The sequence below is a fragment of the Dermacentor silvarum genome, chromosome 1 (genome assembly GCF_013339745.2).
Source record: "Dermacentor silvarum isolate Dsil-2018 chromosome 1, BIME_Dsil_1.4, whole genome shotgun sequence".
Classification (NCBI taxonomy): domain Eukaryota; kingdom Metazoa; phylum Arthropoda; class Arachnida; order Ixodida; family Ixodidae; genus Dermacentor; species Dermacentor silvarum.
Window position 1 is genome coordinate 159,007,196 of NC_051154.1, and position 136,118 is coordinate 159,143,313.

At 46.0% G+C, this 136,118-nt stretch overlaps 2 protein-coding genes and 2 long non-coding RNA genes across 7 annotated transcripts; 1 reads left to right on the forward strand and 3 right to left on the reverse strand.

The window, feature by feature from the left end:
• The first annotated feature begins 5,119 nt into the window (after nucleotides 1-5,119).
• Nucleotides 5,120-116,488, forward strand: LOC119436293 (CKLF-like MARVEL transmembrane domain-containing protein 8). Of its 4 annotated transcripts, none has more exons than XM_037703101.2 (6): nucleotides 5,120-5,251; nucleotides 89,090-89,271; nucleotides 91,737-91,907; nucleotides 93,785-93,883; nucleotides 98,823-98,907; nucleotides 113,012-116,488. In XM_037703101.2, the coding sequence occupies exons 1-6, from the start codon at nucleotides 5,230-5,232 to the stop codon at nucleotides 113,014-113,016; spliced, it is 564 nt and encodes a 187-aa protein (XP_037559029.1). In that variant the 5' UTR covers nucleotides 5,120-5,229; the 3' UTR covers nucleotides 113,017-116,488. The 4 variants fall into 4 exon arrangements, with proteins under 4 accessions (XP_037559029.1, XP_049512732.1, XP_049512734.1 ...); XM_049656775.1 differs by having other exon boundaries at nucleotides 5,128-5,251; nucleotides 98,823-99,038; XM_049656777.1 differs by lacking the exon at nucleotides 5,120-5,251 and adding an exon at nucleotides 64,626-64,786 and having other exon boundaries at nucleotides 98,823-99,038.
• Nucleotides 39,840-50,287, reverse strand: LOC119436295 (uncharacterized). Its single transcript, XR_007463722.1, has 2 exons — nucleotides 46,292-50,287; nucleotides 39,840-46,259 (listed from the first exon to the last, which is right to left on the reverse strand). It is a non-coding gene; the product is annotated as an uncharacterized LOC119436295 (long non-coding RNA).
• Nucleotides 54,570-63,752, reverse strand: LOC119436292 (kelch-like protein 17). The gene is made up of 2 exons (XM_037703099.2): nucleotides 63,429-63,752; nucleotides 54,570-56,770 (listed from the first exon to the last, which is right to left on the reverse strand). The coding sequence occupies exon 2, from the start codon at nucleotides 56,661-56,663 to the stop codon at nucleotides 54,849-54,851; it is 1,815 nt and encodes a 604-aa protein (XP_037559027.1). The 5' UTR covers nucleotides 56,664-56,770; nucleotides 63,429-63,752; the 3' UTR covers nucleotides 54,570-54,848.
• On the reverse strand, nucleotides 90,063-91,721 carry LOC125940523 (uncharacterized). Its single transcript, XR_007463726.1, has 2 exons — nucleotides 91,377-91,721; nucleotides 90,063-91,320 (listed from the first exon to the last, which is right to left on the reverse strand). It is a non-coding gene; the product is annotated as an uncharacterized LOC125940523 (long non-coding RNA).
• Nucleotides 116,489-136,118: the final 19,630 nt, after the last annotated feature.

Here is a 136,118-nt window from a genome sequence, read left to right on the forward strand (position 1 = left end):
GCCCTGACTCATCAAAGTCTGGCCACCCTGGCCCCGGCCTAACTGCGTCGCCAATAGTAAAGGAGGCATTGGCGTCGCAAAGTAGAAACGTGGGCTCTTACGGACCGTCCACTTGAAGTTCCTCTCGTCGGGTCCAAGTCATATTCATTTAGGGTGTCGCTGATGCCGTAAGTTCCGACGACTCGCGGTTCCGTTGACCTGACCGAGTATGTGGCTGGTGCCCCGGTAGCCGCCGCTGACGTGTCACTTGCCTGGTTAGGCCTAATGAAGCGTTCTTCGCCCTCCGACGATCTGCGTGGCGGCCCGGTGTCCCGGTGATTATTGGTTGATCGGGCTCGGGCGAGAAAGAGGGATTCTGGCAAAGAGGACCAGAACCACCGTGAACATCAGCAGCTGGTCCCAGGAGCTTCGCCCGGACGTCTTCGAGGTCTACAGCTACGCCTGGGCCTTGCCAGCGTCACGAGCTTCGTGGCCGGGTTCTCCGCACTCCCGTCGTCAGAGCATAGCTGACGAAGCGACCTTCCAGCCCAAGAGCCACGTCGATAATGCTGCTTCGCCTCGCTTCTGCCTCGACCACAGCTCGGTTCACGTGCTTCGAGCGCTCGCGTCGTTCGGAACTGTCCGCGATCTCCGTCGTCTTCTTTTTCGTGTACCGCCGGCGTCCGTCTCATGACACTATTGCACCGCACCGTCCTTGGGCAGTTCGTCACACGCTTACCCCTCCCCCCAAGAGAGTGCAGGGGCGGATGAATGAAAAGCATAAGAATGTGCGTTAGTCCAAGGTGGCTCTGTAACCCTAGACAACTTCATAGAAACGTGTAGCTGTCCGGTAACTTCACACATTGCTCTGGTGGACGAGCCTGACTGTTGCGTTCCGGACGATGTCTGCATGCGCCGTAGCTCGTGAACATTGATCGTAGTAGACGTTGAGCGTCTGATACAAGTGAATACAGTTCAAGCCACTTGAAGTAGCCGGATCGGTGGTTGCTCTTGAAATTAGTGCGGATGGAGGAATGCACGTAGCGAGTTTTCTTTGCGATATTGAGCTCACGTGAGAGGTAGAGTTGGCGCGTGAATTTCCTTGTTTCTGATGGTTGGAGATGCGCGTTTCCTGAAATCGCTGCTCGTTGGTCTAGGCTTGTGAGGCCAGAAAATGGTACCATTCCGTTTCGCCGTCGCATGTGGTGTCGTTTCACCACATGCGACGTTGTTTCAGTTGTCCCTGCAATAGGCGCAGTCTTGACTGGTCATGTAGTAAAGGTCCTTGGTGATGTTCTTTTCTTGGGACACGACCTACTTGGGTTTGCCTTGGGTTTAGCTGGCTTGCTCGTTCACACCTTTCTTGTTTTTCTCCTCATACGAAACCTTGTTTGGCACTGATGATGATTACTAAGTGGAGGCTGCGGATGACTGCGGCGACCCAGTTGAAATGTCTCTAGCTGTTGGATAATGGAGGGGTCTGCAACGTATTGCTTGAAATTGACTGACCATCTCTTCTTTTATTTTTTCCCACGATTCGTTGTTTTCAAAAATGTGAGTGAGGTGAAGCGAAATGCCTCACCGGTGGCGCATTCATTGAAGTTGGTGCCCATATCCCATTCCGACCATGATGCAGAGGACGCGTGGAGCTCGAAGAGGCGAAACCAGACTTCCACGGGCCCATCGTCCGCTGATTCGGTGTATTTAGGTATGTCCAAGGCTTCCGATGGTGCGGTCGTGATGTTGGTCGGTGTCGGTGGGGGAGCTGTGCGCTCGGGATTCACAGCGTGGGGTGGAAGACTTCAATGTTGATGTGCGGCTGATGAGGTGCCTGCCAGGTCTTCATCCTATGGACTTGTGTGACGCGAGCAGGAGGTTGCGGACGGAGACAAACATGGTCGCCCGAACAAACACTGCCTTAATCTTCGTCTTTCATTGTTAAGCGGTTCGTCATATATATATATATATATATATATATATATATAGAGAGAGAGAGAGAGAGAGAGGCGCACGATTCTGTGACCGAAAGACAGTTAGCAAAATATTACATTCGAACGCCTTTACAACAATGTGACTTCTATAACCAAGGATTGATTATGTCCCGGCCGAATTCCTATATTTCATATGTATTGTGAGAGCCTCTACAACGAATACCAATACAACTAATTAGCTTGTACAACGAAGTATTTAGGGGTCCCCGACAGCTGAATTCTTGCTATACAAAAAACGTCACGTAGCTGTGCCGGCACTGTCTTCCGCAGACGCCACTCAACTGCGTTCTGCGCTTGCTCTAACGGCAACGCTGGCACGCACTTGACGCGCGCGCCGATGTCAATAAGCGCTTTACAGTCACTGACAATGCTGCTCCAGGAATCGCTTAAATCGTACGCTAACGGTATACTTGCTTTAACACAGCAGCAAGTGCGACGGCTCATGAATACGTCGCAGTTTTTGACGACGTGATGATTTAATCGTAAATGACGACTGACGACGTCTTGAAAGCCATCTAGGGCGGAAAGGACGCGAATCTCAACGAAGACAACAGTGTTGAAGAGCTCGTAAACGAACAAATAAATTTGACAAGAGAGGCGACAGCGGGATTTGGCTATGTGCAGCTTTACCTAAGCACTTCGTTACATTTCGTCCTAAGCACTTCGTTACAAAGGAGTTCAACTGTACAAACATCTGTGTTCCCACTCCTCTGAACAAAGCTGGGGCGATTTTGTTGGCATAAGGTGACACATGAGCGACATCACACTCGCGCTCCCGTGATTGCCTCCGTGGCCTCCGCAGCCACGGTTATTCTGCCTCCCCCCACTCTCCCTTACCTCTCCGCCTTGTGTCAATAGATACTTCTGTCATTCCCTCATTGCCGTGCGAATGCTCACAGCGCATCGTTTGACAATGGAGGGGGATAAATTTTATTTTCGCAGTATCTGATTAATTCGGCACCATTAAGTGCTGAGCATCTTCCTTCGCGAATTTGCGACTTTTCCTGTTGTTATCCATGCTCTAGACAGTGGTAAGAAGTTTGCTGATTATATATACCCTATAATCAGTCTTATTCAATTCAGGTAAGGAATATTACAGTGATTCGTCTTTCAGCGGTGCACGTGCGATGTCGCGGGCTCGATATGGCCAACCGCAGCGACCGCATCACGACGTCGGTAAAGTTTTGATACGCTTTAAGAAGTCTCAGGTAGACAAAATTGATCTATAGAGGTCATCATTAAGAGATCGCGTTCATATCACACGCGCTGCTTCAGGGCGGAATCATCGAACTTACGAAGACTTTTTTTTTTCTGAAAGCTTGTATTGGCCAAATTATCGTTATGTTTTGGCGCAACATTTCTTGCGCACCATATGGGCCAGGACGTAAGTGTGACCCCCCCTACGACCAGCATCCTCCAAGGTGGATCAGCGACTCTCAAGGGCTACCGCTCTTGACCCATTCGTGAAGGTGCAGTTCGTTGCGAGCTTTCGTCTTTCCATTGTTTAACCAGTTCGCTTTACGATCGTGGGGGCCGAGGACACCCGCGCCGGAGCAGAAAATGAGCGTCATATTCCAGGCGCACTGAAGAGGAGGTAGGCGGCGGCATATCCGGCTCAAGTGCTTTGCCTTTTCACAATTAACAAACAACGTAGCTAAGGCAAACAGGCCGCGTGTATACGCGCTGGCCCGCGCTTCCTCGCGACCTTCTATCACCTACAGATGACGGAACCGAATTGATGCCGTGTGCAGAGACACAGACACACATTTGTCAGTCGGGAAAATAAGCCGATTGTTCTCCGTGCTGCGCAGGGCGCGCCACTGACGTAATTTACGCCATGCTTGGTCTATTGGAAGATCATTTTCAAAACACCGGCTTATTTTCGGCCCTAGTGAGCTTTTCCGGGATCCGCGCATTTGTTGGCCCCACAGAGAAGCCGGCTATGGTTAAAGTCCGCCGCGAACAATGGAAGAAGTCGAGCCTATACTTGGGAGAAATTGGTGAACAGCCAGCCCGAAGCCGGGCTATTGGGCGGCACCTGAGCCAACCTGAGTGCATGAGCTCAAGCATAACGAACTGATATTGACAGCAGAACAAAACGGTAACGTAAATACAATTATTTGGCAACACGTTCAGCTAGCCACCGAGAAGCATACCGAAGCGTCGTTTAAGAGAGGTGCTGCTCATCGGCAGGAATTCTTAACCCAACCAGACGCTGGACAAACAGTCTCGTGTGCACAGACAGGAAGCGAAAAAAAGAAGGGAAACGTGGCGCAAGCGTAAGCCTCGTCAAGAGTTAGTCGAGGCCGGATCGTCCTCAGCTCCTGTGCGTAAGTGATGATCCAGTGAATGAAGCAGTACGGAAAAAGGAAAGCCACAGTAGAGCAGCGCAAGAACAGAAGGAGTGAAAGTAAAATAAGCTATAACGACTTTTTTTTTTTTTCTGCCGCCTCTGCTTGTCCGGAGGGGCGTTGTTATTTAGGGACCCCCTCCTCCCTTCTCCGGGTGGCATTCGTTGGCACGGCGAGCCCAAGGCTGCGAGAGGCGCTCGCCAGAGAACAACGGCGCGCGCGGGAACAGGCGGCCGGCAGGTTCCCCCGTTCTCTGACAGGCCTGTCGTTTACGGATGCCTCGTTCCCGCTGCTGCTCAGACGCTCTGCTCACGCAGGCGTGCCCCGGAGGCTGAAGACGTTGCTCTTGTTTGCGGGCTTCCTCCGTCAGCTGAACAGCCGACGTGCGCCACCCACCTTGCCTTCCCGATCTCATTGACGCTCACGGCCCCCGTGGGAGACAGAGCGGCACCCGAGCGCTGAGCGACGTGACACCGACCCCGCAGTTTTCCGCGGTCCGAACGATTGCATAACCGCTCCTGACAGCAGTTCAGATCTGGCTTGCTCAGCGGCAACGTTTCAAGATTTACGCTCAGCGAACTGTAGCAACGCGGCGACGTTTAACATCCCGGAACGTGAAGAACAGCGCTGGCGCGCATAGCTGCGGACGAAACGAGGACAGTTCTCGGGAGTCAAGGCTGCAGTCGACCCTTCGCCGCCCCACTCACCATTTCGCTGATCCGGCTGCTTGAGTCGTCTGGTGTGTCCGTACCGAACAAACTTGTGCCGCAGGTGCACAACGCTGATCACCGAGACCTACAGCCCTTGACTGGACCGACGCTGTCGCTTGGACTGCTATGTCCATCAACCGCCTGGAACAACGCCGCGAAGTGCCATAGCGCGCGTCACAAGTAATCAACGCTCCCAGGATGATCTACTCGGTTCCTCCAGGTAAGTAAAATCTACATGGCGGGTTTCTGAGCGGAGTCATGAGCAGAATGCTTGAGGGGAGGAGTACCTGGATACATTCAATCAACACTTACTGTGGGTCATGATTAGTGTCAATGGTAAGTGCGCACGTTGAACGTTGAGAACACCTTATTTCCCTAACGCTCGTTGGCTTCCATTCTTCGACATAGACGATAGCTTAATTAGAAATGCTGAATAACTGAAAAGTTAATTAGTGAGAACTTCCCATCCGCAAATCATGTTCACGATTACCCCACAAATGCTGACGTCCATCACTGCCGTGAAGCTTGGTCAACAAAATTAACATATTCCCTAATTCCAAATTCTGAATTCCCTAATTTTATTAATCAGCGACAGTGGCCGCTGAAACACCTGACATGCCTTTATACCAGGTGACCTTTTTAGTGCGCTAAGCAGTTATGGTCTCGGAATCCCGCTATCTCTGTAATATCACACCTCGGCAACGTAAAAATTATACAGATTCCACGCACTGTGGCAATCGGTGGGCGCGAAGCTTCTTTCATGTAGATGCTCATGCTGATGCTAAATGTGTTTACGTTATGCGACGTTGAATTTATACAGATATTATGTTACGTTATGTAGATGCCATTTTTATGTTTTCAAGATTATAAACTCATGTAATGCATTGGTTGACATTATGTTGAAGCAATGCACGAAAATGAATTACTAAGCCTCCATCACACCTTTCAATTGCAATTCACAGTGTGCGAGGTTGTTCGCCAGACTGATTCACTCGCAGCGCTCTGTCGCCTACAGCAGCACGACAATGATTGCCGTATATACGCGTCTGGTGCGTTGCAATGCTAACACTGCTTCCGTGATTACACACTGCGGTGTATCCTTATTCGGTCAATGGATACCATCGCATGTCGGTCTCGCTGACAATGAAGAGGCTGACAGAGTGTCTTCTCTGGCAAATGATTACAGAATTTGTCCAAAAGTTTCCTGCCATCTTGATACTCGTCTGCAGATCCACCGCCACATTCTTGGACAACACTCTAATCCTCATTGTCAGTCACCAGATCATTTTCTCCACGTCTGTACCTTTTTGCCTCAGGGCTATGCTACTTAAGCTTCGTGTAAGGGTTATAGGTGGGCGAGCGGTTGCATGAACAAGGACGTCTTCAACTGGCCCATCCTGTGCTTCCTGCGATGCCACAGATACACTTTATCACCCGTTTAATCCTAGACTGTCTCACCTTCAGTGCGCAGCCGGTTGCTTTTCCCAGAGACTATACTGCTTAATGAGCATACCGTGTGTGTTTTACTTTTTTACGGCCGTGTGTCTAGATCGTGATAAAGCTTACAGAGCCATTCTATAGTTTTCAAAAGCGACACATTCAGACTCCCGATTGTCACTGATGCACCAACCAAGTGTCGCACTGCTGTACGTAACGCAGACATGTGTCTCGTTCATGTTTTGTTATCCGGTGTTTACATTTTCCCAGCCGAAAGGCAATTAAGGCTTATCACGCTGAACCAAAATGCACCCGCACATGTGTTAACACTACGCGACCTAAGATACATAAGAATAGCGATATGGGCGGGCTGGTTTAAGTTCTTGGTGTAATTTCTGCAGCACGAAGCACTGAAGTGCGGAAAGAAAGGTAAAAAAGGACTAACGAATAGCTCTCGTTCTTGCTATTCCTTCGTCCTTTTTTTTACTTTTCTATCCGTTCTTCATGTGCTTCGCGCTGCAGAAATTACGCTAAGATACCTCTATCGATTAGGCGATTGTGGGTCCGGATGTGCGTGCAATGTTCGTCACTCTTGAACGCAAGAGGTGGCACCCAAATACGGAGGCCATATATGGTGCCTTGATACCAAGCACGCTAGTACCACCGAGGCGCACCTACCTCCGAGATGAGGCAGCGTGATAGGTTGGATTGGCCGATTAATACTACAACGAGTCTTCTGTTCACACACCTTTATAAACATGGGTAACACTCGCATATGACGAACAAAGGGCTCCCCCATCTTTGTGAAGAGCTTCACGACAACGAATTAAGTGACTATAAGCAAGACGAAGGTGGAGCTATGTATACAAAGGATAAGGAAGGAGAGGGGGACTGGGACAAGGTAATTCGTTGGCAATCTATAAAGGTTGCCTTTGAAGAACGCTTGCCACTGCATTCTAGACTTTCCTGTCGTATAAAAAAATTTGAACGAGTAATTGTCACACACCCCGTGAACGAGGCAGGCGCCAACGCCGGGCCAAATTCCAAAGCCGACTTATCAGCTTCCGAAAACAACCCTACGAAAGCAAGGAGAATTAGTAAGGAGCCCTCTGGTGCACCAGCGAACGCCGGTTGTGGTCCAAAGATCGAGTCAGAGCCCAGAGTTGTCAAAACACAACAAAATATATTCTTCAAACAAGGCAGTTACAAACACACGTGCACACTTCGGCTAGACATATCACAATACAATTCAGATGGGTATTATCAAAAGACTGGAAAATAATTAACGACAAGCACTAAGAGCCCAACACGTAAAGTACAGAATGAATAGGAAAACAAAGTGTCCAATCGTATTCACCCGTGCTGGTCTTGAGCCGGACGATCTCGGCGTAGCTCGAGGCAAATCTCGAAGAAGGAACTTCTTCCGGAAATGCAGACGCTCGATGAACTCGTCGGTTAGCTTGCCGGGGAATCCCCTTCTTCCACAAACGGTCAGTCTTCACGTCTCATCTCTTCACCGGCGTGGTCTGATCCCCTTCTGATTCCGGCACGGCGTTTTTATAGCTTTCGCCGGGAGTTCTGGAACCTTCGGACGGAGTTGTGATCCCGTAGCATGAACAAAGCCTGGGAATCTTCTAGTCAATCTCGCATCTTCGACCGCGGCCGTCGAGGAGGGTGGTGACTCAGCCATTGGCGCGCGCTCAGGCTTCTCTCTCTCTCTCTCAACTCGTCGTTGGTGTCGGGGTCTGAGAGGGGGTTTCGGGGCGCGCTCGCTCTCTCGTTACCGTCGCCTTCGCCTCTCGTCGCCTCCGTCGGTCGCGTCGGCTGTTTGTATGCACTCTCACCCTTTATCGAAGCTGCCACGGGGCCGTCTTGTTTTCTTGCTGGCTTGAGTGATGCGCGGCGCGCGCTTCGATTATGCGCTCTTTTGTGACAGTAATATACCATGGTAAAAAAGGGTGAGAAGGATCTGCGGAAATTTAGGTTATACATGAAGAGTTCTAACGCGCCGTCCAGGGAGCGTTCTACTGGATAGGATAGGATAGGAATAAACTTTATTTGTCCAACGGTTATGGCTGCTGGTGCCCGGGGCTAGGCTGCCAGAGGTCCATCGCCGGAGAAAAATCTTTCGAGATCCTCGGCAATGGCCCTGGCCCGCTGGACGGCCCACTCCTGGTCCTATAGGGTGCCTCGCTGAATAGGGTGGCTTGCCATCTCTCAGCGAGGCGCCCCGCTTCAAAGGGTCCTGCTGTTGTCATGCATTTTTTATAAAGGGTTAGTAGCCGAGATGTGGGCAAATGAAATGTTGCAAGACGATGGTGCGAGGAGGTGAGCTGCCTCCCCGCAGCAGAGGCTTTTTTCTCTTGTTTCAATCAGCGCCGTTGCCAGCGCCCACAACCGACATTCCTGCTCTGCCCACGGCCGGTCTCGAGCTAGCACGCGCGCACTCCAGACCGGCCGTGCTGAGCCTTCACCAACGTCGGAGCCGAGGAGCCACGTGACGATCGTGTCACGAATCTCGCCTCCTTTCATTTTTTCATCTCCCTTCATTCTTTTCTATTACGGAAGTGGTTTTGCGCAGCAGTGACATCGTCTCTGGAGAGTGGCTCGATCCCGCGGGAACACGGGCGCGCGGGCTTTCGTTTCAATTTTCAGCTGTTTTAGCGGCACACATTGGTGGAATACTTTGTAGGCACGACTGTCTGTTTGCATTCCCCAAACTTAGTCAGGGGCTCTACAATGCTGACGTTATGCGAGTTATATAGGGTGTTCTTCTCCTCCTTTAAAAAAAAAAAAACATAGTTTGGAGCGTATAGGTCTAATCAAGCTGTTCAGGTTCAGCTGAAAAGGCAAACATACCTAATTTATACGACAAATCGCAATGTGCCTGAAGCTAATTAAAAAGATTAACTAATTAGTTTTATAATGATTCATATTAGGACACATTATGAAACTTCAAAATTGAAGCCGAGTGGTATAGTGAAGTCAAGATTGCTTAGCAGACCCGCACGAGTTTCAACTTTCAATATATCCGTCCTTAAAATGCTCTAAAATATCCATTGGCGTATCAGTTTATAGTTTGCCCAAAGCCTTATCATCTAACAGTTTGAGAAAACTGGAACGTTTTAACTGGAACACCGGTACATTTTATACGGCAGATATTGGGGACGGATATCTCGAATGTGGCACTATACTATATAGTCTTATAATTTCTGTTGAGCAAACATGACCTCAATACTGTTACAACAAGCGCCCTAGTGTGAATACTTAGACAGTTAATTAGTTCATCCTTTAAATTAGGTACCTGTACATTGAGATTCCTCGTGCAAACTGTAAAAAATTCACTTTTGCTCTTACTGGATTCTTCCAGGCAGCAACTGTTGCCAACCTTTCCCGTAAAATGTTCAGGCATCCGTAACTTCATTCCACAGCACCGCAATAACATGCAGTCATATGTATACAGCAATCTTCCGTAAAAATACAGAGGTCCGCCATTTCATTCCACGGCCCCGCAAAAACACGCCATCACATTTACAGGAGTTTCCCATAAAAATACAGACGTCTGTAATTTCATTCCACGGCATTCCACGGCACCGCAATTACAGGCCGTCATATTTACAGCCATTGCCCGCACCGTTCTCCGCGCCGTACGTTGTATGTGCGAGTGTCAGCTTGCGAGGGTCAGCCGACGATTGCGGCTCAATGTCGCGCGCGAGAGAGCGAAAGGCGGGGCGGAAGCGCGCTTCTGTCACGCGCGAGGCACGAGGAAGGGGGGGGGTTACTCCGGCGGTGGCAGCGCGGGCGTTGTATCTTGAAAGCGATCTGCGACGTGCGAAAAGTGCGCGCCCGCGCGGGCCTCATCTTCAAAGCGATCTGCGATGTGGACAAAGTGCAACTAGTGCCGGTAGCTTGGTATGCGCTGTGCTTTCGACGTTTAGTTCGCGTTGAGCGAGAGACGGAACGAAGGTCAATTCGCTCGCTGCTGCTGCCACGCCTCCTCACTCCAGCGTTCTGACGGCGAGTTTCCGCGATCATCGAGCGAGATGTGTTCATGTTTACCTGTGCACGCGTTTTACCGTGCTTGTTAATTTAGTTAGTAAGCGAATATGTTTACATGTTTATACAGCCGATAAACCTACTATCCTTAGTTCGTATAATTGTCTACTAATTTGCTATTGCAATCAATGGTTCGCCTTTCAGGCGAAACTGCAACATTTTTGTTGACAAACATTGTTACGCTGAACTCTTGGTTAAGCTACAGTGATGGACCTAGTTTTCTTCCCATTGATACAATGAAATTGGGATTCCTAACAAGACGAACCAAATTACAATTTCCCTTCATGTGCAAACATTTTCATTACCGTAGGCGCTATATCAATATTCCCACCAACTCGATCATATGCATTTTCAGGCCTAAATAACTGTATTTGTGAACTTTGTTTCTGTGAATGCGAAAATAATGACCACGTCAATGCAGAATTATCCACAATTTCGTGAGAGCAGGGAGCAGAAGTGCAAGGTATTAATAGTTGGAATTGGAATAACAGCTCACGTTATCGAAATCACGAACATATCCCAAAAGTGTGTCTGCCTGAAAGTGGCATGTTCTCATGATGTTCCCCCGCGTGACATGAACTACAAATAAACGAAATCATGCATGCGTGCTCCGAGCTATACACAGCGATACATAAAGCGAAGAAACGGGAGCGAGCTCACAGGCTGGCGCAGTTTACCGCAACTTAAAAAAAAAGAGATAAAAACGCAACACAAAATACTTGCACTACCCTACGAGGACAATCAATAACGCACCATGGCAGACAGATAACGCCTCCCTCACAGTCAACGAGTCAACATCAAGGCCCAGTCCGACGTGCACGTGTGTTGTACCACAAATGCAAAGCATTGCTTTTAACTTCACTAGCGCCAAGGTTTTTTAGGTAAGCGCAACTCTCAAAACACTGTCATAACTGGCAGCTGATAAAAGAATGTTTAAATCAGCACGCTTCATAGCCGGCGATTAGTTACTGACGGCACGTGCGCACTCACAAATGCTTCTGACATCGCAAACGCCTTTATTTCGCATTTTGCAGAAGCTATCGTATTTACATCCGCTCCTGTGCCTACCCTCACACGGTGTCTGCACTCTTTGCATCTGCTACGCACATCTCCGCACAAAGTTTTTCAAGTTATACAAGGTCTAAACTGCACTGGTGCTGGCTTAGACAACATTCATCCCTCAAGAGTGAAACTTATTGCCTCGGAAATTTCTGTTCTTTTGGCTCATGTAACTAACCTGGTATTCAAGAATGGAGACTTTCCTGATGAACTGAAAATGGGAAAAGTAGTACCGGTACTTAAGAAAGGCGACCTTAACCAAATTATTAACTATCGTCCGATAACTATACTTCCATTCTTTAGCAAATTAATTGAAAAGTTGCTGGTAAACCGGCTGACGAATTATCTGAACAAGTTCAGTCTTTTGACACCATATCAGTTTGGTTTTAGGCCTGACTTTTCCACAGATCTTGCATTAATAGAATTTACAGACTACCTTAAGCATTTCATAGATACACGATCCTTGGCCGGGGCCATATTTGTGAATCTTTTGAAAGCTTTTGGCACTATTAACCACGTCATTCTTCTTGCAAAATTAGAATTTTATGGCATGTGCGGTCCCTCACTAACGCTCCTACGTAATTACCTATTGAATAGATCACAGGCTGCCCAAGTTGCTGGTTCACTCTCTGACGCAAATATAACGAATCAAGGCGTTCACCAAGGTTATATTTTAGGACCATTGCTTCTTTTTTTTTTTTTTTTTTGCCTTCGACGACGTTGCCATCATTCTTCTAGATGTATATTATACGCAGACGACACCACGTTATTTTCTTCTGATTATGACTTTGAAAAGTTAGTTAAAGAACTAAATAACGATGTTGCCAGCGTTGTTTCATGGTGTAGAATTAACCAATTGACTAGCAATTAACCTGCATAAAATTACCTCTATGTTATTTCATTCTCGACAAAAATTATTCCGTTCCTAACATTTCTTCCTGTTAACGAGCATGTTATTCAACCGCCCGATACAGCCACATTTCTCGGAGTTACCATTGATTCCCATCTAAAGTTCGATAAATACATTGCAGCAATCTCGTCTCAAAGTTATCTTGGAATTCGTGACCTGATTAAAACCCATACTTACTTCCCAATGAACATTATTGTAATGCGGTTTGTAATACCATATTGCCAAACGGACAGGTTTGTTTGGATGAACAGATTTGTAATAGTACCAAGGGTACAATAGCCAGATGACAGCTATTTGTCACCTACAGCACCAATATAGTGTGTGTTGGTTCCAATATAGGGAACGATTGGTGGCAGGTATTTGCTGCCTATTCGTTGTGTTGAAGGAATCGTTAGAAATTACGGTGCTGCAAAATATAGGGGTGTATGAATATGATGTATCCAGATAAAATACGAATACTGAAAATAAATGACCTTCGAATATAGAATCGAGCATCCGTTTTTTTTTTCTTTTTTTCAGTCCGTTTGGTAAACAAAAAGAAAATTGAGGCTTATCTACATTACACCTGGTGGACGAGTATTAGAAAATAGTTATTTGTGAGCTGTCATCTTCCTTGACATACAGAAATTACACTAGACGTCTGAGGAAAAGATACAGACTTACAGAGACATTTTTTATGATTGGAAAACTAAGAGGTTGGCCTGAATCAAAGTTCTCGTCTGCTACTCAAAATTGGGGAAGCGAAGTGGGAGTAAAAAGAGATAAAAGCGTAGACGATGAGGACGGAAATGGTGACGAACGAACTTGAACAGCCAGGACTCTTCAAAGTCTCAAGTCCAGACCACTCTCGTGCGAGAATTTGTTGACAGCCTTTAGAATATCACGCCCACGGCAATGGTACGGCCGAGGTCCCAAGAAAACCTTTTCAGAAAAAGGTTGATTAATGAACTTGGACAAAAGGTGTGCCAGTGATTGTCTCTCCAAAGTACATCGCGGGCAGTTGCACAGCTCTGCGGTCTCGGGTACATCACACTCCTCGCCGTTCGGACTGTCTGCACGGCCGATAAGGTGTAGGTAGCGCTGAGTGAGGAGGAGGAGGATTAAAGAAAAAGAGGATGCAAGGATGTTGGCCAGAAATGCGTTAGGTTGGCTACCCTACTCTGGGGTACGGGAAAGAGGGACTAGAAAGGGGAGATAGAGAGAGGAGGGGGAGAGAGAGGAAAGACGCCACGCGGAACGCCTGAGCAAGTCAAAAGCGTTCAGGCCAGTCTCCCTCAAGAAAGCCAAAGTGCCTTCAGAGCTTTGTGGGCCGACGAGCGATGGGGATGGTCTTCAAGTAGCACTTGCACGGACAGCGGCTGATCGGAGTCCAGTCGTCACAATGCGACAGACGATGTTTGTCTTTCCGACTGAAATCGATGACAATCGATGATTCGCCGCCGCAGACGTCGCACGCAGCAATGTCGGTCACTTCAATCAAATTAGTGTACGCCTTCGTGAAAGCCACTCCCAACAACAGCTTGCATAGAAGCGATACCTCATGTCGGTGAAGCCCGGCCGGAGGTGGAAGTTGGAGCGAAGGGTTCAGTTCATGTAACCTGGTGCGTCTTATATTTGGGGTGTTCCACTCTGTTAAAGAGAGCTTGCGTGCCAGGTGACGAAGTTGCCTTGCAGCGTCTATCCTGGAAAGAGGAATGGGAATGCTGTGTTGTTCTTGATGTGACTCTCGGGCAGCTTTGTCTGCGTGATTAATTAAACTGATCCCACAATGGCCAGGTGGCCAGAAGAAAATCATTTCGTGGCCTTTCTGTTTGATGTCGTGATGTATTTTGACTATTTCGTACGTTAGCTGTTCGTGAGCTCCACGCCGGAGAACTGACTGTATACTGCGTAAAGACGGTCTCAAGTCGGAAAACACGTCCCATGTAGCAGGACTCTATGAGTCAATAAATTGAAGTGCACTATGCAGAGCCGTGAGTTCTGCAGCCGTGGACGTCGTGACATGTGACGTCTTGAATCGCAGTGTTATTCCTCTCGTCGGCATAAACACAGCACCGCTAGAACTGGTCGATGTAGTCGATCCGTCAGTATAGATGTGTACGTGGCTACTGTATCTCTCGAACAACAGGAGTAAGCTCAACTGTTTTAGTGCAGACGGTGACAGATCTGACTTTTTCTGAAGTCCTGGAATTCTGAGGTGTACTTCAGGACGGCACAAACACCATGAAAGAGTCACCGGCATGGACGCAGGTGCGTACTCCTATGTAAGCGACGCACGATATGCACTGACAGTTGTGCTACATGATGTGCGGTGTCTTTCCACGGTGAGTGCGGCGAGGTGGTGGCAAGGGGTCCGGGCAATGTGCCTGACATCAGCACGCATTGTCTCGACGGCGATGTGCGTCGTGATTGAATAATCTTGAGCGATGGCAATAGTTTCAGCCGTTGACGCACTGCGTGGTACTATAAGGCATATCCTAAGCGCTTGCACCTGAATGCTCTGAATTGTACGCAAATTAGTTTTGCGGGTGTTGGACATAACAGGTAGGCTGTACCGAAGGAACCCAAGAAACAACACCCTGTACAGCTGCAACATGGTTAGTGTGGTTACACACCCCAGTTCTTTCCTGCAAGCAACTTGAATAGATGACAAATAGAAATCACACGCTTTTTCACGTGGTTCACGTGAGGAGTCCAGGACAGGTCTCTGTCAATCACAACGCCCAAGAACCTGTGACTTCTGCTCGAGGATATCACTTGTCCGTTGTTGATATGCGGTATGCAGACATTGGATTCCGGGTAAATGCCATCACTGCGCACTTTTCCCACGTCACCTCCAGTCCTTGTTTACGAAAGTGGCATGATGTCGATGAGGACGCCTTCTGAAGCCGAGCGCGAAGCTGAAGCCATGTCACCCCGGACGTCCAGATACATATGTCGTCGGCGTAGATAGAGAGTCGTACGGTGCTTGGTATGTAATCGATTAGTCCAATAAGGGCTAAATTAAAAAGCGTTGGGCTTAGTACTCCGCCCTGAGGGACTCCGTGGCTATTGTAATACTGGGGTGTCGGGCCATCCCCGGTGAGCACGTAGAATAATCGCATCTGTAGGTAGCTACAAACCCAGAGACATATCTTGCCACCAAGTCCTATTACTTCTAACGCTTTAAGGATGTCTTCATGGGTGACATTATCGTAAGCCCCTTTAACGTCTAGAAACAAGGCAGCAGACTAGCGTTTACAGGCCTTCTGGAATTTGCCATACGTTACCAAGTCGACGACGCTGTTTATAGATGAACGGCCGCGCCTGAATCCTGTCAACGTATGTGCGTAAATTTCATAGTGCTCTATAGACGTTTTCACGAGGGCGCTTCCGACGGTCTGGCGTGGAGAGTATGTGTCAGTGTTGCCTGTTCGGTCTGGACTGTGAGCTTGCCTTGCGCTTGCATAGCGGAGTGGTAGCTTTCCTTCGATGTTTCCGTTTATTTTTGCCATGAATGACTTACGCTCGTAAATAATGGCATATATACTCATCAAAAGGCTACAGGCCAGCACTGTGCAGTTTATGGGTGCACAAACAACCAGCGGAAAATAACGATTTTGGGGACTAAGTGTGTCCACAACACAGCACTCCGCGAGACCACTGCCGATGTGGTATGTTCACGCTTCGCCGGTTTCCTGCATCACCTGAGGACTTGGCATTTCAGTCTAATGTGAACCAATGCACACATAAGTAAAATAACGCATTTCGGTAAACCCTTTTCGGCACATTTCCCAATAGGTTGCGAGAATTGTCAGCTCTTCGATGCAATATTTTCTCGTATGTAGTGGCAGAGGCTACATTTGTTATTCTTTCAAACACGACTTCATTCCAGTGCCTAATACGGGGGTCACACGGCGCACTTTTGATCGTGATCGATCCCGATATGGGTCGAATTTCTTGGTCGCGATTGGCTTATTTGCTCAATCTGCGGAAGGGAGCCAATCGCGGTAGAACATTCCGATTCAGATCGGTCTCGGTCGCTATCAAAAGTGGCCGTGTGACACCGCTATAAGACAAACTAAAGCACTCTGCGAGAGAACTAGTCCGTAAATACACTTCGCAACGATCTGGAAAAATCGTGTACTATGATAGATGTACGCAGACCCTGTCTCCACCAAAACATTGTCTCTGCGTTCATACGCACCCTGCGTGGCCCTGCCCATAAAGGTACTTAACTTCAGTGTGGTGCTGCATCGAGCTCACCCATCTTTGAGCGTTGTCTATGTGCTTGGGCAGCAAGAGAATGCAATAACTAACGCGTTAACCTCATCAGCGCGGCCCAGCTCCAGCGCATTACGGTTCGGGAACCGCAATGCGCTAACTGTGCGTGGCGTAGAAACGCGCTGAATGAGACCACGCAAGTAAGAACGTAAAAAAACGGTATCCGCATGGGCACGCGGACAATAGCATCATGCTTGCAAGAATTACAGTAACGAAAAAAATAAATTATTCGCACAGCCGATCAAGTGAAATACTTACGTGCGTGCAGACCACTTCGCTGACCACTAAGCGCTTTTCACTCACGGTCAGTAGTGGTTTACAGTCATATGCATATGTATTTATTCGACAATTGTTAAGACTCGACATTACTTTATTATGAACATAGCACAGTGAGACGGTGTAAGGGAAATAAGAGAAAGAGCAGAGATGGCCCTAACGCTGCAATATTATTGGCTTATTTCGCTTCAGAGATAGCGCACACGAACAATTCTTGCCGTACGTCATATCTTCAATACAAACTTCGCGCACGATCTACGTTAAGGTTCAGCGTGAGTGAAGCTTGTTTCAAATTCAGACATTCGAAAGAAAAGTCATTCCAGGTAAACAAACGTAAAAAATAGGTAAACAAATACATCTTTATAACAAATCCTGTTATAATCCCTATTGGGATTGACAGCATGTATAAATAAATAAATACTAAATACTAAAAATAAAAATATAGCACCTGGGCTGTATCAGTTGAGCTGGCATCTGTGATCACTGTCGCACGTCGGTTCGCTGCAGGTACCGCGCTGCTCGATCGCCACGCTTATGCTTTGACATTTGGTTATAAGCACCCTGCACTGCACCAGATCCAATAAATTTTGCATGATTGAGCTGTTCAGTGGCGTCGGAAGCGTATGGAGTAACCACCGCATATCTACCAACCACTGACACGCGTCGTCGGGCCGCTGGCACCTGGTTCTAAGCATTGCCCGACAGCTACGTACGCGCCTGCTTTCGCTAAATGAGGCAACCCTCAACCGCGAAACGTAATGGTGATCAGATTCAATCGACGATACGGTCACATGTGCCCAGCAATAACAATGAAATATACCGCTGATTAGCACGCCAGGTCTCGACGAAGCAGAGGCGGCTACCACTGCTACCGACGACGAAACACCACATCCACTGGCTGGGCTTGCTGTTGCCATGGCACACCCCGCTGAGAGCTCACGCGAGCACGTGAAACATGTTACAACAAGTCAAGCGGCACAAGACAAGCGAAGCGGAAGAAAACAATCGAAATAATGCGCGGCGAAGATCACACAACCGAAGTGCGGCCGGCCTGCTCTCGCAAGGCTCACAGTCCAAAATGGCGCCATAACATGTTCTGACGCTAGACATCGCCCGTGTCGGGCAATGGCGCTGCTCAAACGTCGGTTTGTGAAAAGGTCTATAGATACCACTCCAGACGCGTTAGAACCATCCGTTCCATTACGTTTCCTGCACAACTAGCAAGCGCGATCGGACGGTATGACGCAATGTCCAAAGGCGATTACCAGCTTTGAGCAGCGGAATCAGGCGACTTGACTTCCATTCCTGGGGAACCATGCCATTCTGCCACGAGTCGTTGTACAGGAGCAGGAGTGCCTTTCGAGCTCGTTCATTAAGGTTACACAGAGCGCGGTATGTAATGCCATCTGGCCCTGGCGCTGAGGAACACCTGCATAAAACAAGCACAGCTTCTAGTTTGTCCAGAGAAAAAGGGCACTCCATACGGGGATCACGTGAGGATAGTGAGTGGTGCGGAGTCTGCGTTCCAGTGGAACTTGCTTCATCGGCAATCCTCCTACAGAAGGATTCGGCGACTTCAATCTCGCTGCATTGTAGGTTAAAAGCCAGGGAATTCAATGAGTGGCTCTGTCCAGGGGTTGCAAGGAGGCCACGAACAGTTCTCCATATAAGAGACAAAGACTTTCGGGGATCCAGAGACACGCAGAAAGACGCCCATGGTTGTGAAGCCAGCTTATTCATTCGACGCTGTATTTTCTTCTGTGTGCTTCTGGCCAATCTCAAATCATGAATGGACTTTGTGGGCCTATATCTTCGTTCCGCACGGCAGCGAAGTGCGCGAAGTTTCTCTAGCTCGATGTCGAATTCGGTGCATGCGGAGCTTTTCAAACTCGAATGTGTGGCAACCTGTAAGGCACCTTTTATTGCGTCCCCTATGCTGGAGGGTATGTCGTCTCGACAGCAGTCTTCCAGGATTGATTTAAATTTCGGCCAGTCGATGGATTGGACGGCTCCGGAGAACTTAGAGCTTGTCAGCCCCTCAATCGTGAGATAAGTTGGGATGTGGTCACTTCCCCGTGTTTCCAAGTCCGAGAACCATTGAACTCTTCTGTTAAAGGAGCGCGAAACAAAGCTAAGGTCGAGGGAGCTACTATTCTCTGTTCCTCGCAGATAGGTAGGGCTTCCATCATTTAAGAAACAAAGTTCTCGTCCAGAGGCAATGGAGACCAATCTTCTGCCCCTCGAGTTTATCTTGGAGCTTCCCCAGAAATAATGGTGGTCGTTGAAATCCCCAGTGATCACCCACGGCTGTGAAGTCGTCGTCAAAATTTCCCGTAAGCGCTCGCAGTTTAGACGACTTGATGGTGATACGTAGGCTCCCGGAATTGTGAAAGTGACCTTGCTCTTATGCACAGTGAAACACTCGTACTGGTTGTCATTGTCAGGTGACACTGGCTGATGAACATATCTCAAGTCACGGCGTATGAAAGCAATAATCTTGCTGCATTGCCCATATGGGTGGAAGACATCATTCATACCCGGACAGCCTGATGGGAGATGACAGGTTTGGCTCACAAATTACAATAATGAGAAATTGATTCACGAATACAAACTATCGAAAGGCAGACATGCGCGACTTAAGTCCTCTGGCGTTCCATTGAAAGACAGATGCATTCTGGACCTCCTCTCGAAACGATGGCTTCTGGCGGGCCATTGCTTTACCCTATGGCCGCAAGCACTGGCCCCATGGTGTTTAGCACCTGCAGCGCGCTCTGCGCCAACGGAGTTTTCATGTTGCTGCGTAGAAGACGCATAGCATCCATCAGTGGCCACAACATTATTATAACCTGGCGATCATCAGTCGTCGTTGCATCAGCGGTTGGTGAGGGTGTCGATGGCGGTGGTACTCGAGGTGTCTCCGTGGCAGGTTGTGAGCTTGGAAGTGGGGGCCACTCTTCAGGATAATCGAGTCTTGCCACTTTCTTCGTTTTCACGGTGTCTTTCACGTGGCGCTCCGCGGTGATACAGCAACCGCTTTGGCGGAAGACAGCGTGTTGCTTTGTGCAGTTTTACGTTGCGCTCTTCGGTGGCGATACTATCGCCGTCTAAGTGTAGTGGCACCCTCGCTGTGTGTTGAATGATCCCGAACCAAGCGCTTTAGAACCGCGAATTACTTCCGGACACGCGAATAGTCCTTCGATCAGGCTTCGGGGGAACCACGGCAATTAAGACACTTCAGGACAGTCGCGCGGCAAGCGTCTTCCGAATGGGATTCAATCAGAAAAATATGCTGCTAACAGTGGGAGTCAGAACTGCTATCGAAACATCAAATGTGGGCGACGTTCACCAACAGTCCAGCTTTTTCTTTTTTTTTCTCCTCAGTGATCAACATTACCAAATGAGTTTTGCATGGTTTCCTTCCATAACGCCCAAGGTAACTCATGCTACGCTAGAAAGCAAGTGAATGCAAATAGCCCTCCCTGCTGACAGCAGCTCGTTGTTCGTGTCCACTGGCAGCAGCAGTGTCAATTACCTCGTTCCAGTAATACTTAACGCCAGACTAACTTCGAACTGATCATTCTTATTACATTTTCTCACCAATGATAGCAATTTTTGCCTAAAAAAATGACAGAAGAGTTTTGAAAGACCAAGCTATCTATTTGCATGAGACGTTGAGTTACGCTTTAGTCCCTTTAGGTATAGCCATCAAGACTAAAAATTTCATGTGCTGCATCGCCCATCACACCATGGCACTCGCCATGAATTACAAAAACAATCCATTAATGGGCGCTGAAGCACCCTTTGTCGAGACCTGAGAAACACGTTCGATTTCTCTGTTAATTCGAACTTGACGGGAACCACGAAACTGATCGAAATATCCGGCGAGTCGAATTAAAAGAGGCAGAGAAAATGCCCAAGCACACTGCTGCTTGAGAGTTTTTTGCTTGCCCTCGAATCTAACGTGCTCCTAATTTTTATGGGTTCGCATTAGAAAAAAAAAACGTAGAAATGACGTTAGAGCTCCTAAACAAAGCAGAAACCAAACGCGCACCCAATTTAATAGCAAGAAAAGTGCACCATGCTTCCGATTCTGGCAACCAGAAAAAAAGATGAAACCAGCAAAGTTTACCTTCACAAAATGAAAATTTATTTACGTTAAACGTGCATCGTTCACTCTCAGACGGCAGTTTATCACTGTCTATCGGCCACAATATGTCGCCCTCCGTACGGTCCACTGCGCCTTTGATACTCCGCATTTACAGAACGATTCCTCAACAATCGCAAATGCCATGGTGGTGACTAACTCATTCGCTAGTTCATCCTGCGACGGACGCAATTCTTGGGAAAGCTGCAAACACCTGACGTGATTTGTTGCCGCTAGTTTAGCATGTAAAATAACTGAGCTTTTGTGATCACAGACTCCAAGCGGTGCGTCGTCGTCACCACCCTACGTGAGAACTTATTCTGTCGCCATATTGTGAGGACAATGGCAATGAAGCTGGTTATGATGTTGGGCTGTTGCGAACGCCACCAACGCGGTTTCGCATACGCTTGCACCGCGCTACAATGAATTAGAACATAAGGCAGTGCGGCGATCGGAGCGCGAAGTCATGACTAAGTGGTGATCGTAGCGGCGACGATGTCGTCGAGCTGGCTTTGAAGTAGCGCAGGCGCTGCATTTGTCTGACACGTCTGATTGCATTGAACTTCCCACGTTTGTTTTTTCTCATTTTTTGCCCTTTCTTTGCGTTTGCGGTGAACATCACTACTTTTTTTACTGCAGCGAACATTAACTTCAATCAATAAGCTCGAAGACGCGTCAATGATTTCTGCGCGCACGGCCGGGTGGCGTAGGTGCACCACAGAATACGCGCGAAGCAAGAACGGTATACGAAGTTTTCGTTGATCAAGGCGCCCGGTGATGCCGAGAGATGGCAATGGAAGGTAAATCTTCCCATGATCGAAAAGTCCTCTCTCGTCTCATGGCTGGCGGACATTTATACGAGTTGTTTTGCCGCACGACAAGTCAGTCCGCCGAGAGAGCGTGGTGAGTCATCCTACACATGATTCATTGTGCTTTGCCCTTGAGGCCTGAGCGCTCGGAACACATAGCATCACGCCGCCTTTGTTTGCTCTGACCTGACAACAAGGCTTCATCTTCGTGTTAAAGGGCCGAACAAAGCAGACTTGCTGTCCACGCGAAAATCGACCAAGCAGCTAAAACTGGGTAGGTTGAGCTATAGTTGCCGCATTGTCTGGCCTACGAATTCGTTGAGATAAATTTGGAAAGGAAGTAACGTTGTGGTCGCTGAGAATATTTACGCTTTATTCAGTCTGTATATTCAGGTTGTTTCCAGTGTAATTTTTATGGAAATAAAATGGTTCTGCTTTATACTACCTTTTCTATAATAAAACAATTATGCATACACAACGCACATGTTGGACTCGATGAGAAGCGAAGCTTTCGTGAATCAGGTACTCAAATGCCATAAAACGAAATGCGATGCGAGCACTTTATTGACATCTATGCAACGTGTAATCTCATGCAATTTTTATGTTTATGGACTACACCGTCCTCAAGCTATGCTGAATTACAAACAGCACTTCATACGAATGCACACTGTGAGACGCCGATGCATTGATGTCACGAGGAAGAAGGCGATGTTTGTCGAGGGAAGAATGGTGAGGAGAGGTGTACGGGAAGTACAACGAGAAAGACGGAGGTTGACGATTATTCGGCAGTTTTATTCCAGCGTCTATAGCCAAATGGAAACAGGTGCGCGCGCATATATAGCGTACTGGTGGTGTGTGTGTGTGTGTGTGTGTGTGTGTGTGTGTGTGTGTGTGTGTGTGTGTGTGTGTGTGTGTGTGTGTGTGTGTGTGTGTGTGTGTGTGTGTGCGTGTGCGTGTGCGTGTGTGTGTGTGTGTGTGTGTGTGGGGGGGGGGGGGGTCCTTTCGGAGCGCTTCAGAGTCAGCTTGTTCGGGAAGTCGACCCAGAGACAGCTTCGGGCTACGACTGCACTCGTTTAATTTTTTTCAGATAGCTGGAATTCGACTAGGACCGCCCCGAAATACTCCCACTTACGACGTCGAAGAAATCGCGAGATTTGGCCAGTTTTCGCTCACGTGCGCCACCCTGATTGGAGGTGACATGCCTTCAGTTCTCCTTTTAAGCCGAGAGGCAAGCAGTGACAACAGCTGCATATCATAGTGCTCAAAACTTGTTATGCTTGGTTGTGCTTGTATATGACTGTCTTGGAAGCGATGGCCACTGCAGAGGTCGCTTTCCTTGCCCATTATGTTATGTCTGGCTCACGCGCCGTTTAGTCTGGCATCACCGTAAGTCCTTCCTTCTCACTGCTCCGCAAGGTGACCCACCGTTCGGGTGGCGCACGCTTTCTCCGACTCAGTTCTCTTGCGTCTGGGAACCCGATTCGGAGGACCGGGTCGACCACCCGAACGTACCATAAGAAAGCTTCGTTGCACTGGAGTTACTGTACATGAATCCCGCATATACAGTAACTCAATGTTGCACTGAACAATACTGCTCTCTGTTTTTGCAGGGCGGTACAGCACGCTCGTAAAGTAGTATTATTTGCCTGACATGATTTGACAATACATAGCCGCTGTTTGGGACGCATATTATTTCGGATAGAAATATATATATATATATATATATATATATATATATATATATATATATATATATATATATATATATATATACGAGGGGAAGTAAAAAAATGTCGCAGTTTCACCCGAAAGGCGCAGCATCAATTGCGACAGAAAATTAGTAGAGTAAGGATACAAAGTAAGGATAGTAGTTTTATCAGCTGTATAAACTTGGACATGCAGCAGCATCAGCAACGCGCAGAACTGTTGTCGACGCCGTCGGCGTTTTGCCCGCATTCGCACCGAACGCGCGCGGCGTTGGTGACTGTTGCCGGTGCCTCAGGGGGCGGCTCGGAGGCTTTCGACAAGCAGCACGGGACACTCGTCGAGCATTGACGGAAGTCATTATAACCTTCTCGCCTCGCAACGTTTTTATATAAATACGCATTTGGTGCCACAGCTAAACGTCGCCTCCCCTCCCTCCCATCCCCCCACAGCCTTTCGCGCGACGGAAGAAGTCGCGTTTGCTCTCCGCCGTGCGTTCGCTCCCCGTGAAAGCGCGCGTTCCTCACGCGGTTTCACTCGCACATACAGCATACGGCGCGCGGCGGCGCTTTCATCGCCGTTGGACTTTATACGGAACCTCACGGCGACGGCGACGGCAGAAATCCGCTTGGATGTCCATATAATTGCTATCGCAATAAAATTAAATGGACTTTTGCAATTTCTCGCACTATAGGGTTTGGTAACATTGCTAGTATCCAGCGCTGAATTAGTGTCATCTGCAACACTTCTATGGAACGTGTCATTCTTATTCCCGCGTTAGTAGTTAGAGTGTAGCAGGCCGTTAAACATGGCAGCTCCATTGTCGATCAGCACCAAGGAGGAAATGAGGGCAGTGATTCGCTTTTTGTTTGCGGAAGGTGTTAAACCTGCGGAAATTATTCGTCGAATGCAAGCGCAGTATGGCGACAGTTGTTGATCGCGAAGCAGGATCTACGAATGGATAGAGCGTTTCAAACAGGGAAGAACTGCTTTATGTGGCGAGGAAAGATCGGGCAGGCCATCGACGTCAACGACTAAGGACAATTTGAAAGTCGTTGAGGGTATGGTGATGGAAAACAGTTGAATCACAATGGACGAAATCGCCAATACTTTACATATCAGTCATGGGTCAGCGTATTCCATCTTACACGACAGGCTAAATTTTCGGAAAGTGTGTGCAAGGTGGGTCCCGAAAGAATTGTCAGCGCAGCATAAGGCACAAAGGTTGGACATCTCTCGTAAACATTTGGCCCGTTATCGCCCCGAGGGAGATGGATTTTTACAGCAAATTGTTACTGTAGATGAAACTTGGGTACATCATCACGAACCGGAAAGTAAGACTGCGAGCATGGTTTGAAAACACTCATCATCACCAGAAGTTAAGAAATTTAAACGTCAACCATCAGCTGGTAATATTATGCCAACACTATTCTGGGACATGGAAGGTGTGGTAGCCGTTCATTTCACCCCAAGAGGCGAAACTGTGACCAGTGAGAACTATTGCGATGTGTTGTGAACTAAACTGAAACCTTCAATCAGATCCAAACGTCGTGGAAAACTTGGAAAAGATGTCATCCTGCAGCAAGATAACGCTCGGCCACACTCTGCCAAACGGACGGCCGAAACAACAATAAAGGAGTTGGGATTCGAATTGCTGGAACACCCGCCATACAGTCCAGAGCTGACTCGAAGCGATTTTCATATGTTTGGACCATTGAAGGAAGCGCTCAGGGGGAAGAAGATTTGCAACCGATGCAGAAGTCATTGATGCGGTGCAGAATTGGTTACAGGTGCAACTAAAAAAAACTTTTTTTCCGACAGAATCAAAAAACTTGTGAAACGTTGGGCAAAGTGCGTTGAAGTACAGGGCCGTTGAGTAAAAAAGTAATGTATGTTTCAGTTTTCTATCATATATAGAATAAATGTACCTTTTCTCAAAAGTCCCCTTACTTTTTGACTTCCCCTCGTGTATTCTGGGGTTTTACGTGCCAAAACCACGATTTGATTATGAGGCACGCCGTAGTGGGAGACTCCGGATTTATTTTGACCACCTAGGATTCCTTAACGTGCCCCGAATGCACGGTACACGGACGTTGTTGCATTTCACCCCCATCGAAATGCGGCCGCTGCGGCGGGATTCAATTACCGGGCCCTCGGGCTAGTAGCGCAACACCATAGCCACTACGCCACCACGACGGGTATTTCGGATGTAAGATATCGTTTTGCTGGATCATGTGACCTTGTGACTCTATTTTGCCATACATGATATGAGCGTTCCTAGGCAATTGCGCCGGTATCTGAGAAAGTCCACAATGAAAAGCAACAAATTTATTTCGAAGTTCCGACCAGGGACCTCACGATACAGTCGAACGCCTTAATAATGAAGTGCTTGGTGTCTTCGAAATCATGCGTTATAAAGGTCACTTCGTTGTAAAGGTCGAGCACCGCACAGTTCACAGTTGAGCCGGGACAAAATTATTCCTTCGTTATACGGATCAATTCATTGTAGAGGCACTTGACTGTATATGAATTGCGAATTACTATTGAGAAAGTGGCTGAAAATACGTCAGCGACACTTATGTTTATAAGAAACTGACATAGATTTGATTTTAAATCCCACACCAATGAGTGCCTGACAGCGGTCCCTGACCCCGCACAGTATAGCAGCAGTGCCGCGCATATAAAGAATACACGTTTGCTACAAGTAATTTTAATAATTAAGCAAAGCATAACTTGGTATTTAAGTCTACAGAAATAATTCATCAGCAGGTAAGGCAATGGTGTTTTAGAGTTTACACAACGAAATACAATCAATATAAGACACTTGCAAAATGCACAAGCAAAAAAAAAAAAAAAAAAAAATACATGCGCTTGTCTAACTCTTATGCAGAAAGAACCTAAAAATAAAATTGACAGAAACCGTCAGAAATTACCACACGCCAATATAAAAAAAAATAATTCAAGTCACTGTTGTAATAGAACACATGCATATGAACAGAAACTGATATCATTTTTATTTTTTCTGCACTTTAATCACCAAGGTCGCTTTCACCAACATATCTAGGATAAGTCGTGATTACACAATCGAATTCGACCGTCAACCCTGCAAGAGGGTTTTTTTTTTTTTTTTTTTTTTTTTTGAAGGTGATAAGCGACTGATACTGCAACGCTATGTTGACAATCTCTGGACAGCGATTCAGTCGATCCTGTATTGGATAATCCAACGAGTTGGGTGCTGCTGATTATACTTTATTCGGACCCGTCCACTCACCCTTAGGTCACATAAAGCAACGCTGATCTTGTGTTTTCAAATATGGTTAGACGGCCCCAAAGAATTCGAGACGATGCAAGCGGCGCAAGGCGAAAATTTGCTATGGCGGGGCTTGCTCAGTGCCAGCATTCGCAGCAACGCGGGCCTGCATGGCGCGTCCCGCGTGTTGTCCGCGACAGTGTGTCGCGGCGAAGCACTAAAGACAATCTTCGCTGCCACAGCAGGGGAGGGATACGTAAGAAATAAAAGTATTACTTTTACATTTTTAAATAAAAGCCTCAGCCGTTGTTTTGTTAGATTCGCCAGCATGCATACGACAGTACCTGCTTTCAAAAGGGCGGCAATTGCCGGTATTGATCGCCAGGCTAGACCCGCCTGGTGCTATGACCCACCACAACCACCATATTCTTTTTTTTACTGAATAGCTTCTTGGAAAAGAGCTCTTTACATAACCTAAACTTGGAATAAAGTTTAATCGCTTTTCTTTCTTCGACCCACCCCCTCCCGTCCTGCTTTGGCGTCTGAGAAATCTAGTCACGTTAATCATGAGTGGTTTAGACATAGACGTTTAGACATAGACGTTTAGACGTTTAGACGTTTAGACATAGTAAAACAACACAAATTTCTGGGGGTTATACTATACAGACAACTTTCTTGGAATGCTCACATTAAAGCACTCGAAGAACAAATAAACTCAACAATAAATGTTCTTCGCCGCGTAGCAGGCACGACATGGGGAGGGTCGGTTTCTTCTCTACTGAAAGTGCATAATGCACTTATAAAGCAAAAAATAGCTTATTCTTCACCTGTTCTGCATGGAATCTCCCGTTCATCTGAAGAGCGACTTCAACGGTTAATAGCTAGGAGCCTTAGAGTATGCTTAGGTGTTACCCGAGCAACCTCAAGTTCCTTAGTAATTGCAGAGGCACGTCATCCTCCATTCCCAATTATGAGGACGGTTGAAACCTGTCGACACTACTTTCGCGTTTCAGTGCAGCACAAAAGGCACCCACTAGCAATTACACTTATTGAGAGAGACAGGGCGAACATCAATACTGTGATTAAGGTGCAAAAAAATCTACTACCACACAGCGAATTTTGGATCTCAGATATTTCCTACCCTCCATGGCGATTTGTCGCCCCAAAAATTGAACTTTCGGTTGACGGAATTATTCGCAAACGAGACATGTTTATGCTAGCAGCCCAACAACTGGCGCTGTACCAGATATACTTTCGCTACCCTGGATATATTCAAGCGTATACAGACGGTTCTTGTCAACCAAATTCTTCTACAGCTGCCTTTGTCATTCCAGAATGGAACCGAATACAGACGTTTAAACTTTCTCACACGACATCATCAACTACAGCAGAGCTTTTTGCTATATTGTCTGTGTTACGATACATAAACTCAACGCAAAAAGGGAACCAATGGGTCATCCTTTGTGACTCACAAGCAGCTTTGTCGTCACTTCGTGGTGGCATCAGCAATTCCCAAAACATGGCGTTAGTTTATGAGACACTAAAGGAGCTCACAAAGACAAGTGAAAAATCTCGCACAATACTGTTCCAATAGATACCTGGGCACTGCAATATCCCTGGGAATGTTGCAGCAGACATGGCTGCTAGACAAGCGCATATTAATACCGACACACACGGTCTCCCTCTAACGCAAGGAGAATTGCGGCACATACTAAGACAGATCTCAGTCCGTGGTTGCAAAGCGACATGGTTTGATCAGAACTCGAAATCTTCAAATTTGTTTCACATTGACCCTGCACTTCAATTCAAAATCCCGTCCACATTAAATACAACCAGAGCCTTCGAAACACTCATTCACCGTCTGCGGCTCGGTACCGCGTACACAAAACATTTTCTCCAAAAAATTTCGAGAGCTGATAGTCCGGAATGTACTTGCGGCCACGCGGATGAGGATGTACAGCATCTTCTGTTAGAATGTCCGCGACACGATACACACAGACAACGTTTAGCACGTTATTTAGAGACATTAGACCGCAGGGCCTTCAGCCTCAGGAAGATATTAGGTCCTTGGCCAACATATTCGTTGCAAAGACGAGCGTTAATGGCCCTCCAAAGATTTCTAGAAGCGAGCAATATTCTCGGAAACTATTGAAAAGAGTGTTTATCTGTGATAAACTCACTCTATGGTCAATTCGACACCTGGGTTCATGTAGTTTCCTTTAAATCGAATCCATGCTATCTTATGTGCCGTGATTTTAGTATAATTACGTGACCGGACTTTGTGTTTACTTTAGTGCAGCTATGTGACTGAACTTTGTGTGCCCTTTTTCTGAGTGGACTTTCAGTTTTAGTGTGGCATTAGTGTACTTATGTGACTGGATTTTGTGTTTAACTTTATGCGCCTTCATGACTGAACTTTGTGTTGCTGTGTTTCTGAGTTGACTTTCAGTATTAGTGTGGTATTAGTGCAATTATGTGACTGGACTTTGTGTTATTGTGATTTGGAGTTGACATTTAATTTTAATGCGTGTAGGTTCTTTCTTTCTTTCTTTTTTTTTCTTTTTTTTTTCATACCTCTATGTGAAAAGGAGTAGCCGGCGCCAATTAAAGGCGCCAACATCTCCTAAAAACTATATAATAAAAAAAATCATGAGTGGTCGATGAATACACGAAATAAATCGCAGGTCCGTGCAAAGAAAACATCGAAAGAAACGGAAATGTCTGTTTCACGACATTTCGCGTGACTAGCGCTGGACGCGTCGGCGCCTACGAGCGACAGCCTTCCTGGCATGCCACAAACGAAGGCAGGCTAACCAAGGTTGGCACAGTGCCAAGAACGCTGTTGCTTGCCGACGCCGAACGCGTTGGAGGCTAGCCGCTCGATATCAATCGGCCAGCTTCTTTTTTTTTCTCTTGGCTCAGGCGCCGCGGAGAGAAGAGAGGCGGCCGGGGGTGGGGAAGGGAGGGAGCTGGCGAAGAGGAGGCCGCGTGCTCATACACGCGGTCTCCTCCTCCTCCTCCTGGTTGCCATGGCTACGGCGCGGCAGTTTCTTGATACGAACCACGAACCACAAATTACGGCTGGCTTAAAAAGCTTCGCTGTTAAAAAATAAAAAAAAGCTCTTCTAATTATTTACAACATTTACGCATTGGGGATGGATGTGTTAAATGGTTTTTAGATATCGAGACACATGGGAGTGATCACATTCCCACGTACCTTATCATTAAAGGGATGTCCAGGTCCTTCCCACGGAACACCATTCGATTAATTGACTGGACTAGATTTACCTCTGCCATGGAACATGCTTGTCGAGATGGCTTGTCCTCTGGATTAGAGGAAACAATCAAGTGTGCAATGCGAGACGCCACACGCACGGTCACGGTTTCGTCGAAGCACACGGATTTGGATATAGAGTTGGAGCGGCTTCGTGCACTCCGTCGTCGTGCGGAGCGGCGATACCGGCGGACAAAATCCATTGATGACCTTAGGACAGCCAGACGACCTCAAAAGAAAATTCAACGTCGCATGGATAGATTGGCATCACGACGTTGGACAATGTTTTGCCAGTCACTAGACCCCCGGAAGCCACTTTCCCACATCTGGAGAATCGTACGTGGTCTGCGTTCCCTCCCTGAACAACGCTTCCCGTTCAAAGCACTGGCGCTCTTCCAGAGGCGGCTGGATGTTGATGTTGCAGAAGACTTGTGCAAGGAGCGTTGGCCAAGCAACCGGTCCAGGCTCTCCAGCCCCCAGTGACATCCCCGTTTCGGGTGACTGCCGCATGGATCTTCCTTTCACAATGGAGGAACTTGAAGCGGCTCTTGCTCTATGCAGGCGTTCTTCATTCCCGGGATCAGATGGAATACCCTACTGCGCCTTGAAAAACCTCAGTGAATGCGCACGTAGAGAACTGTTAGACCTCTACAATGTATCCTGGCAAGGTGGCATGGTTCCCGAAGAATGGAAGACTAGCCGCTTGGTTCCTCTCCTGAAGCAAGGCAAGCCCCCACTTGAACTTACCTCATACCGCCCTATAGCGCTGGCCAGCTGTGTGGGAAAGATAATGGAAAAGATTATCCTTGCCCGCTTGGAGTGGTACCTGGAACACTACACCATGTTCCCAAATTGCATGGCTCGTTTTCGTCGAGATCGCTCATCAATAGATAGTGTTGTTGATCTCGCTACGTATGTCCAACATCAAAAGTCATGCAAAAGATTATCTGCAGCTTTGTTCTTGGATGTCAAGGGGGCAAACGATAACGTATCTCACGAGGCTATCCTCGATGCTCTTGAGATGGTTGGCTTAGGTGGTCGAGTTTTTCAATGGATTTCTCATTACCTTTTTATGAGATCGTTCTCTGTGAGTACCGGCGATGGTCAAACCGTACGACACTACACCTACCGAGGCGTCCCTCAAGGCGGAGTACTAAGCCCCACCCTATTCAACCTCGCACTCATTGGTCTCGTTGAACATCTGCCAGCAGCGATCAAGATATCTATGTACGCAGACGACATATGTATATGGACTTCAGGTGTGACACGCCCTCGGATACGTGCAAGACTTCAAAAAGCTGCTACACTGACAGCTATATACCTCAGCAACCAAGGTCTTGAAATCTCGTCAGACAAATGTGCACTGGTGGCATTCACCCGCAAACCAATGACACCCTATGCCATCTCTATAAATGGTCAGATAATTCCTTCTGAGAAGACTCACAGATTTCTTGACATAATCATTGATAGAGATGTCTCATGGAGCCCACACGTGACCTACTTGAAACAGCGTTTGGCAGCAGTCTCCCAGCTTTTCAAGTTTTTGGGCGGAAAGACTTGGGGAACTTGTGTCAGTACATGCAATGTTGGAATTGTACAGGGCTCTTTTTCTGGGCTTCTTGAGATACAGTTTGCCCTTACTGACCAACAATTCCCAGACAAACCTTCGTGCTCTACAGGCTATTCAAGCTCGGGCTCTAAGTGTTTGGCTTGGTTTGCCGAAATGCACATCAACAGTGGCGACTATTGCAATCACCCGGGACCAACCCATACAAACACACATTGCGGTGGAAGTGTTGAGAGTGCACATTAGGCACTTTGCCCGGGCCCGCTCCCATCATCTGGCAACACTACCGTCAGAAAGGCCGCAGGCATCATTTTGCACTCTTATTTCGGAGTATTACACTTGCCTTCCATCAGGTTTCTCCCCCGCAACTAAGCCATCGATTCCTCCATGGTGTTTGGATCGACCTGCAGTGCACCTCACCGTACCAGGAATGAGAAAGAAAGCTGAGCTGTCATCACCTGCACTTAAACAACTCACTCTGCTCCTTTTGCACGAAAGGTACACCGACCACGTACATAATTATACTGACGGATCGGCAAATCTCCAGTATTCCTCTGGAGCCGTGGTATTCCCAGCGAAAGCCACCACCATCAGTTTCAAGACGTGTCACCCAACGACATCGACGGCTGCGGAACTTGCAGCTCTTCGCGCTGCACTTCGTCTCGTCAGCCAAGAACAACCTCGAAGATGGTCAATATTTAGTGACTCGAAGGTCGCATTGAAGTCTTTGCTATCAGCCCTGCGACGTGGACCACACGAACAACTGGTATTCGAGATTAGAGAACTAATTCATACCTTGACTGAGAAAGGACACCACGTGACCTTTCAGGGGCTTCCAAGTCACTGCGGCGTCATAGGAAACGAACACGCCGATAACGCTGCTCGGTCGGCTCTTCAAGGCGACGAAGAGGAACCAATACCGTTATCAAGGACAAATACCGCTCGAAAACTTCGAATGCTCACCCGGGATATCAAGTTCTCCCTGTGGAACGCAGGAAGTTTTCATAGCAACCGGCTGCACAACTTAGACTCCTCTCTACGCCTTTGCATCCCAGCTGGACCCTGCGTCGAGAAGCTACCCTACTTTTTTTTCGAATATGGCTAGGAGAGGCCTTTACTAAGTCTTTTGCATTCCGAATCGGGTGGGCCGACGACGCCTCGTGTGATGACTGTGGTAGCGAGGAGACTCTTCAGCACCTTCTCTGTGACTGTCCTCGCTACAATTTACAGAGACGATCGCTCGCAATCGCGATAGCGCGCTTTGACCAAAGACCTCTAACAGAGGAACTTATTTTAGAATGCCGACATCACAAGCCATCGCAGCGGAGGGCGACGAGGGCACTCCTGCAGTTTTTAAGGGCAACAGACTTGGACAAGCGGCTGTAGCCCGGACCGATGTTTATAGTGCTGCAAGTGCTACTGTGCTGTGCCACCTGTGACCGATTGTGAATGTGTATCTAAGCTCCTTTCTTTCTCTATCTCTACTTTCCTGTCATTTCACCTCCCCCTCCCCTCTCTCCCCAGCGTAGGGTAGCAAACCGGATCTTCCCATCTGGTTAACTTCCCTGCCTTTCCCCTTTCTTCTCTCTCTCTCTCTCTCTAGGGATGGAAATATCGCCTCTTGCATGCAGAAGCCATAAATACGGGTGTTTCAGCAAACACTTTCAAAAAAATTTTAAAGGTTGCGTGTGGCAGATAGCACAATTCTAGTTCATGAGCTGGCCTACTCGAAGAGGCGGACATTACTTGCTCAAAAAATTGAAATGCATAATCGACTAATCAACAAAATTTCACCAATTAGGTTTTTAACTTATGGCCCATGTTGCAATTTACAAATTCTAACCGTGGAGTTCGCAAGGCGGATGCACTAGGAACTAATTCTCAGGATGGCACCAGTTTCGAGATTATAATTCCCGAACATTGCGGACACATGCATTAGCGTTCCAGTTACTTTTGTGCTAAACGGCTATGGTTGCTTAGTGACTATGGTGTTGAACTGCTAAACATGAGGTCGCGGGATCAAATCACGGCTACAGCGGCTGCATTGCGATGGGGGCGAAATGCTAGAACACACGTATACTTAGATTTAGGTGCACCTTAAAGAACCCCAGGTGGTCTAAATTATTACAGAGTCCTCCACTACGGCGTGCCTCATAATCAGATCGTGGTTCTGGCACGTAAAACCCCATAATATATATATATATATATATATATATATATATATATATATATGCATACTTTTGTGCTTCGATGCATAATACGACGTTTTGTTAAGAAAGTGAGCGGCACGCCAATGCATTTCACCGTAAAGTTAAAGAATTAATATCTCAACGCTGGTGTCAGCCTGAGAATTCGGTCCAAGTGGATCCGAACTCCACGGCAAGAACTTGTAAATTGCAACATGGGCCACAAGGTAATTAGCTAAAAACTTAATTGGTTAATTTTGTTAATTAGTCGATTATGCATTTCAATTTTTATGCAAGTAATGTCCGCCTCTTCGAGTAGACGAGCTCATGAACTAGAATTGCGCTATCTGCCACAGGCAACCTTTACAAATTTTGAAAGTGTTCGCTGAAACACCTTTATATAGAATTCAGTCAGTAGCCGAAATGATGCCAAGCCGGATTCACTCGAAATCAGAATAAATAGAAGTCTAGAAGTCATGCGCAGCAGCGCTTATACTCGGACTCAAAGTACTAAAAAAAAGAGTGCAGTTTGGCCGGGAAGGCGAAGCAGTATTAGTGATAGCGAAGTAGAAGACAATTACACGAAGGAAGATTCTTACCATGTAAATCCGTGTAAGGATCGCACCCGTGTTAGGGCCGCACCCCCAACTTGACAGGCAATATAAAAAAAAAAAAGACATCCAACCGAGAAGCAATCGTGTTCCGTGCGCCGATTCTGATCGGGCTCAACAGCGAATTGACGCGCGCAGCGTACTTTCGCGCGTCGCTACTGGATGTCGAGAGGAGGCGATCGCGGAGGTTTACGGCGGATTTCATACTCGTAGTTGGACAAATGAGGTAAAATGGACCGGTCCTATGAAAGGCCTGTCAAAATCGAAACAGAAAAATGCGGCGCTTACACGAGCCTCTACGTTAGTTATAGTGGCCATATAAATTGTAGTAAACATTCACCTAAAGTTAAAATAGCGAGCATAGTGTAATGCACGGACCACGTAAACCTGTAAATACCTCACTGGATGACCTCGAGCACTCGCTTTCACAACGCAAGCATTATGAAGAAGGCCGGCAGCGGAGGCGAACGATTCGTACAGCCGCGCGATTCACCGCAACTCCAAAAATTAGATTCATCATCATTATCTGCTTATTTTTATGTCCACTACAGACGGTATCTGTCAGTGATCTGCAATGACATCTGTCTCTTAACTCTGCAACACTAGGGGCGCGGTAAGACAGCCCGGCAATGAAGACAGCGCGCATGAAGTTAGCAGCCATCCCTGCCCGCCCTTTATCATTGCACCCACCAACGATTACCAACAAATAGACATGGCACGCGGGCCGCATAAGCGTCAGCCGCGCACAGTCATTCACAGCTACGGCAGGGCTAGATGAGAAGACGCGTGCTTTCCTTCCCATTAGCGTTTGATTACGTGACCTACAACAAACCCGAATATTGAGCGCGTGGGCAAGATAATGCCCATCAAGCCGCCATCCTTTTCGGCTCAGTGTTACGTGCTTTTTCCCGCACCCACAGTGTATGGGTCGTTCATTTATATGATTTTTTGATTTAATAAGGAACATCACGGCGACGACAAAAGCAAAAATTTGCCTGGAGTGACGATGTAATTGCTTAGGCCATAAAGCGAGAAATAGAGAATTGTTAGCACAGGGTATATATATATATATATATATATATATATATGGGTAGGTTTCGGAAAGCTGGTCGGGGCCCAGCCCTCCCCCACCCCGTCCTGGAAAAATGAAAACTTTCCGCCTATGGAGCAGCGTATGTAGTGCTTGTTCTAAAAGCGAGGCTAAAATGTATTCAAAGCTATCCAAACTTCCCGCTTATGAATAGAATCAGGATCAGTGTGTTTTACTCTTCGTTCTTTATTTGGCAAATATTCTGAAGCAGCGGCTTGTCACGTTTCTGACTCAGTGAAGTTCGTCGGTGCGGTCACTATCTGATTATTTTCTGCCTAATCGCTCGAGGGTGTGCTCAGTTGCAATAGATTTGTTCTAGCTGCACACAAGGCTTGGAAGGTAGCTGTTCTGTACTTTGTAATAGCTTGTAGCAAAGATGTATTATTGCTAGTAACTCGCTTACTCTTGTGGACCATCACGAAACATTCAGCTTCGACCATTCGTGTGCTGTCGGTGTAGTCACTGTCACCCATGCTTTGCTTTGGCGCATTGATTCATTGAGTGCGCCCATTCACATATTCTTAATACGTTGGCGATATAGTGGGCGTAAGTTTGCGTGCGAGTTGGGGTAGATGCGTGTAGATAACGTGCACGAAACTTATATACCAGGAAGCGGCGCTACTCTTTTTGTCATTGTTTAACCAGCGGCACTCACTTTTGCCGACGTTCCGGGGTTGAAGTCTTTGCTTTGGAGATTAGCGACACTACGCTGGTGGAGGAGTGATTTTTTTTAAGGGGCGAAGCACCTTATGGCCGAGCCTTGTCCCTCCCTCGTCGTCGCCCATCGTTCGTAGCTCTGGTTTGCATGGAGTCCGCTAAGGGCGCTGCGGTGCACAAGGGCGTAAAACCCCTATATATAAAAAGTAGCGTCACGCTTTGAAGAATGCCGCCGCCTCCTCGCACACCCTGTCCGAGGCCGACGCCGCGTCGGTATTGGCCTAATGGCATCACGTGGACCGTCGAGCCCCCGGGCGCTGGCTGCGTTTGTTTACGATCACGCTCCATCGCCATTTTCGCCCGAGAAGCGTCTTCCGACTGGCGAGGAGCACGACGATAGCGACGAACACAGTCGGCGATCGTCGAATCTGATCAGCGGTGAAAGATAAACAAGTGCACGTGTTTCAAGCGGTGCAGGCGGCGCAACGGTCGAAAAAGGAGCGCGAGAGAGAGAAACGAGGAGGAGGGAAGGCGGAGGAGGAGAGTGTCGCTACTTTTTATATATAGGAGTTTTACAAGGGCGTTCGTTCCCGACGCGCGCTCTTTCTTCAGCCATGGATGATAACGGTCGCTTCTGATAACGGCGCGCCCGCTATGGATGAAAAGGCGAGAGTGGCGGCTCAACTGCAAGCGGAGCCGAGGGCTCGCAAAGCTGCTGCAGCACGGCGACGCAGACAACAAGCGGACCCGGAGTCTAGGGCGCGGGAAGCTGCAGCAAAACGGTAACGCCGGCATGCGGACCCGGACCTGAGGGCTCGCAAAGCTGCAGCAGTACGGCAACGCCGGCAAGCGGACCCGGAGCTGAGGGCTCGCGAAGCTCGCGCTTGAACCGAGCATCTGCGCGCCACCAACCTCAGGTAGATAACGCTTCCGGCGTTTTGCCGCCGCTTCCCGCGCTCTCGCCGCCTCTAGGTCCGCTTGCCGGCATCGCCGTGCTGTTGCACTGATCACAAGGCAGTCTTAATGAAGGGAAAACAAAGTCCGCACCTCAATACCATATATGACCAATAAAACAACATTGTATATACTGTACACATATGTGTTGTCACTCATTTGCATGTTCGAGTGGGCAATGTACGGGGGATTCACCGTTACCCGAATGATCCCCCGGTGCTTCGCCTAATCACCATCATTCACTTCGTGGATGTGCGGTATTTTTTTTTTTTTTTTATCCACGAGGAAAGTTGTGCATCGAGAAGGGCCGGCAACACCGGCTGTCCGTATGTAGCAACGGTCCGTGAACTTGGTCACGCATATTCATTCCATTCCTTAATATGCCAGTGACTATTTTTGCAGCCAACTACTGCACACATCTTCAATCCAGTGTTCCGCATGTTGCAGCATGAAAGGAGCACAGTGCGTGAGCGAAAACCCAGTCGCATTTCCGACGGCTGATCGCGCAGAAACAGGGCAGAAGCGGTAATGGTTTCGTATTCGCGCGCTTTCGCTGAGGCAACGTGCGGATACAGATGGATGGATGCTATGCGCGTTCCCTTTGAAACGGGGTGGTGGGTTGCGCCACCAAGCTCTTGTTATTATTTTGCCTAATGTCCTACCTTTATTTTCGAGAAAACACACAACTCCAAAGAATTCCAAGCATCAAACTTTTTGAACCATTACTGGGAACTCTGTTTCTGTACGTTTCCGTTGTTCCAGGTCTCCCTACTTTTCTGCCACCAAACTTTCCCCCCTGCTATCCCTGAACCCAAGGGCTTCAAGGAGGTAAGAGGAGCCTAGACTGGCAGCTGGATAGATTTCTGCACATTCCAATAAAACATGCTCCATCGTTTCCCTAGCTTTACCGCAGCAAGCACACGCGTCTTCATCCTCGGTGTACCTCGCTTTATAACTACGCGTTCTAAGGCAGCCTGATCTCGCTTCGAAAAGTAAGGAGCTTTGTTTCTTTCCTGATTTCGTTTCTTCCCTTGAGGTAGTTAGTCATAGCAGGTTTCTTTTCCATTGCCGCCACCCATGACACATTGTCTCAGCCTCTCTTTGCGTTTGACGTTCTTTGTTGCCGTGTTCCTGACCATACCGGTCGCATACTTGCCGGTAAGCTTCCTAGTTATTTTTCTCTACTGTCAGTCAATGTGTTGCCTGTACAAATTAAATACATGAACATCTCTAGCACCCCATTTACTTTCTTCCATATTCCTCAGTCGTTCTTCAAAATCAATTTTGCTCTGAGCCTCCCTTACTTCCAAGTTTGTCCAGCCCATATCACCCTGCACAGCTTCATTAGTAGTCTTCCCGTGAGCGCCCAATGCGAGGCGTCCCACTTACCTTTCGGCGCGCCGCCGAAAGCGCCATCTCGTTTCTTGAGAACAGACTGCTCCGCGAAAAAAGTCAATTCAGTATCATCCAAATAAATTTTTGAAAATTTTTTTTTTCGTTTTCCTTTTCGCGGCCCGCGCATGGCAATCTTTCCAGATGGGCCTCCTACAAAGCAGCGACGACGGGGCGGGTGACAAGCACATCTGGCACGACGCGCATGTAATTTGTTAAAAAATTATCGCCCAATGACCTGTGTTTATGGCCTGCTGCCACCTGACGTCTGCTGGCAGTTTCAAAAATGACGAGGAAAAGCCCTGTGTTCACAATTAACTTTAACTGTCTTTATGTTGTTTTTTAAGCTCCACATACTTATACTACATATCACTATAAAATAACTACAAAAGCTGGCTGAAATGTTCGCAGCTCTGCCCTCTACCCACAAAATACGCTTGCTCGCCAGGGCCCCAGGGACACTTAAGAGAAACACTAAATTACGTTAGACGGATAAAGCCTTCTTTCGAAAGTGTTTTTGGTCATTTCGTGGTAAAGGGTTTATTACTAGATAAGAAAATGGAGGCTAAACTTCGTTGTATTTTGTTACTTTCGCGCCGGTACTTCAGCGTGACGTCACGGATTTCAAAGTATTTTCTGGTATTTGGGCCCTTATGGCGGCGATAGATATTCTTGAAATTTGCAAAGTTCAGTCTTTAGATCTCTTAGAATACGATATAGTCCATCTTGTAGTCCACGAAATTAAGCCCCGAACAGACACTGCCAAAATATCTATGGCGTGACTGCGAGCTAGTGAAGATATACATCGAAGGCGGCTTCACCACCAATCTTTCGTTGTTGCGTCTTTTTCTTTTTTGCTTACCTAGCTTTCTATTATTAGGGGTGTGCAAATATTCGAAACTTTCGAATAACGAATCGAATAAGATCCTATTCGATCCTATTCGTCTTCGAATGAGAACTTGCGTAGTGGAGCAGGCTACGTCACTTAGGTAGCCATACTTTACAGGCTGTACAGCGTTCATTTGCATTCTCTGAAGAGCGCTGTGCATGTGACGTTATGCATGCCAAGTTATGCATGCATATAGCTGCACTAAGTAGGCTTGGCCCTCCCAGGTCAAGCCTACTTAGTGCAGCTATGGGAATCTGAACATAATGCACAGAAGACACGATGAGAAGTAAACTTTCAATATTTAATAAATAGTATCACAGTGTCCTTTTGCAGCATACAGCAAGACATGCAGATGGATAACAAAAGCACAGGTAGTGTGGCAATCAATCACTTGGGCATATGATGTGCAACAGGATCAGCATTAGCTAAGCATAGGAAACAAAAGAAAAGGCACACATTCCTTTGAAAAGCTGGATATGCACACAAATAAATCCTCTAAGTAAACTGCCAACAGCAGTTAATGCAGTTGCAGCAGTTCCTAGCTTAATGGCACAAATGTATTTGTGTGCTACATACACATAATTTGAAAAGCATGAATGTAGATGCAACAAGTTAAAGCATATTCTTCATTTAGGAGCAAAGTTTTATCATACATAAATTCATTCATGAGGCCTGGAATGCAATCCAAGCAGCTGAAGCAGCTAAAGGCATGCTTAAGTTTTCCAATCACAAGTGGCTAGCTTGAAACAATAGACCTTCACTTTCATTACTGTTCCCAGCTGTCAATGAATGTACGGTTTGTCGCAGAAGTGTAAATGACATGGTTCTTTTTCACAGAGCATGCCAGTTCATGCATGCTGAAGCTACAGTTATAGCCCTTTGCAGCAGCAAGACTAAAGCCAGATGTCTGTGTAGGCAAATGATGCACAGGAACTGGCACACCCTTATAACAAGTCATGGTATTTTGACTTTTGCAAGAATGTACAACACACTGAATGGTGTAGGTTACAAACAGGAGCCTATGAGCTGTAGCAGTATGCAGGTAGCTTGTAACTTTCAGCCCTTTCACATTGCAGCATTAGTTTTTTTTTTTTTTTCCAATACTTTGTTAAGCACAATCCCAAATGTTTAAATTACAAAAATGTGGTATACATCTTGCACCTAAAATTTTAGCATACTATCAGAGAGAAGAAAAAAGTTTACAAATGCCAGCCATGAAAAAAAAATTAATATTGGCCTGGAAGAACAGCAAAAATGTGGTGTGCTGCATTGAACACACATAAATGCACACCGTGTACCATCATTAAATTCAATTCTGTATGTTCCAAAAGAATTCAGTTCATGTTGTTAACCACAGTGCACAAGCCTTTCTCTGATAGTGCAGATTGCATTGATGTGTAGGACGAGAAAGAAACAGCTCTAAATGACTACTACAGTCATACACAGTGGATTAAGTGCTTAACAAAACTATGGGTCTGGGCAATGCCACTTTTAAGTTTGTTTTTTTTTAACCGTCATGTATGACACAGCTGCTTAGGTGGGCTATACCCATGTACACAGCCACCAGACACACAACGCTTCAGGAAATAACACTTCAGGACCACCTCATCTAGCTGCCCGAACAAGTTTTCAAAGCATTGCAATACACAGTGGTTACAATGTAAACAGTAGCTGTCCTAGCACAGAAGCATGAACACTGTGTTAAAAAGGAGTGCTTTCCCATGTTCAAACTGCAGTCCGTTTTTAAGAGTTAATCCTTTCAAACATTGCAAACCTGGTGAGGCGCTCTAAAATGGCCTTTACAATAACTGCTCTTATCAAGACACTTTATTCCATGCAAAATATAAAATAACCAAAGAAGGACCTTGGCAGCACTAACACAAATAACGCACAAGCTCTGAATGAATCAATGCTGAGAATGATTACAGATGTATAGCATTCACTGCACAGCTGTCACTGCATCGATAAAATGTAAAAGAGAACCATTACTTTTGTCCAATCAGTCAGTTACTTGGATTCTATCCAAAGCTTAACTGGGCCAGCTTTGTATAAAAACAATTATTTGATGTAAATGAGTTTTTCATCAATTATGACAGAATCACCCAACCCTGTATACACACTGTATACATAAAGCAGCATTTGTCAGGTTAGACAAACGTTTTATTATAAGTAAAAACTCTATATAGTACTCGATGCACAAGTTCACAACATGCAACACTATATCTCTAATTTTTCTCTCAGTTCATTAATAATTTAAAGTGTAATCCACTTAGAATGATCTTCAAATAGCAAAATGTTTTATTGTAACTAATCATCATCATACCCTGAACCCTCATGATAATGAAGCCATTGACACAACCTATCATCATCATACACTGAACCCGATGATAAAGAAGCCATTGACACAACCAAAGAGCTTTGTTCTAAGCGGCGGCCAAAAAAAGCAGAGGCATTTAAGAACAGTTCTCATAACAATGAGGATACACTAAAACACTGCCTAAACTGTGCTAACCCTGAATAGATCCCTGTTAGTGCCAACATATAGATATATAATAGTCAATCATTTTGAAAAATCAAGTGCCTTAAAGCTGGTTTCTACTGAAGTGCCTTAGTGGCACCTTAAAGGGGGCACACTTCTTAAAGGGAGCACACTTCTTTTTTGCATGTTTAAAATTCAAGGGTTCGCTACACTGTCACGCAACAAAAGTGCAGTGTAAGATGGGTTCATTCACATACTACTGAGACTTTTCCCACTTTGCTGAATAGGCACAACTCCCCTCTTCACTCTATGTCTTTGTGCTGTGCTTAACCACAGTGCACCTTATGATCGCACAGCTTTTGAAAATATAAATGGGATCCTGAACGTATACACTTTGCCACATACAGCACCAGCAAGAGGTATGCAGCAGCAACCACTAGAATGCTATCAACTCTTTCCAGACCGAAACTATAGAGCGTCCATCACCAGTGATTGATGGGTGCGGAGATCCATATTAAAGCTCCCACGTAACTGCCAGCCTTACTGCACTATCTCATCGTAAGCATTAAGACTACATATTTCATATCTACGTAACTATTCCAGTAACTTTTAAGTTGTGTGCAAATCTGAAGCCATGTCGTTACTGCTGACAGCCATGGCTAGCTGGGGATGGACAAATGAAGAAATTAAAGTGCTATCATAACAACCAAGTAGAATACATTTTTGCTTGCAAAAACTGCCATGCCTATCCTTCAGCACACTGTGGAACTGCTTTCTGGAATGGCACATCAATCATGAGAGTTGACAATTTTTGGTAGCTCAAAAAATGTGATTAGAACATTAGTCATTTTTTTTTTCATAACATGTGTTCACAAAATAGGGAACACTTCTAAATTCTTCTTGACTATTTTAGTGCAACAACAGTTAAAAGCTAGAAAAAGGGTTTTCTGTGCCCATATGACTGTTGATCCTTTCCATTGCGCCGATGACAACAGCTGTTGTCCCTGTGTCGTCTTTTGACTATCTCCTCATCCTTAGCTTCACTTGCCATAGGGTGAAGAAAAACAAAACTTTGCCCACCAGTGCCATTGAGATTTGAACACGTGCCTCTGCAGCTATGTGCATTTGGGAGCTAAACATCTCTATTGCGTGGCTTTGGTGCTTCATATTTTGTTTGGGCTTTAGCACCCCACATAGAATCTGAGAGTGGTGATGTCTGCGCACGTATTTCAGAGTTCATAACAGTGAATACTGTGGTAAAGAACGACATTGTGCACATCGCAATTAAGTTTTTGCCCCACACCGACTATGAGAGCAGTGTCATCTGTGCATTTATTTCAGAAGCCACAACAAGCAGTACTGTAGTGAATGATGACAATGTTGTATGCATTGCAAAGAAGCTATTCCTGAGAAGATGGTGGTGTCCACTGCGATAGCCTGCTGCTCTCAGAAGAACATTGCCAAAGCAATCACTGAAGTCTGCAGATTTCCTTATTCCGCGAGCTAAAGGCATGCTATCCTTGCCTGGCTTGAATGAATTATTTAAAAATTTTGTTTAACAAAATAAATGTTGCATTCACAATCGAAATTCCGCCTTCAAATGTACATAATTCAAAAGCCAATTTAGCTTGACTTCTATGTGTGCCATTACATTCTAAACAGATCAGTTGGCCCAGAAAAAAAGAAAAAAAAACACTAACCGAAAGCCACAGGCATTTCCCCATTGTCGGGAAAGAGTAACGAACTCCATGGTGCATGCTTTGTTGGATTTCTGCCACATTTACTTGCAATCTCTGGCCCAGACCATATCCTGGTTCTGCTTGCACTGGTCTCCATGTAGGCAGCCTGCTCTTCATAACTTAACAATGGTGGTCAACAGCCAGTTTCAGTACACTGCCGATTTTGAATGCTTACTCTGCAGTACTTCAAACTTGCGAAGTATACTTGGTGCTTAGGTTCACCAAACCAGCACCTCTGAAAATGAATTACACACTGAACTGGGAAACTGAGTAGCGCTAAAAGGACAGACACATGGTACAGCACACGATGTACCTTGCGTCAGTACTTGTATGTTTAGCACTACTCAGATTCCCAATATGACAGACCAACTGGCCTGATTTACTGCCTTGCTTATGCACACTGAACATGTGGCACAAGAGTGCACATGCATTTCTTTATTTCTTGCTGAACTGTTTGGTGACTCAGAATATCTGCCCAAGTTATTTTCTTACATACAGCTAATACCATAATAACAATTACTTTGGCAACCTCTGGTTTGGCACAGCCACATTTAATTACATCACTTGATGTAATTCTGACATTCCATATGATTGCATCAAAAAGAAACATGGCAACAATTAACACAGGCTATGCTTAGAGCTTGCTTCAAAATGTGGCCTAAAGATGCACTGCATTTCAATATGTCTGCAAAAAATATAGAAGTGTACGTAGGGGCATGAAAAAATCTTGGCTTGCCCCTTTTCACCCATTTACTTAATTACTACCCTTACTAAAAGTGGAGTCTGCCCCCAGTTCACTGGAAATAATCTAGTCAAAAGGGTATGCACTTTGGTCAGGCAACATCCTTCACCTAGACCGATAATTCCACTAAAACGAGTACCATAAGACAAGGATTTACTGTATATTGCAGCAAGCACCATCACACAATAGCTAAGCATGCTGCAGAAGCCAGTCCGGTAGAGAGAGGTAGATTCATAAAAACATACCCACACCTTGTCAATTTATACAAAACTCGTTTGGCTAAACTAGATTCCCACCACATTGAGCTGCCAATTAATTTGCTTTCATACTGGCAACTGTCATCTTCCTGGTTAGCTCAGTTGATGAGGAGACTACCCCAGTCAAGTGGTAGTTCCATATTCGATCCCAAACTACAACAAAAAGCTTTCTTTCCAAGGAAACAGTAACAACAGCTTCATGCTACATTCGATTTGTACCAACTTTCCCTTTCATCCCCACTTTAAGAGGTCAGGCACTACGTATATGAAGTGATCAAGCGCTCCCTGCTTCATCGACCTATTTTACTGAACACACCTCTTGTCACTATCCTCCAGGACCCTAAGAATATTTACTGGAATGAAGGAATTTCACCAATGAATGTTTAAAAACTTGTATAAGACCACATTTTTCCTACAATCTTAGCAAGGTGTGATGCCAGAGGAGTTTGCCAATTAAGGGAGTAGTCCCTAACTCACATGAATTTATACTCCAACATAAAAGAAATCACGCAGTAAAAATTAAAATGTAAAATCTGTTTTCGCACTTAAGCTACAATGAAATAGTACAATAGGCAGGAGATACTACAATGGGCACCAAGTCCACTAAAGAACCCTTAAATGAGGTCATGGTCCTGTGGCAGGTGGAGCCTAATTATCATTATCACTGCACCAAGTCATTGCATATTTGTGCTAGCTGACAGCAGCCATTCAGGTTGCATAAAACTGCATAGCTGCAACTTCATTAAATCACGAGCCAAACAGCCTGTGCACCGGGAGGCAAAATGAGCTACAGTAACTCCAACCAACATAAGCATCACTTGCGCAGCAGATTTTTACTAGAATGTTTGTTATTGAAAAAAAAGGGGGGGGGGGAACTCAAAAGCTAGGATTTCATTCCATCCTGTATAAGATAAACACATCATAATATTCAATTTACCATAATATACAATTTACCAAAGCCAATGCAAAAGTTGGTGGATCTTATAACTTGTACAGTGCTACATAGAAATAGTGGACTGCACTGTACACCATTTTTTACTTTACCAATGAACAAGGATGTGCATGCTTCATTTGAAACTATTACTCTAAAGAAGAGCCAATACAAATTAATAACTATGAATAAAAAAAAATAAACCATTTCGTTTTCAACTGCTGCAAGCCATGGACCATCCACCAGGAAGTATTTTGTAGCCGGGTATGAAAACAAAAGCCTGAACCAGTCTGTCACTCAATGAAAATATGGCTTTTTTACAATGATTACATTAAACTAACAAACTTCTTGCCCCGATCAGAAGCCCTACAAGGAAAACTACTTCAGGTGACTAAAGATCTGCACTGAAAACCGAATTAACACAGGCGCCAAAGTATGCCTCGATAAATCTGTTCAGCATTCTTAATATTAGGAATGCTTAATATTTTTAAGCTGCTCAATGACTGCACCAAAGTTTAACCTTTTTTACTGATCATGAAACTTCAGGCATAACTTGGTACACTTAGTGGACTTTGTTTAGAAACAGTGCCTCTAGGAGCTGCTTTTGTCTCAAACCATTTAATGTGCCAGTTAAAAGGACTGAACTGAAACGGTGCTGCCATTTTTCCAGAAGTTTACCTCAATTTCTAGATTTAAAGAATTGCATTCAGATATGCGCACAACTCCATAATGCTGTCAACGGCACTTTACACCTTGCAGTATTTAGAGCAAGAGACATCACATCACATAAGATTTCATCAGCTGCATGAAAACATGTGCACAATGTGACCTGCAGAAATCGATGCAAGTTTCCATGCAGTATTAAAAATGCATAAGACACAGTGTCAATCTAATTCTCACAATAAAATTTCAAATGAAATGTCCAGTCTTGAATTCTCTAATATATATTTTTCATATATAGAGAGCTTTGCGTGTCACTGTAGCTGCCTTCTTTATATCAACAAATTTGGATAATGGCAAAAAAATATGCCTGTTCAGATGCTTTATTGGCATTGCTTCCTTCACTTGACTAATCTGGCCATAAATTCAAGGCTTTGTCAGTGTAAAACATTGTATCATTCCCTTCATCTGAATGCCACATTGACCTATGCCATCTTGGACAAACCACCAATCCTTACTGTGGTAAGTGCAGTGTGTTGAAAAAGTGCAACACTTCATTGGAATGCCCGATGACACGAATAGATATTTTAGAAGAATGGACTAAATTTCCTTGAATCCACTTGAGATAAGGATATTAGGTCCCATAACTTGTCCGTCAAAATATATCAAGCTCGAGAATATTTTCATCTGCACCATTCTTGGTCTTACCTTTACATCATCACCATTTATATACCTTGACATACCTTGGTCCTATTTTTTTTACATAATTTTTTTTTTCTCATTATCCTCCTTATAATGTCCCCCTTTGTCCCCAATCTTCCTCCTTAAACAGAAGGGAGCATGTTGCTGGTTATAAGGAAGCCATCTTCAATCTGTGCTTTTCCTTAAAAGAGCTGTTTTCTATGCATTTGGTTGTCTTTAATTCAAATTGCACTGTTTTTGGTTGGCAGTTACATATGCGCCACTTTTCACAATGTTTTCTGTAACACAGGTCCTCAATCAGCTGCATGGGGAATGTGCACACTACGTAGCCTCGAAATAATGGCAACTGCCCTATGATTGATGTTACAATGTGGCATGACTGCTTTGGACAGCATACCAAGCTTACCTATAGCCTTATGGTTAAGTTTCATGACAAGAAAAGAAGTATTAAAGACTGTGATAGTACTTACAAAACAGCCACATATGCTGCAATACACAAAGAATAAAAACAGAAATGCATGAATGTCACAAGAAACATGTCACAAGAAAGTATGCCGGTGCTTAATCTGCTACAAATGCCTGTGGTATTGTGCCACACATGTGCCTTTCAACTAGTAACAAGAGAAAGTAGTAAAACCTTAAGTCTCTACAACATATAAATTTTCCCCATAAGAAAAATAAATATAGCCTGGTCAGAAATCAGTAACCGCACCTCATAATGGGACATTAGCCTATAATAACTCTCCATTGTCAAAATAGTAGAGACACATGCTTCTAAAGCTGTTGTGAACATCTGGAGAGAGACTTATGGTCCAGCTCACCTGCAGCCTCTTTTAAGTATGCACTAGAAATAGTCCTGTATTCACCATGGTGGATTGCATCAAAATGCTCTTGGTAAGATATCTTGGATCAATGCACTTCAAACTGCACCACCTAAAAAGCACAAAATGAGATACACACTAAACAACGTAAAGAAAAAAAAATTGTGGAACTGAATGTTCCAAAACTGCACCGTGGGTTATGAAGGACACCTCAGTGGAGTGCTCCAGATTAATTTTGACCATCTGCAGGTTCTTTGATGTGCACCTAAATCTAAGTACATGCATGCTTTTACATTTTGCCCCCATTGAAATGCGGCCACCACGACCAGGAATCAAACCCACAACCTCCTGCGACAACCTAAAGAAGGTAAGTTATCAAGCAAGTTACTAAGTACTGCAGAAGAGTACAATATAAGGTATGAAGCCAACAGCAGAAGAGCAATAATTGATTTCCCAAGCCAGCTGAAGCCATTAGCCAGATGACCAGAGCCGTGCACTTCCTACTCCAACCTTTTTACCGCATAAAGTTTACACCTGGCAAAGAAACTGAACATTTCAAAATTTACAAATTGCCTCTAGACAGAGACACTTCAGTCGACGAGAGCATTGTATACCCCCATTTAGAGCTATTATTTTACAATTATATCGCAGCAGCAAGACATGGTCCATGGTGACTATGACACCTCTTAGAGACAGTTGCTGCTATGTCACTCTGCAAGCAAGCTGCATCAGTATGCACACAGAGCTAATGCGTTGGTTTTCTCTATCTCAATTGGATTTGATTCACAGCTTCCCCCCCCCCACAACAGAATCCTTTTGTTTTCAATAGCAATAATAATAGTAATATTTCCGATAAGTAATCAATAAGTGACACATTAGAGAATGCACAAATTTTAGTTGGTAGGAAATGTACCTGTGCACAAGCTAATGCATCACACGAGTTTGAAACAGCATTTCAGGTGTACCCTGCAGTGTAGCCAAGCTAAGTACAACTAATTTGTTGCTTGCAAGAATGCAGCATGAAACGCTCAGATGAGCAGCGTGGGGTGCTAAATTCCAACGACAGCTTCTCAGCCCTCTGCCAACTATATTCAAGACCAGAAAAATTGAAGAGCAAAAAGCAACTTTTAGTATTTAAAAAAAAAAGAACTTAAAAAACACCAACAGAAAAAAAAATGAAAGCTACATTCAATTTAAGTCCACCATGAAAAAAAAAAATCATCTGCAGCCTCCCCCTTAAAGGAAACCTGAAACACTTAAAAAAAAAAAAAGTTACTTTTCAGCGAGTTATTTTCTCACCACCTGAATACAAAACTCATAGTTTAACAAGCCACAAGTAACGCAAATTGCATTAATTTAGCAAAATCTAGTGGCAGCATCAGCAGGAGATGACACGGGTCGGTCAAGGGGCTCTAGAGCGATGGTGAAGACGATCGTGACATCATTTTCGGTATCGACAAGGCGCAGTTCGAATAGAGCGCTCACGTGACCCCTCTGTTGATGTCATCCTCGCGCTTAGTCTTTTGCTGTTGTGCTCGGCACGCAAGGCGGGAAATCGCGAGATGCGCACAATCAAGAAAATAATTTCAGGAGTTTAATTATACTGTGCCAGCCTTCTAAACCACTGTAAATCTTCCAATTCTAAAATCTCTTCAGCTTCCCTTTAAGCAGTCTTGTCAAAAAGCAAACAATAGGTGTCACACGTGTAAATATGTCAACAAAGCAAGTGAAGAGGTCAGAATTAACTATTATTTCATGTACAGCCTTGTACTTCAATAAAATGACACCTACGACACCAAAAGCTCTGACACAGTGGAAAGACAAAATAAATACTATGTACTTCAAATATCAATCACTAAGCACAGAAGCGACTCTTTTTGTTTAAGCTATCACAATTAGAGACACTCACAGAACTGCAAACCCCACTTCCTTGCGTGAGAAAAAAATCAGTGCAGCTGTTTACAACCCTTTAAACTTTAAAGCATGGGTTCTCAAAGTGGGTTCCGCAGGCTCCTCCTTGGGGTCCCACGAGCCACTCAAATTTTCCCTGGTTCCGCGCTCGCCGAGTGGCTAAGACAGCGAACGCAAGGTGCGCTCGATCCAAAGAACCTCCATTACATATTCCCGAGTGTCAAAAAGCACCATCACAGTGCATAACAGAAACGCGAAAACTGCGCAATAAATCCGTCAGCAGCTTGTAGCCATCCAGCCTCCAAAAATGGGCCGCGCGCCTAAGCTCTTGCACTCAAATCTTGGAGGCCGTAACTTCTACCATAAGCATTTCTCCCGTTAGTAGATCGGGGCCGATAGCGTGCGTGCTGATGTACTCATCGGTGGATTACAAAAAAAATTGACCACATATCTGCTTGCTTTGCTGCAAATGATGTCGAAAGACGATAGTCTTCTGTCGCCCCTGATACGTAACCACCCCCTCTTCTCCCCCTTCAACCCCATCACACTCTTCCCCTCCCCTCTCACGCTTCCCATGATGAATGTAATGGAGCTTTTGCTGAATTCAATTCAAATTTCCCACATTCGCCCTGCTCTCGCGCCATCTGTTGGGACCTTTAATTACCGTTGGCTTCAAGCCGGCTCCAGAGCCGCGGCTTCAGTCGGTTTGTTTTCAACGCGTAGTGTATCTTTGACACCATATTTGTAATGCATTGATGTTTTCATTTGCAGCGTTTCATTTTTCATTCCTTTCTCTCTTTAAATGTCTCTCTCTCTCATTTTCTCTCTCTCTCGTCCATAGCAAGTTGTTACAATCATTGATACAACGCAATCATATGGTTCCCATAAATGCATGTTCTACAAGTGTGGCTGTATAGCCTAGTGGTCATGACAGTCGCTCTTGGACCGTGGGTACCTGGGTTCAAATCCCGCCTCGCCAAGAATGTTTATTTTATTTATTTATTATTCTCGATCTCTGTCTGTCTCTTTCTTTCTCTCTCTGCACCTCCTCTCCTCATGCTTGGTTTTGGCCGGGTAGTTGAATCGAGTGACAAAGTTTTTCGCATTTAGGTAGGCCAAGAAAGACTTGTCTTTAATGAATGTGTGGAGCATCGCAAATGCGCGATGATAAAGTGCAAAAACAGCGCCAGCGTCCAACCAAAACGAAGCGGCAGAGTCCACATCGTCATTTGTCGTTAGCGGAAATGTTACGCGAATCGTACATCGTCAACGCGGTGTTATGCGCGGCATCCTTCATAAGTGCGTAGTCGCCATCCATGATCGCGTCGATTAGAAAGCCTACGTGCAACGCTCCCTAGCATCGATTGCCACCACGGTTTCGTCCGCAGCGGTTGAAGCAAACTGTAGTTTCATTTTGACTCTGCGCGCGCGTCGGCCGCGTGCCTTCAAAACTGCGTAGTCGCCATCCATGATTAGCGAACGCGGTTTCGTGCGTGCGTAGGCGGCCTGCCTTCAGAACCGCAAGGTCGCCGTCCATGATCGCGTCGATAGCAGCCACGGTTTCGTCGGCAGCGGTTGCGGCAAACAGTAGTTTCGCTGTTTGCCGCAACCGTAGTAGCAGTAGTAGTTTGCCGCAAACAGTAGTAGCTCACGGCCGATAAAATCGGGATGTGCGCGTGGTAGTGAAAAGCATGTCTCAGATAAAGCCGCGCGCCGCGGACTCACTGCGAGCGTTATATAATGAGTCTCGAGGTGACGAGAATTGCAGCTTCTGCATTGCTTTTGTGCAAAATAGGCACACGATTTGCTGATTCATTCAGTAAATAAAAGCTGTTGACGTAGTAAGCATTTGTTTGTTTTCTTGATACCCTAGATAATTCGACATACGCTTAATTCGGTCATTTTTTTTTTCGGTTCCCTGAAATCTGAATTGACGAGATTTTACTGTACTCAAAGTAGAGTTGGAACTAATTCCAAGATCTCTTGTGATGAAATGCTATAATTAAGTGTCCCCGTGCGATAAGCACTGAAAACTGTCATTCTTTATCGGCATATGTCTTGGTTGCGATGCAGTCTTGTCTTGGTTGATAACGATTGCACCCAGTTTAGACCATGTGTGTTGCATGTCGCCATCAAAGTAGCCTGCCGAACACCACCATTGGCCCCAAACATGTTGCATGCTAAGCCTAGCCTCTCTATTATTAGGGGGGGAGGGGGAGGTTCCTTGGCACTTCATGAAGCTTAGCAGGGTTCCCCCTGGGACCAACATGCTTTGAGAACCCCTGCTTTAAAGCATAGCCACTTGCACGATTTGCAGATCATAAACAGATAATACTGTAGAGATACCATAGAACAGCCCTTATGGCTAATACACACAGTGCCAACAAATTTAGAAACAAAATGCAGCAAGTGTGTAAAATCTTAGATGGTCATTACAGAGAAAGTGCAGAAAAACAATTTAAAGTGGAAACCAGATCTGTAACACTGCCATGTTACTATGAGGGATGTTCACAAAGTTCGTATTATTGTCATGAAGGAACATAGACTAAGCAATGAGACTCATGTTGAAATATAATTTGAGTCCCCACACTAATGCTAAGCATTATTTGTTATTCAGTTATTCTCCCATGCACTAGAGCCTTAACTTGTGCATTAATTTGTGGTTTGCCATCGCGTCGTGGTCAGCCACTCCATTTTTTGTTGTCATGGCTTGCTCAACGGCATTCAAATGCAGGGTCCCTTCAAATGCAGAAAGAAGATCACTTCTTGTGCTTCAACCAACTTTACCGATGGATGGTGCTGTTTGTTTTGATGTTCTAGGGGTATACCATGGTACCATGTACAACAAAATTTTTATATTTCGCTGAAATTAGAGACTGGCACTTATTTTGATACCTATCGTGTAAGCCTGTTACAAATTTATGGTGCTGATATGAACTTTATGAACACCCCTCATATGTGCAATGCTCTACAGACCATAGGAGCTCAGTAACCTTTTTTACTTGAATACTGAAAGTGAATACTTGATCTTGACAGTGTTAACAGACAATATTGCCGAGATACGAGGAGCGCCACCTGAGAAATGCACATCACTCGGACACCAAAATGAAGATGGCAGCTGCTTAGTTCCATTGGAAAAGCACAAGATGTAGCATGCATGGGTCAAAAAGTTTTCATTCCTCCCTAAGACATTTCTCTATGAATTTTTTCTATATGATCCACCTGCAGTAAGTATATTATTATTCTTAATAGCATAAACTGCCTTACAGTGATTTTTGTGCTTAACATTGCACAATTATTGCTTCATGCAATAAAGGCCTGGGACCTTGAATTCAGCTAAATGATTGCAGGTTATGCAAGTCATTCATTTCCAGTTAAATTGTCAGCAAAATGCACTGAAATAATAGCCTGTAAGCTGTTCCATTAATTTCTTTCATCAGCATTACAACAACTAATATTTATTTTTACTATGACAGCAGTTATAAGCTAGGATGTGTGTTCATGCTGTCCATCCCATGCAATCACAAGCCTCACAAGCTGTGCATCCATTCCGAAGCTCCATGACAACTGAACTGCACCAACCCAACTATTTGGTTGTTTAAAACGCAAAGATAAGCTAAAAGACATCAGCAAGGAGCCATCTCCTTTCAAACTGGCTCGTGTTATAGAAAGCTGCTAAAACTTTTACAGGAACAAATATAGACAAAAAGCAGGAAGATGGCTCAATCATGCACGTAAGTTCTGCAAGATAGCATGCAGTAAAAAGCCAATGAAGAGAAGGTGTAGGTTGAACAATATTTGCGAAAGACTGGAAGAAATTGCACAGAACTGCATGCCCTGCAAAACTGCAAAATATTTCGGGACATTGAAAATGATCTGCACAACATTGCATAGCATTGGGGGGTGACATTATTCATCATTTAAATCCTTTTCTTGAACTGCAAAAAGAACTAACTTGCAATACAAAAGTGCATCTACTGAATAATGAATGGAAGCCAATTCACTTTACAAATCAGGCATTACGAAGCTGCCCAGACCCTCTTTCACCAAACCTGTGCACAGACATACGAGCACATACACATGTATGCATGTAAACACACACACACACACAAACAAATCTTAGCCATGAAATATATGTTATATGCATAGCTTATCAAAATAATTTGAGCACACTGCTGGAAAAGCTTTGGAAATAAAAAGGCAAATGATTCTACTGCTTACTGCTATACACCCTAAATTGAAAAGTTAAAACACAGTTGTGGTTTAAAAGTTTCTCATCACATGTTTGTACCATGTTCTTAATTTACATGGTAAGTAAAAATTGAGTTTTTCAATATGTGGTCAGGTAACTTTGCTAATATGTAACAACTCCAAACAAAACCAGTGTCCACAAAAACTGCCAAGTAAAAAAATTACATGCCATTGCTTGTGCAGTGGTAAGCTATCTGGTTCCCCTGCCCGGCAGCTTAAGATTTTAGCTGCAATGGGTATGGCAGCAAATTGAAACACGATTTTACATCTTTTGCAAAGACAAAACGGCACATCTCTTGCTCATCACAAGTGCAGCTACCATAAACGCATTCAGATGCAGCCAAGTCTACACTTTCCTAGTGTGAACAAGAGCACATTTTATATCTTATGCATGCTAAAGTCAGCAAATGCATTCCAATGGCTGAACGTTCAAAATGGTGGTATCCAGCAAATTGCAACAGCAATAGCGCACATGCTACGATAGTGACTCGGCATAAAAGGCACGGCAGCTCACAGAAAAAAGCAAATGCAGCATTTCACCGATATAAAAGTGTGAAAACTTGCTACATGACATGCATGAGCATCTGCTACACTTCAAATTACAACCTTCTCTCTTGCAACTGTCTTTGGCAAGTCCATGAAAAATCTGTAGCAAGCCGACATTAAGCATGCTACTTCAGGGGAGAAAAAGAAAACTAAATGCATGCAAAATTAAACAATATGGGCAGTAATCATTACACACTGGCTTTCTTCTCGGTGGCACAAACTGGGCCAATACGCCCAGCACTGCCAAAACTCACATTAAGGTCTTGTCCGAGATAACATCAAGGTCATCCCTACAGCGGGGGACAAACAGGGTGCAGCACACATGCTCCCATATGTCCTGTGGGTAAGGTTGCGCTTCCTCCCAACCAAGACTGCCATCCAAGTCAAACCTCTCAACAACTCCACTTGCTCGGTCAAATGTAGTGTCACTGTGGAAACCGCCGACTGTGTAGAGCCATGAGCCAAGCACTGCAACACCAGCATGGTATCGTGGGGTTGGCACTGTTGTCACAGGAGTCCATGCATTAGCAGCTATGTCATATGCTTCAACTGACTCGGCAAGGACGCGCGTGCCTGTTGCATCTTCATACCATCCACCACAGACCACAAGGCGGTCCCCGTAGACCACCATGGAGTGGTCAGCTCGGGGTATAGACATAGGCACCATTGTCTCCCAGCTATCGGTGCGTGTATCATAGCGAAGAAGGGAGCTGAGCACTGAATCTGCATTGAGGCCACCAGAAACGAACAAGTATGGGCCCCAGGCTGCTCCAGCATGCTGAGTTCGGGCACCTGGAAGTGGGGCCACAGGCATCCACACATCAGTGTGCGGGTCGTAACGCTCACAATGAGCCTCTCCATCCTCAGCAGTGTCGACATCGCCAAGCACCTCACCAGCACCCCCAACCGCATAGAGATCGTCTCGTGCCACGCAAAGTGCAAATCGGCAACGCTCCCAGCGCATGGGTGCCATGGTCGACCACTCCCCGGTAAGTGCATTGTAACGGAAACCAAACGGGTGCACATTTTCCTGGTGCAGACTCTGGTTGAAGCAGCCACCTACCACATAAAGCTCGTTCCCAAGAACAGCTGTGCCAAAATTGCACTGCTCTACATGAGGAATAGAGGTGAGATATTTCCAACGGCCTGCACTAGGCAAGTAGTACGTGATTTCGTTAGTCACTCCTGACAAACCAAATCCTCCTACCTTGAGCAATACAAGCTCCATGCCTCGAGTATTCACGAGGCTAGGGGGTGGTTGGCCGCCAATGCCAGACAGGTGGGGAGGAATTCTTCGCGAAAAAAGGCACTGCAGGACTGGAGAGTCCCATAACTCAGCAAGTCTGGATGCCGGAATTTCCGAAAAGCAAACATAAGAGACCAACTTGCGTGCCTGTGAGAGCCGATCCCCTACGTCACAGGCAACCCAGTTGAGGACAAATGAAAGTACATCGCCTTCCGGACAATTCACAGGGAAATCGCAGGCAAGCAGATGCTCCATTTGTGTTGTTGAGAGCCGCTGAAATTCTGGTGTTTTTGCAAATTGGTGCAAGTTTGCACAAATAAAACGATACACTCGCTTCCGAAGTCTTCGTAATGAGTATGTTTCTGCAAGTGTAGCAACATCAATGCAGTTTTCAAGGTCAAGCTGATCTTGCAGATATGAAGAGCAGGCTTCAACGACAGGGGTCAATCCAATATGATTTGCTGTAGCCAACACATCTTGAATGTTAGCTAAGCTTAGCACCAGCCTTGATGTATATGCATACTCCAGTAGGCATCGCAGACCCTGGGCACTGACTCCATTAAGACAGATCTCAGGCTGACGGCTTTCAAGCATAGCATCTGTGAACATAGCACGAAAATAGTCACTGCAGGCAGCAAGTACAGCACGGTGTGCCTTAAACTCTCGTCCACCAGCGATTAGAGTCACATCAAGAAGCTGTCCGCGGGCTCGCAAGAGGTTGAGGCCATTAAGAAGTGCATTGGCATGTGGTGGAGACTCAAAATGAACCATTCGGAACCCTGGTACAGTTCCATCACTGTGCCTTGAGACTTCCTTCATCCTCTGCTCTTGGACTGAATATGTCTTTCAGCTTGCAACTGTGCTCAGCCTGAAACGTTGCTGCTTTGGCAGAATCATCACTGCAAGGAGATCACCGGCACTGCTACCTGGGCATGAAAGAATGACACCGCTTTAGGGAGCATGGCTAAGAAAATCACTAGACTACAAAAGCTAGTGTACACACTATAGCATATGTGCGGAGAAAGTAGCCCTTATCACAATGACACAGCAAGCCATTACCGGTGACACCAAACCAAAAGCAAACTTTCAAACAGTCATTTTTTACTTGAGCAACTTCAATAAAATACAGTCAAAACACAAACATGATAGATACGCCTTAGCACTGTCTCAACTTAAGCTCACACATAAATAGAAAAAAATAACTTCCATTGTTCAGATCTGTGTCTGGTCTTCGTCCTGTCTGAAGCACTGTTCGATTCCCTGCTAAGAATGCACCAACCAGCCCAGTTCAGCACACTACTCAATCACCATAGCCTGTTAAAGATGACCACCCCCATGCGTACTTTTGTTTGTGCTCATTTCTGAGACTGTCATCCACCCATTTGTCAGAGCAGAGCACTAGTGGAAGCTTAAACACCCATTGTTTAGCTGCCGTGCATGCACTGCATGCCAATGTCTGTACCTATGGTTTCATCAGTCTTTCTCAAGTTTCAACAGTGTTGCACTCTCCTCTCCTTATTTGTCATTTAGGATAATACTGCAAGTTCAGTGAAAGACAATGCAGCAGCTTATTTTTCACATATTTTACTGTGAAAAAGGGGCAGCACAAAAGACAAAACACAGAGGGGGGGGGGGGGGGGGGGAGAAATCGCCTGTCCTATTGTCATTCTCTCCTTCGTGTTTTGTCTGTCCCACTGCCTTTTTTTATGATGCAAGTGTACCAACTCTCCAAGTGATACATCCTTCTACAAGCATTTCTAGACGTTCATTACGTTCATAGCAACAAAATGAGTAACTTGTCAGTCTCAAGCAGATAATGCACTTTTAACGTTTCCCTACCCTGGCTTCTCAATGCATTTGCTTCAGCTAGAAATTAATGGCATGGTCAACGTAGCGGGATTAAGGTATAGCGGCTTAATTAGAGCAGATGCCACCTACAAGGCATCTTCTAACTTAGTTGGCATATTTCAAGATCAATATAAGAGATTTCAAGTAACTACAACCTTTTTAATCAAATTTGGGACATGTTTGGATATTCTTGATATAAGCACGAAGAAGACACGGACGGTGGTGGAAGAAGACAGGACGAGCGCTAACTCACAACTAAATCTTTATTGGAAATAACAAACATATTTATAAGTGATTGCAAAAACCGTAGCAAAGAAAACATCACATGGTCAAAAGGATAGCAGTTACCAGAAAAATCTAATCAGGAAATGGTGAGGCCGCTAAAATTTAAACAAAAAAAAGAAAGAAAAAACTCTACTTTGCACTGACGCACGTGCTGAGCAAATATTGATATTCACCTTCTGACAATGATAATGATGCCTAGCTAACACAGGTTTCTCCTTATCTTTTAATGTGAAATGCCTCAATAATTTCGCGTGTAGTTTGGCATTTGTGTCTAGAAAGGACTTTTGTGTCCTCCAGTGGCGCACCGACGGGGGGGGGGGGGGGGGGGATTCGGGGGTTGTAACCCCCCCCCCTGAGGCCGACTTAACCCCCCCTTTTGTTTAACCACTTTTCTTTCCTTACGCATTTGAGTACTGCAACTAAGATGTAAGACACGCAATCGTCTGCACACTCGCAAAAAGCGCATTTTTTGACAATTTCCCGTGAAGAAATCGAAATTAGTGCTGTTTAGATGGTATTGGCAAACTGTCAACCCCCCCCTGGCAAAGATCCTGGGTGCAGTACTGGTGTCCTCAAACAATATAGCTTATATCAAGAATATGTTACCGTACCAACTCGCCCAACTATCCATTCTTATGCATGTTCGGATATCATGCACATCTGTGAAGCGGTCAAAGTGCTCATCATTGTGTTTAATATCTCACCCGTTTTTATTTTTAAAATTTACATTTTATTCTCTTTTATCCATGAAAAATAGTACATTACGAAGACTTTTTTCTTACGCCGTGCCTTGTCTCTGAAATGAGGGAATGAAGTCCCATTGCTATTCATACACAAGAAATGTGTCACTAGGTGACCGCCTTCGAAAATATTTTGTCCACTCTCACCACTGCCCCCAACAACAAGTCTTACAAGCTGCTCTAGAATATGAACTGCTTTGAAAATGCCAGCCTAGATTTTTAGGTCAGCGAATGATTGCTGCACTTTTAATGGAGATGAGAGAAAAAAAGCCCGAGTGATGGAGGCCTTGCCCTTGATACTGTGCCATTTCTTTTTGTCAAGGCAGGTGGACACACACACATGTGTATAGCCAGCCAAATCTTTAGCTAGCTTATGTAAATGCATTTTTTTTCTGCTGTCCAGTGCGTTACGATGGAACGAAATTACAAAACGGTAGAGGTTAACTAATGCTCACAAAGACAGCACAGTCATTTCTAAGTTTGTTCCTAATTTAAGGTGCTGGCGCACTGAAAGTTGCCGCCCGCGCACGCTAGTTAAAGATTTGGACGGCTGTACACACCGACCCAAGTGTACTGCCAATGAAGCGATTGCTCTTCAACATGATAGAAACAAGTATGCTTTAATCCCTTAAATAAGAATTATATCTTTAATTGGATGCAGAAAGTAGTAAGAGTAAAACACAGATCGACTCCCAGTGGTGAAACATTGTAACCAAAGAAGTTGCAATCCCATGTGATGTCAGATAAAAGCAGATCCCTTATCCACTGCCAACTGCACCGTTTTTTATCAAACGTAACTTCTATGCTACCATTGGAACATTCAGCACTAATTGATTTTCGTGTATTCAACTACAGGCAGTTCTAGCTGAAAAGTGGTGTTGCATTTACCATTTGTCATCACACTGCCTACTTACTGCATACAGCCACAAGCCCATTAATGTGTACTTGTAACTTCAGCTCTCATGTTTCATATTTGCTTCTCCTTTTCCCCTTCCGGGGCCCTTGAGGAGTGTCATGTACCATTTATATTCTCTTGCGGCTGGGACACAACTGAACGTACAAAAATGTCTGCATATTGAATAATAAGTTTTGCAGAAGCATGTCACAATTTAGAGGCATTCTTTCATTCTATCAACTGCATAGTTCTTGAAATTCACTTTTCTTCTGCCAAAGCTGCAATGTTTTTTCGAGTTCAACTTCTGCCACAAGTTATTGCTATCACTTTCAATCATTAGTTGACGTCTGGACACTTATAATCAAGCTAAGCTCACAGATACAAATATTGTTAAAAATGTTTCATATTTCCAGAAGAAACCAGCGTGGGCATGTACACTTTCAATGATAAGCACACTGAAGAAGTCACTGCAGGCATGCAGGCTGTTGCTGAAGCCCAAAGGAGTTCAATGTACGCTCACTGTACCTGCAGAACCAGAATCACAGATGCTTGCTCACACATTCGGATACGTATGCATGTTATAGAAACCCATGCTCAAATGCTGACATCCTTGTGCTTGTTTCTTGAGCTGTTAGAACAACCATGAACCTAACACTGCAAATGCACCCTGACACCCGAGCACATACTCCGCAATCGATTGACATATTTAGGCTTGCTCGCACCTACACCACCAAGCTTACACATGCTCGCACAGCACGTCCAGCCAAAATATTTAACACCACTTTTCTGGCAGCCTAAACACCACCTCTGATAAAATAAGACCTTTGCATAGAAACACTGAACAGAGCATTTTGACGTCTGCTGTGCTGGGATCAAATATGATGACCAGCGCAGATTTCAGTTGAAGCAGTGCAGCGTCGTGGCAGAGTTTCAGTGCATAGGCCCTACCCGACTACAATTACATTTGCTTGTTGAGGTATTAATTCCGGTTTCTTAACACGAATAACAGCACTTATTTATTGAACTTTATTTAACCTAGCCAGCACAGTGTATGACACTATATATGGAATTCAAAGGTACATTTGTCACCTCACACCATACTGCATCTCGTGTTTTTGGTTTCGTGTGTTTTGTTTCGGGCTTATCCTATCTACTGTTTATCTGATGTAGCACATAGCAAGAAAATTTGTCATACTTTTCAATCTACATATAAGACACCTGTTGTACCTAAGCTCACATTCTTCAATACCTAACATTTGTAAAACCTTAAGAAAAATAAGGTTTTTATAGAATGCCTGGGCAAGTGTACTTGCAAATGTTCAATGTTCACTCACAACCAGATAATCTGCTTATGTGTTGCTGGCATATGTTGCTAGCGTGTGTATTAGTGTATGAAAATATGGATGTGGTACTGCATGTACAGAGCTGTCTACTGTTGAAGGGAACACCGGAGTGCGTGGCGTCTGCACGGCGCCACTGCCGGCCGGCAGCTGCAACGAGTTTCGCGCAGGCTTAGTGAACGCTGTGGCCGGTGCTCTTTTGTCGTCTGCTGCCGCGCTCCGGATCTGTCGCAAAGCAAGCAGCTCGCGTAGTTCACATTTGAAAGCAGCCGCTTCTCTTCCACCTGGAAGGAAAGTGACTGGATTGATCTATAATCAGATAAATGTCGCCCTACAGATCAGCAGGAATGACACCGCCGTCGTCGTTTCTTGGCCTTCTTGTTTTATAAAGAATTGCCCGCTTTAGAAAAAAGGTTTACTGTGCATGACGATTACTATGACCAGCGATGGCTCGAGTGATAGCTCTTTAAAAATTAAAACGCTGTTTAACGGCGATCGTGGATTCTTTGTTCAGGCTACCCACTGCGGTGACTGAAATATGCATTAGTGCACATGAGATGGGCACTACATGGAGAAACATTCTCTAACATAGCTGTGCCACCAAGAGGCATTCGTAAAAAAAATTATCATGTTTGTCTTAACTATAAACAGCTATAATATATGCGAGGTAATATCTTGCTTCATCTAACTTACTAAACACTTATCTCTCGCGACTACAATACCCTCCTCCTCACCCCAAGCTCACCAGGCCTAAGCCAATCTGTTACATGCGATATATCCGGAGATTTACACAGATGACGCGTGCCCTGCTTGTGCGGATAGATCAACACTTTCACACATGCTCCAGGGATGTGTGTCTTTATAGCAAGCCCTGATAGGTCATCAGCTCAGCTAGGTGGGAGGCAGCCCTCTGCAACCCACTCCTGGCTGAGCAACGTTGGGCTGTCCAGAAGGCCCACGAAGCGGCTAGCAGGCTAGGCCTGTCGGTCCCGACGTAGAAGAGGCCCACAACATGCTAATGAGCGTTCTACAGGACTGAAAAAATTAGTTATTCAATCAATCAACCTAATTTTCTTTCAGCTTTGCAACGGTTGAGTTTCAGTGCACCATGCTGCCTCCGGCAAACTATGGCTTGCTTCGCGACGATCGGAGGTGCAGCAGCAGACGGTAGCAGACGACGAAAACCCGCCCACAGCGCTCATTGTTGCTGCGCGATACTCGTTGCAGCCGCCAGCCGACGGTAGCACCAAGCAGATGCCACGCACTCCAGTGTTCCCTTTAACAGTGGACCACTCTGTACAGCCTTTGTCAAATGTATAGTTCCGTGTCTAAACCGCATGTCTTTCAGCTGTGTGGTGCAGTTCTTGTGGCGCTCCTGACACTTCAGAACTCTGGATAGTGAATACAAGAGTTCTTTTCATTCTACCAGGCGTTGGAACTTACGGCAGACAACAGGAACTCTCTTAAACAGCATGTAGTCCACCCTGCTGTCACATGCAACGTAGCCCATATACTTTTGATGAATACTGTACCCGCAGATATAATTACTGAAGCGAAAGCTGCGCTAATTAAAGGCATATTTTCTCGGGAAAGAATGAAAAAGACTTGCCATAGAGACAGCTGATCGAAAATTGACCGGTACTGTACCAAAACAAGCGATTCAGGGCACATGGTCAGAATCAGTGCATTTGACCAAGGCAATGCTTTGGACTAGTTGGCCTGTCATGCTGGCAAACTGTAGCTACTGGGCGACATACACACATGCACGTGCACACACACGGACAGTGTCTCCTCGCCTTCGTCCTTGCAGCGCTGCTCAATTTCACATGAATTAAGTGCAAGAGCTTGCACATACCGTAGAATACGTCAGATTTGTGCCTACTGCAAAGTTTAGCCATCAACAAGTTAACAGAAAAATGGCGATGCCAAAACAGTGCTAACCTGAAGTGGACCCTAGAGAGAGCAAAAAAACAAAACAAAAACAGAAGACAGAAGAAAAACAACACTCTTGCAGTTCATTTTTCTCGATTTCAATCACCAACCGACTGATGTGTCATACTGCAGTATATAGAATGTGAAAGCCCAACCGATTCTATCAGACTCCTTCGTCGGAAACATATAAATTAAAAATCGCCAAGGACGAGCCCGGAAGACTTGAGTCTCTAAGGAATGTGCACGTGCAAGTAATCGGCAAAAGCTTAAATATGAAGGGCACCACAACAACGATTAGTTATGAAACACTCGCGCACAGAACACCATTTTTAAATGAGAGGCTGGCTGTCCACGTTAAACACGTCCGAATTATGCGCTAACGAAGAAATAATAAGAAATATGCTTTCACTTGCTCGATGGAAGTTACCTTGCGTCTTCACTACTGCCGTCGAACAAGTTATTACGCGAAAGGTTTACGCTTTGAAGCTGACTGGACGTCGATACTAGAAGTTTATAGACAATTGTAAGCGTATTAGTAACTTACCTACAACACGCCCTGTGAGGGCGATTCCATGCCCAAAACTGCATGGCAAGGGGATGGCGAACTAAACAGAGCACGGAGGACCGAAATCTCGGTCAGCTGTATTGTCGCTTGCACGTTAGGACTAACGTGGGAAAAACACCTCTGATCGTCAAGCCGACAGACTACATGTGCTGACAAATGCCCATCCCAGAGACATTTATGTCAAGGACCCTAAGTGGTTGATTACTGAGATTCTTAATAAAATGTTAGCGAGCAGACGAGCGCCTGTATTAAAAGCTCAGGATTAGCTAACGACCTCAAAAGTGAAAGGAATAAAAAATTAAACTGTTGGCTTTGACTGCACTTTTGTTGGCTCATATGCAATGCTGGCTAAAATCCGGACCAGAGAGATGTGGAATAAGTGGTGTACATACCCGAGGTCTATGACGCTTTTCCAGCTCTTAAAATCACTTTTGCCGCATGCAACGTGCAAAAGCATAACCTTTAAGGTCCGCACTTAATATTCAGAGGACGTCACTTTGTAAGGCTTGAATTTGGACACCACCGTCCGGCGCATTCAACCTAAAAAAGCATAGCCTTTGAGATGTGTATCTTACATCTAGAGGGCGTCACCCTATATTTGAACACGAACTCTTTCATGATGATATAAAAGGTAAAATATAATGGAAAATAAACGCTGAGCAGTAAGAGGTACAGTGAAGTCAAGGCGTTAAGAGTACGATGCTTCCTTTATATAGGTGGGCGTTCTCATCCAAGGCGTTATCTCACACTAAGCGGGCTCATTTTACAAAAAAAATTATCCGAAGTTTCTTCCTTGGGGCCCGTGATTGGCAGCTTTAATGATGATGCCCTTAATGACCCAATCACATCAGTAAACACAATTTGCGTGCGCGCAAAGGCAAAAGTTGTGGCTTTTGCGAACGCGCAGGGCATGGAGTCTATTAAACTATATACGGTTTGGTGACACGTAGTTACGGTGGCTAGAAGGGGGACGTAGTTGTGGGCAGTACAGTGTTAAGTACAGTATCGGGCAATAGTGCCCGATACGATAACGAAAGCGGTCGGCCGCAAGCTGAAAATGCACAAACATTGAAAAATATTATTAGTCATGACGCACCGTGACTAAACCAAAACCAAAACTCAGTAAAGATGGCGCTACCAACGCGTTGAATTACGTATATATGTGTTTATTTTTTCTGAATGTCTTTCCTCCTGAACAAGCAAGCGTGGAAGCAAGCCTAAGTTGCGGGTAGGCTGAAGTGAAATTGTTTCCAGAAGTCGTTGTGATTCAAGGAAAGTGTTCAACCGTCGCCTCTATATTCAGTTGATAAAACAGCCAAGGAGTCTCCGTCATATTCGTGAGTGCGCGCCTCTCCTAATGCTTCACATTCCGTGCGGAGTGCATATGTGCTATGCAGGTCGCTCAGCATAGCGGTCCGCAGAACAATCCGTAAAAGGCTACACGGCTAGTTGATCGTGCAGTCTCGATCCGTAACCTAACGTTTACTTGGGGGAAAAGATGCATATTTTGCCAGGCGTTTCAGCACTTAGCCGATCTGCCCGCGTGAGCAAACATAATAGAAGTGCCAATGTTATCCGCGCCACTAACGGGAGTTTTTATACGGGTGGGAGCGGCGCTGATCCCAGGCTGGGGAAAGCTCAGCGGCGCTCGGTGAAGACACGCCTACAAACAGGAAATGCTCTCGCGCGCGCAGAACGTCTTGATGGCTGATTTACTGATCTCCCAGATACAGTACTGTTATCTGTCATTGTTTGTAACGCAGAGAGTGTTTGTTCTGGCACAAAATCGTACGAAATCAAAATTTCCACGCGCTGCTGAGTGGTGTCTAGTAGCTTCTGATTCTGGCTCCGTTTTGTCGATCGCCTTTCGTTAGTAAGGCATCTGTTGCCGCTTACACTAGCTCAGCACTGCTGTTTCGCGAAATTGTACGTAGTGTTGGCTTCAATCTGTGTTTTCCTAGCTATTAAAATTAATGTGGGCCGCGCATGTCGCAGTTTAGCTGTACTGAATGAAATAATAATAATAAAAAAAAAAAGGTGGAGAGAAAGGAAGGGAGCGAATGAAAACAAGAAACTGTTTAGTTGTGTTATGTCAGTGCTCAAATTTCGGTGGTGTCAACGTACCGTAGCAAGCGTGTGTAATTAAAAAAAAAAAAAAAGGTGAGGGGGGGGGGGGGGGGGGGAACGCGGCACTCGTGATCAGCGCATTCATAAAAAATGTGTGATACGTTCGGCTGGTGGCCTCGCAAAGAGAAAGTATTTTGCTTTAGTGATGGCATATTTCGAATCGGTACTTCCCTGGTTCGGCTGGTATAAAAAGAGATCTCTGGACCCGGCGCTCAGGAAAGCGAGTTAATTCAGCTGGTTGCACTAGCCTCGATAACTACCTTGCCGTAAACAAATAAAAAATAAATAATGAATACAGTTGAACACCACATGAGGTACTAATAAGCACCACCCTAAACAATGTTAGTTGGGCTGACGACGACAGTCTCGGTGAGGTTTTCCCTGGAACAACGCAGTGCTTTCAATATTTTGTTTCTTTTGTTATCGTTGTCCCGACGACATATGATGATAGCTTTTTGGCGAGGCGTGTGAAGGGACACCATTGCGAGTCGAAATAACCCGTAACGCTTTAAAGTTGAAATAAGAAACACAAAGGTCCTTCAAAGGACCCACAAAGCCGAGACGATTCTATTGATTCTATAATGCCATTCCTTTTCGTGCTTTGTCTGCGGTCCAACTGGCGCCCCGCCCACGTTGCCACCGGGATCGGCCGACTGTGAACGGTGGATAAGAAATAGAATCGAGCTGAAGTACTCCTTGCATGTGATACACTGATACCTGTGTGGCCACAGCGAGAGCGACGTCTCCCCGGTGTGGCCAGTATTAGGGCAGCAAATACGCGCCGAAAGTGGCGTGACGCATGCTCTAATAATTCAATTTGATTTGTTTTGTTGTACAGGGCAGCGTAAAGTATTCCTGAAGGCCTTGCAGTAGGGTTTTTTTTTTTTTTTTTTTTTTTAATCCTTCCACACATGAAAATTCGGTAGTTTGCTCGTTTCGTGCGACAACCGGTAACTCTGCCTTCGCGCTATTGGCTTACAGCACTTCCGGGCGACCGAGCGACGAATTATAGATTTCCAAAACAGTGCGATGTGGTCGCTCGACGGCCTAGCTGTTTCGCCGCTCGAAGCCATCGCTCGTCGCTCACCATACAAACGAGAGAAGTACCAATGTCAGTTATGCTATTAATTTTAAAATGAAACTTCGAAATGTGATCTCTCTGAGAGGATTAAAGGATAATAATAAACACAAAAGAATTTGTGATATGCTGTGTATAGTCGTCGGACAAATTAACGGCTGTGAGGTATGCTTTTAATTGCTACCCGCCGTGGTTGCTTAGTGGCTATGATGTTGGGCTGCTAAGCACGAGATCGCTGGATCGAATCCCGACTACGGCGGCCGCATTTCTATGGGGGCGAAATGCGAAAACACCCGTGTACTTAGATTTAGGTGCACGTTAAAGAACCCCAGGTAGCCCAAGTTATTTTGGTGTCCCCCACTACGGCGTGCCTCATAATCAGATCGTGGTTCTGGCACGTATAACTCCATAATTATTATTTATTTTTTTGATGTGCTTTTGCTGCAAGGCTGGTATGGCGGAATCTGTGAACCGAATGCTTGGGATGACGTCAGCTATCTCGAGTGGTCCAGTGAAGACCCGATTAAGAATGTTTCGAAAAGATTGATAGCTTTATGATAGCGAGACAGCGTTGTATGGAGTTGCCTGTCTTTCAAGTCGGCATGCATGATTGTTGGTAGCTGTAAAAGACTGCTGAAAAATTTTCGTGATAACTCCGGTGCATTAGAACCTTTAGGATTTGCTCATGTCAAGTATAGTTAAATGGGCTGAATACGAAAGACGTAGCGCTTTTGAATGTGCAGGTGGGATGGGGAGGCATTGCTGGGATGTCAAGAACTTAGGGCACGGACTTGAAGGTTCTTAGCCGTTACTGTTAGGCCTATCGCTATTTCCCTTTTTCTTTATTGAAGCTGGGCTGTGGTGGTGGCTATAGAGAGGATTCAATGAGAGTTTTGTTCCAAGCTAATGGCGGCCGAACCATTTCCCCGGTCACCTTTGAGTTGGCAAGCGTGCGTTGAATGTCGGCAACCGCAAAATGCGATGATCTTGGAGCATCGGGAGATCATTCATTAGCTCGTCATTCCCTGCCCTGTTTCTTAGCGTGTTTGTTCATTCTTCGTAGCTTGCGCGCACATGTTTGCTCTCTTTTTTGCGAGAGCCGGCAGCATGTTTACGCCGAGCGGCGAAATGAGCAGAGCCTTGCTGCCAGCAGACGGCGTGGGATCGATGTCGGCCTCGTGTCTGGGGCGTTTGCGCCATTGCCAACGCCGGATCGTCGTGCGTCGTCACACCTGTTGGAAGCGCCTGTTGAGAAGACAGCGGCAGGGTCTGGCCGGCATCGTCAATTGGATTGGAGGAGCGCCTGTGCAAGCGCTATAGCAAGGAATCCAGCTGGTCGTGAAAAGTCAATACATATTAACAGGACGAGTTGAGGCGAAGATATATAGGAAGCAGAAAACTTGGAAGCGGGGGTGTTGGCGGTGAAGCGGGTGGAACGTTAGGTTCTCGACGCATGATTTATGAATAGTCGAGCTTCCCGTTTAAGTGCAGCGAGCCGTCCATGTGACATTTTGTGGCACTTTCTTGAAAGGGCAACTCGTGCGGCACGTCGCTCATCGCTTGTGCTCCTTTCGACGTGCATAAACAAAACGCGCATAAAGGAAATTCAGGACCGGTATGACGTAATGATTCGTTTAATTGGCTCAGTCAGTCCCCTATCCTTTCCTATATCATTCGCAGCTCACGACCCGCCGGCTCTAGTGGTCACGTGTAGACAAGTTTCACATTCCTGCGAAACTTGTAATTCTAGCTGAAATATTCGGCTAAGGACATCTCGAAAACTCGGTCTGTTCTGCGCCAAATTCCAAGCAGCAACTAGCGTTGCGGATACAGTTGCCGTGTTTCACTTATCCCTCCGCGCGCTGAAGCTTGCGTTGAGCTTGAAGTTTGCGGCGTTGAGTGTGGAGCAGGTTCTGCTTCTCGTTTTTATCTAAATCTGTAGACACAAGTCGAGATCAATTTCTTTCCGTGGGTGATTTCAGATGGAGCACCGGCTGGATGGCGCAGCGCCGATGCGCTCATAACATTGGCCTTCAATTGCAGCTATAGAGCGCTGGCTGCAAAGCTTCGCCGCGCCAGAACATTGTCAGATGGATAATTCTCTTTCGCTGCTCTCGCGTTCCTTTGACTTTGTCACGTCGGTAATTTCTCTGTTGCCGATCTCTACGCCGCGACACTTTCCGCAGCAGCAGCGCGCTACGCGCATCTTTAGCTGCGCACTTGAGTCGCTCGCAGCCGTGTAGTTGTAGCAGCAGCTTCGCGCAGGTGTGAGCTACTCCGCGCCCCAGCTGCGCAGGCCTGGCCGCACCACTCCCCGTTGGCCCGCCCGTGTCCGCCGCGTTGTTGCGCGGACATCGGGCCGGCCGCCGCTCTGCATGGTGGCTGGCCACCCTAGCTTAATCGTGGTGACCTTGAGCCAATGTTGTCTTCAAGAGACTTGTGAGGCGCAGTGGGGACGAAACGCGATGAACAACGACAGGCAAGGACCTAGCCTGTCGTCTTTCCTTCATTTTGTTCCTGTCGTGTTCTGTAGACCTCAGAGATTAATCTCGACCAACTTGCCACGAGACGGAAGTCTTCTTTCACTATCAAACTGATTTGAGCGATTCCACTGGCTTTTACGAACTCACCGGCCTTGAAAACTTTCGCCTGCTTTTTAAGTGTGTGTGAGTAGACAGGGCAGCGAGCCCTGAGGCTCACGCGCCCCTCGCCCTATCCTTCAACGCGACCGGGACAGTTTTGCTGCGAGGCATGTGGAACGCGTCAGCGTCGCGCGAAATCTCATTGTCCTTATTCAGCGGGTGGCATAATTGCAGGGGACACGAGGCCTGTCTCTCCTTGCAAATAAGAAAGCAAGAGAATGCTTGCTCACCTTCCGTTGCTCATAATGGTGCGCGGAGGTCTCTAGCAGAAAGCTACCTGCCGAGGTCGCGGGTTCGATTCCCAACCTCGGTGGCAGCTTTCTGGTTGGGGCGGTTGGAAAAACGCTAGTGCGCGTACCGGGAACTTGAGGTGCGCGTCAGAGAATCACACGTGGTCGTAATTTATCCGGGGCCTAATCGTCCGAGGTCCCTGGGTTGTTTCGGAACGTTAAACCCCCACCAATAAGTCTAGAAGAGAGCTGCCGTAGCGTTTTGTTGGGCACTGCAGTACAGTGTCAAGCATTCCGAGCGTACATGAACGCGCTTTGTCAAATGAACAGTGGCCACGTGGTGGAGTTGACATGAATGGCAAAGCTAAAATGAACAAAAGACGACTGGTCGCCATCGAATAGCGTGCTGTCACTGAATATGGACTATGGGTGGACAGAGCGGGCGGCTGGGTGCGTCTCGTTACTTAATGCCACTGTGCACATTTTGTGCATCTCCACCAGATTGCGGCACACGGAGAGCTTAACAGCTCACGATAGCACTGTTATTGGGGGTTACCGATATATATTTGGACGCAAGCGTTAACATCGTACTCGTTAGTAGGCGTATGTTGAGAGGGGGCACTGCGAAATGGTCTCTAATCGCTGGTGCCGCTCGGATATAACCACCCGCTTTATTGACGGATATTGATGTACCGTATACGGTACCGGGGGCTAACCTGGGGGCTCTTCACTATAGTGAAGAGCCCCCAGGTTAATTTTCACCGTGGTTCATTGGCGTGCATGAAAAGTTCTGTACACGTGTTTCTTTCTTTTTTCTTTTTTGTCATTCCGCAATCATTACAGTGCATTGATACCTTGATATGTCGCCTCTCGGAAGAAAATTTCCCGGTTCGATTATTGTCGACGATGAATTTGGCGTTTTGTGGCGCAAGGGCCAAGTGCCGGTTCATTGAGGAAGTGGATGGAGGAAACAAGTTCGGCCGTTCATATTAACCTCGATAACACCTATACAGAAATGACAGCGTCGTGTGTGAGAGCTTTGTTAAAAAAGGGTTTGTATAAACACTCTCCACTGTGGGCCACTAATTGGCTGGACGTCCCTGACCTTTGAAAACTGCTGACGACGCAGCGGTGTATACGTGGGAAAGGTTCCAAAGTACTCGAGCGTCGGAGACTCATCGGAGCACGGAAACCCACGAGGAGTTCCTGCAGCCGCGCGTTGTGGGGAAGCGTGCGCGCCCGATCGATAGCGTCACCGCGCGCAGGCGAGCTTTTAGCGCTGCCTTTTGTCATAACTCCATGCGTGGGTGGGAAGAGTGCTGGCTGCACGGGAAAACGAGCTCTCCCCCTTCGCGAATGCGCTGCCCCGGCTCGAAGAGATGACTCCTAATGGTTCGCATCGACTTGCAGCGCGCGCTGTCGTAGCGCATACTGGCGCAGCGGGGCACCACTGCGACCGCGCGGACCGTCGCGATCATGCGGTGGGTCCTTCTTAATCGATGAGAGTGCAAGGCTGAATGCTGTGTAAACGTCGTTGTCCCATGTATGAGGGCCTCGCTGACTGCATGCACAAATCAGCCACACGAGCATGTTTACATCTCGTCTTTTTTTTTTTTTTTCTCCGCCATCGCATTAGTGAAGTATGCCGTCTTTAAAGCCCGGTTAATTTTCGAAAACGTTGCTGCCCGAGAACACGAGGCTTGTGCTGACATCTCGTCTTTGTCACCTGCGTCCAGAAAAGCGCGTGAATGTGCGTGCGCGCGAGAGGCGGTGTATGTGCGAATGGGTTATTTATCGCAGCAAACTCGTCCAGGAGCTACACATTTTATATGGGCACGACCTCTGCCCCCTCCCTCCCGCTTCCATTAAAAAAAAAAAAAAAAAAAACCGCACTGCCTGGAAATGTTTATCAAATGGACGCAACAACGTTGAGGGTGGCAGGAAGGTGAATGGAGTCACAGTTCATCCCTCCCTTTGCGCTGTCACTGTGTGCCGGTCAGCTGGCGCATTTCAGTACTCTTCCCTAGGGACCGAGAAACCGCAAGAGGATTCTCGGTTCCTTTGTACACGAACTGTGTCCCTTCTCCGCCTTGGATTTGTGTGCTTGATGGCGTTTAAAACAGTGGAGGTTCTGATTGTTCGGTTGTACATGTTTGGCCCTTGCTTCATTTGGATGTTCCTTTTGATTGCTTTTCCCCTTGATCGTTTGTTCGTTTCACGCTCGAATTTTATATTTTTTGTTCATTTTGTTATTTCTTGCACCTGGTCCAGCTGATCTATGACCGGAGGGACACGTTCTGAAAGAACCAGGAATGACCCATATAGTATACCTGAAGCGTGAAGCGCAGCATGCAAACAATTACTGTAGCTTAGCGCAGGATTACCACTATCGCTTCCTCCCAACGGTGCGTGCGTGGTGTTTACCGCGCATGCGCAGTCGGCAGCAGGCGGCATCGGCAACAGTAGAGCGGTAACGCGCTATGCGAAAATACTCAATTAAATCGTCATTGGCATTTTTTTTTCTTCAAAATCGCATGCCTTATTCTGTTTGCGGTAGGATTTCAGCGCAAGATTGTGTTCTTAAAGGGACCATAAGCACAACTTCACTACGTATAAGGTCAGGTCTTTCGCTACGCTTCCCGCGTTTCTCTAGCGCAGGAATGCCGTTTGGTTTCTCTACTAACAGAGAAGATTTCGATTAAACGGTAAAATTTTCTCTAGAACTCGCGTCACACTGTCGACATTCTGACAAAAAGCGTAATGAATATTCATCCGCGGAACTCCTTCTTTTCTAATGAATTGCGTATAAGAAAAGAAAGTCTAGCGAGGCAGCGTTGAACCACACGAAACCATCGCAGCGGCTTTTGTGACAACGGCGGTGCACCTCCGATTATTCTCGCTTGGTAAGCGGAGCTTAACAAGAGCTGCATCGCTCGGACGTGCGAACGGAGGTGGAAAACAGACTGGCTGGGGCTGTAACCGCACGACCTCGCTCCATGGCTGCAGCGCGACAATAGTCGACATTGCCGCGCGAAGGCGTGGTTTGGTATCCCACCTGCGGCCAGTTGGTTTTTCATCCACTTTCATTTCCATTTATCCTTTTCTTTAAGTCATTTTAGAACCACGAATAAATTTCCCTTATGCTGTCCTTGGTGTCGTTGTTGGCTTATGATATGACTAATGATAAAAATCGGGCCCCTCCGTTTCCTTTCTTCTCGGTCTTTATATATATATATATATATATATATATATATATATATATATATATAATGATCAGTAGCTCTATGGCAGATTTGCCTGGCTGGTGATGACTTCAAAGGCATTGACGCGTACTCACTCTTGTCCAAGAATCGAGCTGTGTTGGAGACCCGCCGCGGTGGCTATCGTTCCGCTGCTGAGCACGAGGCCGCGGGTCCGATACGCGCCGGCCGCATTCCGATGCGAGCGGTATGCAAATACGCTCGTGCACTTAGATTTAGGTGCGCGTTAAAAAATTCCGGGTGGTCGAAATTAACCTCCACTGTACGTAGACTCTTATAGCCCGTGGGTTCGCCTTAAGACGTTAAACCCCAGTATTGACGTTCAAGTGTGTTGGAAGGATTAACGTTAATAATAGTATTAAATGAAAGCAAGAGTAAAGATGGTCGTGATTGAGTAGCGAAACAGGCCTCGTTTAAGTTTGCTTGAATTAACACGGAATAAAAGACGGAATCGAACTAAAAAAAAAAAAAAAATAGTGAGGTCGGTGGGAATCGATGAGTTCTCCATGGCGATGCGTACTCTGTATGTGAGCCAACACGGACGCCGACTGTCTCCTTCTGCATCCTGTTGGTCTTTTGGTATGCTTATAGGGCCCCTCACCAGGTCAGTCCATTTTGAGCTGACAAGCGCAGTGCATACAATGCGCGCTAACGATTGTGCCTGCCAAGTATCCTTCGCGCCGCGGAAAGGGCTTACGTTTCAAACCAAACGCCGTTTGCCCTTCTCCTCGCGGGCGCCGCGCTCCCAGCCGGATTGTCGACGTCAATCGCGCAAATGCGCATGCGTACACGGCAGTATGACGTCGACTTCGAGAATTATTCAAGGCAACATCAGTTATTTGTTTAGTCTGTTGCTTCAATAAACGAAATAATGTTTAGAGAAATAATAAACCACACAGACCGAATGTCTGCGTGTTTTTGTGTTTTACTTCGCACAGCAGCAGGTCCGTTTCGTCTGCTTGTTCCCACGTCGTGCAGTCGCGCGTATACAGAGAACGAAACTGTGTCATTTTCTACCGTGTTCCAGCGCCGCGATTATGCTCTTTCATTCTCTCCCGTCTGCCACATTGCTCGTGATTGTGGCACTGACTTATACCGCTGTTCTCGTGTAGAGCGCGCAAGATCGTCCGCTGCGCGAAACGAGACAAACGCAACAACAGCTCGCGCGCGAGACCGTCACCGGCAATGCGCCACTCAGCAGAAACACGAGAAGGAAAAAAAGAAAAAGAAAACAACGAAGGCGGGACCCGTGACGTATTCGTCACGCGACCCTCGAGCTCCGGAATGGGAGAACACAGGGAAGGAATTTCGCTTGCGGAGGCTAGACGGGGCAAGTGGAGAGAGAGTGTGTTGGCGGTGACGCTCGCCTCCTCAAATCATGGGTTCGCGGCACTTGAAACATTTCTATCTCTGCTATTAATGAACTAATTGAAAAAATTCTTGCGATAGCACACTCCTTAGAGGGGACGTAACAACTTCCAGCGTATAACCAAAATTTGCTTTGTGGCCTGGTGAGGGCAAGCACTCTCTTGGTCAGGACCATCGTTGTCACCAGTCTTTCTCTCATTCAAAGAGTTCGTAGCAAGCTCAAGCTACCCGCCGTGGGTGCTTAGTGGCTTTGGCGTTGCGCAGCTAAGCACGAGATCGCGGGATAAAATCCTTGGGCGTTTCAGCATTTCGCCCTCATCGAAATGTGGCCGCCGCGCCATGTACCGCGCATTGGGCGCATTTCTAAGAACCCCAGGTGGTCGAAATTAATCCGGAGCCCCTTACTATACGCGCGGCGCGCCTTATAATCAGGTCGTGGCTTTGACACGTAAAATTTTACCCAGATTTTAATTGACCTCAGTCTTCCCAAAAGCCGCTTTCAGTGAGCCTGCGAATCTGAAATATTCGCATAGCTAGCTTGCCTATTGAGGATTTCATCGTTCGGCTAGATATATATTTTCAAAGACCGGGGCTTCAAACGTCTTGAATGCGTTAGCCGCCTATGACAACAATTAAAAAAAATAAGTAAACGCAACTTCGTTAATTACGCCCATTACTCCATATAAAGAGGCTTCGTTTATGGACACTCTAATAGTAAACATACCTTCACCGTATTTTAAATTAGTCCAATTGAAATAAATTTGGTGCGGCTACAAATATCCAGAGTGTTTCAGCGAACACTTTTAAAAATTCTTAAAGGTTGCCTGTGGCAGATAGCACAATTCTAGTTCACGAGCTGGTGTTCTACTCGAGGAGGCGGACATTACTTGCACAAGAAATTGCAATGCACAATCGAATAATTAACAAAAATTCACTAATTAAGTTTTAAACTCATTACCTGATGGCCCATATTGCAGTTTACAAATTGTAGCCATAGAGTTCGCAAAACGGATCCACTTGGAACGAATTCTCGGGATGACACCAGTTTCGAGATATTAATTCCCCAACTTTGCGGAGAAATGCATTGGCGTTCCAGCTAGTTTCTTAACAAAACGTCGCTTTATGCATTGAAGCACAAAATTAACTGGAACGCCAATGCATTTCTCCGCAAAGTTGGGGAATTAATATCTCGAAACTGGTGTCATCCGGAGAATTCCAAGTGGATCCGTTTTCCGAACTTTATGGCTACAATTTGTAAACTGCAATATGGGCCATCAGGTAATGACTTAAAAACTGAATTAGTGAATTTTTCTTGATTAGTCGATTATGCATTTCAATTTTTTGCGCAAGAAGTGTCCGCCTCTTCGAGTGGACCAGCTCATTAACTAGAATTGCGCTATCTGCTACAGGCAACCTTAAATAAAATTTGAAATGGTTCGCTGAAACACCCTGTATATAATTGTTGTGAATGCCCAGTTGGCCTATTGTGAGCAACAGTGGTCGAAGAAGTCTCCATGGTTCCTGTGAGCCACTGTCCCGTTTGGACTAGTGGCCTAATGGGAGTGCATCTGTTTTTCATATGCATTTGAATGGTATCTGTGTGGGGCAGCTTGCTCTGCCTGCTTGTCGCCGTTTGTGGGCGGCGGCTAGCTGCGCTATCGTTTGCCTGCTCCTTTGCGGTGGCACTTTCCGCGCTCCTGCGCCTGACGTTGGCCGCACGAGCTGGCCTTGGTTTCCGTTCGGTGCATCTGCCAGCGCCATTCACGGTACTGTTTCTGACACGCTTCCATGGTATGCGTCGAGAACTTTCACTCGCAGACGGGGAGGCATACTCAAGAAGACGCGAGCGCGCGGCCGCCGTTACGTTACGATGTGTGGAGACGGGACGGGAAAGTGGAAGGGGCGGCAACCGGCCCGTTGCTCACCTCTGCCGTACCAAACACTTTCTCTTAACAGAATAGAAGTAAGACTTTTATCTGCGATATGCGACGAGAACATGTATATACACCGTTATCTCAATTATTTGTGGTGCGTTGATAACGATGACCCGTTCGCTTCAGTCATTTCTATTTTTGGATTTAGTCTAACGCTGAACATCTTTCACTGGTGTTCGTTGTCATGGTTCTTTGCTGTACGAGCTTACGTATAGTTTCGAATACTTTATTGTTGCAGACTCACGCTCCGGGCTTATTTATTACAACGAACGCGCGATGCGACTAATATAAGTTAATTACTACTACTCCTACTACTACTACTACTACTAATCACAAAGGAACTGCAGTGTATTCGAGGGCACACAATTGTCTTCGAGGTTTTCTAAAAGCCGGTAGAAAAAGTTATAAAAACTCTTTATAAGTTGCATATTTGCACCATTTTTTAAAAATAGCTGCCGATCACATGCGTCATGTTCAACATTTAATATGAGATATACATTTTATATTTATGCTACAAAACGTATTCGTTATTCTGAAGAATGACTGAATGACTGAAGTTGACCGTAAAAAAAGAATAATTAGTTCCATCTTTCTAGAATGCTAACCCCCCCTCCAGGCGCGGATCCAGGGGGGATGTCCGGATGTCCTGACCCCCCCCCCCCCCCCCCCCCCCCCCCGCTGACAGGGGGATGGCCCTGTCGCAAAAAAAATATGGCCACCAGCATTTTTCAAAAGTATTTTTCGCGAGTACCAGTGGTAGCAGCCATGTAGAAGTAAAGCTAGCTCGCTCACAAGCTTAGTTATATTCCGTAGGGGTGTGGTGTCGCGAAGTTGCCGTAGTTATTGTTTCTCATGAACACCTTGGACCTCCGGCGCCGGCCGTGCCTTACTCGTCCCGTCGGTGGCGTCGAATGAACGAGGGGACGTCCCTTTTGCCAAGCACGCCGATGTCCGCGCGAGCGCCTTCGCGCCTGATCAACTTAGTTCCCCATTGGGGTGTCATCGGTTGCCTCATTTGCTGTCATCGGTTCCGCGACCAACCTGCTTAATGAAAGAGATCTCTCGCTGAAGTGTTCATATATAAATAATAACAACTAACAGCTAAACTAAGAACTACGCATAGACAACTTTTTTTTTTTTTAACTGTAGCACTCATTGTGATCACAGTTACACGTTGACAATATCCAGTACGAGCACAGTACCGTTCGTACGCTACAAGTTTTTCATTGTAACTTCGCAGTTTTATTGTCGTACATTAAGCATAGGAGGCTCAAGCCCACCGGATCCGTTTATCTGAGTGGGCGTTCTCGCGGAGCGGGGCGAAGCCTCGAGCAGGGGCTGCGAAATGGGGGAGCGTGACGTCAGCGGCCAACGCCAGCGCGCGGGCCTAGGATGGCGTCGCGTGGTTAGAGAAATGGAAGCAGATGCGCGCCTTGTGTAAAAGGATGACGTCGCGTGGGAAACAAAACATGAAGACGCTGGCTCACGCTCACGGCTACTACGCCACATCGTTCTTCTTGTAGGTGGCGTCGTGAGTCTTCATACGCGGTGATTCGCATATCGTAAACAACCAGCGTAGTGGTTGCCGCGTTGAAACGAAGGTGTCTCAGCCGAACACAAAGAATCTTCTTAAGGAAATCAAGGTGTCCCAACAGAACTCCAAAGCCGGACCCGTGCTTACGCATTTATAACGAACCTGCGACAGACCATCCCAAATTTTATTTTAAGAAACAATACAGGCTGATATACCGGGTGTTCAAAATTAAGCTTTATGGTTTTCTTAAAATTAGGCACTGGGAAGCACGTGAATACCACCTGCGCAAATAAGTTGTGTGGCCAGGGGGACACAAAGTGAGATAATTATCGCTGTCAGCAACCGAATTAACTAAGATTGAATAATTAACTTTTTATTGACTGCAGTAAGTGTGTATGTTTGTATTCAAAAGTTAGAGGCAGTCGTGTTTCTGCACAGTTTCACTTGGAAGAATTCTTCTAGCATATCTATGCTCCGATATATCCAACTCCAAATTTTAATTGTCGTTCGCATGATTACGCATGCAAGAGAGTGAGGATCAGCGCAAAGCTCCTCCCTGATGTGACGCGGCTGTTGGGTGCAGCGTTTAGTCTGACAACGCGGCGGAGGCATTGGCAAAGATAATAACTGCCCCCCTTCCCCTCACGGCTGGCGAAAAAAAAAATCGAAGAACCCGTAACCGCTGTCGTAACACGCGACCGCGCAGCCTGTAAAGATGGCGGCAGCTGCCATGCCGAGATAATGGCGCGAGCGGAGAAGCCGGAGGCCAGTGCGCATGCGTAATGGTGACTAGACGACCGGGCATGGTCCTTGTTTGGGCTACGCAAATAAAGTGACTGCTGATTTCTAAGTATTGTAAGTTTTATTGAAATCAAAAGCAACAACTGCACCATCAACAGCAGAAACCTTTTTAGCTGCTAACGAATATTTCATACTGCCGCTTTAACTTTGGTGTTGTCATGCACAAATCTCATGACAACACTTCACCCATCAAGATGTCAATGCCCTAAAAATGTTCAAAATGCCTCCCTTCCACAGCAACGCAAAGCATAAACCGCTCTCGCGTCGAGTCGATAACTCTGCCCAGTGCAATTGAAATTTGGAGTCGGATATCTCGGAGCACGAACACGCTAGAATAATTCTTCCGACTGATACTGTGTAGAAACACGACTGCCTCTAGGTTTTCAATACAAACATACCCACTTACTGCAGTCGACAAAAATAATTGTTAAATTTTAGTTAATTGGGCTGCTCACAGCGATAATTATCATCTCACTTTGTGCCCCCCCCTGGCCACATAACTTATTTGCACAGGTGATCTTCGCGTGCCTCCCAGTGCCTAATTTTAAGACAACCATAAAGCTTAGTTTTGAACAACCTGCATGATCAGGCACAGCCGCCAAGCACATGGCTGTATTGGGTAACGTCCTTTTCCTATAAGCACGGAGAAACCGTACCTGGCTTCGCTACAGGTCTTCTTCCTCTTTCTGGGGTTTTACGTGCCAAAACCAGTTCTGATTATGAGACACGCCGTAGTGAAGGGCCCCGGATTAATTTTGACCACCTGGGGTTCTTTAACGCGCACTACAACGCAAGCACACGGGCGTTTTTGCATTTCGCCTACATCGAAATGCGGCCGCCGCGGCCAGGATGCGATCGCGCGATCTCGTGCTCAGCAGCGCAATGCCTGAACTGACTGAGCCACCACGGCGGGCTAGATGGCGCGAGGTAACACTCGTTTTCATGATGACAGTGGCGGCCGGGGAATAAAAAAGTTGTCGCAGTTTCACCTGAAAGGCGAAGCATCAATTGCGATAGCAAATTTGTAGAGAGCTATACGGAGTAATAATATTAGCTTTATCAGCTGTTTAAACTTGGACATGCAGCAGCACCGGCAACACGCAGAACTGTTGTCGACGCCGTCGGCGTTTTGCCCGCGTTCGCTCAAAATGCGTGCGGCGTTGGTGACTGTTGCCGGAGCCTCTGATATAAATAGGCACTTCGTGCCGCAGCTAAACGTCGCCTCCCTTCCCTCCCCCTCCCCCCTCCCCCACGGCCTCTCGCGCGTCGGAAGAAGGCGCGTTTGCTCTACATATATGGTGATTGTAAAGGAGGAAAGAGACGCCTACTTCTGCAGCCCATAAGGGAGCACGGCGCAGAACGCGCGTTTGTTCTCCGCCGTGCGTTCACTCCCCGTGAAAGCGCGCGCCCCTCGCGCCCTTTCACTCGCACATACAGCGTTCGGCGCGCGGCGACGATTTCATCTCCATTGACGTCATACGGAACCTCACGGCGACGGCGACGGCAGAAATCTGCTTTTGAGTGTACATATAATTGCTATCGCAATAAAACAGCGCGAACTTCTTGGCAATAAATACAAAAAAAGAAGAAAAAAAAAGTGGCTTGCCTTCTCAAGCCTTGTAGGCTACAGGTGCTGCTCTAGCCGTATAAAACGCGGGTTTATCGTGAGCAGAAACGGTGAATTTCGGTAAATGATAAAGGCTATACTATCATCATTATCATCATCATTGACAGAAGCTGACCCCCCCCCCCCCCCCTCAGAAAAAACCTGGATCCGCCCCTCCCCCCGGCATTTGGCGCCGCCGTTGTTCGGCGGGGGCCGAAGGAGCAGCCGACGTGCTCTCGTCTTGTTGCTGTGGGTCTATTTCGACGTACGCACTCAGAAGACTGCCCCCGCTGCCATTCCGATCGTACTCAAGATGTTTCTCGAGCTACCACGGCTGTGTACAAGGCCAGACGTGTTAATCGGAAACTATGCAGTCTTTGGAGAAAGACAATCGCGCTTTAGGCGCGACTTCGTCCTCCACTGAAATGTATGGGCTCTCAACCATTCCGCGTGACATCACATCTGAAAGCTTGCATGCGCGCCCTCTGCTTGAAAGCGCTCCGACACGCTCGCCGCGACCACGCTCGGGCCGTTTGATTACGTCAGCAGTGGGCACTTGCTTTACACGGCTGCATTTTTTTTTGGGGGGGGGGGGGAGCTTTTAAAGCTCACCCCCCCCCCCCCCCCAGAACACTGGTGAACACTGGTGAGCTTTTAAAAGTAAAGCTCACCAGTGTATTTGTTGTATATATGGTCTTGTCAGGCGTAGTAAGAATATAGACGTTGCGGCATCGCTGTCGCCGATTCGCTGGATCGGTGGTACGCGTGCTGATAACTATCGGGTATCCGGGCTTGCGTTAACAAGGCTGTGCAGCAACAATGACCACGCAAGCGATCAGTGCGTACCGAGGCGCGTGAGGCACACGTTATCGCTCGGAAACTCCGACTGCCGCTATCTTTTAGCCTGAGTGCAAGGTTTCCCGTGCTGCCCCCCCCCCCCCCCCCCCCCTTGCCGCCTCTATGCGTTTGTTATCGCTGTTGGCGTTCAGCATTGTAGGAAAAGTTCTCCATGTGGTATATAACGAAGCATTACTTCGATGCCACCGTTAACAGCGGTATAGCAATGGCGTCGAGGTTCTGCTTCGGTAGCCACTTATTATGGTTCAACTTCGGTGGCTCGGTAATTGTGGCCTTTTTGCCGAGTACGACGTCGCGGGTGCGACTTCGCATTCCGACGCACGCACGCGCCGAGAAATACGGACTCGAAGTGTGCAGTGAAATGCGTTGCTGATACAGTTGACACTTTTTCGTACTGCAGTTTTTCCTCAGTGCGGAAACTCGCTCGAAGTCTCGCGAGACTCGGAGCCGCCTCATCGAAACTGGCGCACACAGTTTCTTTCGGTTTCGCCGCGTTTTGCGTGGCCCAGCAGGCTGAACGGGGCAATTAATAAACATTAGACTGAAAACCAATTGGGGTGGCCGGCTGTGTTTGCCGATATATCGCGGATGGTATGTACTACATTACATGGCCTCGTATCTTTGAACCCCTGAAGCGAGGATCGACATTAGGAGGTCACATAATGTTTCGAGTGCACGCCTCCCGACACATCGCTGTGCGAGCGCCGTTTCGGGCAGTTTCGAGTCGGGGGATGGTCTCTTGCGATGGTGGAAAATGCGAGATGAAACAAGCAGTCGTTTTCACAAGGCAGAGGTGTTCTCATTTCACCGACGTTAGCACAGGGGTAGAAGGCGAACTGTTAATGAATGAGCCTCGGGAAATAACAGAAAGAACGTGTGGTTGTCGGCTCACCTTGCCGCGCAGATTATTCTCAAATAAAAAAAAAAAAGTGCGCGGTATGATCTATATAGTGGACGCCAGAGGGAAAGAAAGAGTGAAATTGTTTACTCGCCAGGTATTTCGGCGGAAAGGGTGCGGCAGGGCTTGGCGCGGTTCTGGTTTTCTGCACATACTTCATCACTTCACTTCATCGAGAGATGATTATTGTCTCCTTTCAATTAGGGCATCGTCATACACAAGTATACGTCACCACGCTAATGGGTCTTCCTCGGCCGCCTCGACAGACATTTCTCGCATGATTTGCTGCTCGCCTGAAAATGCGGAGCTATCTCAAAGCACAGTGGCTCGCTTTTTGAAGATATAGCATTGGTACAGCCACCGAAATGTAGTGCAGCGCTGCCTTAGCTTCGTAGTATCATTGTTGCTTTGAGTATTGATATAGAACCTGATTATCCGATTCATCGCGCGACTTGGAGACGTTCGCGTATACCTGTGCCGAGGAGACGGCACGATATAGAGCAGCAGGGGTGCGACATATAATTTTTTAAAAGGGTATATGAGGACAGTCACAGGGATGTCTCGACTAACTTTTATTATATGCTAAAGGCGAGCCGAGATGGCTGATGGCGTCGTGCATGCTATCTCCCGTATGTTATATGTTTTGGAGGTCGCGTAAGTTTTGCAGGCGCGGCGAAGCGAGCGGCAGCAAGCAGCGGTCACTGCCCGCTGTCGGCGATCTTCATTACGCCAGCGTTGTGACAGCGAGTGCTCGCGGTCATCGAGTGAGATTTGTTGATGTTTGTCTGTGCGGCGCATGACACCATGCTTGTTAATTTAATTAGTAAGCTAACTGCGAATATTGTTCGAATGTATATGCTGGGAATTCGTCCTTTTAGCAGGCACTTGCATGTTGGAAACATGAACAATGGGTGAACATTTTCAGTAGCTCAGCGTTATTGGGAACTAGATCTCATGTTGCTCACCGCAAACTCTGATAACTATAAAAAAAAATTGTGTGGCAAAATGTTTGCCACACAACGGATTGTCCATCGACAGTGTTGGCAGACGCTGGGGGCATCGTTTTCCCAATATACCCGCCGCGTTGGCTGAGTGGATAAATAGTCTGCTGCTTATAAGCACGAGGTTCGATTCTTAGCCGCACTGAGCGCATTTCGATGGGGGCTGAATGCCAAGATGCTCGCGCACCAAGCTTTGGGTAAGCATGTTGTTCTTACGTCAGTTGGCGTGATATTTGTTATCTGTGCCACTTTCTCAAAATGTTTTTTGCAACGTGGTCATTTGTATTAGACAACGTCAAATTATATTGGTATATTACTATAGCCTACAAATAAGGCCTCGCTAGACGTTTTCCAATAATTGTTCGCTTTATAATCTTCATGTCAACCCGTGATCTGGCACGTCCAAAACTTTACTTACGCATAACGAGCATGGATAAAGTTCTATGCTATGAAGACCAGAAATTGAACAGCGTATAACGATAACGATATGCATACGATGAAACCTAGTTTCTTCTACTTATGGAAGGGGGAAAAATCGCTGTGAATTTGGGTAAACCCCGCAAACTATTCAAAAAAGCATATCTGGTATCTAAGGAAACGTCCCAGTGCAGGAAAAGCTTGAGGTTTGTGGGTTAATTATGGTCTTTGGATCAAATTACTAACACCAGCGCTTGAAAGCGTTATACAAACGTTATACACACGGTTTCCCGGTCCTGATAGAATTAAATGTGACGCTGAGTTGAGATTTGCTGGAAATGGGAACTATATATATGTTATCAATGATGGGCGGGTAAACTAAAGTCTGCGGGTAATTATGGGCTTTGTAGAAAATTTCTAATACAAACCCTCGAAAGCATTTTTAAGAAACTCTAGAGGATATGCGCCATGTCCCGAGAAAGATGAATGTGTCGGCGACATTAAATTCGGAGACAATTGACTGTATGTTAGGGGGTATGCGTGGGCGCACTCTGAGTTAGTTGGTTATTTATAGGGGTTTGGGAATAATTACCAAGTACTCGTTTTCACCAGGCGTTTTACTAAGAGCGTATATAGAATGTTCGACCGCTGTCCTTGAAAAGCTGAATGTGGCACCGAGTTTTCATGTGGAAGGAATGAGGGGAATGTGAGGACAGTTTAAGTTGTGCGCATCGACGACGGCATTCGGAGAACATTACTGGAGTGCTCGAGTGCGTTATATCCCGACAAATTATGGACTACCGATAAATGCGTCGAAGTTACATAATTTTATTCTAAAATGCTCCAGACTCTACTGAAGTAAAGTCGAGGCAGTTGAATGATACTTTGTACATTGTCTAGTACTGGCAGTAGCGCACCCAGGATCTCTGCCAGGGGGGGGTTGACAGTTTGCCAATACCATCTAAACAGCACCAATTTCGATTTCTTCACGCGAAATTGTCAATAAAATGCGCTTTTTGCGAGTGTGCAGACGATTGCGCGTCTTACATCTTAGTTGCAGTACTCAAATGCGTAAGGAAAGAAAAGGGGTTCAACAAAAGGGGGGGTTAAGTCGGCCTCAGGGGGGGGTTCTAACCCCCGAATCCCCCCCCCCCCCCCCCCCCCCGTCGGTGCGCCACTGTCAGTACTCATAATTACGGAGTAATAAAATATTCATGTTGCATTTTTTTTTCGTTTATACAGAAAACTGATTGACCGGCTCAAAGCACACGAATGAGTTAGTCATTGGCTGCAAGAATTGCGAGAAAGGAAAGACGATTCTATCACAAACGCTAGCTGAACGCATCACGTAGAACCGCGGGCTAGAGGGGCCGACGCCCTATAGCCTGGCCGTGGTCGAACATACCGTCAAACATTTGTGCCTTTACCTAAGTGGTCGTGTGTAGAAATACTCAGCGCTCTGAACTGAAATGCTCCCACAATTTGTAAGCACAGGGCACAGGTTCTTTTCCTTGCCGCCGCTGAAGAGAACTGGCAAAAACAAAACATTATACCTGCCGTGGCTGCTTAGTGGTTATGGTGTTGGGCTGCTAAGCACGAGGTCGCGGGATCGAATCCCGGCCACGGCGGCCGCATTTCGATGGGGCGAAATGCGAAAACACCCGTGTACTTAGATTTGGGTGCACGTTAAAGAACCCCAGGTGGTCCAAATTAATGCGGAGTCCCCCACTACGGCGTGCCTCATAATCAGGTCGTGGTGTTGGAATGTAAAATCCCATTTTTTTTTTTTTTTTTTTTAACTGGCGAAAACAAGTCGCGTACACAAATCTTACCCGGTGTGGCACCGATCGATGCGACATTTGGTGGAAATTTAAGCTTGTAGTTAAATTTTAGGGAGTGGGGCGGCATGTTATATATATGGATGATGTACGGGCAAAGTCTAAAATGTGTGACTTAATGCTCGGAAGCACCAACTTCGCTGGAAATTGTGTTGTGATTCTGCCAGGTCACACAAGTTTGCTGTGTTCTTCACTTTGTGGACGGGGAAGATGATTTTGGTGCCCAGTGAGTAGTATCAGTAGTATTAGGGTTCAAGAGGCGTGGACAAAGTAGTCATGTGAACATTTGTCGATAACAACGTTGAGTAAGCGTTGCGTTGTTCGTATTACGAATGACATTCCATTGAAGTTATGTGTACGGCTCTGTCAAGTTAGCGCGTCCACATTCTCGCGGTTGATTATCGTAAGGAGAGTAGTTCGTTCTTGGGCTAGTGGAGTATGTCATATAGGATCAAAATAACGCACACCTTACGGGACAAGAAAAGCCCTTAGAGGCACCTTGCGCTGGCCAGAGGATGCTACAACTCTTTCATTTATCATACCAATGTCGTCAACGCCAGCCGCTTTAGGGCTGCGAAAGGAACGAAACGGCAATCTAAACGCCAAGAGACGCTTAAACGCAGATCTAAGACAAGCGATCTCAGTTGGCTAAAAAGCCGCGAAACACAGGCAGATCCAGAGAGGGAAAAGGGGGAGGGTGCGGTCCCCGTCCCGCCCCTCATCCTCTTTGATCCCTAATGTTTGTCCGGTCAGCCGCGTTTAGAGCGGTACTTTGCCTCGCGGTGAACGTTCCGAAACGTTATCGTGTAAATCGCGTCCCCACAGTATTGCCCTAGCTGCTGCTTCCGCTTGTTAAGCCTGTGTGCTCTGGCGCTGCTGTCAGCTGTGGAACATAGTGGTATGGTAACAGTGGAAAGCTTCAGCGCAACGTGCCTTATCAGTAACAAAGCGAGTGATAGTAGATGTAGGCATGTTAAAATTCGTTGGCTGGTTGACCCAGTACGCACGAGCATTTTTTTTTTCTTCCCATTGTTTTAAAGTCGGAAGGACACTGAACAACGGGTAGTCTGAAGGGGACATACCCGGCCATACCAGCAACCCGTTTCCATTTCTTTTTTTATAGTTCTATCTGGTGTCACTACCGCTCGTTGGGTAATTGGCGGGGAAAAGCATATGCGAACTGGGTGTAGGACACCAAACCGGAGGGTGCGAGCAATGTTGGTGAACACGGCCGACACGTTGCAAGATGCGGGCATCGACCGCTCTTGGCCGTGGAGCCGTGCTTGCTCGCACCGCTTAATACCCGGTGACGTAACGTTGCCGGTGGCGCTCCGTGCGCCGCGCGGGCAATACAAAAATCCATATCGAGCTTCCACTAATTTTGCACCAAGCGACACCTAAAGGTATGAAGTGATCGGATTTTTGTAGTATCGGTTTGCTGCCGGTGCCGCGAAGGAGTCGTGAGGCGGCAGGGGGAGCGATAATCAGGTCGCATCGGGGCGTCCCAACAAGTGGCCCGAACAAGCGGCCGCGGTGGCAGGTGCGTCTGGGCCAGCCGGCGTGCGTGGCTTGCCTTGGAGCCGGGCCAGGCACCCCCTCCCATCCACCTTGTCACTCTGCTCGCGGCTGCGCCGATACGAGCCCCGGATAAACAAACCCGGCTGAGCGTATGCTTGCCGCTGACGTACGTGCAGTCAGCGTTCAAGGTTGTCCTCGGTTTAAGTGACTGAAATTGGAGATTATTGTGTTCGAAAAAAGTATTTATGTCAATACTTTAGACATCATATGATCAGTAGTGCAGTGTCACTGCCACGGGCTACCATGTTTCGTGACAAAAAATTTCTGAAAATTAACTAAGTGCATTCACTACCTAACATGAGCCTATGGTCCCGCTGTTTACTTCTGCAAAATTTAAGCACCGCATTTAAGTATCGCATTTCATGCACAATAACGCTCGAGGAAATTAGTGTTTTCAAAGATCTAGCCACATAAAAATGTAACTACAAATCTTTAATTACACCCCCCCAACTGATACATCTTAAAATGTAGCCAAGTGACATGATGTAGCGTGTACACCTCTACAATGTCGGCATGTAATGTCCATAATGACTCTAATTCTAAAGTAAAATGAACGTCAGTAAGACATCGGCTACTTGATATTTGCAAAATACATGTTAGCAGGACATCCTTCAGATGTTATGACAAGACGTGGACAAATGCATCATACCTGGATGTTCATAGGATATTGGTGGTTCACTGGATCGTTCCCTGATGGTTATGCTGTGAACTTCACTATTGAAAAATTGAATGAGTATTTGTAACTCATACATTGTTAATACATTGTTAAAAAATATAATAAATATGACTTTGCTGACCTTTACAAGGCTCAGTACAGTAATCAAACTCTATGAATACACCGTGCATTTCATGCTGAGCCATAGCGCACAGTGGTGGCATGTATAGTGTGGCACCACTCTAAATGGGAGCACCTGGTTAGTACTGCAGCATCGATTAAAGCCAAAGTATGACATGAAAATCTGCCGTGTTTTTGTACATGTAGCTGCCTGCCTGCCACTTATCAGACCCTGTTTTCCTGATAAAAGTTGAACTGTTGCTGTCCGCTTTATTATGATTCAGGCATTCCCTTTGAGAGTGGATTGTACTGTACATGGCCATAGTCATTTTTTGTTACCACTAATGAAAAACAGCAGTTAAATTTTCATGTCATGATTTCCAGATTTCTTCTAATCATGGGTTCCTTACTGAAGCCATATGTCCACTCAGAGCAGTTGGGAACTGTACGAAGGTTTTAATCAGCATTGCAGAACCATGTCATGTGATACAACAGGCCTGTAAATGGACTGTATAATAACTAATACTTATTTCTTTTGTGGTCACTGTGCACCTGCTTGTTTTACATAAACAGCAGAACCTGCAGATTATCAATATGTCATGCATATTTTTCACTACAGAATGCTAGGAAGAAAATCAACGTTTGTGAATAATGTAAATTCAAAACCCGTAATATTGGCATTATTTAGGTATGCAGGATGGGCACATGAGCAACAGCCTCCAAATTTATAACTTTTCTAATGTTTGATATATCTTAATGTTCATGCTGCAAAATCTTTTTTCCTCCCCCTTAATAATGGATGAACACAAAATTGTTAAGAATGGGCAAAAAGAAAAGCCATTTGGTGTCTTCACTGCTGAGAACTCAATGACATTGAAAGCCACAATTGTAACTACAAGAAAAACCATTCAGCTTAGTTTTCTTAATGCTTTGTCACAGTGGTGACTTGAGCTTGCCTGCAAAAGTGGACACAAGCATAGACATTTTAGAGGGCACAGGGCACATATGTTGTAATATTACATTCAATTTTCCATTATTCTTTTCTTGACATGCATCGTGCACTCACTGATCCTAGCAATAATGGCAGCACAGCAGCATTCAAGCCAATGATGTAGGGCGGAAAGAATAGAAAATGAAGTGGGTCGTTGGAAAATACAGCCCCAGTGCTCGTACTTAAATTCGGACAGGGTTCTGCAGTCATGCTTTTAATGTGATAACATTATAGATCAGAACTGGGCCATCAGCAGTGTGCCTGGGTTTGTAACGTGGGCCAGAGGTAGTGTTCTCAAAAGTGCGGGTGCACCTAGGCTGACAGCAGCGTACAATATATGTCCTCACGAGGGCTTTAATGCCAAATGAAAACTTCGTTGATCTAGCCTGTACGGAGATATGGCCTCAAGCGGTTAGTAACTCGTGGTATGAGAGAAATGGAGTGGGGAAAGAGGAGCAGTGCGTGCGTGATAACGCAATAGCAGTGGTTCACATAGGTATATACAAAGGTTGATAAATAATCATTTAATGATTGTACCTCCCTATGCTATCGCATTAGTTGCTGAAGTGAAGCATGAGGGACCTGCGAGCTTTTTTTTCTTCAGAAATTTTTTTTTCTTTTCATTTTTGTAGGAAGGGTATTTTTGGTGATAACACGCAAGTTTGTGCTCCAATGTTGTCCTTCTCGTTGCTTTTTTTCTGTAGGAGGCCGTGCCAAGCAGACCGTTGTCATCGTCTCTGCACCCACTGGCAGAATGCAAGGCCAGGGCTTCCCCGACACTCACACGACCACCACAACCACTACAACAACCAAGTCTGCCTCATGGCTGGTGTTTGACCCATCATATCTGCGCACCTTGCCAGGCATCCTGAAAGGAGCACAAATTGTAAGATGCTTCTAGACTTTTTGTGTGTCACTTGCAAGTGATACCCGTGATAAAAGCAGTGCCACATGTGGAGCATGGGAGAAAGATGACGCACAGTGTGCTGAAGAGTTTGCGTTAGATTCTGCTGCCATAGGAATTCTGTCGTGCTATCTGCCAGCTCTCACCAATGTGTCGCAATAGTGGCTGTATCTGTTATGGGATGTAATCTCTGGAAGAGGCATTCCCTGTAAAATCAGGATTTTCATTGAAGCCCACCTCAAAGACTTGCACACACTTGTTGCATGGCCTGGAGATAGTAATAGTCCAAGCTGACTTCAATGGGCTCAAGTTTATGAAAATGCAGAATGTGTTTATGTGAGCATGGCAGGTGGCAAGGGACACAGGAAGGCCAGGATTGATGTTCAAACATTGAAAATAGCCCAAATATAAAGAAAGTACTAGGATAAGTAGGAAGGGCTCTAGATGGCTAGTTTGTTGTGCATAATGTAGAAGCAGCACCACACAGGAAGCACAAAGGAAAGACGACGACACGGAGTGTACCGATGAAGCTGCCTTTGATCCTTCAGCCACATCAACTTCGGTGTGCTGTGCACTAGATGTTTGTGGCAGCAGAGTGGTGGCACTATTCAAATCTAAATGTTTAAGGGACCATGCAACACCTCTTTGGAAAGGTGTGGAAAGTGTGTGGTACTAAAAAGTGTTTTCTCAAGCATATTTCTCAGAAAGTTTTGTCTTGTTTGATTGCTAATAACACTATACATAGTATGTTGTCCCTTCCATACCTTAGCAGCTTCCCCCCCCTAGTGTCACTTTAGCAGTCTGGAAATTGTGGCAGTGTAGAGTGACTGTGATAACTCCATTCCAATTACACGTCATTGTTCTGAGCTTTGGTATCAATACATACACTGGTATTATTCCCTACCCTCGGATGGAACCATACTAAAGATGGGAATTTCGTGTTTTGTTTTGTTTTGTCTGCCCTCCCTTATGCTGTCAGTTTGTTTTAACCGATTTCAAATAAAGTGCATGATTACTGTCACTAAATATTGTAGTTGACACTCCACATTCCCAATTTCTACCCATGTGTCATCCAACCTTAAGAACCAATATGACACAGTGAAATGCAAGTAAAGCTGTCTGCTAAGAAAACATGCAGCAACAATACCTTGGTCTATGTGGATCTAGCTTCACGGTGCTTCCACAAATTTCACAGGCAGAAGAAGCCTCATAGCACGCAGATGCATGAGATGATAGACAAAAAAAAAAACGAAAAAAAAATTGTAGGCATGGCAGACAGTCTTTCTGAGTGAGTTGGGAGTAAGATAGGGGTGGAGTCACTGCACACCGCACTCTCTCTTCACCCCTCGATGTTCTATTCCACCTGCTGAGTCATGCGCCCGTGTCCTAATAGTTAGAGCATCAGGTTGGTGTTCTAGGGGTCCCGAGTTCAAATATTGCCGTTAAAAAAACTTCATTTGTTTATGTACTATACATATAGAGCGAAGGGAACATCAGGGGCTCGATTTTGGTTAATCATGACCATATAAAGCCAACAGACAATGTAGCCAGGGAAAGCAATGGGGAAATTGGGTGTGATTGAAATTTAAATGTAATGTGGCGGTTGTGGATTCTCCCATCGGCGGCAATTTATCTTTTTGTCCACTTTCATATTCCTTTTCTTCATTATTTTCTACATTTAAATTTTAATCACAGCTAATTTCCCCGATGCTTTCCTTGGCTTCATTGTCTGTTGGCTTTATATGGTCATGATATACATGTATCCCTGGAACATCACGGCGGCCAGTGGTCCCAGAGGCACATATCGGCCCATATTTTTAGGCTGCCCTGTCTCCAGGATCAGCCCACGAAATACACTAGAAACATACCCAATATGAAAAAAGTGGTGGTAACTCGCTAAAAAAAGACTTCGTCTTTAAAACTTCAACTATGACAACAGCACTGCCCAGAGTGGAAAAGGCAGCGCAACTCAAGATGCCCACTGCTCAAGACTAAAATGCAATATGAAAGTTCGGTATTGTACTTTTTGAGCTATGGACGTATATATATATATATATATATATATATATATATATATATATATACACACACACACACACACACAATAGTTGTTATTAGCAAAGTCACATTGAGCAATAATAGCATTGCCGAGAAACTTTTTGCTCTTGCCAGAGGCACTGATTATCTGAAGAAATCTGGAGATGAACTGCAGCCCCATTGATTTTTTTTTTTTTAAATGCCCCAACCCTTGCACTTGTGTACTGGACATTCATAGAAGTTCACTAGCCTGAAAGCAGCGGCCTAGTTGGTATCATTTTGATAGAAATAATGTTAACACACAGGATTGTGCAAGGCGAAGGTGCACCAAAGCATGTGTAGCTTGGTGTTTTGTTTCCTGTTCATTCTTTCTTTTGTGAGAGGAGTGCTTAGTGATGCTGTCTTTGCAGATTATCAGCCTGATTGGATTCATCTGCTCTCAATTGGACTACTACTTTCCGAGCACATCCAACTGGTATGGCTTTGTGTCAATGACTGCATTCTGGGTCACCCTGGTGCTCCTCTTCTTCTACGTTTTTCGCCTGATTGAGAAGATCAAGATTGTTCCTTGGATGCTTGCGGTTAGTACACTTCCTTTTGTCCAGGGTTGAGAACCTTCCTTGTGCAGGCTTCAACTACTTTGCTACAGCTACTTTGCCAGAGTGTTCATTTAGTACAGGTTTACAGACATCTGGGTTCACTTGCACTACCTTTAGTTTGGGGTCTCCCTCACTAGATAGGTACTGCACAGGTGCGAGGATGCGAGCCTCTCCGGGGGACGATCAGCTCAGCTGCTGCGTGTTTTGTGTGCACGAAGTGCCGCAAGGAGAAGGCCGAGAGTACAAGGAAGGCGTTTATTCGACAACCACCTTGGCGTTGACAACAACTGTTACACCCTATCGTCACGGGGCTCAGGCGCCGAAGCTCCCGCAAATCAAGGGTGGCACTCAGTATCAGAAAACGCTGTAACACGCCGCTATATGGGAGGATGGCTTCCAACAACCGTACTTCCAGGGCAATGTTCCTTCAGCTCGTTATAGCCTCCGAGGGCGACCCGGCGCAGTACAACCGCCCACGTCAGGTGAGCTGTATCTCTTTGGCGTAGCCTCCAGAACAGGAGCAGCAAATAGGTGTGCATCCGCCTCGGGTCGAGGACCTTCGGCAAGGTCGGCCAACCAAAGGGGTGACCGGGAGAATCGGAATTCAGTACGCACCATTTCGCTGTCCGAGAGCTTCTTCCCGGTTGGCTCGAGCCGCCAGTAGAAAGGGGACGCGAGTTCCCACCCAAACAGACCAATCCCCTGGTCCCCTTGGGGGCGGACAGCAGCAAGTGTTTTACGGTCCCGCTGCTGTTCGGCGCCCTCGGAGGAAAAAGAGAGAGGGAAAGCGGTGGTCCGCGCGGGCGAAGTTCGAAAGCGACCTCGCCGCGATGCAGCCCCTATGCCCAGAACGTGCTGTGCTACGGCGCCGCAACAAAATGGACAACGCAATCCCCACAAGTTTCAAGGGGCTTTTTTTGGAGCATTAATCAATAGTACATTCACCATAAGCGAGGAGAGTAGAGAGATCAGAGGGGCTCATTTTTTTGTTGGTCATGACCATATGAAGTAATAGACAGAGAAATAATAGGGGAAGTCAATTGTTATGTTTAATTGAAATGTAAAAATAATATGGTAAAGGGACATGAAAGTAGGTGATAAGATAACTTGCAGCAGGTGGGAGCCAAACCCATGTCTCCGGCATTATGTGTGCAATGCTTTACCAACTAACCTGCCTAGGTTGGCCATCCAACCATAGTGGCTGTAGCCATTCACCATAGAGGCTCCACCACTTCCGCCATGGTTGTGCAGCTGAGCATGATGTTGCAGATTCAATCCCTGGCAGTAATGACTGCAATGCAACAGGACTTGTATGCTTAAATGCTTGTGTGCTAAGCTTTGGGGGCACATTAAAGAACCCTGGGTGGTCAAAGTTATTCGTTCGCCCTCTGCTACAGCATCTCTCATGACTAGATTGTTGCTTTCAGATGTAAAACAACAGCTTGCCACAACTTAATTTTTAAATAAAAGATAACGCAGATGTGCATTGTTGCCTATCTCTTGTATGAAGTAACTCTTCCAGATTAGCAAATATATTAGTGCTATGTGAACAAATTTTTTTTCTTCTTGTGGCATTTTGGCTCAAAACAAATTACTATTTCTGGCTTTTGTCTGTTCCTTTGGCTATTTGGCTACTTATGTCGGGGTGTCAGTTCTCAGCTTTATGGCATCAAGAAACGTAATTATTTCAACACTTGCTTTGCAACTCCTTTTTTTATGTAGTATTGCATATCTATTATTCATGTGCTTTCTCTTGCTGTATATATACATGGCTGTACACAGTGTCCTACATCTTTTTTCTTGTGTTGTTATTTATGCCTCTGTATTTCCTCACATTATTGTTTTTTTGTTACTTGCAGGAGTTTGTGTACTGTGGTGTCTGGGCTACCCTGTATTTTACAGCTGCTATAGCTGCAGCTGTCAAAGGCAGATATCAAGAATGTCTTGCAGCTGCTGCTGTAAGTAGACTTTCAATTTCATTGAGCATGCAACTGGGTTCTGCGCCACTAGAACCCAGGGATAAACAGTACTTATATTAGTACACACTGGGTGTTTCTTGGAACATTCATTGTGCACAGGATTTGTATTTCTGTGTTTGCGTGTATGTGCTTAGCAATTATTGAAAAGCACTTTCAAGAAGTCTTATAATGTGTGAAATAAAATTTGATGCCACATCTTTGGTTTCGCTGACACTTTTTCAGAGGCTATTGCAGAAATGATAAAAACAAGATGTGACTATGCAAGATTAAATTTTAATATAAGGTAACCCTGCACATCTATTGAGTCAACCCCCCCAAGTGCTCCACTAATAGTGAATTCACTGATCTGGGCAAAACAAGCAGTAAATGTCAAGATAAAACTGTCTAATCCTTTCATTGGGCTCTGATAATCGCTAGTAGTTTTCCATCGGTCATCTCATGCACCATCGGGATGTGAAATCTGGAACGCCACTGGTAGCAATACTCATCCCAGCAGCCGCCAGCGTTATGAGGTGCCTGGTTACTGGCAGGGCGCTGTTTCTTCTGCGCAGCAGCAGTTACCTTGTGTGCTGTGTCGGGCCATCATGTCACCCCCACATCTTGTTAGAACGCCATCCTAGGTGCTTTAGTGCAATGCTAAACCTCGCAATGAGTTTCAGTATACTCCATCCTTTGGGCAGAACTGACACATTTCTTTTATTGTGTATTTGTTTACACAGTCTGCAATAAAACGTATACTAGTTTGTCAACACAAGATGATGACACTACAGTTGGACTTGTATGAAAATATTACCTATGGAGCATGAAGTGTGCAGTATTTTTCTTATTGTTTTGCACCATGTAGCATGATCATTTAATGCTGCATGAGAAAAAATTACTGTGTCAAAGCTGAGCTAAAATGTTGAGTACTCCAAACTGGAAAGCTTCTAAGTGCACAGCAATAAAAGGGCATAAGAAATAGCTTTGGTTGTGCATCACTTATAGATTTCATAATCCTGTCATAAATATGTTGAGAGCATCTGTTGTTGAGATACATTCTGTTGTACTACAAAGGCATTTAATAAAAATGCTTGCTAAATGCATTGTTGTTACAGGGAGATGTGGGTCGAAAAACCAGAATTTTTTCAGGAAAGAAAAAAATATTTTGTGTTTTGTTGTTTTGTATTCCTCCAAGCCTCCTCTTTTAGTATTAAAGAATCAAAGCTGATAATCGCCTAGAAGTTAGCAAAAAATGCAAAAAGCACTCGCCGTGGCTCGTGAGAGTGCGAATTTACCCGAATTTCGCACACGCGGCATTTCGCTCCACGGCATTGCTTGCTTTTGAATTTTCGTGGGGATGTAGGTCTAACCCTCTTCTCCCAGAGTCCACATCGGCAACACCGCATTTTTGCTGAAAATACGAAAATAAAATCGTTTCCCCACCTAAGTCTAGCATCGCGATATGTTAAACTTTCAAACGTTTTTTTCCCAGTTCTTCATTTTGTAGCATTTTTAGAGTTTTTGCACTAAAATTTGTGTACTTGATGTAGTCTGATCATAATGAAATTTGGCATGTTTATGCTTTAACATGTCCTGAATTCAAAGAAACAACTTTCAGAGCTTTCCACAAACATATTAAGTAACATAATTTCAAAGGATTCTTCGTTGAGAATGGTAAAACTGAAACTCTGCGTTTGAAATTTTTTCTAGACTAAAACAAAAATGTTGTGCTATATTTTTTTGCTTTATTGAATTCTACTATTTATAGGGAGAAATTTGAGCTATTTTCTAGTGTTTTCTTGTGCTCACTGTTGTCGCCTAAGTTTGTACAAAAAGGCATTGTTTTTACAAATGTATGGTTGCCAAACATAAACCAAATGAGCTATCAAAAAAACGAAAAGCAGATTTGAAAAGAGGAGCACAAACTCTGTAAATGGTGAAAATTTCATTGAGCTGTCACAAATATTTTAAGAAAAGTTTTTCCGAGTAGCATCTCCCCTTAAATGAGACTTTCGTGCTGAACACCTTCAGTGCATATAAAGGGCTATTTATTATTTTACAATTTAGAGGCACTACACTTGCCATGCAGGGTGCTTGTGCTTTCTTGCTGAGTAGAACAAACAACTGAAACACGAGATTGCAGTGCCATAGTTCTTTCATATTCTTCCAGGTTGTAATTTAATGGTGAGCTTGGTGGGATATAACTGTTGAAAGGAAGCTCTTGTGTGCATTTAAATCTTGTTCTAGTCATGCTTGTTGATCTGAAACTGTGTTTGGACATTACTCGTGCAGGACAATGTATTTTTGTGATGGAATTGGCTCATTTGACTCGAGCTTGCACTATTTTTTTCTAGAGCACTAGCTTGTGCTTTCTAATCAGATGTGTCTGGCCACAATTTTTACTGCTGACTTAGGAAGCACTGGCTGCAAACCATACCAACAAATATCTTCAGGCTAAGCCATCCAGGAAGGTTTACAAATGCTTGAATGTTGGCTGCCACTTTTTCACAGGCCAAGTATAACCATAGTACTTATGCATACAAGATGGACTTAAAGAGAAGCTTCCAGCACAATATTATTAATGGCTGTTATTTTAAAACATCCTGTGTTTTTTTGAATATTTGACAGGTAACATTGGCACCAATGCTAATACATTGCTGTATTCAAGTGTGCTGTTGCTTATGACTGTCTTAGCAAACAGGCAGAAGTAACTGAAGGGCAGCAACCAGAATGTTGTGGCCTGAATAAAGTTGACTCACTAGAAAGAGCTGTAGTCATAACTTGCAAACGGAGCCATTTGATAGTTGTGTGAAGTTCAGCATTATTCTTGCTACTCAAACATTATTAGATTTCACACACTTTGCTTTCTAGCATTTGTAGCATTTGTGTTATCTGCACTTTGGTCCAAGGGTTTCTGGCATAATAGAAGGTAAAAATTCAGAGTTGTGCACAATTTTCAGCAGCACCATTAAACAGCAAAGAGTTGCCAGTACCATTTAACTTATTTGAACTTATTGCTGGTTTGCTACCGTGGTGTGGCCAGGGATTTCATAGCGTGGACAGAAAGTACTATATAGGATTTGTGCCAAGTGTAGCACACACAGCTGTTTGTTGTAAATACGCAGAAGTTGACCAGGACGCAGTAACACCATGGGTAATTGGGGGACATTTATCATTTGTTATTTAGTTTGAAGGTAAACTGAAGAGAAGTCCAAAGAAAAAGGACAATATTCTGCTTGTGGAGGCGGGCTTCACAAGCTCCATTTATTGTGCACCTCTTGCAATTGAGCTGTGATGGTGGCTATGCTTTCCTCTACTTTCTTGGGTGTCTGTGCTTGTGAACATACAGCCTTAAGATGCTAAGCATTAATACTTCGGATCATCCATAGTTTCACTATAGTGGTAGCTGCATTTGAGTTGGGGTGAAATGCAAAGACTATCAAGAACATAGATTCAGGTGCATGTGAAAGACCCATGTTTTGGCAACCCCAGGTTGCCAAAATTAATTTGGCGCTCTTCAGTACAGTGTACCTTACAACTGGCCATGCAGCTTTGGAACCTAAAAGATCAATTACTGTTATTTTTATTACTGTTTATTTTAAATTAAAGGACAACTTTGGACCATGTAAAAAGTCTAGTTTTAGATAGTGTATATACATGGCAGGGCCTTTGTGCATAATTTTATGTTTGACATACAAGTGCACGCATCACGAAAAGCTTGTAGAAATTGAAATCCAAAATAAAAAAAAGGGGGGGCTGACAGATGGATATGAAGGTTATAAACAGCAATAAGGTGCCTCGGAAAGGCTGGAAGTTTCTTATGCTGAAATTGAAAAGAAATGTCGTCATTACCACTCGCCAGAGGTGAATCGTGATCCAGACCATCGACAACCAGTGCCGCTCCTCCAAGTGCACACGTCGGCTTAGGTGCTATTTAGCGCCTTTAGCAAGCACCATCTTGCACCTTTCTTATTGACTCGCTGTGGTTGCTTAGTGGCTATGGCGTTGCGCTGCTAAGCACAAGGTTACAGGATCAAATCCCGGTCGCGGCAGCCACATTTTGATGGGGGTGAAATGCAACGACGTCAGTGTTCTGTGCATTGGGTGCACGTTTAAAGAACCCCAGGTAGTCGAAATTAATCCAGAGCCCCCCACTATGACGTGCCTCATAATTAAATCATGGTATTGGCACGTAATACTCCAGAATGTAATTTTTTAAATCTTTCTTATTGATTTCCCCATTTCATTTAGCCTACTCTAAATGTGTCTTAAACATTTACATTGCTAAATTCAATGACAACGCAAACAGTGAAACCTTATGCAGACATGTGTTATGTGTAAAGAATGCTTTTAGAACAAAGAAAAGTATTTTAATCTCTTGTGATCTGAATTTTTGCTGCACTCAACAAAAATACACAAATCTCACTTGGTTTGTATGTGTGTTGAGAACACCCAGAGATAATCTTGCACATTTGCTACCGCAGAATAAAATTTCTTGGCTTTTTTCAGAAAACTGAATGAATGCCTCTGGTATGTGAATGACCCTATGTCATTAGATTTTCTTACTAAATTTTTTCACTTGAAAAATTAACTGTCTTGCAGCACATGCCAATTTATAAAACAACTTGCATTTCAGAGGCTGGACTTGCAACATGTGCAGCTGCATAGATGCAGATGAATTAGGTTTCAGAGTATTCATCCTTGTTGATATCTGACTGTGCATTCATTTCCCAAATGAGAATTGGTGACGCACCACAGGTTGTTGTTGGACAACTACATGTAACGGAGCTCAGGATTTGCACATTGCAACAACCCGCTCTAAAAGGTTAAACAAATGTGACTCGAGAAAAATATTTGGTCTCAATGCTAATATAGTGCATAGTGTCTTGACATTGACCTATGTCCTCTTGGCTTATTGTTATTTTTCCACCGCTCCTAGTTCTTTGGTTTTGTGGCCATGATCCTGTATGGTGCCGATGCCTTCTTCAAGTACAAAGGCTGGAAGTCTGGAGAGCCTGCCCAGGGTGAGAGATCGGTGCCCAGTGCAGGGCTTGGAGCTTCAAACACGGTGTCACCTACCAGCCCCAACTACCCTGCCTACTAACCATGCACGCTACTAAGGCATGCACCCACACCTCGGGCTAAGACCAGTCTGGTGAGTGGCACTTTCACCATGCACTTGCTTCACAAGTGCTCATTACCGTCGGCAAAGCAGCAGTGCCCAGTGTGAATGTGCGTGGCACTTGCACCATTGTGTGTCATCATGTTTTGCTACAACTGGGAATGTCCATTTACACTTGCTATGTTAAATACTTCCTTAACTCTACTAACAGTATTTGTTATTATTCTTTGTCGGTGAACCTGTTCTCCATGCAGGTACACCCTAACAAAAATTTTAATACAGAAATTAATAGGCTACTATTAGGTCATTGACACTAGTAGAGCCTATTAGCTCTATTAGTGTATTATTCTAATGTGCACGCCATTGCTGCAATGTGCACAACAATCGGACCAATGACAGTGTACTGAAGTACGTTCACCGTTGGGATAACAAAATATAAAACAACTTTATACTACACTAGAAGCATAAATAAGTAGAATTTCCTCCAATTAGTAGAATCTGCCGGATAAAACATCTCACTTCAATGCTGGATCCACAAAGTCGTGAAGAACAGTGGTAAGAACAGCTGCCTTGCGTTGTTTTGGAATCGCAACAGCCTGCACAGATGAAACTATCCAAATATACTACTGCACGAATGAGATTGCGCAGGCACTAACACCACGAGTTTCTTAAAAACACGTTTTTCATTCACTAACAAACGCGCATGCCTCGCCTTGACATGCCAGCTTCCAATGCACACTTGCTGTGTGCAACTACAGCTGACTACAGCCACAGCTTTATGTTCTTTCCATCCGCCATGTTTCCGTCTCTGTGATGCTGCTCTTTGATGTCAATAAATATTACGGCCTTTCATATGCGGTACCAAGGTGGCAATTTAGGTTACAAGTTTAACATTACTATATTTGCCCTTCAAAAAAAAGATACGGGATTAACGAAACTTCAGCGGCCAACAAATATGGTTGCTGCTATTGCACCGTTGTTCGTAAGCTCACCGGGCACACCGCTACTCTGCCTTGAGAGAATGGCTGCTGGTACTTTTTTTTTTTCCATGGGGAAGGATTCACTGTGCTGCAAACAGTAACTGCTTCCTCAAAGACTCATCGCAACAAGGCTGAACAGAGGCCTAGATAGGGAACATCATCAGTGAAGCAAAATTAGCAAGACAGGCACATGCCACTTTTGTGTATGTTGCTGAGAGATAGGGGCCAGTTTCACTGGCCTAGTGAGTTGAAACTAATGCAAATGTGCAAACGCGGTGTGCTGCACATTTTTACAGCAGAATTCTTAATGATTCAGCAGTAATTAGAAATGCTCTCCGTGCAAGCAAACAGTCCCAAAGTCTAATTTTTAATGCGAAGCAGCTTATGGTCGGAGCTATGTCACTGCCTCCCTCCCTCCGCCGTGCGGCGTCCAAACCCGCACTGCGCATGCGCATCCTCCTCCTCCCTCCTTTCCTTGTCTCCTCTCCTCTCCAGATTGCGCAACGAATGGCAACACCTGTGGCTCCGTGCGTGATAATGCGAAGCAGCTTAGGTTAAGGTTAGAGGCGCGATGGTAGGCGCTGCATACTCCGCTGGGGGGCGCCACTGTAGCTCGCATTATAATGACGCGCGCGCGTGCGCTCTGCTCCTCTCATTCTCCTCCCGCAACGCCGCGATGAGTGCCACGGACAGCGCCGCGGAGAAGAGGGCTCGAGCCGCTGCCACGAAACGGCAGCGGCGACAGGCCGATCCCGAACTTCGGGCTCACGAAGCCGGTAGCTACGTACCTCAACCTAACGGAAACGACGAACTGAAAACTAATGGGAACTTGAGTCAAGCCCATGGCTGCTTCGCATACTACTCAGGGTTCCCCTACAGGAAGATGGTGTAATTTTTCATCAACTTTCACCCTCACATTAAACAAGCAACAAACAAGACCAGTGGAATCCAGCAACACATTGTGTGTATAACCAGCCAGCAAGAAATTGTATAAGACTAACAGGACCTATTAGTCTAATAGAGAAGCTAGTAAAAACTTCACATTGTTTGTATAAGACTAATAAGTCTAATACACAGAACCTATTGGTCTTATACATAAATCAGTACAATAGAAATTTCTATTAGTATAATACAACACTGTATTAGATTAATACAAACTTCTATTAGAATTTTGCTAGGATTGCAGTCTAAACAAAATTGTGAGAACAACCATTTCTTTTTATTAAAGTTGTGAACTGCATGATTTGTGTGCTTCAAATTACTGATCATGCATGTGATACACATTTGAAGTTTTAGAATGCTTCCAATTACATCAGCGTGCCTTTATCTTTCTGCACCTGGCTCAGTTATCTTAGATGCTAGGAGGAGTTGTAAAGGTTAACATTAATTGTAAAGGTTGATGAACTTACAGCAGCCAAATATTTAATGTGGCCATGATGAGCTAGTTAAAACTTAATTGAATTAAAAAAAATGCCTTAAGTTAAGAAAACCACATTACATAGCTTGCAGGTGATGTTATAAACTTCACATCATGATCGACAGGTGCCTTTGCACTGCGGAGGGACGTGGCTTTCGCATCGCGAAAAATGGCTAAAAAATTGATTTTTCGAAAATCTAATTTTCAGTTTCTATAACTCTTATTCTATCTGATTCCGAAATAGCATCACTGAAAACTAAGTAGAAGTGCACTAAAAAAATTGTATCAGCCAAGGTGCCGAAAAATTTCGCGGAAATCGCGAAAGAACAGCGTTTTTCAAGCCACGATATCTCCGGAACAGCGCAGCCGAGCACTGCCATCTTGGCCTCGTTGGAAAGCGCATTTCTCCGTCTTCAAATTTGGCGCTTCAGGTATCTCCTCCATACAGAAACAAGCATACAAAAAGCAAATGATTGAAGGTCGTGCCGGCGCCACCGATTGGCCGCGCCCGACACATGACTCCACGCAGTTCGCCATTGGTCCGGTGCTCGCTCCGCGATGGCGTCGTCTGCACCGCTTGTTGCGGTCTCCTCGCGAGCTCTGGACAGTTTCCGTAATCTCGACGAGTGTTAAAACGGGCGCTACGCGGACATCGCAATAGCGTGGCCGATCCCGCCTTTTGTGGACGTCTTAGACCCGCGGCTAGGCATTCCGAGCATCGGCGACGCGGACTTTGCGACCAAGCTTCGGGCACGGAATCCTCGGACACGTGGCTAAGCCTTTCGCGCGTAGACGTCTCCGACTCGGCGATCAAGCACATGGCGCGTGAACTTCTCAGATCCTTGCCGAAGCATTTCGTGCATCGGCGCCTCCGACTGCGCGACTAAGCACATCGAGTGTCGACGACTCGGACCCGCGGCTATGCACTTCGCGCATCGGCATCGCGAGCGTCGTCTCCTCGAGCCCGCGGCTAGGCATTTCGCGCGTCGGCACCTCGGACTGCGCGATTGAGCTCACCGAGCGTCTATTCTTTGGACCCACGACCAGGCATTTCGCACATTGGCACCTCAGACCCGTGACTTATATAGCACATCGCGCGCCGACTCTATTATCGTATTGCCACGATATCTCGATACCAATACCTATCACACCACCCCTTCATAAAGAGAACCTCATCATGAGCGTTCACTAGGCCACTTGGGCTGGCACAGACACCTGGCTGCAGAAGTGAGGCATCATACAAAAGTACAGGCTGGAAAGCACCTAGCAGCTGCATTGCATGCTGCCTATCTATCAGTGGCTCCCCTAACATCCATTGTCAATGGAAGATGATCCAGAACGCTGCCGAGAGCCTTCATTCAGTAACATGGTCGATTCTACCAAAAGAAAACAATGCCTCACTGACTGTACTAGAGACTCCTATCAATGAGGCAGTCTGCAGGTACAACGCTAGAACTACTGTATATTTATGCCCACATAGTTCTGCACCTCACTTGGTTTGAAACCCAGGTGCCATGCTCTTTGTAGAGCAGCAGTAAAGAATGCCATACAAACATGAAAAAGGCAGAATGAAGGCACAGCAGACCAGAGGCCACATGTCCAAGAAGCCCCGCATCACAAAACACATAAAAGATTACAAATTTGGTGCGTTTTAGAGAACTGAAGAGAAGGTGAAACATTGAGAGGCATTTTCTCAAAACAGTTTTTTCGCCTTTCTGCTCAGTTTCTGGAACTGATTTCTTTGTTACCGTTTAGGCTATTTTGATTGTTTCTTTTTTTTGTCACGTTCCTTGGACTACAGTGCAGGTCGAGACAGTCTCGCATTTTTATCTTGACTTTTTATAAATTTATGGCGTGGCTATTCGTTCACCCCGAAAGTGTGCTTGGTGCGAAGGTAACTTGAAAAATTACTATCTAAAAAATTTGTGTTGCGAAAAAAAAAGTAAGACTGTCGCAACATCCAGCACGCATTGAGCTATGCAGTCAATACTCAACGAGCCTTCCATCATGTTTTTTAAGCTCCCCAGGCCCTCCAGAAAGTTCAAAAGAGAAAAATTATGCTCAATTAAATGTTCTCAAGGTATCACTGAAACTTTTATGGAAGTATCAGGGAGACATTCTAAACATTTGTGCCAATTTTCATCAAAATCCATGAAGAAATCAGGAAGTTGATTTTCAAAGCCACATCCCCCCCTTGATAATTGCTGTAGATAGGACAATAGCCTTGACTGCACCCCACAGAGGAAGATTATTTAGGAGTAGAAACTCCCGTCACCGCGGGCGCTCGCGTGCGACCAGATAACGTCACATTAGTATGCGCCGACAGGGGCGCATGCAGTGGCGGCGCCTTTCAGCGCGTCATGCAAGCAGCAGCGAAAAAACGAAAAAGAGAGCCGAAGCCCGGCGAGCTGCTCGGGCGCGTTCTCTTCGGCGGCGCCTGTGTCTCCTGCTCAAAGCAGACGCCAAGCAGACGACACGGGCGTTCGGCATTCGCTTCAGCGTGCACGCCGTAACATTGTTTTTGTGGGCCTTTAAGTCAAACAGCAACTGTTCTTGTCGGTGTCTGTTCGAGGCACACAGAACATCGCAAAGGGAACATCTGTCCGGATCGGAGACGGGTCGATACATCCTAGGACGACTGGGAGTTGACTCCGTAGCAGCCTCAGCAGGCAGAAAAAGGTTACCAGACGAAATAAGACGACACTTACTGGTGCGCCCCTTGCCCAAACACATGCTGGCCGGTAGACATGATCATAGACGCAAAGCAAGGGCCGAGGCACTTGACGAAAAACTCAAACATGACACAGAAGTGGTCTATGTAGATGCGGCCAAACAGGGCCTCCAAAATTCCATCATCTGTGCGGTGACTAGAGACGGTACCGTCCGAACTGCAGCATCCGTTAAATCACCCTCCACCCTAGAAGCAGAGGAGGCGGCCATAGCGCTAGCACTCACTCTCAAACCGAAAAAAGTCCTAAGTGATTCCAAGCGTGCCGTCACAAATTACGCTAAGGGACACATAGGCAAACATTCGAATAGTATCATCAACTCTCTCCAAACCGACCGCACCACAGAACTAGTATGGGTCCCTGCTCACTCGGGAAATGCCGGGAACGAGGCAGTGCACCAAACAGCCCGAGGCTTAACCAACCAGGCGGGGTGCTCCTCAGACTCGGTGGACTTCTGGAGCGAGCCAGTGACCACATTTAATGAACTTGCCAGATTTTTCAAAGAGGTTAGGAAAATCTATCCAGTTCCTAATAAGGAGCTACCCAGGGAACAGGCCACGATTTTACGTCAGATACAAACTGACTCTTTCCCCTGCCCACACAGATTGGCATATATTACGTGTGGACAGGTGGACCTAATTTGCCTAAACTGTGGCCAGAACCAGCTGGCCACCCAAAATCATATCTTATGGGGATGCTCTGCCAAACCCCCTCCAAAAAAACTACTGCCAGCTCCCTCGGAGGAAGCCTGGGAGGCCCTCTTAAGGTCAGAAGACAAGACCGTCCAAGAAAATCTCACGACCTGGGCTCTGCAGGTCGCCTCAACCGAGGCCACCTAGAGGCCAAGGCCTTCAAATCTACTGTCTGAAATTTTTTAATAAAGTTTTTTCCTCCTCCTCTGTTCGAGGGCCGTAATACTAACAACGCTGATACGTGCAGTGTACCCTTGTTCGGAATTTGCTAGCCTAAGATGGGGACGCAGATGGGACGCGTGAGTGCCGTCAGTAGAACTTGTGGAGGCGCGCGGCCGAACGGGAGCAACACACGTGACCGGTTGCCTTGGCAACCAAGACTACGATAATTTCTTTTTCGGCTGCCAGGTGCCGCCAGCATATGGCTCCATGGGCTTGTGACATTTTCTGGTCTCCGCAACTGGCGGAGTTTCCACTCCTAAAGGTTTCTTGCTCCGTGCTGCACCCTTAGTCAGCCAATATTGTGAATGTAATAGCCAGTCTTAGGGATGGGTGACACACTATCATTATTAGGCTTATGGCTTACCAACATGGCGGACATGATTGTAGTCAGCTTTGCGGTAGGTTGAATCAGTGTTTGATGGTGTCATCCTTGTGTTAGGTGACCTGCAGATGCACTATCAACAAAGGGCTATTGATCTGGCTATGGTTGCATGGCCTTAATTCATGTCTAGAATGGTCCCTAGCCATGTGCTGGAGCCTGCCTTTAACAAATCCACTGTTAATAGAAGAATGTGCTGTGCACATACCATTCTCCTTCTAGTCTCTTAGCTAGTCATCAAGGAAGGGAAAGCCCAGAGAGGCCTCACCTATGCCACACAAATTATTACAAGCATGATAGAAGCTTTGTGTTTTAAGCCAGTAATGACCTCTTGCAGCTAACTAAAGCAACAAGCAAAGAAAGCACTGTTGATAACGTGAGTTGAGCTGTGAATCTGGGTCCATGTGTTACTTCGACCAGCTCGGTATTGCTGTCTTGAAATCATGTTGGCCATTCCATGCTTGCGGTTGTCATATAGATTCACCTTTCTTCATATTGTCATATAACATTCACCTTTCTTCAGGGGCGAACAGCCAGGGAACGAGCTTGTGCCAAGCAAAAGTTTGTCGAAAACCTGTGGGCATAAACAAACCTTGAAATTATTCTCATCTTTAAGATGGAGAGCTGGGTTAGCTGGAATGGATGCATACTTGGAATGAGCCCTGTGTTCTGTGTCCCTTCTCCCGTGTTGCCATCGTTTTCATCGCTGATTTCAAGTATGCATTCTCAGCAGTTTATCACAACCCCTAGTGTTTCTATTTACAAACCTGGTATTGAGACCAGATTAGTGACCTTTCAGTACTTATTCTTTTTTGGACCTCTTATCCTTCTCAACCCTCTACTCACTGGTCATAGAGAAATCTCCTCCAGTACCTTATCTGTTTCTTGAAGAAAAAGTTCGCACAGAAAACCAGCTGTATTATTTTCATGTGGTGGGTGTAGTATGAAGCTTAAATTACTTTTTTTTCTGGTTTTTCATTTTGGAATATATTTCATTAAACTTAAGGAAGGGCTGCCTTTTAATCATATTGAGAGGAGGGGAGATGTAGCGGTGTGGTGGGATAAGGTTGGTGTATGCAGGTCTCTAGCGTTACGCCAACTTATAAATGTAAGAGCATGCCAGAAGATGTCAACATGCTGCTCCATGGTAAGCCTGTAGACCGTGAATTGCTCGTAAAGAAAGTATCCTCATATTTAAGAGAGAATCAACTTTGCACCATCCCATCAAATAAATATAGCAGTTTTGCCATTATCAAGCAGCCTTATATACAATCTGCTCCATTTTGAGTGTTGTCATGATGTTGCCTTCATGGCACCCAGGATCTCTGCTGTGGGGGGGAGGGAGGGTGAAATTTTGTAAGGGGGGGGAGCAAGCACTTTGCATAATATGCAATTTTCTTGCTTTAGCCAAGGGAATCCAACAGCAAATAAAATGCCTAATAATTATAATAATAATAATGACACAAGGATGACGACGACGTTTATTTCTTCAGCGTTTTACCCAAAGTCTTGAAAGAGCTTGATTGGGCCAAGAAGCCAGTCTGCAGAGCAGTGCACGTCAGGGGCGGATCCAGGTTTTTTCTGAGGGGGGGGTCAGCTTCTGTCAATGATGATGATGATGATAGTAGCCTTTATCATTTACCGAAATTCACCGTTTCTGCTCACGATAAACCCGCGTTTTATAGAGCAACACCTGTAGCCCGCCGTGGTGGCTCAGTCAGTTCAGGCATTGCGCTGCTGAGCAGGAGATCGCGCGATCGAATCCAGGCCGCGGCGGCCGCATTTCGATGTAGGCGAAATGCAAAAACGCCCGTGTGCTTGCGTTGTAGTGCACGTTAAAGAACCCCAGGTGGTCAAAGTTAATCCGAAGTCTTCCACTACGGCGTGCCTCATAATCAGAACTGGTTTTGGCACGTAAAACCCCAGAAAGAGGAAGAAGCCCTATAGCGAAGCCAGATATCGGTTTCTCCGAGCTTATCTGAAAAGGACGTTACCCAATACAGCCATGTGCTTGGTGGCTGTGCCTGATAATACAGTTTGTTCAAAATTAAGCTTTATGGTTTTCTTAAAATTAGGGACTGGGAGGCACGCGAAGACCACCTGTGCAAATAAGTTATGTGGCCAGGGAGGGCACAAAGTGAGATGATAATTATCGCTGTGAGCAGCCCAATTAACTAAAATTTAACAATTATTTTTTGTCGACTGCAGTAAATGGGTATGTTTGTATTGAAAACTTAGAGGCAGTCGTGTTTCTACACAGTATCAGTCGGAAGAATTATTATAGTGTGTTCGTGCTTCGAGATATCCGATTCCAAATTTTAATTGTACTGCGCAGAGTTATCGACTCAACACGAGAGCGGTTTATGCTTTGCGTTGCTGTCGAAGGGAGGCATGTTGAACATTTTTAGGGCATTGACATCTTGATGGGTGAAGTGTTGTCATGAGATTTGTGCATGACAACACCAAAGTTAAAGCGGCAGTATGAAATATTCGTTAGCATAGCTAAAAAAGGTTTCTGCTGTTGATGGTGCAGTTGTTGCTTTTGATTTCAATAAAAATTACAATATTTGGAAATCAGCAGTAACTTTATTTGCGTAGCCCGAACAAGGACCATGCCCAGTCGTCTAGTCACCATTACGCATGCGCACTGGCCTCCGGCTTCTCCGCTCGCGCCATTATCTCGGCATGGCAGCTGCCGCCATCTTTACAGGCTGCGCGGTCGCGTGTTACGACAGTGGTTAGGGGTTCTTCGATTTCTTTTTTATTTCGCCAGCCGTGAGGGGAAGGGGGGCAGTTATTATCTTTGCCAATGCCTCCGCCGCGTTGTCAGACTAAACGCTGCACCCAACAGCCGCATCACATCAGGGAGGAGCTTTGCGCCGATCCTCACACTCTCTTGCATGCGTAATCATGCGAACGACAATTAAAATTTGGAGTTTGATATCTCGGAGCATAGACATGCTAGAAAAATTCTTTCAAGTGAAACTGTGCAGAAACACGACTGCCTCTAACTTTTGAATACAAACATACACACTTACTGCAGTCAATAAAAAGTTAATTATTCAATTTTAGTTAATTCGGTTGCTGACAGCGATAATTATCTCACTTTGTGTCCTCCTGGCCACACAACTTATTTGCGCAGGTGGTCTTCACGTGCCTCCCAGTGCCTAATTTTAAGAAAACCATTAAGCTTAATTTTGAGCATCCGGTATATTAGCCTGTATTGTTTCTTAAAATAAAATTTGGGATGGTCTGTCGCAGGTTCGTTATCCATGCGTAACCACGGGTCCGTCTTTGGAGTTCTGTTGGGACACCTTGATTTCCTTAAGAATATTCTTTGTGTTCGGCTGAGACACCTTCGTTTCAACGCGGCAACCACTACGCGCTGGTTGTTTACGATATGCGAATCACCGCGTATGAAGACTCGCGACGCCACCTGCAAGAAGAACGATGTGGTGTAGTAGCCGTGAGCGCGAGCCAGCGTCTTCATGTTTTGTTTCCCACGCGACGTCATCCTTTTACACAAGGCGCGCATCTGCTCCCGTTTCTCTTACCACGCGACGCCATCCTAGGCCCGCGCGCTGGCGTTGGCCGCTGACGTCACGCTCCCCCACTTCGCAGCCAGCCCCGCTCCGCGAGAACGCCCACTTATATAAACGGATCCGGCGGCTTTGAGCTTCCTATACTTAATGTACGCCAATAAAACTGCGAAGTTACAATGAAAAACTTGTAGCGTACGAACGGTACTGTGCTCGTAGTGGATATTGTCAACGTGTAACTGTGATCACAATGAGTGCTACAGTTTTAAAAAAAAAAGTTGTCTATGCGTAGTTCTTAGTTTAGCTGTTAGTTGTTATTATTTATATATGAACACTTCAGCGAGAGATCTCTTTCATTAAGCAGGTTGGTCGCGGAACCGATGACACCCCAATGCGGAACTAAGTTGATCAGGCGCGAAGGCGCTCGCACGGACATCGGCGTGCTTGGCAAAAGGGACGTCCCCTAGTTCATTCGACGCCACCGACGGGACGAGTAAGGCATGGCCAGCCCCAGGAGGTCCAAGGTGTTCATGAGAAAAATTAACTACGGCAACTTCGGACACCACACCCCTACGGAGTACAACTAAGCTTGTGAGCGAGCTACCTTTACTTCTACATGGCTGATACCACTGGTACTCACGAAAAATAATTTTGAAGAATGCTGGTGGCCATATTTTTTTGAGAGGGCCATCCCCCTATCAGCGAGGGGGTGATACAGAAATCTGAGGGGGGGGGGTCAGGACATCCGGACATCCCCCCCCTGGATCCGCGCCTGGTGCACGTGGTCATCCGTTGAAGCTCTTGCCAAACGGTCGTGGCCTTGGGAGGGGGGTGGGGGGTGTTAGAACCCGGGTGGGGGGTGTTAGAACCCCCAAAACCCCCCATCGGTGTGCCACTGTTTCATGAGAGTTGAGGCAAAGGAGCTGCATTCAAAAATCTATTCAAAATTATTAGTGCAGAGTATTGAAAAAAAGTAATAAACTAAGTTTAGGCATATTATTTTTGGCAAAGACACACGAAGCTACCCTTCTGTGATATTGTATCTGAAAGAGGGTCGGGGCAAAAGGCTATAGCAATACCTCTGTGAGAAATGCAAAAGTTCTCGAAGGTAAATGATTTTTTTTTTTGTAAATTCATAATTCAGCCCAGATAATCGACTTTAAAAAAAAAGTATCCACATTGCAGACGCAAGGCATTGTCGATAGATGTCAAAATATTTATATTATGCTCTTCCTCATGATGAACTGCCAACCTTTATAGGAGAGTGCATTGATGACGTTGGTGAAATGGAATTCCAGAGCAGGGCATGTACCGATGCATGCAGCTTCACCAATTATCTTTTCACTATACCTCATGTCCACTTATGTCGTATGAAATGACGTCTACCTTCGAAAAGATGGTGTCTCTATTGCTTCTTGCATTGCACCTTATCCGAGTGAATTATTCTTTGCCAAAAGTGATAGTTGCAAATGCACATAGGTGCATGTCTTGAAAACATTTAGATTTGTTGATGACGTTGTAGTAGGGGTTCAAAGTGATGGCAGGAACTTCACTTTGAAGGCAGTGCAACCATTACAAAAGTTGATGGCTTGCTTTGATCTGCTTGTTCTCACTCACAAAATGCTGGAAGATAACCGTTATAAGGTTTCTTGCTATTGGGCAAGCTTTTACCACAGGTTAAACATGCTGGAAATAAGAGCTGAGAGTTCAGACATCACTGTTGCCCTATACTTTCGTGCACAGTGAATTGGTAAAACAGGGAATCATTTATGCATGTTTCATGAATGCCTGTGACATATCTTGCCACCACATAATGGGTGTGTTGTTTATACCTTGTTTTGTTGCTTCCAAAAGCTTGAATCCAGATTCCCTACATTACATCTTGTAGGTTCGACTCACATGTGAACATGTCTCTTAAAATAACACCAGTTGGAAAAAAGCTAGTTTGCACTTCCGCACAGTGGCGTAAGAATATTTCTTTCTGCCCTGGCATAAGCTTTCTGAGCTATCTAGGACCAGTTGCCCAGACTGCTTTATGGTTGTAACCAAAGCTGGTCCTCGCTATTTCAGATGACCAAAACACGATAATGATGGGCAAATTTTACTGTATAGTAGGTGCATGCCTACATGGGTTGGAGTGCATACGGCAGGCATTGCGAAATCCTGACTGGGAGCTTACTACTGTCGTTGAAAAGAAAAGTGTACAATCATTACATTCTACCGGTGCTTACATATCGGGCAGAAACTTGGACGTTAACAAAGAAGCTCGAGAACAAATTAAGGACCGCACAAAACCCGCCGTGGTTGCTCAGTAGTTATGGTGTTGGGCTGCTGAGCACGAGGTCGTGGGATCGAATCCCGGCCACAGCGGCCGCATTTCGATGGGGACGAAATGCAGAAAATACGCGTATGCTTAGATTAAGGTGCACGTTAAAGAACCCCTGGTGGTCCAAATTAATCCGGAGCCCCCCACTACGGCGTGCCTCAAAATCAAATGGTGGTTTTGGCACGTAAAACCCCATAATTTAACGACCACACAGAGTGATGGAATGAAAAATATTGGGCCTAACGTTAAGAGATGGGAAGAGAGCGGTGTGGATCAGAGAGCAAACTGGGGATAGCCATTATTCTAATAGACATCAAGAGAAAAAAAAACTCTTAACCTTGCACTCGGCCGTGCAACGCTTGAAACGGTGAAGCTGGGCAGTTGTAGCCCAGCATTTTCCGGAAGTGCGAACGAACTTTTCATCTTATTACTCATGATGATGATGATAATTTATTTTCGTGCATCTCCGACTTACGGCCATCCCTGCGCTTTGCATAGCGCAGCTTGCAACACCAACACCGCGTTGCAATGCCGACAACGCATTCCAGCAGACCCGATCCGTGAATGCGTCTCTCTCTCTCTCTCGCTCTCATAGCGCGCAAAACCTCTTCACCTCGCAGAGCACGAACATGCGAACACGCTGGCTGTTGACAAAGACGACACTCGAACGCAATCATATGGTTCGCATAAATGCATGTTCTGCAAGCATGGCTGTATAGCCTAGTGGATACGACGCTTGCTTTGGGAGGTACGCGGGTTCAAATGCCGCCTCGGCAAGAAAGTTTATTTTCTTTTAATTCTTGATAGTTTCTTGATACGAACCACAAATTACGGCTGGCCTAAACAGCTTCGCTGTTAAGAATATAGCTGGGCAGGCCATATAACGTGTAGGATGGACAACTGGTGGACCATTAGAGTTACAGAATGGGTACCAAGAGAAGGGAAGCGCAGTCAGGGACGGCAGAAAACTAAGTGGGTTGATGAAGTTGGGAAATTTGCAGGTGCAAGTTGCAGGGAGACACGTCCTGCAGTGGACATAAAAATAGGATGATGATGATGATGATGATGATGATGAGGCACATGCCATTACAATCATTTGTTCAGTTTGTCACTGACACCTTCAAGGCAATATCCTGGCACAGTGCAGCTGTGGCCTGCCAAGGACTTGTGATATACACCACCTGTGTTCTGCCTGTAAGGCTTATTCAACACTGCAAGGAAAGACCACTGCATATTTAGTTGGAGGTGGCATCTTTGCTTGGCTTGGTTACAGCCCTTCTATAGGTTGAATATTTGCTACTCTGATTGCAGCAGCTAGGGCACGACTTAGTGGTGCAATGGTGCCAGCGAAAGATGAGTGAAGCCTGACTTTGCCTAGCTGATTTCTAAATGTTTAACTTCCACTTTCACAAATACAAGTACCTATTGGTACTGAAATTATGGTTACTGATCACTGACTAAAGGAGCATTACAGCAACAAATGTTGAGTTTCCTTAAAATAAACTCGATTTAGCAAGGCAGTCACTGTGTGTTGTGTTTTTGCAGGTTTCATTTGTTCCTCTGCTACCTGTAAAACAATAACTGAATACTCGGTGTCTTTTTTCTTTAAGGACACTGTATGTCTAGGCAGTCACAGTGAGGTGTGGCTGTCTAGGCAGTCAATGAGAATGGCGCTGTGGACTGCAATATAAATTTTAACATACTGTCTGTTCTTTTGTGCAGAGTGAAGAAAGGTGTGGAGACGAACCTTGCGAGTCATGCATTCGGCACTAAAATGGACGGCCACTAGGGTGTCAGTGATGGGAGGCAGCTGCTGCAATGGGAAACCAAAACAGTGAAGAAGAGGAGTGGCACTTGTCATACTTTTCTTACTTTGGCTGTATCACCTTTTTCTTTGTGTTTACGCATATTTGAGGGCTTTATAAATGGGAGTGTGCTAGGAGGAAAACTAAGTTAACATTTCGCAGTCGACATATTAGGAGATAAGAAGTTTTTGTAGCGCTCACGTCTGCTGTTTTAATTTTATCTGTCATTTGCCTGTTTGCTTCATGATTGAGAAAGACTTTCAGCTGTTGCAAATGAACAGAGAAGTTTTCAGCTTATCGGCTGCTAAGAGCCGATATGCAGTGCTCCTGCACCCCTCTATTTGTAAAAGAGAAGTATAGTACCAAAGTATATTTTTTATTTGCTGCCACAGGGCATTGTAGTGTTTTATTTAAAGCCTTGCATTCAGGAAAAACAGTTGCATTCAGCACAAATGTTGAATGCCCTGTTTTTGATGCATGGAGGCACTAACATTTTTTTATGTGATTGTGTGCAAATGATCTTTTATGCACATTTTTGGCATCAGTACAAGCATAAAATTTTATTGGAGAATATTGATATGATTGTTATGTATATAAGTGGTCTATAAAATGTCTTTAAAATGTTATGTGGCCTAGCTTGCCTTGTGTAGTAGGCAAAACGAATGACATCAGATATCTTAGTCTGAAACTGTCGTGAGATACCTATTAGGTTGTGTGCTAAACTGCTGCACTGTGAATACGAAAGCAGCAGTTGCATTAAGGCCTTTAGTTCTGCATGATTATTATCATTATCCTTTATTAGTTTGTGGCAAGGGTGCCTTGCAGCTTTGCTAATATTGATGCTTTGGAACTTGTTAGTACTTGCTGTGTGTATTGCACGCAAACTACTGTCCTGAGCTGAGGCTGCACATTTACATCTTCAGAGGTTTACTATACTTGTACTAATGTTTGTTTAGTCTTATATTTAGCCCTGCAGTGAGCATGGCCTTGACTTGTATAGCCCTTCACTGTGGCGCTCTCATGTAGTACAAAAGCATCAGCTCAAGTTTTGCCAACGCCCTGATTGTCCTCCTCGTAAGCTGTTCATGTAGACGGTATGTGACAGTTTTATCTGTATGTTACAGTCACTTCCTTTTTCTTATTTTTCTGGGGCCTAGATGTTGTTAAATTTGTGCATATTTCCACTGCACATTCAACAAAAACTGAACAAGCATAGAGTCAGTGATGTGTTGCTTATGTTCAATGCCTTGTTCCTCTCATAGAAATTATTTACACTGTGTACATTGTTCTCTATCTGCAGTATCATTGTAGTGATATATGTGTCCTTAAAGTGTTTCTGCCTTTCCATTACCTTGGATGTGTGAAAATGCAGTTTGTGCATTCATGTTACATCCACTTTAAGGCCTGCCACTTGCAGGGCATTTTGCAGCGTAGCACATGCTGCGTGCCATGAATGAATGAATGGCCACTGCAGATGGCACCACTGTAAAATATACCATTAACTTGGTTTACTGTTGTTGAAATTTATTTCTAGAGAATGCTTCTCAAGTTGAGCTATTTCACACACACAATATAATTCAAAATTTATAACCCTTTTACTTGTTTCACTTCTGTTATTCTGTTCAAATGCCACTGCTTGTCTACAGACTTGCTGAGATCAAGGTATTCGGTCACATATGCTGGGTTACCTTTTGATCTTTTCCTTTCTACACCTTTTATTGATTTATTCAAGGCAAACAATTTGGTATTAGATATGGCGATATTTGAGGACTAATGTAACTGTAATCTCTAAGCTCACTAGCCGGTGAGATTTCTTTTTCCTCTCATTCTTTTATTGCCCTGATATGTCATTTGATAAGACTGCTTGTCTAGTGGTCTCACTAGGCTGCGACTTTTCACTAAGCAACCTTGTTGCAACATTTTTGAATCGTGCCAAGGTGTCCACAAAATTCTTGCTCTTCCTGTTGTATGAGGACACCCTGAGCATGTTGTTTGTTGATTGAATTGTGCCATAACATATATAGCAGTTTGCATCTTGGCTGTAACGTTGGAGACAATGAACATGAATGTGCCACATGACTGGCAGTAGTAGGGAGGGTTATTTTCGTATGACATGGCACCCAAAAAGTGTTTTATTTAGAATGCTGCAGTGCTGAATCTCTCGCTGAACAACCTGCATGCTCATTTGCACTTGTTCCCAAATTGCACTTACATCCACCTTCTGTCAGTCTGTTGTAGTTGTGCCAGGCCTACAAGCAACGCACATACCAAACCTGCTTTGTCTGTGCTAGATAGAGCATTTATCATTTATTGTTGTGAAAATGTGTATGGATGGCAACTATGTATACATGCAAGGATATCTGGGCTGGTAGGGCGGTTGAAAGGATGCCCACATATAAGTAGCTCCTTCAGGAAATGGTGTTATGTGTAAAACCACTGCCAAATGGGTGGGAATGTGTTTGTGTGTGTGTGTGTGTGCATGTGTGGACACAGTGTTGGAGAAAGAAGCCACATTACTTGGGGCCGTAACATCGAAGACTTTGCCAGTCACCTGTTTCTTGTGCTGTTGATTATCTTTTCATCACTGGCATGGTTAGGTTCATGTTTGTTTCTCTCATTTGTGACCTTGCCAGAAGTGTAGCCTTGCACTGTTGAAATTGTATTGGTTGACTTGTGTTACAACATGAAATGCGTGTTTTGAACATACATGAAAGATCAGTGCTGACGCAAAGAAAATATCAGGCATTGTTAAATGTAATGTCTCTTTTGCACGGCTTTCGTATCTTGAAGCTCTTTGTGCTCACTTAGTTTTCAAGTACTAATTTGGCGTGTAGAAGCAAATGCAACTTCATGTTGTTCTAGCTGGTGAAAAGGTGTCATTATTTGATACAATTGTTGTCCATGTTACTGGATTACGGAAGTGTAGTAGTTTGCCATGGAAAAATACTTCTCACTTTGTTGTAAATTGGCCCTGGTTTAAAATCGGATTTAAGAATAACAGGTGTATTGCACCTTTTGGCTGATTGGTTTAATGCCACAGACGTGGCAAATAAAATGCCATGTTTGATCAGGTTCAGTGCAGCACCTGTGAGCTGTTGTGCTTTGCCTTTTTCCAAAGACTTCTATCCATAGCCTATCCATCCATACACGCATGCACATCATACGTGTGGTTACAACATAAACTGCATTATTGCTTCACAGTTGTCAATGTTTTTTGTTCACGTTGTCTCTGTTCTTGACGTCTTAGTTGTGGTCACACTTGCAGCGTATAAATGTTGCAGAAATATCTGCTCTGCATTGTACATGCTTCAAAAGCACTTGTATAGAGTGCAGTTGTTCTGAATGGTTCTGAAGCAACTTTAGAAAACACAGTACATTAGGAAATGGTCATTGTTGTGTGTCTATTTATTGCTGAAGTGCTGTATTGTGCCCAAAAAGCAGTTTTGTTAAAAGCACTGATGCACAATTTTTTTAAACGTGAAGAACATGTTGGAATGAACGCACTGCATGACTAAAGGAATAGATTCCTGAAGGAATTTTTTGTAAAGAAAGTACTAATATGATTGGAGATATTAGGAGCACAATGCTGAATTTTACCTCACTGTTTCACCTTACTGTTCACTCAGGGGAGGCTGCTCCAGTAAAAATGTCCCGCCTATCGCACCTCTCTTTCTTCTTTTTTTTTTTCTTTTTTAAAGACAAAAATGGTTCATAGTGAGTTACCTCCACTTTTCCTTATCGGGTATCTGGACTTCTAGCCTTTTTTTTGTGGACCAATCCCCAAGATAGTGCAGTCTAAAAATGTGGGCCGATATATGTGCTACTGGGTATGTGCCCCTGGGGCCACTTGTCGCCATGATGTTCCTATATGTGTGTATATGTATATATATATATATATATATATATATATATATATATATACAGGGTGTTTTTTTTTTTTAGCTGCACCAAATTTTTTAAATTAGACAAATGTCAATCTTTGTCACGTTATGCTTACCATTCGACTGTACGGATTGGCGGCCTCTAGATACAGAGCAATTTCAGCACTTACGTGCGTAATTAGCGAAGTTACGCTAATTAATTTTCTAATTATCAACAATATGTGGCTACAGCAAATGAGTACTTTCGGGCCCGTCCTCGACACTACCTAGCCCAACGATCAAATTTTGAATAGCGGAGTTCACGTGGAAGCTACGCGAACAATTAGTTCCCCTTGGCCGGCTGCTTGAAACTGAAACTGGCCGCAAAAAGAGCGTCTGTTTCGTCGATGTTGCCGCCCCCCTGCCTTTCGTCACGTCCTCGAGGTAAGCGTCGATCCGGCCCAACGAGCAGCTTGCATTATCTCCTTGCTGTCTGGAAAAAAAAAAAAAAAAAAAAAAGCACTTTGCTGGTGCTTTTTTTTTTTTTTTTTTCTTTTTAGCAGCACCACTCCCAATTCTAGCAAGTGCTGACGACTGGCACAGGGTCAAATGCCTCCGAGTTTACGGGCATTTTATAAGGCGCAGGTTGGAAAGGACAGCTAGTGGGAATTACTCAATTTTAACATCAGCCAAATGCAATGTGCATTTGCAATGTTCCAATATATCAAATTAACCCAACTTGGTAAGAAATATATGTGCATATCATTATGCAATATTCGAAGATTAAGTATTCGAAAATTTGGCTATTCGCGCACCCCTAAAACGGAAAAAATGAAAATTCTGCGTTTTTTTTTTTTTTTTTTTTTTTTTGAGGCCATGTTTATATAGCCTACTCATTCATTCCCAGTTCCGGAAGCTGCTCCGGGAACTGCGGCAGCAATCCGCACAAGATAAGTAAAAAAAAAAAAAAAGAATAAAAGACGTCGCAATGTTCGTTGCAAATTTTGTTCGTCGAAGAGAAAATAAACCTTAGACGCCTCCCCCCCCCCCCCCCCCCCCTTCACGTCACTGCTAGGGGATCACCCATCACTTCCACCGTTCCACAAGGGTCCCCGACACATCCGCGGCTGAGAACCAGTAGTACCACACATAAGTGCACAGTAGCTCACATGCTGATGTTAGCTTTACAAATCTGCTTGTTGCTATTGCTTGCAGTTTAATCCTATGAGAATAGAGAGGGAGACAAAAACAAACACTAGTTGAAAACAGAAAAGAAAAGGCAAATTGTTGTGCAAGTTCTGGTAGGCTGCCCGAGTTGTAAAATTCCTTACTCCTCAATAGGTATATTGTAGTTAGCTGTCCTAGATGGTCATTTAGTGAGTAGGAGTCCCACTTCGCAATATCCAGTCATTAATAGTAACGGCTTACCTCTGCAGGCCTAAGTACGGATAAACTCTACGACATGTCCATGCAACATATGTGCTGTGGCTAGTTCACTGACGTTGCAAATACAACAGCTAGGCCAGGTCCTGTGACTTGTTACATCGGGCTCTGAAGGTGAGTGGGAACGTTGTGCTTGTGCGTAGATGGTGAAGTGCCATATGCTCTCAGCATGACAACCTTGGAGGGATGGATTCATGGCCCTTGGCCAGGCTACCCTAAAGCCCCTTCGTCAGCTTTACCGGCAGGAGTAGTAGTAGTATATGGAGGAACCTTAGACTACGTACCTAGTCAGGCACATTTGCACAGCAAGCTTTCGGTGCTGCCAGAGCTGAAGGTGTGTCGCCACCAGGGTATCGAACCAGAACCAAACCGGTAAAACGAAAAGAAGATAAAAAAAAATTGCATGAATCAGAATATTACGATTTTATTCACTCTGAAAGAAACTCAGAAGCAAAAATAACTATTGGATTTAGGTCGGCACTCTCTCTGGAGCTTTTCGTCCATGCATTGCCTGCACTCAACCGTATTACCTCGATAATTTTGAAATGCACACGGGCTTGCTGTCGTCCGGAGGCAGGCACATTTGAAATTGCCGACAGCGAAATAATTCTCTCGCGGTGGAACATCGTATAATCGCTGAAATGAATAGCTTTCTGCGTTCTCATCATACTGGAATGTAAACTGAAGTAGGTACGATAGTAACGGTTTCTGTGGTGTGCTTCCGCTATGTGTTTTTGTTTTACTTGTGGCATGAAGAACAGCACGCATAACTTCTTAGCCATGGGCAATCACGTTTATTGAATGTGCTTTTTCTTATATTTATTTAGTTTATTTTTTATATTTGTAGCGCTGGGGGGGGGGGGGGGGGTAGTATAGGCGGAGCTCGAACACTTTGCAGGTAGCAGCTAGTCGAAGACGGAAACTACCACTAGCATTCCTCCCCTCGTTCATCTCTCATATATATATAAACTACTAGCACACCCCGGAAAAGAACGCTTTAACAATGAGCATGCACGTTTTACGTTGCCGAAACAACACTTTGCTTAACTTCTGATAAAAGGTTTTAATTGCTAAGACGTGCAGCTACTTAGCATCACAGTATGCTATCATCCTTATGCTATTTTTAAAAATGATTATATAAAGAAACTAACATTTTGTTTACAAATTGATGCATTTATATAACGTATGTTAATGACTTTCTTGGTACAAATGACTTGGAAAAACGAACAGCGCTAAAAACAGGGTCAAACAAAAACAAGACAGCGCACTGGCCAATTGTGTCTTAAAAGGTTGCAGCCCAGGTAACTGTGGAGATAATCTTTATTTTCCAACCAGATATCTTCTAGTGAGTATAGTTCGGCGCGGCTATACGTGTACTGAAGAGGACAGGTGCTATTTTGCAAGTCGCCTACCACTCAATCGCGCTTCCGGCGTAGTGGGCATGCTATATTATTCTACATTTAAAAATACAAGCACGAACCTTTGCGCTAGAACTTCGACAGTATTATATATGATGCAAATTTCACTCTCGGTCACCTGCTGTCCGATTAATATATATATAGTTTGAACAGTTTGGAGGGAACTTACGATCATGGTATTGTAGTCCTAATCATGCGGCGCATACAATTGTTTGACCACATTCTGCAATCGATGAGGCAGACAGTCAGAAGCAGGGTTGCTTTCTGTGTGGGAAGTCTTTGTCAAAATTACGGCATCCGTAGTTCGTAGTAAATTGAGGGCTAGTAGCTCCGAGAGATTCGATTGTGTCGTGTCTCCTGACACCAGGCTGTTCTGAGAACTGCATGCTGAGACGTTTAGTTAGGATGGGCTCTCAGCAGCAAGCAGCACGTGTTACGACAGGGTGAGTGAACCTCAGCTAGGCGACTGGCCACGGCCGTCTGGTGTTGAGCGATCGGACAGTGACGAGACGCTCTCGCTATGCCCATAAATTTTCGCCAACTTCGTTCTTGACGCCTTCTATATGGGCCGCAATTTTCTTTCTGCGACAGGCGCTAGGCAACACCTTTCTCCTACTTTTCTCTCTGAAGGCGGCACATTCCTTAATTAATTGCGCCCATTTGGCATAAGGAGTGTGATCCTAAACATAGCGGCCCTAAACATTGGATTCAGAGGAGCGGGGTTTTACAACTGCAAACTTTTTTTTTTTTACACAGTTTCTTTGTGTTGTTCAGTGTCACAACATCCTCGAAAACACGAAACACTGAGACCAGTCCGGGAATCTAGGGTGCCTCGATGCAATGCTTCGATGCAACGGCGGGAGGCCACTGAAATCGGTTGCACATGAGATCGCACCCATATGGTTCTAAGACAGACTAGCTCAAAAAAAAAGTTTGCATACAGATGCACCTGCCAAAAAAATGAATGGCATGCACCCCCCCCCTCACGCGAAAAGTATTACTTTTTTCCCACACATTTCTAAGCATTGTAGCTTGTTTGGCATTGACATGGCGTATACTTCAAGCTCGACGTTGCAGATCTTGTTGATTTTGTGGGAAACATACCGTATAGACTCGTGCAAGGGCCGCACTTTCTTTGCCACAATTTTGACGAGGTGCGCCCCCTTTCACGGGACCGAACCATTTTGGTGAAAATGATGCCGGCGCAGCCGGCGACTTGTGCACTCCCCGGAGGTCACCGCGCAGCTCTCGCCATCTAGTAGCGGCAAGCGGAAGTACGCAGCGCGCAATAATTTGCCGATGCGCGCACGGCATCGGCGCACCGAACGCGATTGCTTCTCCGTTGGAATTTTTTTTCTCCAGATTTTTGGATGTCAAGTTGGCGTTGCGGCCCCTACGTGGGTGCAGCCCTTACACGAGTCTGTACAGTACATGGCGTATTTAATTGCGTCTTATGTGCACATTTTATTTGACGCCCTAAAATGACAGGCACAGGAGACGCTTGCCTTTTTCAACCAGTCCACGCTCTGCTGTTCTAGAGTTCGCTCTACGAGTAATGAGAGAGAGCAGGGTCAGCGCGAATGCCACTAGCTACGAGAGTACCCACAGCGCGAGCGCGAGCACCCACAGCGCCTCGGGCCGCTGTATCTTGAAAGCCATCTGCGACGAGGACGAAGTCCGCCGTGCGCTGTGTTTTCGCGGCTTAGTTCGCGTTGATGTGAGACGCAGCACGAAGGTCTATTTGCTCGCTGCTGGTGTCGCGCTTCCTCACTCCAGCGTTTTGACAGCGAGTTTCCGCGGTCATCTAGTGAGATGTGTTCATGTTTGCTTGTGCGCGCGTGACACGATGCTTGTTGATTTAGTTAGTATGCCTATGTTTACAAGTTTATTCGGCCGATAAATCTACTATCCTTACTTCGTACAGCTGTTCACCAATTTGCTATTGCAATCGATGCTTCGCCTTTTGGGTGAACACGTGCTTTTTTAACATTGCGGGCGCTGGTCCGATATATGCAGCAGAGGTGCGAATCTTTGGATCAGGTGCAGGGGCGTAGCCAGAAATTTTTTTCGGGGGTGGGTCAAGCGTCTGCTTTCCTCTACGTGACGTGATCGAGAATAGTTTAAACAGACTCTATACATGTATATCAAAGACATGGGACCCCCCCCCCCCCCTCGCGTGTGCGCGTGCTTGTGAATAAATGAAGTAAAAAGTAAAGTAAGCTCAGTAAAATACAGTAAGTACGACAGGTACACTGGGCGTTTGGAGCAACGGTCTCTCATCGCGCCACTGAATGGACCAGTCTTCGAAAACGCATCATTGAGACGACCCGCCCGATCGGAGAAGACATCATTAATTGTTAATCTCCGTTAAGCGTAGATGGCGTCGGGGCGAAGTGCGTTTAACAAGTCAAGGACGGCTATACACGTGAAAATGCACGTGTGACCAGGCTATACCTACTCCCATAGCAATAGCTTGTTCGCTGCGTCTTTGCGCTAGAAAACTTAAATACGGGCAAAAAACCGCGTAATGCTTTTTTTTTTTTTTTTTTTTTTTTTTTTTGTCGAAGCTTTCGTGTCACCCTGCTCCCTCATACGAGATGGTTGCATTTCCTGCGGCAAGTGCATGGGCCGCTGTGTCTTCCACTGTGTGCGAGCGTGCAGCCGTCATTTGCCTTTACGTCAATAGATTCAGAATTGTACAGAATATTTCACCGCACAGCATGGATATGGCATGTGTACGCATTTTAAGTAGTGCGTGCAACTCATTTCTGCTTCACTTACGCCGCTGCAAACAGGAAGTGGCCTTGTACCTCACAGAATCTGGACTGATTGGTGTACTAATGATGCAGGAATGAACTCCGGTCTTGTTCAGTGCATAGTGCACATAATCAATTTCTCGGGACGCGTGAACTCCGACGAGAACTGTCAGCGCCTGCAACAAGAGTTTACTTACGCTGTTCTGCGCACAGCAGTAATCCATGCTTGTCGGCTGTCTGTTTCGTGCATTCTGTTGCGAGTCGGTGGAATTTCACTGCTGGCATCAACCCCTTCGTGTGTACATTGCTGGTTTGGGATTCCACAACACAACAGCAGCTACCAGCCTTCCGTAATTGCTGGTTTGGGATTCGACAACACAACAGTAACTACCAGCTTCCGTAGGGGCGCAATCGCAAACAAGAGACGTTTCGCGCGCAGACCTGCGCGAGCGCGGCCTAACCGGCTCCTGAAGGGAAGCGGCGGAAATTTATTCCGGAAATTTCGACCACCTGGGGTATTTAACGTGCACCTAAATCTAAACGGGCCTCGAGCATTTTCGCCTTCATCTAAAATGCGGCTGCCGCATTTGTTGCTTCATTTGTTGCGCGTTTGTTGCGCGTTTGTTGCGCGTTTGTTGCTTCAGAATGCGGCCGCCACATTCTCGCCCAAAACCTCACAGAGTGTCAAAGCCTTGACAAACACCGTGACAGTTTTTTCCATATGCAGACATGATTCGCTGTAAATTACCAACCCAAACGGAAGCGCCCAGGAATGAAATTGTGATAGTAGCACCGGTTTCTTGAATTATGTCAGCGCGAAGCGACGAGAACAAAGGGTGGGTAAGTGGGGGGTTGCGCAAAAAATTTCGGGGGGGGGGGGGTTGAACCCCCCCCCCCCTCCTCCCTGGCTACGCCCCTGATCAGGTGGTGCTAACTGCGTTTGGAATTGGTAGCTATAAAGACCCATTTTTCGGCCCTCACATATGAATAGTCAGCCTTCAAGAGGTTCAGTGAGTGAAACAACTTTATTGAAACCAGCGGATTGAGGCCTCGGCCTAGGCCGCGCGAGGGGCGGTAGAGAGAGACCCTGTTTCCCAGCCGCCTTTCCAGCTCGCTGGATGGCCCATAGTTGGTCTTGCAAATCTGAGCTGATCAGCGCGGCTTTCCACCACGCCCCAAGCTGTTCTGAAGAGACTGCATTTCTATCCTGTACATGTGCGCATTCCCATAGAATGTGTTCTAGGGTGGCGTGTTCTGCCCTACATAGTTTACACAATTGTCATCTGGGTACAGTTCGGGGTAGATGCGATGTAGGTGCGCCGGGTTGGGGAAGGTTCTGGTTTGAAGTCCCCTCCAGTCAACCGCCCGAGCTTTTGCATACACCATACTTCGTGTCTTTTTTTATAGCATTGACCTTGAAAACTTTAATTAGTTGAATATTCTGTGCATACGCAACGTACGCAACGTTGTGCCATAGACCAACTCCGCAGTTGTGCAGCCGAGGTCCTCCTTGAAAGACGAGCGCACGCCAAGCAGGACGAGAGGAAGATCTTCAGCCCAAGAAGCGCGAGCCTGGCGAGCAGGGACGTGAGTTCGCGGAAGAGATCGCATTCAAACTGTCGGCCGCGATCGGTGGTAAGAACGCTGCGCCGCCCGAAGCGTGAGATCCAGCCACTGACAAACGCTGAAGCCGCGGTAAGTGCCGTTACGTCGGTGAGAGGAAATGCCTCAGGCCAGCGGGTATAACGGTCCACACAAGTAAGGATGTAGCGAGCACCTCTGGATGGTGGAAGTGGGCCAACGATATCGATGTGAACGTGATCGAACCGAGCGTCGGGTGGGCGAAAGGAGTGAATTGGCGATTTCGTATGTCGTGTCGTCTTGGAGCGTTGACAATGAAGGCATTCACGCGCCCAGCGGCGCACAAAGCGGGTCGTATAATGAGACGCAGCGTAGCACCAACTCCGGAATGACTTGCGCCGTGTGGCTTGTCGAATATTTGACGGTGGAGCCGGAGTGGGACAAACGGACGTGTTCGACCCCGTGAGACGTCGCAAGCGATGGTGGCTGAAGAAAAAGGAAGTGGAACGTCGGACAGCACCAGTGACGTGGTGGATGAGCGGATATCCCGAAGTTCGACGTCTGTAAGTTGCGCCGCGGCGATTTCTTCGAAGTCAAGTGTGGGCGTTGATATTGCGTCGATACAGGAGAGGGCATCTGCAGCCGCGTTGACTGGGCCTTCAATGTACCGAACGTCCATGGTGAATTCGGAGATAAAGTTGAGGTGCCGTATTTCTCGTGCGGTATAAGTGTTGAGGTTACCACGAAAAGCGAATGTCAAATGCTTGTGGTCCGTGAGGACGTGAAAGCTTGAGTCTTCAAGCAGGTGTCGGAAATGTCGAATGCCTAAGTATACCGCCAGCAGCTCGCGATCGAACGTGCTGTATCGCGTTTCTGCAGGTTTCAGTTTCTGCGAGAAAAACCCGAGTGGGTACCAGGAGTTGCGCTGGAACTGTTGTAACACCGCGCCGACAGCCATACTAGATGCGGCGGGGATGAGACGCATTTGTGCAACGTGCAGAGGATGCACCAGCAGTGTGGCATCCGCCAATGCGTTTTTGGCAACTTGGAAGGACGCTTCGACGTCAGACGTCCAAGTCAGTGGTGAAGACGGAGCTTTCGTGGCCTTGAGTATAGGTCGGTGAGTGGTATGATAATGCGGGCGATACTGGGAAGAAAACGGCGGTGGAAGTTGAGCAGCCCTAGGAAATCGCGGAGCTTTCGGATTGATGTTGGGCGAGGAAAGTCGCGCAAGGCTTGAACCTTCTTTTCCAACGGTCTGATTCCCTCGTGAGTCACGCGGTGTCCGAGGAACTGAATGTCGTCGACACCGAAGACGCACTTTGCGGGGTTGATAAAGAGGCCGTGTTTCTGGAGCCTAGAAAATAGCAGGCGCAAATGGTCGCAATGCTGTTCGGGGGAAACACTAGCCACCACGAGGTCGTCGAGATGTGCAAATACGAAGGGGAGTCCCCGGGCTACCTCGTTGATGAACCTCTGGAACGTCTGAGCAGCCTTTCTCAACCCGAACGGCATGCGAACGTATACTCGAAAAGCCCGAATGGTGTCACAATTGCAGTCTTAGGGATGTCCGCTGGCTCAACCGAAATCTGGTGGTAGGCCTTTACCAAATCGATCTTGCTGAGTATCACCGCTCGCGCTAGGTTGGTAGAGAAGTCGTGAATGTGGGGGAGGGGATAGCGATCAGGGACGGTGCGCGCGTTGAGGGCACGGTAGTTGCCGCACGGACGCCAATCCCCAGGGTCACGCTTGGGAACCATGTGGAGAGCTGACGACCATCTGCTCGACGAAGGACGGATGATGCCCAGTTGCAGCATGCATGTGGTCGAATTCTCTTTTGGCGATGGCAAGGCGGTCCCCAGCGAGGCGTCTGGGTTGGCAAAACACTGGAGGGCCAATAGTGACAACGTGATGTGTGACGTTGTGACGTACTGGCAGCTCGAGGTTGGAAGGTTTCGTGATGGCTGGGAAGTCTGACAGAATTGCGGCGTACATAGATGATGGTACCTGAGGCGCCGTTCCAGTGGTTAATGTCGTAGGTGCGAGGATGCCTTGTATAGACATACTGGTCGTCGTGTCGACGAGTGCGGAGATCAACACTGAGGGCGAAGTGGGTCAGAAAATCAGCACTCAATATGACCATGCGTACGTCTGTAACGACGAATACCCAACGGAAGGTGCGTCGGAGACCCAAGTCGATGGGGAGCGCTGACCATATGTGTTGATAGCAGAGCTGTTGGCTGCTTGAAGAGGCGCAGTTTTTTTAGAGCGCTGCTGGTATAGTCGCACGGGAGGAACGACACTGACCTCTGCACCTGTGTTCACGAGAAATCGATGTCCGGCAATCCTGTCAGTGACGTAGAATAGGCAGCTTGTCGTACGGCAAGAGTCACTGGCCGCCATCAGTGGCTCTGCGGTATGTTTCCCTAGCTGCCAGCTGCAAGAGGAACGGCACTGACGTGCGCTGGCACCGAAGTTGCTGTGGTACCAGCAGTATACGTGGCGATGAGGGCTTGAACGTGAGCTAGACCCATAGGAGACAATCCGGCACGGGAATCGTGGTCTCGTCGACGAGGGTGGGACGCAGGCCGTAGTGCATTAACAGTCTCGGCAAGGTCATCGATCAGTTGCTCAAGACTGGTCTATAAATAAGCCGCTTTTTCCTCGATCAGACGCGTGCCGACGCAGACGCCGCGTGTTACGTGCGACTCCCTCTAGTGCACGGTGGTTGCCTCAACAGTTTTGCGGTTTTCTTCGTCGGCGTGCGTAGACAGGGGCGTGCATGCAATTACGAATAGTGTCCCATGGGCTTCGCAAGTAACACGGCTGAAACGCTAGGATAACTCACGTTTTTTTTTTTCTTTTAGAGCGCAGCTCTTAGGGCTCCCGTTCCTGCGGCGAGCGTCGGCGTCCCTCGTAACCGAGCGAACGAGCACAACCAACGATGAAAGAACGAACGCGGAGCGCAGCGGGCGGTGAATTAAAGACAGCGATAGCGAAGTGAGCACCAGGTGGAAAACGGAGGAGGAGGCTATGGCGAAAGCGTGAGACGAAAAGCGTATAGTGCCGTGCAAGACGGGCTCTGTGGCGACGATGACTATGAGATGGCGCCAGAGTAGCGCGCGTGTCGTCTGTTCACCGATGACGCCACCGATACCATGCATGGAAACAAAGCGCTCCATGAGTGGAGGTATGTCTGCGGCGGCTGCTGTCATCCACGCGCTGCCTCTCGCGATATCCCGATTAGCGAGGCAGTCGCGCCACACTTCGCTCTGTTTGCAACGTGCAGCACGAGACAGATTGTCCGCGGCCGCCAATATATCGTGAAATGAAAACACGTATAGAGCTGTGCTCAAATTTCGCATTGGGGAGTATCGTAATCGTCGGTGATTTTTTGTTGCCCTTTTCGAGAACTAATCAGAAATTGTGATGCGTGTCAGCGCACTTTGTCAATTCTAGCCGGTGAATTAACGAATCATTCCGCACTAATATTCGAAATAATTGTACAGGTGGGTCTGCCTGGCAAGTTTGTTTTCTTTTTCTTTTTTTTTTTTTGTTCCAAGGAAGTTGATGTTCGAATATTTGGAGAATTGTTTATTGGACCAACGGGAGCATTCGTGACCGTGGTAGTAATCCTACTACCTGGCTAAAGAAACGCTAAAGGAGAGCGCTAAGGAGCGTTCCATGATATCATGTGGCGGATATATTCAACTAGTCACCTCAATTATAACAAGCTCAGCTCGTGAGAAAACACTGACAGGAGTGCGCATTTCCTGTGCGATGCACTATTTCTCATGAGCAGTTCACTCTGTACGTCAGTGTATTAGTGAGCACATAAAGAAACGTAGTCTTAATTTGCATCTGCAATTTGCAATGTGCATCTCCACACTGTTTCGTGTGCACACTAGTGCATGCGAATGCTTGCAAAGGTTTTATATAGACGCCCTGTGTAGGCGCTCTGCAGATGCTGTTCAAATCTGGTCTGCATCATTTCTTAGCAATAACACTGCAATCCACTCTTACAGAAGTGTTCAACAGTATGAAAAGCGAAATTAAGTATCGCCGTTCAAACTTTGGAACACTTCTGTAAGAGTTTAGCGCAGAGTTTTGCTACTGGTATAGTCATTGCACATGTGCGGGAAAGGTATATTAAGACGAAAATACTTTCGACCACAGACTATCGGAATGAAGCATTGTTACCATTCAATATAGCTTCACCTTTACCGTAGCCAGATCCCTGCTGCACATCGTTCTACTCTGCAAGGGTTGGGTGGTGGTAAAGACTCTTGAATAGCAACAAAACATTATTTCTTGGTGCCCAGGTGTCGGGTGCGGGGACACTGCGACGACAGGAATGATTCTAAGTAATTCACGGAAAGCCATTGCGCTCCCCTTCTTCCCTGGTTGTGGAGGGAGACCGTACACGAGGAAGAAACATAGTCTGTGGACGCGAGTTGTTCCTTAAAAAGCAGCATTGCGTGTTAGCCAACTTATTAATTTTAGCAAATAGATTTTATTGCGATAGCAATTATATGGACACTCAAAAGCAGATTTCTGCCGTCGGCGTCGCCGTCGCCGTCGCCGTCGCCGTGAGGTTCCGTATGACGTCATTTGGAGAAGAAATCGTCGCCGCGCGCCGAACGCTGTATGTGCGAGTGAAAGGGCGCGAGGGGCGCGTCTTTCACGGGGAGTGAACGCACGGCGGAGAACAAACGCGCGTTCCGCGCCGTGCTCGCTTAAGGGCTGCAGAAGTAGGCGTCTCTTTTCTCCTTTACAATCACCATATATGTAGAGCAAACGCACCTTCTTCCGACGCGCGAGAAGCCGGGGGGGGGAGGGGGAGGGAAGGGAGGCGACGTTTAGCTGCGGCACCAAGTGCCTATTTATATCACAGGCTCCGGCAACAGTCACCAACGCCGCACGCATTTTGAGCGAACGCGGGCAAAACGCCGATGGCGTCGACAACAGTTCTGCGTGTTGCCGATGCTGCTGCATGTCCAAGTTTATACAGCTGATAAAGCTAATATCATTACTCCGTATAGCTCTCTACAAGTTTGCTATCGCAATTGATGCTTCGCCTTTCAGGTGAAACTGCGACCACTTTTTTCTCAATATGCGCAGAGTAAAAAGTCAAACGCGATGGAGACGGAACCTCTTTCAACCATCAACGAGATAAATCACGTAACTGCAGCAAGCGAGTATTATAATATACGCTTTCTAACCACACGGTGAGGGGCGATGTGCTCGGCCGAGTACTATATTGGGCGAGTTGGTGCACAGCTAATCCGACGTACTGTGGCGCAAAGCAAGAAACCCTGGGAAGAAGGAGACAGAAAGAGCGCCGAAATGGCCAATAAAAATATTGGTCTATTTTATTATTACAAAGAATAATGTGCTCCAAGCCATTTTGCGTACACACTAGCTGAGCAGGTGAATAATGAAATTATATGTATAGAAAAAGATGGCCATCATGGACGCATTTCTTACTGTTTTAGTTTTTATTAGTTATTACAGTTAGCACGACTCAAGTCGTAGGCTCGGTTTGAGCGGTGAATGAAATTTTATGCGTAAGTGTCAAATGACCCATTGAGCGAAATGCAGCTTCACTAACGTGAAACCTGAGGAGGTGCGAAGCATGCAGTGATGCACCGCTAATGGGCTCATACTGCCTTAAGCAATGGCTCATAACCCCGTAAACGTGGCCTCCCCATTACGACGACAGGATAGAAGTGAAATTCTACGCTGGAATAATGATCGGCAACGCAGACAGCTGCGGAAGACGACGACGACGAACACAGGAGCGCTCGGCACGCGGGACGCTCGGCAAGCGCGCATGCCGAGCGCGTGCCGCTTGCTTACCGTGACGACGACGACGACAGGGGACGCCGACATCTCGAGCGCATAAGGTGCTTCGCACCTAAAATTCGTGTAAACCTAAGAGAAGGCACGTGAAACACTGACAAATGAAAGGGATTACTGTAGTTGCAATGGGTCTCACATCTTTGATTGTGTTACATGTTGCGTTTTATTGCGATATGGACACTCCAAGCAGATTTCTGCCGTCGGCGTCGCCGTCGCCGTGAAGTTCCGTTTAAAGTCCAAGGGCGATAAAAATAGTCGCCGCGCGCCATATGCTGTATGTGCGATTGAATGCGCGCGAGGGACGCGCGCTATCACGGAGAGCGAACGCACGGCGGAGAGCAAACGCGACGTCTTTCATCGCGCGAAAGGCCGGGAGAGAGGGAGGGAGGGAGGGAGGGGGGGGCGACGTTGTGCTGATACACCAACTGCGTATCTTGCGACCGGGTGTAAGATTGGTGGCGCAGCACAACGTCGCGCACTTCCGAGGGGAACAGGAGACTCAATCTCGCACGCGAAAGGAGGAAAGTGGGAAGGCAGCGCGGAAGTGAGGGTGTGCGGCTTCTACTCTGCCAGCAACTGCGACTTTGCGTGGCTGCGGGCGGTCGCGCGCACCGTATCTTGAAAGCGATCTGCACACGGCTCCTATCTTTGTATGCGCTGTGCTTTCGCCGCTCAGTTTCCGTTTAAATGATAGAGCGCACGAACCTTCGCTCGCTGCTGCTTTCGCGCTTGCTCACGCCAGCGTTTCGACAGCGGTCGTCTGCGCCTGCGGTCATCGAGTGTGATCTATTCATGTTTGCTTGTGCGCGATGACACCATGCTTGTTAATTCAGTTAGTAAGCGAATGTGTCCAAGTTTATACAGCCGATGAAACTACTATCCTTACTCCGTATAGCTCTCTACTAATTTGCTATCGCAATTGATGCTTCGCCTTTCGGGCAACTTTTTGGCGACTGCGACTTTTTTTTAGTACTACAGCGCAATAACTGTCGGGATACTAATCTATCAATAGTAAGTCTGAGGCAGTTTCATCACGAAACGCGCGCACTCGTTATATATACGAACATACAGTACGAAAATCACCGCACAAAGGCGAAGACCTCGGTCCAGAAAAAAAGGGACCACCTCAGGTAAGGTACCATATGAATGACGAGGTGACCTGTGGAATCGTGTTCGATGTGCACTGTTATGTATAGAAAATGCGATAGAAAATTTAGGTACTTCGGTGCTCGAGGCTTGTGTTTCGCGATCGTCTTGTTTCCTTTTTTATTGCGATAGCAGTTATATGGACACTTCAAGCGCATTTTTGTCGTCGCCGTCGCCGTGAGGTTCCGTATAAAGTCCAAGTGCGATAAGATCGTCGCCGCGCGCCCTATGTGCGAGTGAAAGCGCGCGGTGGACGCGCGCTTTCATGGAGAGCGAACGCACGGCTTCTACTCTGACAACTGCGTACATTTGCGCCTGTGCGGGCTGTCGCGCGCACCGTATCTTGAAAGCGATCTCCACACGGCTCTGACCTTTGTATGCGCTGTGCTTTCGCCGCTCAGTTTCCGTTGAAGTGGTAGACCGCACGAACCTTCGCTCGCTGCGGCGACCGCGCTTGCTCATGCCAGCGTTTTGACAGTGGTTGTCTGCGGTCATCGAGTGTAATCTATTCGTGTTTACTTGTGCGCGCTGACACCACGCTTGTTAATTCAGTTAGTAAGCGAATGTGTCCAAGTTTATGCCGCCGATAAAACTACTATCCTTACTCCGTATAGCTCTCTACTAATTTGCTATCGCAATTGATGCTTCGCCTTTCGGGCAAAACTGCGACATTTTTTTCAGTTGCCAACTTTCCGTCAACAAAAGTCCCTAACGTGTCCCTCATGTTTGCTTCCAAAGCCGGCTTGTATTACTCCCCTCCAGACTCCAGGCTGCCATCCAAACATGAATGAGAACCGCGGCGTGTGTCGTCAGGTATTCGCTACTTGCCCTATCTTGCGCGACGCCGGTTGAACGTAAGAATCACGATAGGATTAGCAGCACACAATGAGTGAGCCGTTATTTCACCCAATTTCAGTGAAAAGTGGGGGGGAAAAGCACGCGCAACAAACCAAATGTCAGGTGTTCCGACGCCCAGTGCAAATGCACATTATCATTAAGTTTTGGAACACATGAATTCTAATACGTGGTCTTCTCGTTGGAAAGATCTATCGTATTTACTCGCATAATCATCGCGCTAGCAGAATGCCTGCATCCCCCACGGTGGCCATTTTCTTTTTCGAGTAATCGTCGCACCGTCGAAAATTACTGCAGCGACAGCTGTGATGCTTGTTGCGGTCGGTGGTGATTGCGCATGGCAGCCGAGCTGAGTTTACCGCCATTTCCTTTTACAAAGCTTTTCCGCCGTTGCACGTGCTGCAGCGCGCATGCGTTCTATAATCTCCGATTTCAGCAGCAAAAACAAAAAAAGATGACTTTTAGAAAAAAAGTTACTTTTAGCAAATAAACTGTTTCTGCAGTTACCGCTTGTATCATGTGCTCTTATTACTAAGGCCAGTGTGAGCCCTTGACATTGGACGCCTGTGTTGTGGGGAGGTAGACACACTGTCCTTCGTGAAAGCGACGACAAGGACTGTCGGCGAAACTTCTAAAAAACCTGAGGGTTGTGCGCAAGGTTATACGCGAATACTTGCGATGGCCATCGTGATCATTATGCTGGCGCGATGAATGCTAGCAGCGGTGAGCGCGTGTGCATTTCCTAAAGCGAAGTGCGCATTTACTAAAGTGCTACCACATCATTTACTGTTTCACTGTACTGTGGCTCTGAAACTCGAATGACGTGATCTCCGTGCGCGCGGGCTGAGCGCGCTTTCCAGCGGTTGCGCCATCGCGAGAGGTGGTGGTGTTACTGTCATCACCTCTTTCAAATTGTAGAGGTGCTATCTCAAGCGGGAGCATACTAATATCCAGGCACCCACCCTCTTACAAAGCAGACGACACAAGCAAACTGTATTTCGTTTTTTTTTTTTTTTTTTTTTTTTTTTTTTTTTTTTTTTTTTTTTTTTACTTAGTCGCTCAAATTGTAAGCAGTCCTTTTTTACTGCATCCTCCGTGCTACCCTCCCTTCCTGTACTGTACATATGCACTTTCTGGAGCTTCAGTCGAAGTGCACCTGCCGAGAGTTTTACACAGATGCATCAAAGTCGCAAGCCGGCGCCTCTTATGCAGCTGACGGCACATCGTTTTCGGAATCTGACGTTCTACATCCTGAAACCAGTATCTTGACGGCAGAGGCTTATGCAGTACTGTCGGCTACTAAACACATTAAGAAAGCAAAGCTGCCAAAGGCCATTATATTCACAGATTACCTAAAGTGTCGCAAAGCTTTACAATCTCTACGAAAACATAAAAAGCCTGTAATCAATGGTCTCTATCCACTGATATGCAATACATAAGCATCTAACCAACAGGTCATAATATGTTGGGTGCCTGGGCACAGGTGTATAGAGGGTAACGCGCTTGCAGATAAAGTGGCAACTTACATAGCATCAAAACCTAGGAATCCGTCCATACCCGTTTCTGGCACAGACATGAAGCCACTCCTACGCAAAAAAAAAAAAAAGAAGAAGAAGAAAAGAACTCAGGAGCAATTGGCAACACTTGTGGGATGCGCAAACATTGAATAAGCTCCATGTAATTAAGCCACTTTTAGGGAACTGACCATCATTAACAAAGTCAGGACGATCTGACGTCCTCTTTTGCCGCCTCAGAATATGGCACACATATGGTACCCATTCATACCTTTTGACTGGCGCTGAACCTCCCCTCAGTGATGTGGCGAGAGGCTGACCGTACTCCGGACACGAGTCCGTCTTACTGGAGTGCCGGGAATCAGAAGCAGAGCGGAAAAATATGCGGCGAAAAAATAAGCGAGCGCCATCTGGTGGTCGCTGACAGCTGTGGTAGCGACCATAACTCTTGGCAAGACAAAAGGGATGACCCGAACAAGACCAACACTATGGTTTGATAAGGAAGTTAAAGAAGAAATATCAAAACGCAAAAGCGCATCCAGACTACACCGCCATACAAGTGAGAAGGACACCACGGCAAAAGCCAACGCATGGCAATCCTACTTAAACCAGAAACAAAAGGTGAAACACTTGGTGGCCGAAAAAGTTGACACCGCTTTCAAGCAACAAGAAAGCCACATAATAAAGGAACGAAAGCATTACAGTCAAAGGTTCTGGATGTATATCGACTCCCTACAACCAAAAGAGACCACCCCGAAAACAACTGCTTTGCACACAACCTCGGGACTAGTCTTGACAACACGAGAAGAGATGGAAACATATCTGACATCACACTTCACAACACTCCACAAGACAATGCACAAGAGCACGCACCACAGGACACAAACACAGCCACTGATAAGATGAACCTGAGGAAGCAAGAACACAGTATACTGAACCAAATATCCACAACAGAGCTGAAACGACGCATCAGTGACCTTAAAAACCAAAGAAGCAACAGGCCCCGATGATATCCCCAACGAATTTTTAAAAGCACTAAAGACAAAAGCAAGAGAAACACTACGACACTACTTTAACAACATCCTTGAATCGGGCCAAATCCCACCAGCATGGAAAGAGGCCAAAGTGACCCTCATACACAAGGGCAAAGGAAAACCACTTGAACAACTGAATGCCTACCGCCCAATATCTATACTAAGTAATGTCCAAAAACTATTCAGCGCAATCCTAAACCGAAGACTACAAAAGTTATGTGAATCAAATAACATTCCCAGAATCTCAATAGGGCTTCAGACCAAACCGCAGGACAAGTGACCCGTGCTCTAGAAATGACCCAGGCTCTAGAAATGAAAAATAAGGAAAAATCTACGCTATATATGGCTTTCCTAGATATGGAAAAAGCCTATGACGGTGTACCCCACTCAAGGCTTTGGCAAAAACTACAGGGCATCGGATTAGAATGTAAAAGCATAGACCTCCTCAAGGACCTATACACGCGTTGCACAGCAGTGTACAGACTACACGAACTTAGATCGAAGAAAGTCCAGCAAAAGATAGGACTAAAACAAGGATGTCCCTTGTCCCCAACACTATTTAATGTATACATTACACAACTCCTTCAAACATTAGACAACGAGGGACCAGGCCTCCGACTTTTCACGATAACAGCTGACGGGCAGGAGGAATACACCAAGATTTCATGTCTGGCATTCGCCGATGATATTGACCGGTAACACCGAGGAGGAGCGCGCTGCACGCGCCGAGGCCACGAAGACCCGGCTAGAGCAGTGGGAACGTAAGGGCAGGCGCGCCGAAAAATCAGGCAAAAAAAAAGAAAAAAACAACAACTAAACAGTCCTTTGACTTTCCAGCTAGAGCCACCTCATCACAACAACGTGAACCCTGACTGCGGCTGGTTGCCGACGCCGGCCACGCCAAATGCGCGAGCCTCCAGCTGATCGCGACCGACGAAGCGGCAACGCGGTTGGATGGGATGCGGGGGACGCGCTGACTTGACCCCGGCATGGCTGGTGGATCGGATCGTGCTGGCTTTGGTGATATCCGAGACGACTGGTGAACAGTGAACCGGACCGACCAGACGGCCTCAAAGACTGTGACTGTACTGTGACGAACTGTGTTCTATGTTTTTCCTCTCTTTACTTTATACGCCTCACTTTATTTCCTTCCTTGGTTTTCGACATCTCCTGCGGCGTTGACAAACTTGCTTACTGACCCAGCCGCAGCGCCCGGAAAGTCGGGAGAAGAGGCAAAGAAAGCTTCGCTTTAAAAAGCACTTTCCTCCAGCATCATACAAACTACATATTCCCTTACATCCGACATTATTTCTTGGCCCAGAACCTTTCTGTGAGACCAAAGCAGTGCTTAACATTTTAAATGATGCTGTGCTACATGTGATTAGCCCGAGCTATTCGTAGCCGTCCCGCTATCTAGAGGGTACTGTTTTGTAGTGCACGTGCCTCCAGGCGACTGTGCTCAAGGGTCTCAGTGAGGCGCTTGTGCTACTGGAAGCGACGCATTTTCTCGTATTATCTCTTTCTAGAATATATTTTATGGTCATCGCTCACATTA

What these genes read in the sequence shown, in the direction of transcription:
- LOC119436293 (XM_049656775.1), top strand. Translation starts at nt 5,230, where the DNA reads ATGATCTACTCGGTTCCTCCAG. An exon ending in GATCTACTCGGTTCCTCCAG is followed by an intron (nt 5,252 to 89,089) that starts GTAAGTAAAATC and finishes TTTTTTCTGTAG; the next exon opens with GAGGCCGTGCCAAGCAGACC. An exon ending in TTGTTCCTTGGATGCTTGCG is followed by an intron (nt 91,908 to 93,784) that starts GTTAGTACACTT and finishes TGTTACTTGCAG; the next exon opens with GAGTTTGTGTACTGTGGTGT.
- LOC119436292 (XM_037703099.2), bottom strand. Translation starts at nt 56,663, where the DNA reads ATGAAGGAAGTCTCAAGGCACAGTGATGGAACTGTACCAGGGTTCCGA.